Source organism: Lutjanus erythropterus, chromosome 7, assembly GCF_056507025.1.
Source record: "Lutjanus erythropterus isolate fLutEry1 chromosome 7, fLutEry1.hap2, whole genome shotgun sequence".
Lineage (NCBI taxonomy): Eukaryota > Metazoa > Chordata > Actinopteri > Lutjaniformes > Lutjanidae > Lutjanus > Lutjanus erythropterus.
The window spans coordinates 7,637,309-7,781,487 of record NC_139323.1 but is presented as its reverse complement, the minus strand read 5'-3'; the positions used below and the strand labels follow the sequence as shown (position 1 = coordinate 7,781,487).

General features: G+C 38.0%; 4 protein-coding genes across 5 annotated transcripts; 3 read left to right on the top strand and 1 right to left on the bottom strand.

Annotated features, from left to right (window-relative positions):
- The first annotated feature begins 48,529 nt into the window (after positions 1–48,529).
- LOC146323522 (ubiquitin carboxyl-terminal hydrolase 37-like) lies at positions 48,530–50,377 on the top strand. The gene is made up of 8 exons (XM_084722125.1): positions 48,530–48,653; positions 48,763–48,914; positions 49,146–49,248; positions 49,365–49,441; positions 49,628–49,756; positions 49,862–49,914; positions 50,035–50,192; positions 50,329–50,377. The coding sequence occupies exons 1-8, from the start codon at positions 48,531–48,533 to the stop codon at positions 50,332–50,334; spliced, it is 801 nt and encodes a 266-aa protein (XP_084578251.1). The 5' UTR covers position 48,530; the 3' UTR covers positions 50,335–50,377.
- A 3,304-nt stretch (positions 50,378–53,681) lies between these two features.
- Positions 53,682–68,667, bottom strand: LOC146323521 (kynurenine--oxoglutarate transaminase 3-like). The gene is made up of 14 exons (XM_084722511.1): positions 68,543–68,667; positions 65,456–65,546; positions 63,364–63,425; positions 62,409–62,553; positions 61,733–61,882; positions 59,420–59,506; positions 59,171–59,296; positions 58,948–59,068; positions 57,700–57,776; positions 57,522–57,611; positions 57,244–57,430; positions 54,367–54,443; positions 54,177–54,263; positions 53,682–54,032 (listed from the first exon to the last, which is right to left on the bottom strand). The coding sequence occupies exons 1-14, from the start codon at positions 68,551–68,553 to the stop codon at positions 53,976–53,978; spliced, it is 1,368 nt and encodes a 455-aa protein (XP_084578637.1). The 5' UTR covers positions 68,554–68,667; the 3' UTR covers positions 53,682–53,975.
- A 6,137-nt stretch (positions 68,668–74,804) lies between these two features.
- lrrc8c (leucine rich repeat containing 8 VRAC subunit C) lies at positions 74,805–88,210 on the top strand. Of its 2 annotated transcripts, XM_084722509.1 has the most exons (3): positions 74,805–74,937; positions 82,479–82,621; positions 85,635–88,210. In XM_084722509.1, the coding sequence occupies exons 2-3, from the start codon at positions 82,484–82,486 to the stop codon at positions 87,882–87,884; spliced, it is 2,388 nt and encodes a 795-aa protein (XP_084578635.1). In that variant the 5' UTR covers positions 74,805–74,937; positions 82,479–82,483; the 3' UTR covers positions 87,885–88,210. The 2 variants fall into 2 exon arrangements, with proteins under 2 accessions (XP_084578635.1, XP_084578636.1); XM_084722510.1 differs by lacking the exon at positions 82,479–82,621 and having other exon boundaries at positions 74,808–74,937.
- A 2,376-nt stretch (positions 88,211–90,586) lies between these two features.
- Positions 90,587–100,279, top strand: lrrc8db (leucine rich repeat containing 8 VRAC subunit Db). Its single transcript, XM_084722508.1, has 2 exons — positions 90,587–90,899; positions 95,640–100,279. The coding sequence occupies exon 2, from the start codon at positions 95,642–95,644 to the stop codon at positions 98,195–98,197; it is 2,556 nt and encodes an 851-aa protein (XP_084578634.1). The 5' UTR covers positions 90,587–90,899; positions 95,640–95,641; the 3' UTR covers positions 98,198–100,279.
- The last annotated feature ends 43,900 nt before the right edge of the window (positions 100,280–144,179 follow it).

The window sequence follows — 144,179 nt, the reverse complement described above, 5'->3', positions numbered from 1 at the left end:
TGAAACATGTTCTCTAAGAATACAATGCTTCTGCAAATCAGATATTATTACAACCAATATTTATCAGCTAACATATGCCAATATCAATGTAGCTGTGGCCAATACTGTCCGATTATTTATCAACTCTGATATCTGCCCTAAAAATAATGGCATGTTTTCTTTAACACTGGCTATAAACAAAGGCTTGATTAGTGGCTCAAAGTTACCGTTATTCGCTAAAGAGTCTCCAGTGTTCACCTTGTGATATCTTTTACAGGGATGTCATAATTAAAGGCGAAAAAGCCGATAGAGGAGGAAGACTTGATATTTTATTAACGGCAACTGTGGAAACCTTTGCACTCCTCGACAACAGGGGGTCAAATAATGCCCTTTGAAAGAGAAATGTGTTGTGACATTGTCAGCCTTAATCTGCAACTCTGTTATGATAGCCTGCTATGATAGGTTAGAGAAGGGAGGGTTATAAGGGTGGGAAAAATACACTTTATTTCAACCATAAGGCTGCCTAAACATATGCACAGTGATTTGAACAAAATGTTGAAAATGACCCAGTTTCATAGTTCTTCTTCTTCTATAAAGAGGCTGTTCTGATGAGAGGAAGCCAATAGATGTATTAATAGTACTTATAGATTATTAGTTTAGTTTACACACACACTCGGTTTTAAAATGTAACATGTGGAAGTGATAAAAGAAAAATATTGCATGTTACATATGTTTTAATAATACAGAGGTAATGCATACAGAGAAAATCATCTGTCAAACAATAGTAAGAATTTTTTTTTATATTTTTCTGATGGGATGGCCATCATGTCCGAGAACTCCATCAACAAGAAGCTCCACTGAGTGGTGCTCGTACAGAACCTCAACCTTTAGGGCTATTTTACAATAGTGTATGACTAAATGTTGCCCATTTATTTGTTGCAGAATAAAGTCCATTCAGCTGCAGCAGATTTCTTCTCAAGTACAACTGATTCTCAGTGAAAGAAAATGGAGAAAAACAGAAAATATTCTGCCAAACTTTTCTCCCCCTAAGATGATCAGTTTTCCAGCTCTCATTTCTGAGCAGTACACTCCAATTTTTCCAATATGCTTGTGAAAAGATTTTAAGAGTTCGTTCATAATATATGGACTTGGTATTCCCCACATCTTGACATGGTTAATTCAATTTTAATGTTGCAAATTATTTCTTTGTAGAAGAAAAAACAAGAAGCCCAGGATTTCATCTGTTGTACCATTGGGTCAGTTGTTCAGTAAATTTAAAGTCTGCCTACATGTTGCCCTGATTCACTAAAGTTATGCCAATCAACACTTAGCATTGGAAAAGTATAAATGTTAATCCCCAGTCATGGTAAATATGAATGGTTGTATTTATTTATTTATATTCAAACACTCTACTTTCAGATTGGCATGTAGAGTATTTTCACAAATGGCAATTTCTACATCAGGAAACTGACTTTGAGTTATTAATTCATGCGGCTCTCCACACTGAATCTAAGCAGAATTCTAAATCAAGGACATTCAAATAGAGCATCATTTGAAGAGACAGAAAAGAAAAACAAAATTTATTTGACAAGACGTACAAAAGATTTTTAAAGAAATAATACATACACACACACATACATATATATTCTCTGAACCATTTCTTTAATTACTTGTATTTACTAGACAGCATCATGCAACGTCTTCTCTGCATCCTTTTCCCTTTATTTTTAGTTATTATGATTGATAGGTTTTTCTTCTTTTCCTGTCCTCATCTTTGTTACTGTCCTGTCTTATTGTTACTATGTTTTAGTGTATTTTGCTTGTGTCTCAGGTTTACTTCAATTTTAGGTTTTGTCTTGCTTCTGTTTGACCTCATTGTGTTGCCTTTGTGTTGTCACACTACCTCTTGGGTATCCTGCTCTTTTGCTATGTATGTCAAAGCAAGTGCTACTTAAATACAGTTATCATTATTATTATTATTTTATTATTATGTGATTTCAGTAATAGAACAATGTTTCTACCTTAGTGAGGCATAAAAACTATGCGAGCCCTAAGACTTTCATCCAAATATACACACAACAAATGAGTGGATGCTGTCCAGGATATTCCACATTAATCTGGCACGAGTCATTTGAAAGCCTTGCACATGCAACCAACAAATCCCTCACTATTGCTGGTCTAATTTTAGTTTACAAACACCAGGTATGGATTGCCTTAGTGCTGCTGTTGTACTGTGCTTACACACAAAAAATATTGATTAGAACAGTCTGAAGAAAAGTAAAAAATTGCTTTTTAACTGTAAATCTGTCTTCCTTTTCTGAAACATGATGTTATAGCCTTTCACAATAAGTGAAAGATAACATAAGGTCCTCTGCATACTTTCTCAGTGACCTGACTGGAATGTCAAGTTGTTTTTGCAAATTGAGTAAAAGAGCCTCTTTCATTTGACCTATGCTACAGAAAATAGAAAGGTGTAGGCACAGTGCTGGTCAGTGTCTTCTTTCTCAATTTACTCTTTTGGTATTTTCTTATCTCTTGATGTTTCTTGTCCTTGGACGTTGTAAATGAAATCATTCTGTTTTGCATGTCTTGAGGGCATCATTTTATAAAGTTTTTTTCTTTGTCGTCAGTGGCTCCTCAAGTGTGTCCATTGTGGTTGTTTTTCTTCTCGGGGAAGCAAACATTTAAAGCATCTGTATTTCAACCTTGGAATTTATGTCTCTTGATTCATAAGTAGATAAGTGAACTTTCATCTGTGGCCTTTCACAGTTCTGTTTAGGCTCAAGAGTATTTGGACTTCAAAGAAGAATTCATGGTAAGAGGAGCCAAGAGGGGCGAGAATGGTTTATTACTACATGGATTTCATATTTGTTAAAGTCATGTCCAAATTCGTCTAATGTTTGAATACTTAATACTGAATGTCAAGGTGAGAAGACATCAGCATTTTGGGGGGAAATGGCTCATATAAAAAGGGTCATCTGAGAGGACATTCATCACTTCAGTGGTATTCAGGAGATAATCTATAACTTTAAGATTAGAATGAGATATTATTGAGTGTACAACAATGAGTTCTAACCAGGTAATTTGATTGGACGAAAGACATCCATGATCCTGATACAGAGTACAACAGCACTGAGACTTTTAACTCCATCTATAACTCTGCTTCATTAAAGTTCGAATAACAGTTAGCCTACATTAATGTTACAATTACAACTAACTAGTTATGAGTAGACAAATACAACTAACAGACAGAGACCATACAGACAGGGGGCGTCTTCTACATGATTCAGGACATGTTACTGCGGGGTCGCTCTAACACACTTTTTAATCTGACAAAGTACATGCAGTGGATTAAATTCGTATCTTGATTCGTGTTCAACGATACAATATATATAGACATTTTTAAATGGCCAGCAATTTGGTTCGATACGATTCAGCCCTTTCACGATACGATATGTGGGAGTGCTATTAGTTGCAAAAAGAAATCCTGATAGTTTTGCTAAATCTGTGAACAAACTTTAAAACAGTTTAAAATATTAGTATTTTTTCAGTAAGGTGATCTGCTGCTCTGTTTCATATGAAGAGTGCTGTGGTTTTGATTAATGTGGAGGAACAGTGATGCTCCATGTTACCTGCTCTCCCAGTGACATGATGTCTCTGTGGGTCAGACTCGTAGCTCTGTACTCTGGTGTCCGACATGTTTTGTATAAATGATTTGCAGCAGAGTTTCTCATCTTTCTTATTAAACCCAAACTTATTCTACACTTGCCCGTTATGAAAGTTTCGTGTTGTGATGTGGTACAATGTCACTTCTGTTGCCGTTTTCTGCGCGGTCTGTTTTGAGCAAATGAAGAGGAGACACAGGAGAGGGAGGAGGGAGCGCTTGTTTTGTGTGTGCGCAGCAGCAGGCGTCTAGCGAGAGCAGTGTGGGCAGAGGCAGGAGGAGAGAGAAAACAGAGGAAAGTTAGACTCAATGAGATGTATCGATATGCTAGTGCTGCATCGATTTGTTTTCAATTCATGTTCAGCTTTTTACCGTCTGAACCAATGCACTCATATCTTACATATTAAAGTCTGATGTATCAGATGCATGAGTGAATCGTTACACCCCTCGTATAAATATAGTCTATAGTTACATGGCTTAAAAACATAAATCATATGATCATTCCTTGACCAGTTTTCACGATTATCGGATGGATTTATTAGTAGTTTAGCCTCTTAAATCAGCTAAAATAACAAACCTGCTATCAAAAAATCCCGTGGTTGTTTTTTGCTTTCACCAGAGTCCGTTTGGAAGCAGACCATATTACACTGGTATGTTTGGTCCACACCAGGGTGGGGATGTAAAAAATAAACATGGACATTTGGTCTATTACGAAGCCTAGAGACAGTTTTATCGATCCATTGGGTCAACATAAAATAGCTAGCAAACTAATGTTAGTGTGCAGAAAAATTTGTTTGGCTTGGTAAGAGTCCAGTCCAGTGGTGGAATTACTTGTTTCGGCAGAATCAAATAAACAAAGAAATCAACAAAGAAATCAGAATCTGTTGGCAGCCGTGATGATAGCAACTCCAGCAGGACTCCCTCTTGTCTGATATTTCACAATCAGTCATTAATTGCAGTTATAAATTTAACCAATAAAAGTATATTAATCAATAATAAATTGGTATTCTAACATTGGCAGTAAATGCATCGCATTTGACATTCATTTTGAAAAGGTAAACTTAAATTTGAAATGAGAGAAAAAAGAGAAAAAAAGGAAAGCGTGGGTTTGAACATGCTTTAAATCTTAATTATGAATGATTAATCAATTAATTGTTAATGTTTTCGAAATTCAAGATTAGAGTTTTTAATGTGGATTTGAATGATATTTTTGTTTAAAGGGTCATTTTTTCCAGTATGGACAGAAGTCAACAAACAGCTGATTCACAGTAGATGAAGGGTTATCATGGTTGAGATTGGTCTTAGTGCCACATCGAGCCACACACAGTGAATATCATTTACTCTTTATCTACTCCATCATAAACACAATCACCCCGCACTCTGCCTTTCCCATGTCCCAGGCCCTGATCTTAAAACAGGCACATCATGCAAAGTTCATGAACATCTGAATGTTCAAAAAAAATGCTCACATTTTTCTGATTTGGCCCATTTAAAAAAACATGATCAGAGGCCTCTTTGCCAGTTGGCAGTTTGACGAATTCTGTAAAGAATCAAATATTCTCTTGCCGCTGCTGACATCCCACTGATGCTGTGAAATTAAGTTTAATATTTCCTTTGAAATTTGCAGTTTAAAACAACCACAGATCAAACTGTAAAATTTAAAAGACAAGGGGTCAGTCCGTCACTGGCAGCTCACAACGATTCTCTTTCAAATGGAGGAGGTGGGGGTGTCATCTGGAATCAGAGACAACATCCATTTAAAAGGGCACGCTTATTTGATTAGCAGCCATGATGGGAAGGCCCAGAGAGGGCATCCTTGATCAAAAGGGGAGAACTGGCTGAAATAACGACAAGTAAATCCTTGTTGCTGGTGCCACTATGTCCAGCTAAGCAAGGAAATAAAATCATGGTTACAAATAACAGACCTAGAGTGGTGAAAAACATGACAAGACACAAAACAAAAATCAGGTGGGGGGCCCTAGCAGCTTCCTTCTCATTTCAATACACAAATGAAGCCTTTTGGAGCGTTCTGAGATTAGAGAAAACATCTTCGTATTTGATGAACAAATGTGTTTTATTGCATTTTGATTCTTTTAATCACAATGTCTAACAACAGGCAAGATGGGCCACAGGATAAACTGGCACAACGGCGGACAAACACAGCACACAGAGACACAGAGGAGAGAGCAGAGTCCCAGAAGCAGAGACGGAGCAGGATGAGATATAGGAGGGTGAGAGAGGAATGGATAATGTAGGCAGAGTGGAGGAGAGAGAGACTCAGAGGGGTGAAAGTTAGAAAGAGGATGGAGAACACACATCATGCTTTTATTTCTTTTTAATTAAAAGTCTCTTCATCTGTGCAAGTGTTTTACATGAACGTCTGCAACTAGTAATACTACAGTATACTGAAAATGTTACAGGTACCAGAGTCAAAATATATTATATTATTGGATCATAATATCTTCATCACCACTTTAATGATGGAGAAAATGATCAACAGATTAATTGATAATGAAAAGAATTGCTATAGGAATGATTTGAAAATTAGGTCCAAACATATGTAGCACATGGACCTATCTTGGACTTATTTTTCAACTGACGAGATCGTAACAGTAATAATTGATAATAAAAATAATCATTAGTTGCAGCCTTAATATATTACCTAACATATTGCTTGGTAGCTTGTGAAATCCCCACTGCCACGAGGACCAATGAAGCCTTACTCATATACTGATTTTATTTTGTACTGTTAACCTGCATCTGAAAACTAACTAGTGATTGATGTCAGGTAAGTGTAGTGAAGTAAAAGGTACAATATTTGCCACAAATATGTACATAAAGTACCTCAATGTTGTACTTTAGTACATGTACTTAGTTACATCCCACTACTGGTGGAGGAGGAGCGGAGGAGAGTGGGGATAATTTTAGCTAATGTCTGGTCAGGGGAAAAAACAAAGGAGCAGAGGAAAAACTGATAAAATGGGACTCAGAAGGGCCAAGACTTGGGAAATCAGTGACTGCTGTGCCGACTTCTTCAGCTGCAGCTGATCAAGCTGTTGCACCTGTGTTGATTATACTCCGAGAGGACGGGACGCAACAAGCAAGACTGTAGCAGGATGAGAGTCTCAAAAACATGAAGAACAAGAGCACATGTGGTGACTGGGTTAAACTCTTCATCTTCTCTACCATAAGCTGCGAACATTAGCATGTCCAGCTAACTAACACTAGCTTACTAGCTGCAGTAACGTTAGCTCCAGCCAAACTTGTTAGATACCCCTGCACCTGCATTTGTTCTGTGGAAGTTTGAAGAGGGTTCACAGGGATCTTGTTTTAAAACAGGTCAGATGTACATTAGAACATTAAAAGGTCAGCTAGAGACAGACTTCTTGGCTGACTCACAGAGTTAGGACTAGCTTACATTAGTCACCTACACTTATGAACCTGCTTGTGTGTCATCATTTTAGCCAACAAAATCATGTTTTACTCACAACTTTGATGTTATATCTGCCACTGTTATCTCTGTAAACTGCATGTGTGAAATGTGAGACCGGAAAGCTTGACAGGCGCAGTAACAGTAACTAAGGAGGGCGGGGTTTAGCAAGGCAAGGCAAGGCAAATTTATTTATATAGCACCATTTATACACAAGGCACTTCAAGGTGCTTTGGGTGCAATGGGTCAATTCACTTTAGCCTGAGTGAAAAAGTGCAGCACACTCATGTGTAACAATGTGCATTAATGTTTGCTACAAGAATTAAAGTTTACATGAAATTTTGACAGGGATCAACCCACTCCCATCTCCACCTCCCAAACTTCTCCATTGTCAAAAACACTGTGGACTCATATGACGTGAATGACCTGGTTGATATTAAAACTGAAAATGAAATTATATCTCTACTCTATTAATATCTATTCTGCAGACAACTTTGAGCCACAGGATCTAAATTTGAGAACAATCTCCAATGTCAACAACCAGACTGTGGCGACACACTCACATTCTGGACTACATGTAATTTAGACAGCATCTACGGCATCAGCGTCAGTAATTATTTCTGTTGATGCAAAGAAAGCATGTCTTACATCACAACTACAGATCTCCCGCTTCATGCTAGTGACATGGATAGTGTTGTTAAGATACTGTACGTGATGTAGAGAAGATTATTTTGCCCTTCATGTGGAGCCCCTCCACAGGCACGAGCTGTGGGCTCCACCCCTCCATCCCCATGTGCCAACATGTCAATCAGCTGTAATTGCCATCCTGGAGGAACAATATCAGGCCGCGGAGCTCTAACCACACAGATTCATTGCAACACCTAATCTGCTAATGAGCTCAGCATGGCTATTTTCAGCATTGCCGCAGACATCATAGCTATTGCTGAGGAGGCCTGGCGCGGCTTCCAGTGACAGCAGAGGACAGTTGGCCTGTTGGAGGAGGTACAAAGCAGACCTCAGCCTGCACGCTTCAGGACAGCACAGTCACTCCAGATCCTGTTTGAAGGAATACGTGTGATCCCTGCACATCACACTCAATGCTTAATATTCTGATTTAAACAGCCACTTTTTCATTCCTTCACATGCTGCATGGTGATTTCCCATTGTAAAACCATCTTTGTGTAATCTGGGTTAGAACTGTCACTTAGTTTCATCTAGCTCACAGAATTATAAGTGATATTACAATCATATTGAATAAATAATGCATTAAATAATGGGCCAGAAGGACGGGGTTTGTTTTCCAGCAGGCTCTCTGGAGCTCTAAGTTTTGCTGTTCAAGAACAAGCAGAAAAAAGCAACACAAACAATCCTTAATGGAACTGATACAAGAGGCTTTTTAATTATCTAACTCAATCAGCTAAAGACCAGTGGATCAATGAATCCCCATTACACTCCCCAGCTCTGTGCCCAGACAGCAGCAGTTTACATCAGTTCAAACAGCAAGGCATGCTGCAGCTAAGTGACAGATTACAGGTTGTGGCTAATCTAATGCGGCCACAGCATTTGTACAGACTACATCTTTAATTCAGACTGCAAGCTTTTCTCATTGTGACCATGTCACTTAACTGATACAACCTCTCTGAAATATTTATTGTCCCCTGCAGGAGAGGGGACCTCACATTTTGAGGGCTTGTGAGTTTGCTGGGTAAACTGCATTACGGAGAACAAAAGAGGCCTCATTCTGAGCTCATTTCCTGGTTTTCAGATTGGATTCATCATAAATACACCACAAGAAATAAACAACTTATTGAGGAGGGATCAAACTGCAAGTCAAAATGCTTTACAGTGCATTAATCATGAAATGTTTTGGTTTGGGTTGCAACACACAAAATGTATCTGCAAGAAGGATTTTTTTTTTTAATCCCAAACTTCATTATGCAGAAATATCACTGGAATGTAAAGCTACTTCAACCCTCCAGAATTTCCAAAGAGACTCCAGTTTTTCATTTCCCTCTCCTTATTTCCTCCCGGGATCACAATTATCCCATATTTCTCCCAATTTTTGACAAATTCTCAAACTTTTTTCCTCCCCTTCTCATTATCACAACCTGTTTCTGACACTGTACAGTGTGTATGAGCCCTGTATGTCTCTAAACGTCCACTGTTTGCACTCAGACAACAATACAGCTACACCAAACCCAACCTTAGAAGAATTCTCATTTCTTAAAGAAAGTTTTAAAATCTGCCATGGCAAAAGAGATAAATTCATGCTACAGGGACAAAATATTATGTATTATTTAAATTATTTATTATTTATATTTATTATTTAATTAAAAGTAAAATTAAGATTATTCAATATTAACATGTGGTTGCAGTGAACTTACTTTTTTTATGCAGAATGCAGGAAACAGAGTCTCTGAAACGCAGATTTTTTTCTATTTTTGAGGTCACATGGTTGACAAGTATGGATGTGCATGCAGACTAAAACCATGAGTGCACTTCTTGATTAAACAGCAGTATGTGATTTATGCTGCTAGGGGTCTCAGTGAGATCAAAACTAGAACAAACAGACAATAACAAAACTTGTAGTCTGATGACATTTTGAAGTGGTGTGGCATCATGGGAGTTGTCTTTATAGTTGAACAAACACCACTGCAGATGAAAATCAGACATGACTCAGGCTGCAATCATGTTCACGCACGAGTAGTGTTCTATAATTTTACTCAAGTCACATTTAGTCATGTTCACCAGGTTCTTTCATCAGTTTCTGACGCAGCTCATGTTTCCCTGGAGGTTATAACAACTACCGGCTAAAGGTGATATGACGCCACTGACAGGCGATCAAAAGAAACTTGAAAAGAATTACAGATTTCTTTGGGTTTGAACAATGTTCAACCATATATATATCATAAGTCTAGATGTTTCTAGACATTTCAGTGTAGAAATGTTATACATTACACCGCTAATCACTATCACTATAATCACTAACTTTCATGATAACTGATTATTCATTAAATTAATCTTCCATTTCCTCATTCCAGCTTCTAAATTGTGAGGATCTGCTGCCTCTTCATTTTATATCAGAGTAAACTGAATATATACAGGCTTTAGAGTGCTAAAAATAAGCATTATTTATGATGTCACCTGTTTTCTGATATTTGTAGACCAAATGATGAGTTGATCTATTAAGAAAATAATTGTCAAATGAATCAATAATAATAATGATCAGTTTTTAGTTTGTATTTCCTTGGTCATATCAGCACTGAGCAGGGAGCTTCAGTTGTTTACAGCCAATACTTGTGCTTTGTTATTATGAAAAATAATCGCCAATATATTGGTCGCTATTAGGTCATCGTAGATACAGTATATCCTATCAGTGTGTACAGGATAGTGGCTAACAAACTGCAGTATAGATATCCCACAGATGAGGGTCTGTTTTAAAACAATTAAAATGGCTTTATTGTCACAACACAGATAATAAAGGCATTTCATCCGTTTTAAGAGAGAGTGCCTTGGAGTTTTTTGTGATTTTTGAGCACACACGTGTCTCTATTGAAAGAGTACCTCAAACAAACGCACCAGGAAGTCTGGGAAGCGCTCCAAACGTTTTTGATGCCACAGATATGCTTTGGGTAGTTTGGAAAAACTGTCACCATTGCATAGTTTGTTAACCAAAGAGGAACAAGTTTATTTTTCGACTCTAAAAAAAAAGAAAGAAAGAAAGTTAAGGCAAATAATTGAAATTGTTTTTATGGGTCAAAAAAACATTTGCTGATCATTATCTCTTCTTTTAAACTCAAATACTGATATTTGTATCAGACAAACTCCAATATCAGTCGCCAAGTATGTACACCACCTGGATTTTACTGCTACCTAAAACTTCTCTCTGTACACATCGGTGCTGCAGAATTATGTTTAAAACACTGTCAAATCAAATGCTCTAATTAATCATTTGCAGTGAAAACATAACTCTATAATTCTTGTTTAGAATCTCTACAAACTTAAAAATGTTGAGTACCAGTAGATTTTTTTTTTTTTTTTTTTTTTGGTATTAACTAAACCAATCCTTTTCAATTAATGATGGGAAAAGGTTCATAAAAAGGTCCCTAAAGCACAAATATTTTGGGGATTAAAAATTATTCATCACTACATTGCATTTACTGAAAATCAAAGTATTCTCATACTTCAAACTTAGTCAGTTCTGTTGACTTATTACAAAAGAAGTGTGGATGAAAATTGTGAAGTTGCAATCACTCAAAATATTTGAGCTGGCTTCATCAATAATTTTAATTTAACTGTAATCAAAGAGTACATGTAAGCTAACTCCAAACATGTAAACTCTGATAACCTCCAACAAAACTGTGGAAACTGACTGCTTCAACTTTCTTGAGTAGTGCTAAGTTATTTGGTTTTCACAGAGCATCTAGTAGTTAAATGCATCTCAGCCAAAGACATTCACTTTTAAAACTTTTCTATGTAGATCTGTGTTACTTAAGAGATGCCTATATACCCACTGGATTATATTAGTCTTGAATTTCAGTATGTCGATTGTGAGTGCAGAGTATTTTCATCTGAGAATTGTTGAGGCCCAACATGTCGATCATGTTTGGATTGCAGAGAATTCAATATTTCTCCAGGAAAAATGATCACGATCCAGAGACATGCACAACCTGACAGACGCCGACATGCAAAAGTATTTCCTACAAGTAACACCTGTGTTACTGAAATCCTTAAAGTAATTCTCTGTGGATCTAAATTAGTTCTTTTGGAGTAATATAAAATGAAAGTATGATTGAATCAAATCCAAGAATGCTCAGACCGTTTCATTGAGATGACAAAGCAGCATGTGATACTGAACGGGCAGCGCTGCTTTTGTCTTGCCTCTGCCTCGGTGCAGAATTTGGTTCTCATTTGTAGGCATCCGCACAATTATTTTGGGTAGAGCCAATTGAATATCTGATTGGGGTTATGAATTCAGGGGATTAATTTCACTGCAACAATGCATCAATTGTTTCCAGTAAGAGACGCAGAGGCGGTGTTGTTGTTCAGTAAACTGATCATACACAGAGTGTACTAATGCTTCTGTGGTGGAATCCATTGATCTGCTGTCCCCCTGCATAGTACTTTCCTAATGATATCTGAGATGCCACTGTTACAGAAACGGAGAGCAGCATTTCCCCAGCCCTCTAGAGCAATTTATTGTGGGAAGGTAATAATAAGTCTATATTTGAAAAAATGGACTGGATGAGCCCCTGTCTGAATGTGGGCTCTGAGCCTGAAACCACAGCGGCTCATGGTGGCACGGGGAGTCATTTTCAATTTTTCTTCACAGGGAGACATCATTGACTGTAAGAGAGCAGTTTAAAAGAGAAGCTGCAATGTATTTGATAAAAATTTGCACCGACTTTTTTCAGCTTGTTTTATTCACTCTGTTAGGGACTGTACAAAAAATACTGTGGTGGGGAGGATTGAATCTTATATATCATTTTGTAAAAACTCTCCTCAGCACTACTTTCATTGTTTTTTTTTACCCTCCCCTTGACTTCCTGCCCCAGAATATCTCCAAATACATACATACAAACACAATCAAGTGGCAAACACTATTGAATAAAAACTTGCTGAACGAATGAACGAAACAGGCACACTCAGCAGCTCAGATGGACTTTAGCAAAGCAGAACCGGCCCCCAGATTCCATATAAAAATACACATATGAACATGATCAGATGATGTTATAGTCTGATGTGTATGAGATCAGATGTCTGACTGCCCCTCAAATCGATTACCTAATGCCTGAGTCACATGGTTGTTGTTTTTTTTCTTCAAGACAGCTGGAATCTGTTGACAATTTTGTCAGTGAATAAACACTAAAGAGGAAAATGTTAGTGAGGGACGAGCAGGATCCGCTCGGCCCCCAGCTCTCTGCTCTAAAGCTGCAGCTGTCTGTGGCGAGTGGCGGCTCTGTCCCTGCATTCCTATCCACACACTCTGCAAAGCCCCCCAGTACACGCGACTTTTTCACTGAATAGTTTCAACTTGCACTTTCAACTTCCACATAATACACCACCGCCAGCAACATTATAATATACTGCAGTTATTTCAGGATCTCGTTTTGGTGCTTTTAAAAACATTCAACAGTTTAATAGCATAGTGCTACGAGCACTAGCTGCATGTCGCTCTGTGGTAGCTCTCACGCTGAATGGCCGGTAAAAATGACACACTGAGTCCCGCTGACAATTTAAGAAGCAAAGAAAAAAAAAGTGACAGGGTTGCCGGAGCAATATTTAATGGAAAGAGCCTGTTGGTAAAATTATGATCTGTAGTTTTTGAAGTATTCATAAAATAATCCAAGTGTATTGTGCAGGACATGTCCACTACACAAACTTTTATGCCTTTATTGCTGATGGAAATAGGGAGAGAGAGAAAAACATACAGCAAACATCTGTACATTAAGTTATTAAATCTTGTAATATTCAGTACTAAAACTAATTCAGACAGCTAAAATATGACTAAATCTGAATATTTTAGTCAAAAGACTATGACTAAAACTAAATCAAAATTTGTTGTCAAAATGAAAAGCCACCTTTGTGTGTGTGTCTTCACACAAGAGTGAATCAAATAATTTTCCAACACTCCCTTTGTGATTTCATCAATTAGCAAAATCCTTACTTTTGTAAAATTTAATTAAATATATCAGAAATTGTCATACAAAGTCTAGCTGCGCTGTTAAAACCTTTTAGCCGATATGACTTTGCATTTATTTATGTGCAGCTCTGTTGAGACAGGTTTCAAAAAAAAAAAAAAAAGACAAATCTTATCACCTGATCATCATCTTGAGGTAGAGGCCATATCTGATAATAATGAAACAGTGCCAAGTAAACGCCTGGGAATTTTTGTATTGTATTTGTACAGCTGATAGATTGTCTTCTTTTACTAATACAATCAGGGATTTGTCATGTAGTTGAAAATTTAATAAGCGCTAAAACCACTACCAGCAAAAGTATTTCCAGAGCCTGTTTTTCCCTCCCTGGGGTGACGTGTGTCAGTGGTGCAGCATCAGCCACTGTATGGTAAACATAACACTGAAACAAACCACAGTCAAGTTTCTGGCCATTGATCTTCAGTCATTAGCTATGAGCTCATGGCGCCACTCAATGACCAGCAGGGCTCCCAGGGTAATATAAGCACGTACCTCCACTATTGATCCTCATTTTGTGTCAAACACTCTTAATAGAGGGTGTCAAAAAACAGGATGGCCAAACCAGGAAAAGTGGCTCAACCAAACTGAGACATTTGCTCGCAGTGAGACTGAAGGTCAACCCAATCTATGATTCCTGTTGGCAGACAGATAAAAAGACAGACTTGTTAAGCGTCTTTGATCAGCCACCTCACCTCTCTGTGACTGGAGCAGCCGAAAAGATCATGACTCGTTGAGTTTTGAAATCTCACAAATGATGATTTTTATTAAAACTATTCTGAATGACACTGATAAAATCAACTCACTAAGTTCAGAATTGTGCTTTATTGTGTTTGAACTTGATGGAAAGTTGATTTTTACCATTAACTACAAGGCCAGACAACTGGCTCATTAATGTGAACAGCAAGAGCTACTGTTAATTATAAAGACTAAACAATATTATTAGGGATGTTCCAAGTTCTGATAATACCTGCTGTGATATTAAATGGTTAATTATTTTATTTTATTATTTTTATTTTATGAAAGGGCTGCTACTACAGTACTACTGCATTGTTTTTTGTTTTGCAGCTTTCAAGCAGTGTCAAAGACAATTCATGCCATTTTGTTGCATGAGCTTAGGTCATGGTTCATTTTATGCCTTCTTTTATTTTATTTTGTTAAAGAAGGAAAGCAGCACATTTTTGTATTAAAAATATAAACACATTTTATACAAACAAAAACTGCTGTACACATCAGATTTATTATTATGGGGCATATTTTTCAAATCTTCATTTTTCATTTTAATATTGTGATAAATATAGTATTGAGGACTTTTTATAATGAGTATACTGAGTTTTTGGTTATATGCCTATTAGGAACGGTATATTGGGGCCAAACTGGACATGTTTTATTGGCTCTGTATTAGGGCTGCACAACATGGTTATATATAGTCATATTATTATTATTATGACTGTGATATGATTAGAAGGAATGATAATTTTTGCATTAAAATGTGCATTTTTAGTGGAAAAATGAAAGTAAAACCATGATGATGTCTTATTAGTTGGTGTCTGTTCCAAACAAACATGATTTCTTTCATCTGAAGAACAAGTTTTTTTAAGCCAGGGCACCTACGCAAAACTACAGCACTTCATTATAATGCTCCTTTCTCATACATTTTTCCTTTTTCAAAAAATTGAATTTGGTTCTGGTTCTGCATTTTGGATATAGCACTTTGCTGTATTGTGATTTAACTAATATTGTGATTAATTGTGTAGCCGTACTCTGCCTTTCTTTAATGAATTCTCCTGTGTGTTTTCCACCTCAGCCTGCTATGTGTGGCAGTGTGCTGCTTTCCTTAATAACAGCCAGACTCTATCCTTGCATATATGTTTGGCTCCATGAGTGAGTGAAAAGTTTGTGAATGAGGAAAAATTATTTGGTCGGACCTGTGACCGACTGTTCTGACACCTGGATTGACAAAGCATAGGGATATTCCAAGCTCAGACAGTAATAACTCTAAATTGAGAGAGTTTCAGAGACTTTGTTTCCTACATGAGAATGAAAATAACAAAATTTATACAACAGCATTTTTATATTTTCTTTTAATTTTCTGGAAAAGATACAGAATGACTCGTCACTCTGGCATGAATCTCAGTAAATCTCTGGCATAAACAAACATTCATCAGTTTTCTTTCATTCGTTTAAATTTCCCTAAAAGAAAATTGATGCGGCAGAGTTTACAAAATGCATGTCCCTTTCCTTTAAACTGTCCTGAAGAAACTTTCCAGAGAGCCCGGTTTAGTGTAGCTGTGTTGTTGTTCATGGAGAAACAGTGGATCTTAAGAATTGTAGGACTTATATAAGCTGCACAGTGTTGGAGACAGGTTGTGATAGCGAAAAGGAAAAAAAAAGGTGTGGAAATTTGCCATAAATCATGAGACACAGGGAAAATCGTGAGGGTTGGGAACTATGGCAGGAGATGATTCATTTAATTTGTCAAGGTGTACAAGGTGTGATTCTGCTGATGTACGCAGGTCACTGAATAAGACTTTGAATTAAAACAGTACCTAAACCATAGATCCTTATTAAAATCATGATTATATCTTTGTTTTCATTGTTAACTTTTTATTTAGCTTTGGTCTTGTTGCAGAATTTGACAGACAGATAGAAAGATGGACAGATTCCAGTAACCCATAATGATTATCAGTAGTAATATGATAATCTAAGTGGAATTTACTTTTAAAAGAACTGCCTTTCTAAGTTCATGCAATAAACATCAAGAAAAACCATCTCTGACTATTTCCAATAAAAATTTTCTTTCAGCGAAAAGATAATTGGATGATTTCCTGAGATCTATTATAGAAAAAACACCCACTTTCATTACACCACACTTTGACATCATTTCAAGTTCTCATTTTACAAAAAAAAAAAAGTGAAACTGGAATGGAGCACAGTTCAACCCCTGGGCTAATCGTGGGGCCTTTTATCTGTAGCAGAAAGAGTGTCTTTTGTCACAAAGAGCACCCTGAGTCTGGAGTGAGGAGGAGGAGGAGGAGGAGGAGGAGGGACAGTTCTGGGTATTGTCTCTCCAGAGGACACTAATGGGTTTTGGTGTCATGTGTTTTTCACTCAACACTTGACACATGGAGCCATTCTCCTTCAATCACTCCACTTTAATGTCCATTACGATGAGGTATGCCAAAGTAACGGGCTGACTATTGGTCATTTAGATTGTCCAAAATGAGAGTCTATTTTTAAGACTCTCCTTCTGTTAAAATACCACCCTTTCTTTGCATCTTGCCACGCTGTATCTGGCATGTATGAGACACTTTTTTTTTGGTAATTTTAAGTATGTAAGAGTCAACGTCTGCCTGTCTGAACACCTTCATGTCTGGCCATGTATGTAAGCAGCAAGAAACTATTGCTTGTAATTCTCTTTCCGAGGTACTAGACTGTCTAATGAACCCCTGAATGCCAATGAGGGTGGGGGAGGAGGCTTCACAGTATTTGGGGCAATAAAAGATGTATTCCGTCTGAAGAAATAAAATACATTCTCCCGGAATACAACTTCTCCTTGTCCTCACCTGGCACAATTTAAATTATTGCTCCATCCCAGTAAAGTAGGACACTCCATACCTCCTAATCCATTAGGCAATTAATTTGGGAACTTAAAACATTGCTGCGGATTTCTGCCCAGCAGTTTTCGTAGTTCTACTAGACGGAGAGCACTCGGGGGCAGTCCCTGAAACTTGAGTAGATGATTAAGTGCATTTCTGCTCCTGAGAAGAGATTATGTCTTGTGCTGGAGTCAGAGGATGGAGCATGGCTGTGGAACTTGGCAATGGCCGAGGTACATTGAGATAATGATGTACCTGTCCTCAACAATAACGCTAATCATATCTCACCTCTAGGGTATCGCTTTAAGGTCAGAACAAATTCACTACCATACATTAAGTCCTTGTATTGTTTTAATGAAGGTGCATGGATTCCTGCCGCTACGGATTGCACTTACACCTCAAATAGCCCGTGTGTGTAAATGCCTCCAAATCCTAATTCTCTTCTCACTTAACAGAAAAAATACGCTGGACTACAGTACACCTCGGAACACCAAAACATTATGAGTAAGGAGATTGTGACATATAAGACCCCGGGCCCATTTTTAATGAATGTGAAACCTGGCCTGGGTTTACACTGAACCGCAGTCTAGTGCCCTAAAATTATAGCCATGCACCACCTTTCCACTCGGCGCACTCATAAGGGCAGCAGCAGCTCTCCAAATGTATGGGGCCACTGAAACGAGCATCTGTGTCGACGCCAGGGCCTGATGGGAGTTTTTCATAGAGGAAGCCATAGAGATATATTTATGTTTCTCCCCCCATTACCAGAGCTTTAAATAATAAAGTAAAATAAATAGCATCCATTAAACTGATCACATTGTGCTAACTCAAATTGTGTTTATTATGCTAATGGTACATGAAATTAAGAAAAAGACCTTGATGCCAGTGGATTTAATTAATGGGCTTTGGGAAAGGCACTGAGACATAATTCATTTCTGAGTAAGTAAGTCTCATTTGCAGTTCCATGGGTCCTCATGCCGCTGATTGCCTGAGTTATTCTTGCAGATGTGCTGCTCACAGCATGTCCCTCCATTAGAAATGAACACCTCATTATATAAACTACCTAATTAAACATAATACAGCTCCGCATTGACTCATTAATGCGTAGCCCTCTTTTCTCTGAAGGAAAGAATGTGAGGGGGGAAAAAAGGGAGAGAGAGACAGAGATAAAGCAAATGAGAGATAGAGGAAGAAGAAAAGACGCTGCGAACAGTGCAGCCGAGTCCACTGTAGTCCCAAGCGTGCAAAATGGGATCTACACCTTTTCACAAATGTAAGTCATTGTCACAAACACAATAAAAAAGTGATGAAAACATAGGTGTGAAAGATCTGCTGAATAGTGTTTTACTTTCTCCAAATAACTAATTATATTTGGAGAAATGCAGAACAAGCAACATCGAAGATTTCAGACAAAACGTATGTCACCTTTGCATTACCGACCACAGACAAAAAAACAAGTGAAAAACAAGAAACGGTTGCCACTGAAGTGAAAGCGAGGTGAAAAAAGGACATGTAGGGGCCGAAAGGGGCAAAAAGATCAATGAGTGAAATGAGGCCGCCCCCCGCTGTGGCTCAATCACTCCCTGAACCTAAAGCAAACACTGACTGCATACGCCTCAATAATTCAACACTAATATCAAAGACACAAGGATGTACAAGCCACTTTGAGAGCTGAGTCATCAGTGGTTGACATGCACACGACGCTCCATTCATTGCTTTGTAGGAGGTGTGTGTTAGTGTCAATGTGTGTCTTGAGAGAAAAGACATCTTTGTTGATGGTGACGACACTGTGGTCAATCTTCAGTTCTTCATGAAGGTATTTAAGGACTGTTTCAGACAGAGATGGCAAAAGTACACACATTCTGTACTCAAGTAAGAGTACAGATACCTGTGTAAAAAAAAGACTCTAGTTTAAGTAGAAGCTCTGATTCAACGTCTTCCCTCAAGTAAAAGTAAAAAAGTACAGGCTCTGAAATGTACTATAAAAGCACAAAGTCGCCCTCTGGAGTCTGTTTCTGTGGAAAGCTAACTGAACCTCACCTATCTGTTTCATGTTCACATCTCATGATCTTCCTCAGCTGATGGAGTTTGTTCACTACTCATTACGATCATCAATACATTCTCCATGACAGCTGTTAAGGCTCTGTTCTGTGTAGAATTTAGTGGTATCTAGTGGTGAGCATGTAGATTGTCAACACCTTGCCTCACCCTCCCCTTCATGTAGGAGAACACCAGTGAAAGCCAAAAAATGTGAAAGGCCATATCTAGAGCCAGTGTTTGGCTTGTCCATTCTGGGCTACTGTAGAAACATGGTGGTGTAACATGACAATCTTCATGGATGAGGGCCCACGACCCCATTAGTATGTTTTAATTCACTAATTACCAATCACCAATCACACATTGTGTTGGAAAGTGAAGCTCTCTGTCCATACAATAAATGGTCCTTGTAGATTCAAAAAGATTATTCAACATTATATCTTTCTGTCATTACAACAGTGTCTTTTATAATCTTGAAATATGAGCACCTACAAATGATATTGTTGACTTTACATCAGATTATTTTAATTGTTAATTATCAATCACCTTTCTTTCCCATCTCTAATGATATAATTAACTCCAGCCTCTAATTTTTGCTTTCTCCCCTCTGCTCCATCTTACACTGTCAGACATTTACTACACTGCTTCATGAAGCCAAAATGACAGCAAACCAAGTGAACAGTACTGATGTTCAACATGTGTTACGACACACACCCCACTTCACACCTGCTTCAAGATAGAATCAGGAAACAAATTTCAGGTGCAATACTGCGTCACATTTAGAAAACAGTCCAGGAATCCAGTGATGTTGCAGAGACTGACACCAACAATCCACCTTAAAAATGAATTCAAAATTAATATTAAAATGTATAACAAAGTCTCCACTTATTTCCTGTGGGAAAGCTGCAGACGACAGTCATAAGCCATTGCTCTCACCTCACTGGATTAAGTACAACTGCATGTTCTCAGCAAGAGGCAGCACTTTGCACAAGCTGATCTTGCACATGTGCATTTTAAAACAAGTGTCAGTCGATTTCTAAAACTACCAAATATTCAAACTCATATACTCCATTAGATACTAAAATTAGATCTCCATAACCTCAGGACACCTAGTGTACATACTGATTTGAACTAATTAGGATCCAAATATCATACAGAAAATAATGACAAAACAATGTGAATTTCTTCAGTATCTCATCAACACAACTAAGATACACCTTCTTACTGATTATGATTAATTAGGGTATGAAAATGCATTTCAAAAGTCGCAGCTTTCAGTTGCCAAAGCAGGCAGAATGGTTGCCATTTTCATACTGATAATACTTCAAGATAATTTAATAATGCTCCAAATTTCAGAAATGAAAAGGAGTTTAAAGTAATTAGCTTACTGCATTTTAGACCTCCATTGCTTCCCTCTCAGCCTGTGAAACACACATAAAATTTTATTTCATAAGTGGCTCGGCTTCACTAATTAGACATATTATGTTCCTGGAGTCAATTAGTTGTTAAATACTTTGGTGTAGGAAGTTATTTTAATATGCACAACATATATAATAATATTACCTATATATTAATATTTAGTCAAAATGAATTGATTTCTTTTATACAAACTGCTGTTAATTTGTATTTCTTCCACAACTACACCATGCCTGATTGTACAGTTGTTATATTGGCACAAAACAGGCTTCTATTATTAAGAATTTACTTTCTTAATTATGCTGCAGTTATGTCACAGCTTTATGGTGCAGTTATGCCCTGTGGTGCTTTGCAAACACATAACCCAACAACTCATCCCTGGACTATAAACTCTATATTAAAAGTTCCCGCATAGTCACAAAGAGAATTCACAACAATTGCAAATGCAGATAATTAGTCTGCGATTGCTAGAAATTAGGCCATTATGAAAACTGCAGCCACCCCCGCTGACAACTTCACTCCATGATTAACTGTTAATAATGTTGCCTCCCTGCAAAAACCCTCTTCCAACTGACTATGGTGCATCGACAGCGAGCCCGAATAACAGCACAAAGTGACAAACGCAGCCACTAAGACCTAGAGAATACAGTCACATGCTGCATCTTCATCCACACTACAAAATACCTTTTGTTACCAGTTCAGCAACGTCATCCCAGATCAACAGAGGCATCAAACCAAACCAGTGTAACAAACATAATCACCTGATGCTCCAATGAATTTAAAGCAACATCTACACATTTTAATGAGATATTCTCTGTGGCTCTGAAATGTTAGTAATTGCTCCTTTTTAGAGGAAGACATCTTAAAGTCAGTCTGGATCAACAGCATTTACAATAGAATAACCCAGAATCACAATGAAGTAGATGGTTGTCAAACCACACTTGAAGCACAACCCGCATTTTCAAAGTGCAATTTCAAGGTTTTCCAGCACTTTACAGCTGTGGTAAATGACATTTATATACATATACATGCTCAAAATGTTTAAGTCACGTGATTTATGTTTCAAGACAGAATTCTACAAAGGAATGACAAATTAAAGGAAAACGAAATTTCACATTTCAAGATTTGACACCTGTCTGTAAGTAGATTTGGCATTTTATAACTGATTAGTCAGTGCGAGTATTTTTTTAAGGAAAAAAACATGAAAAAAGTGTGAATATTTTGTGCTTTCTTTATTCCTTCCTTACAGTAAACTGAATATCTTTGGGTTGTGGACAAAATAAGACATTTTTAGATGCCTTTTGGACTGATTTTGAAATACTGATGAACATTTTTTACCATTTTTTGACATTTTATGGAACAAACAAGACAGATTAGTCGACAAAGAAAATAAATGTTACAGGAAAGACGCTGAAGTCTGTGTGCTCTATATGTTTGGACCTATTCTTCAAGTTACAAGATTCTGACATCATTTTGAATAATTTTTTAAAGAAAAAAAGGTCCATATTCACTGATTTCAGCTGAAATTCTGAAAGTAATGCAATTACAATTTCAAGCAGTTGGATCAACAATCCAAACACTTGTCTAACCTTGAAAACACTACATTAAAATTCAAGCATTTTCAAGGATTTCCAGTACCTGTAAGAACCAGTTTCTCAGTATATTCAGTAAACAGACAGCTGTTATTTTGGAAATATAACAAAGCCATCTGTAACAAGGTCTTGGTGGTCCAACAGTCTAACACTGCTGCCTAACTAGGGCTGTGTATTGGCAACAATCTGGCAACACGATACATATCATCATACAAAGGTTGCAGTTCAATATTTGGCAAAATATATAAGTGATATATTGCTATCTTTCAATACAAATTTTAGACAAACTGTCATAGTATAAAGAACACACCATCATATGTATAAAGTCTAATTTGAAAAGGTATAGACTTTTTTTTTTATAAAGATTAGAGTTGGGCGATATGCTAAAATGTTGCAAACGACCATCATCAAGCCATCAATTGGTGACTGGCGATATCGTCCCCCCTCCCGTCCTCTCGGGTCTCAGATGGGAGATGTGCGCAAGCAGCAAATTCACTACGTTACGCACGCTGCGTAGATAACAGCACTGCTATCTAGTGGTCGAGGTTTAAACACAACACAAAATGAGGCACTGTCACAAATCTTTGCATGTATCAAAATATCAGAATACAGTATTTTAGAGAGTCTATACAGTATCACAGAATATAATGTTTCAATACTCAAAGTGTATCGATATCTTCTTCCATCCCTATTCCTGACTGGAAGCTATGCAAACCAGTGAACATTAGACTGAAGATGTCCTAACCTGCTCCATGCCAGACTAAGCAACGTGTTGCTTGTTTGAAAGATCACTCTTCCTGGTTCTGCTGTTCCAAGGTTTTGCACCTTCAACCCATGCACCCTTTTTATGCTTTAGTTTTGCTTTAGTTTATGGGACATACATTCTAACAAGCTTTTGCAAGGAAATTGAGAAGCTGCTGGGAGTTCCAAGTAAATAAACTGTCCACCAACTGGAAACAACTTCGGTTACTTTCATTGTAAATATTGTAAGATTGTAATTTCACTATTAGATTATGTTGAAACCATTTTTAGTTCATCACATGATTAATGAAGGATTAAAGTATTTGCCATTTTACTGATGTCTGAGGAAGTATTACAAGATGATTATTCTGTGCCTTTAAGTGTTCTCAAAAACACAGCACTTTGTTTATAATACTGACTGTTCTACAGTTGCAAGAAAGGGCAGCTACTTGAGTGTTGACCAGTGGGTAAGTGCTGAAGATACTGCACATGCCAGGTGGGTCAAAAGCTAATACATTGCTTTTGAGAAATGAGAACTGTCTTGTTTTTATTACCTCAGAGCAACAGCAAGGCGTTGCTTAGGCTCCCTGAACGTTGTTGTCTGTCTTCTCCTGGCTGGTGCTCATGTGGGAGTAGTTCAAGAAAGCTGCTCCATGAAGGCTGAGAAGTAAGCTGCTCTGCTGGAACATGCCGGTATCTTGCTTCTGTTAATGACAGGACACAAGTTAGGACACCCTGTTGTGCTTCTGAAGGGCACAAAAACAGAATAAAAAACATTTTAAACCTAACTAAACTGGACTTTTCATATTCCTAAACCAAGAGTGTTATCCACACATCCAACACATTTACACAGGTACCAAGTCACGCAGGTACCAAGTCACACAGGTACCAAATCACACAGGTACCAAGTCACACAGGTACCAAGTCACACAGGTAGCAAGTCACACAGATACCAAGTCACGCAGGTACCAAGTCACACAGGTAGCAAGTCACACAGATACCAAGTCACGCAGGTAACAAATCACACAGGTACCAAGTCACACAGATACCAAGTCACACAGATACCAAGTCACGCAGGTACCAAATCACACAGATACCAAGTCACGCAGGTACCAAGTCACGCAGGTACCAAGTCACGCAGGTACCAAGTCCCTGCCAAATGATGCTATTATCTGTCCCCTAACTAGATAAAGTGGCAGGTAGCTGGGGAAGATTGGCAGTAAATAATAGGGATGTATGAGATTAGTCAACTATACAATTAAACGTCCCTACCCTTGCTAGTCGGCACCAGAAATACTAGTCATTTAAGCTGTTTATCAATATTTCATTCATGCACAATGCCAGTTATCTGCTGCCTCTAATTCCTAATTTCCACCAGGCATGGCAGTGCCTCGTCACGGCTGCACCGCAGCACTTGGGCCAGTTCGCGGCCATTCTAGACAATGCCTGTGTTTCCACCAGAAGCACTGTCAGACTTTTCCCAAAAGTGGCCTGGCGCACTCTGCGCTCTGCAGAGAATACGCAGAAAGTCTATTTTTGACGGATGCCGTGTCAAACAAACTATTTAACTACATAGCCTTCTTATCCATGGTAGAAGCACAAAGAGCAAGAAAAGAGGACTTAATCAACAAAATCAGAGCAAGTAAACATAATCAGACGGGCAAATGTTCTGCTGCTGAAACGTTTCTGAAACACTGCTGGTGGGATCGCAGTCACTCGTATGACAGAACAAAACCACGGCGCACACACGACATTACGAAGCCGCATCTGGTGGAAATCCCCGGTAAGATTTTATTCAGTGGCCCGTCACTAGGTGTGGCTGCAGCACTGTCAGACGGCAGCCCCTCTCACCCAGCGCATGTGCCCCGATCGCCTAGGCAACCCCGGATATTTATATCAGCACAGTCGGACAGATGACAGGTCGTAAAACCAGCGCGGTTTGGGAGTGTTTTAATCTAGGAATTTGGAACGTAGACTGTGTCAGAATAAGCTGATATATATTCACTCGACTGGAGAAATGTGACCACATTCAGCACAGACACGGACATAAACCTGCAAGCAGAGCAGCTGCTGCTGCTACTAGCACTGCTAACGTTAACCATACTGTGTGTCAGGCTGTCAGCTAACATGAGCTCTGGGCCGTTTACCCGCAGACACTGTGATCCTCTTTGGTGTGAAAAGGTGAAGCATTTAGTGAGTTGTTGTCATGTTTTGTATGTTAATGTGTACAGTTTGGCGATTGTTGATGGCGATTAACAGCTTCAAATGGCTCTTAATACACACAGTATATTTGTCAGACAGTGTTTAACATTATAAATTAATTAATTGTGCTCAATTTTAACTGTTTTCTGAGTCTTTTCTTATTGTTAGACTAGTCGATTAGTCTAAATTTAATTTTGCATTTATTTGACAGGGAAATTAGTCGCCAGGAACATCCCCAGTAAATAACCATTGCTAAGAACAATCTATTTGCTGTTCCATAGATTGTCATTTCAAGGAAAGAAATATCTAACTATCACAACAAAAACAAGGTTTAGTAAAAACACAGGGCAATAGCAAGTATCCATCCAACTTTTACTTCAGGTTATGTCTCCACTATGACAGGTTTTAGAGATGTCACAATACCAGAAATGTAGTGGTCGACACCAGCACTAATGAATGTCCATGATTCTGGATACCTAATTCGATACCACGGTAAAAAGCAACAATGAGAATACAATTCAGCCATTGTTGTTTTTCTTTGCCTTTACCATGGACCATCAACTAATCGACTGACTGAAAATATGATCGACCGATTAATCAATGATGAAAATAATTACCCTAAAAACACTATGTTGGGCTAAACAATTTCATCATATTTTATACTGAGGTAATCCATAAGTAACGGGATGTAATCTTGTTGCATTACTTCAATATTGTGATACTTAGATTATGATGATTGGCTCTATTTTTAAACAGACAATGAGTCATACATTAACACTTCCAACCCTGATGGCAACAAAAGTATAATTTTTAGTCTGCATTTCAAAATGAACAAGGAATAAATCAACAGAACCAAGAGTCTACAGTCACAGACAAATTAGACATTTGAAAGTAAACTTCATGGCAATCCATCCAACAGTTGTTGTGGCATTTCACTAATAAACAAAAATGACAACCTTGTGGTGGCATTAGAGGAAAAGTCACTCAATTCCCTATGATCACAAATAGTTGTTAACATATTTCAGTCTGGACCAGAGTGGTGGATCAATGGACCAACTAACTGCCTTCCTTAGACTGATAGAAGGTGTGAGGCTGGCTTAAAACATCCTCTCCTAAAATAAATGGTGTTAACATAATTTTACTTGATTGCAAAATTATTCTTCATCAACTGATAGTGTTTGTACAGGGGTCTTCATGTTGCAACAAGTTAAAATAAACCATTATTAATGCAAGATCTATTTCACGTCTATACTGGCAAAAGAAAGTAGAAAGGAAATTAAGGAAAATTACAGTTCCAGAATTATTTGCAAAGTAAATTAATTTATCCAAATTATTTTCAACATGCTTCAACTGAGTACTAAACGTGCTGCTCTTGAGCCAGAACTCTCAGCTTGCATAAAAGTAACATTAACAGAAACATTTTTAACTTATTACTTCAAGAGGTAGCTATGTCAGCTCAAACATCACAACACATGCTAGCCAGAGTGTGCGCTGATAAATTCTGACAAGGCTGCACAGGACACACTGGTGATTACTGGTTCAATGCTGGTTTGGTTTAAAAATCTTTCCCAAAAACGCAGTTCAAGCGAGACTGAAGTTAATGCAACTTTATAGAAATAGTTGTCATAATCCAAGGCCTAACATTCAGATTGCTGGACACAGTTGTAATTCTGAAACATGGCTAGCTAACACCATCAGCCTGGCGCCTGTCATTGAAAATTTAAAAGTCAAGGGAGCGAAGTCCTTGGACCTGGTCCAGTTTGGTCAGTTTATCTGGGTTGAGTTTGGAGGCTCTGAATGCCTACAACTAGGGTAATAAACCGAGAAAGGAGAGAGGTCAAATCTGACACAGGGGATGGAGTCCGACATGGTCAGACTATGGTGAAAGCCACTTTGTACAAATCTGTGTGATGCAGCGACGTGGTTCTGTCAGTTCTAAATGCTGAATATGTGAGAGACCTATCTTGCAAAATACAACTTGCCTGTGGAATGAAGGAACAGCACATGAAGAATATGCTGCTTCCTTTATTTGTATTTGCCATTAAAACAGGACATTAGAGGAGGATACACTAACTGTAAAACAGTAAAATTTATTGGTAAATGAGTACATACAATCTAGAAAAAGAGTGGCAATAATGAAAAGGAAATGTTAAATGTAAAGCTGGCATGATGTTATTATATTTCCTGCTGTGTGTGGCCAAGTAGCCTTTAGATACAAACTATTTTGGAGCAAAAACACAAAAAATGAAAAACTTTCTACTTAAAACTAATATAAAATAAACATTAAAATGTAAGCACGGATCATAACATAAAAGTTCAATATTGTAGATAATGACATTTATGCTTGTAGTTTTAATTACAGATGGTCGACTGTAATCTTTTTATGTACTGTTTTATTGAGTGTGTTTATGCTCTGTATAGAGTGTGTTGTGAATGTTGCTGGGAGGGCCTCTGGTCATTGCATGCCAGCCTTTTCAATGTAATACAAGACCTTCCTGAAACTCTTGAAAGCTGACAGTGCTTGACGTGAGCTGTGTTAATTACAGTAATGGCACGCATTCTCATTAAGTCATTGTTTACGTATCCCGGGGCCTTATGGAGCCTGAGTGGTGCTCTGGTCTGCTCGAGCACCGCCGCCTCGCTGGTCTGTGTGGCTATGGCCTCGTTAACACAGACAGCTGTTCCTCCCAGCCACAGCCATGGCCAACATGACGAGTGGCGCCGGACATGCCGCTGAACACACCCACCGCGGGAGCGACTGTCAGAAATAGAAGTATCCCACAAGGCAGGGAAACGTCAATGAGTAATCAGCGAGAAAGTGCTCCTCGGGTTATGTTTTTCAGGCCCAGCCCCCCAAACCCTTATGAACCAGCCGCTCCCCTTCACCAGACCGTTCATGAGGCTGTCTCATGACCCCAGACTATCCTTTTAAATTGGTGCAGTCAAAGGTGCAGTTGGTGTATAATTCCACCAGTAACCTGTGGTGAGGAAATCCATGCACATTAGATTAACAGTGTCATGGGAATCCTATAAGATTTCTCGGACAGGGGTAGTGATGCTGCAGGAGGCAAAAGAAGCAGTAGTTCAGGGCCTGCATTAATCAAACTACTATGCATGACATTTTTGACTTAAGTGGAACTTAAAAGTTAAAAGAAAAATATGCTCTTTTTCTTCTACTTGAAAAATAAAATAAAAACTATTTATCATATTTCTTCTGACTTAAAAATTCTCTTAAATTTAGGAGAGCTCCAGAGGCCTGATTCAGTCAGAACTCATTTGTTAAACAGACTTGTGATCAATTTTGATCTTAAGTCACACTGAAGACCAGAACTGCAACTAACAATTTTTTTTTTTAAGTCAATTAACCTATTGATTATTTTCCTGAGTAATGGATTAGTTGTTTGAGCCATAAAATTCCACAATATTGTTTGTTTGAAATTTGTTTCCCAAATCTCAAGACAACGTCCTCAAATGTCTTGTTTTGGTCACGACCCAAAGATATTCAATTTACTGTCATAGAGGAGTAAAGAAACCGGAAAATATACATATTTATGAAGCTGAAATCAGAGAATTTACTCCTTTAAAAAAAGACTCAAACCGATTAATTGATTATCAAAATAGTTGGCAATTAATTTAATAATTGATTATTCAATTAATGTTTTTTAGACTTAAATGATTTTCCAGCAGGATATGTAGCGATACTACAGTTTGGGACACATACTGTTTGTGCCCAAGCCTGTGGTAAACTTGGCATTAGCTTTATGAACAATGTGACATACATGATATGTTTGAGTTGGTTTGTCAACCCACAGTTTAGTCCACAGAATTATACTTGCTGCCTGGCTTCATTTGCCTCTGATCTCAATTTCTAAAAAGTTGCAAAAAGCTTTTCTCTTTTGGTCAATTGCTATTATATCACTATATTACATTATATATGACTAAACCCTCATTTGTGCAGCATTAGATAAGAGGAAATCACTGACTGGAAGGTGCTGTCAGTTTGAAGTTGATTTGAGATGTATAGATCACAGGTGTTAGTGATGAATGGGCTTTTCTATCTCTAATGGATCAAACTGAAGCAATCCAAATGATCTGAAGACTAAGTTTGAGTATAAATCTAACATTTTTTATTTATTTCCTGTGATTTCATCCCCATGTATCAATTCAGATGCTATAAGATCAGACGGTTGTTCAGCCGACATATTATTCGCTCCTGAAAGTGCTAAAGGTAAAATAAGTAGGATGTTTCAGTTGGCCAGAGGGACAGTTGATTGTTGGATCAAACACAGACATTTTGGGTTTGTTTAAGCATCCCGAGCACAGCAAAATGAGAAAATCAGAAGGTACTGGTGGAGGTCAGGGTCTCTGTGGACACCACCACACTCCTGGTGGGTCATGGGTGATGACTAAGAGGGATTACTGTTGTATGAATTGATCCATTGTTCTTTGCAAAAATCCTCCCTCTTTGCCTCAAAGGATTTCACACAAACAAAATTTGATTCTTATTTTATATTCCAATTATTTTCGCTGATTTTTTTAACAATAAGCAGTACGACAGATGCGAGGTAAATCTTAGTATGTGATCAGGTATTCTTACTCATACTATACATGTGATCACACATGTAATCACTTGAAAATTTCTTTTAAAAGTTAATCTAACTCTTTGCTGAAATCGTAAGTCTGGAGCCGCACAATTAATCTATTAATTGATTAAGTAATCACCAACTATTTTGATATTTGATTAATTGTTTTGAGTAATTTTTTAAGACAAAAAAATATTAATTGTCTGATTCCAGCTTCTTAAATGTGAATATTTTCTGGTTTCTTTTAAGTTCTCTGACAGTAAACTGAATATCATCATCATCTTGAACTTCAGGAAACACTAATTAACATTTTTAACCATTTTCTGACACTTTATAGACAGTTAATCAATTAATCGAGAAAATAATCAATGATTGAAATAACTGTTAGTTTCTGCCCTACATAAGTCACTCCTGGATTAAATGTGTCATGTTCAATACATACGTTCAATGAACTTTTTTATCCTAAATTGGCTCTTTAGAGTGTTTTTAAGTATAATTCTTATAAGTTTGACAAATACAGGTTTCTTAATTAATCAGGTAGTCACCGGTCTATAAAATTTTAAAACTGTCAAAAATACCCATCACACGCTCCTAAAGGACAATGTGACACCTTTAAATATTTTGTCCGACCACTGACTTGCGCTCCAAAACCAAATGACATTCAAAAATCAATTTACTATCACATGAAGCAATTACGTGATACGATTATTCAATTATCAAAATAGCTGCAGATTTATTTTCTGTCGCTTGTCTAATCTGGTGCACATGGCTCTGAGGATGGCAGTGTTGGTCAGTATGTCACATGGACAGCTGCTCAGTTCAAACCACTTTGGCCATGCAGCACGCAAGCAGCGTCCCTAAGCAGACATTTGTCATTCCTCGTCCTGTTTCCACCACAATTTGCAATCATCTTTGTTTTCCATGCAAACTTGATGGTGCTAAATACCTAAATATTTTGTAACATATGGAAAATTATAAAACTTGTGGGATCAATCAGAACGATCAAATCATAATCAGCCCATCTATACCTGACAGATTTCCCAAAACCTAAAATAATAAAGCGTTATCAAATAAGAGTTTGTAGAAATTGATTAATGCTTTATAAAATGTATTGCGATATTAAAATTTCCAAGTTATCATGTGAGAGGAAAGATGGCAGCGATGGCTTCAAGAAACGGGGATTGAAATGTCTAATAAGGGAACACTGCCTTTCCTCTGAACGTGTGAACTATAAAAGCTTTAATTTCCCTATCATCACTAGGATCTAATACCAATCTGTATTCTTTATTCAGGCCGTCTGTGTTGCTGCCAGACAAAGCCTTTGAAAAGCCAATTCCTGGGAATTAAAGAAAAGAGATTAAAATATCATTAGGTGCTACATAATTGAATGTCAATTTTGAATAAACTTGAATTCAATTCCTGGTCATTAAACTGAATGTGGTCTGCCTTTTTCCAATCATAGTTTTGAGCCCACAGATGAGAGCGAGGTACGAACTTCAAAATCATTAAATTGAGGGGAGTTTGTTTGGCCTTGGTGTGCCAGACTGCTTTGATTCTGGCTCAGAGCAGAGGGATGAGCAGCTGGAGGAGAGATCAAATTGAAACAAAGCTTCAGAAAATTGAAGGAAACATGAGCATAATAATATTTAATAATTAAATTCTCGCAAACAATGGCAACCGAATGAAGTAATCTGCAAAAGTGTGCAACATCATTTGCATAATTGACACAGTCCCCCCCGTCTCCCTCCTGTAAATGAATGATGAAGACAATAAAAGATGTTGCTAAAATTGGGAACAATAACAGCAAAATTTCATCAAGGCCCCCATGCTCTGATTAATCTGCGCTTGCAAATCAGTGCAGGGGAAAGAGGGAGAGAAAGAACCAGAGAAAGGGGGGGGTGAGATTGAGGGGGGGGGCAGGTGATTAACAACAGCAGGGATTGCCGCCGTGGACAACGTGCCCTGTTTTGCTCGGCTCGAGGGGCACCATACGAACCCTTCTACACAGCTGCTGCAGGCACTGGCTAGCTTGATCATCCCCTGAAAGCCTGAATGAGTGCAATCATTTGTATTGTCATTAACCCCTTGTGCACTGCCTCCATGCCTCAGCACTTAGAAACCCATAATTCCACTCCTCACGCCCCCCACCCCCGAAAAAAAAAACAAAAAAACAGCTCAGACAGAAGGATGTGTTGATACAGACTCAAAAAAAAAAAGTTCCATGACATGAAAAAGCAGCTGATATACTGAGTATGATATCATTTTGTGTAACCTTCCTAAATGTTTCTAATCTTTCTCAGCTAATTATTTGCTATCTGAGTACACTGCCATTTTTAATTACTCAGTCTGAAGGAAGTGTATTAAATGGAAACATAATACAATGAGAGACCTATTTTATATTCAGGATTTCTAATTAACGGTTTCTCTTTATACACATTTTCTATCTCTCGGATCATTTAGATAACAACTTTCATCATCATCTTTTGATGTTTACAAAATACAAAAAGCAGGCATCATGTAGATTTATGCTGCATATTCGGCTGCTAATAACATTTGCATTTACTAGTCAATTAACTTGATTAAATTCATATTCCAAGTCTGATTCAACTTTGGTTTGCGAGAGACAGTTATTGCTTGGCGAATTAAATAGCAGCACGGGCGAAATGACGCAACAGAGAAAATGAGGTTGGGAGGGGGGGGGGGCTGTGTCAGGTTCCATTATGCTGTAAACAACACAGGACAACAGAAATGACACATTACAAGCACTGCAACCCATGTAAGACGTGTGTGTCCGAAGACAAGGCTCTTTCCTTTCGTGCAGACGAGTCTGCTGTTTGCATTTTTTCACCATTTTCTCTCAGAATGATGACAATTCACACTTTTGTTTACGGCTGAAAACGGCTCAAAATTTTCATCAATTAACGTGTCAGTCATTTTTATGATTAATCGATTAGTTGTTTGGTCCATAAAATGTCAGAAAATGTTGATCAGTGTTTCCCAAAGTCCAAGACGAGTCCTCAAGTGTCTTGTTTTGTCCACATCTCAAAGATATTCAGTTTATTGTCAGAAAGGGGTAAAGAAACTGGAAAATATTCACATTTGAGGAACTGAAATCAGAGAATTTGGACGTCTTTTTTCAGGAAAAAAAGATTTTAACTGATTAATCAATTATCAAAATAGCTGCCAAGTAATTTAATACTTGACAACGAACTGATTAATCAACTAATCACTGTAGTTCTACATCTTTTGGTACAAGATCGCCACAAAAATCAGACCTTTAGTATGTCTTTCAATGAAAATGAGAATAATGATGTAAAAATGATCCATCTAATATTGCAAATCATATCACAATTGCAATATTCAAATAATCACAATTAGGTATTTTTTCAAAATCGTTCAGAACTACTGCTGTCTATGATCAACAGTGATTTGACTTCAGCACAAGCCTTCTGAAAACATTAGTAAAAACATGATGTTTTTCTTACATTCTTCTCCATTATCAGCCCTGACTCCCTTTTCCCACAAGCCACCACTATCTTGTAAATTCCATGCAATTAGTAGCCTTAACATACCCAGAGACACTCATTTGATTTTAACCTCCTCTGTCCAATTAACAAAATGTAGGTTGGAAAATAAATGGCAGACGCCTAAGCAAATTAATTATGTGTCCACCAAGCTGTTAGCCCGTGTGCACAGAGCAGGGGCTGGCAATAAGAGCTGGGCACACACTGCCATATGGCCTGTGTGAGAGCGGACATCATTTGGGGGAGCAGTGGTACACCCCTTAAATTCTCACAGATATTTATGTCTCGGTCACAATAGATACACAACATATGCTGTGAAATGCTGCAGAATTAGTCCTATATAAATGGGTTTATGAGTGTTGTTTTGATGATTAGTGTTTTATCTTTATCCATCTGTGACCCTTTGAGCCATTTTTACTTTCCATTGTAAATTATATTCCACTGTCACATGGTTTTAATGCTATAAAAAAGCTGCTAAAGGCTGCTCTAAACAATAGGTTTTGTTTCCTGCACCAATCAGCAAGAACTATTAAAGGGACATGACACCAAAAAGTTTTGTTTTCTGCCAGCCTGTGAAAACAGCTGTATAGCCCAATATCTTCTGTTGTTTAAAAAAACAAAAAGCCAAAGTCAGAAGTTGACATTCTCAATTTGTGGGGTTGACTGTTCTAACAAAAAACCAATAAACATTAAAGTTTCAAAAAAAAAAAACAAAAAGCCTTGGTGATGTCATTGTGATTTCATCAGGGTTATCTGAGCTTCGGCCTGAGACTTTAACATTTTTAACAAAAAGCTTGCGAGTTGTGGGGTTTGGAAAGAAGAGTAGAGCTGTGCACTGGCAGGAATCTGGCGATACGGTACATACCGTGAGGATTCAATATATTGTGATACAAGTTAACAAGTGATATTTTGCTATTTTTTGTTTAAAAGGTCAATCAGAACAGTGTAGATAGATAACAGCTCTGGCATCTACAAGGGGGGTTTAAACACAACACAACATAAACCACTGCCATCAGTTTTTGCATGCATCACGATTAGAGCTGAAACTATTCCTCAGGAAACAAACATCAACAATATGGGCTTTATTTAATCCATATAACTACAGCTCGGTTGTGGTGCAAAAGAACATAATAAAAAATCGAATGGGATTTTAAAAATGAGATTTTTTTATGATGAAAAGATACAATTAATTGTTCATTGTAAGAGACTTGTCTTATTTTCTCCTTTGCATATTTAGTATTGCTCTTACTACTATTACAAATCAATGGAATAGGATACTCGATTACTAAAATGATCAATAGCTCCTGTCCGAGTGTTTTTGAGAAGTGATACAGTATCACAAAACATAACGGTAATGATATTTTCTTACACCCAGTGTTTAGTTTGTCCATTCTGGGCTACTGTAAATATAGCGGTTTAACATGGCGGTCTCCATGGAAGATCTACACCCTCTATATGTATATACACACATATATATATATATATATATATATATATATATATATATATATATATATATATATATATATATATATATATACATACATATATATATATATATATATATATATATATATATATATATATATATATATATATATACATATACACACACACACATACACATGTAAATAGATCATTCTAAGATAAAAAAAAAAAAGAAATAAGTAATAAATAAGAAAGAAATAAGAAATTCTTATTTTCAGATGATTAATCTAATGAAAACATAATTATGAATATTATGCTGCATTTCTGACATATTTTGCCAAGAGATGCCAGCAAATATTACATCGTTCTTTAATCTGTCTCTTGTGTGTCCCTTAATTTTATAAAAGTGTTAATACTAAATCGCTGTACTACCCCTTTAAGAGAATTTGAGCAGTCGTTTCAAACAAAATCAATATCAATCAAAGCCGTATGACCTGGGAAACTTGAGCATAAGGGCCCTCCCTTGGAATAAATTCATGATGATTTTTTCTTTAAAAGGTGATTCAACAATACCGAAACCATCTTCTGTTCTGTCGACACCAGACACTTTAGCCAAGTTTGGTTCAAGAGAAGGAAGAAGAGCACCATGCTCAGCTATGTCCCACTACACAATATGATCAACATGGCCACCTAGAGGTAACACAAAACAACACAAACATCTGGTCTCATTTTTAAGGGAAACAATAACCTAAATCCTCCCTCCTAACAGGATCGTGACATTAGATTATTGGCACAATAATTATAATTAACATAAATTATGATATTATGCCTACAGAAATCTAATCCACAGGGATCCTGTAAATGCACACTACATATGTCTGATAGCAGCAGCCAACACTATAATCCTATTCAGCTTTTTTTAATGCAGTTGTTGTGTTCCCACCATCAGTTTTCACACTACATTACAATGTAACTATGTTACATTATACATTTATGGTGCTGGATTTTCCTACACATGAAAAATTCACCCGACATGGCACCATAGTGTATGAGCTAATGCAAGACATTTATGTAAAACAGAAACTGAGCAAAGGTGAAATGAGTCAATGCAAAACAGGTAGAACATCTGACAAAAACAACAAAAAGACATTTTAAAACAAAACATAAAGCAGATGTTAAGTCTCACTAACACTGTTCACAAATAGAAACACTTTCACACGCACCATGTAATAACTGGAAAATACTCATAGAGCTGCAATGATTAATCAATTATTAAATCAATCACCAACTGTTTTGAGAATCGATTAATCATTTTCAGTTATTTTTCAATAAAAAATGTCAAAATTCTGATTTCTGTTTCTCATTTCCTGGTTCCCTCTTTACTCTTCTTATGACAGTAAACTGAATATCTTTGGGTTCTGCAACATACAATAAGAAGACACTCGAGGATGTTTTTCACCATTTTCGGACATTTTATGGACCAAACCACTAATCAAGTAATAACTGATTAATAAAGAAATAATCAACAGATTAATCGATGATGAAAATAGTTGTAAGTTTCAAATAAATAGTAGTAAATGTGTTTTGTGTGCATGCTCAGGATGTGACATTTAAACATGAGCTTGAAATATTCGCTGCAAGATATCTGTAGGTGATGCTTCTTTCCCTTTACAAATTTAGCAGATATTTCCTGCCACATTCAGAACCCAAAAGGCCCATGTAACATGATGGTACTTGGACAAATGTTGGTATTCTATGCCTGAAGCATGTCTTTGTGTGATTTGCAGATTTGGTGCAATAAATACTAAACTTCAAGCTATTTCCAGCTGCTATAGACAACCGTGGTATGTCTGTGCTTGATTCTGTGGAAGAAACATTATCTGATGAGATTCTTTTCAATTGTAGCCTCAGAGTTAATCGTTAACGTTCTGAGCTACTTGGCATGAAATTATGCTGTTGGTGGGGACGAAGGTGCCCTGTTCTGTGAGGAAAAACAGGAGGAAAGGTGAGGAGGGGCGTTGATGTTCGCCCCCCCCCCCCCCCCCAACCCCTACATTAACATCCACACACCATGACCGTGTGAACCTCTAAATTTATGTAGGCTGATGATGTCATGGAAACGAGACGCCAGGCTTATGCATGACCACAGGAAAAATTTACACCTGTCTGCTTGGACAAAAGATCTGTTTCCTTTACATATACAGTTCTGCAAGTGAGCCCTTCCCTCCCTGTACTGCGCCCACAGCTTCATGGTTAGAGAACGCCAACAGCTAGGTTATCTAGTAATCTGATCTCTTGCTCTATGGTACTTTTACCATCTAGAAATTATGAGGTTGCATCTACTACTAACTTCTTGAAGTGGTTTACTTAATTTTGAGTTTAGTGAATTAAAACATTAAACTGAGCAGAGCTGTTCTAATATTTGCAACAGATAGCATGAGGCAATTTTGAGTGCTTCTTTTTCTGATTAATGTTTAGTGAGAACGCTTCTTTCCACATGTTACGGACTTTTAGTTTTAATCCAAATGTGTGAGGCTTTGACATAATATTTTCGGCCAGGGCATCTATGAAGCACTACTGTACCTCATTATAATGCTGTTTTTTCACACTTTTTTCCTTTTTCAAAAAAACTGCGATTTGGTTCTGCAATTTGGATATTATGCTTGGCCATACTGTGATTAATTGTGCAACCCTAGTCTTACATGTACACTCTGCACAAGTCATTTATTCAGAAGCAGTATGAACAGCCCATTAAATGATCTGATCAACCATTACAGCACGTTAAAACACTCACAACTGTCTGGACTTTAAGTTCAGTTGTACCTTTTACAAGACAGCTCACGTTATATATATAAATCAGTAAGTAATATAACGTCTGTGAAGTGTTTGCATTATTTTAAATGTTTTTTATATTCTGTGGCAGAGGACGTTTTTGCTCTTCCAGTGTTCATTTAACCGTGCTTGATGCTTCTACATTCACACAATACTGAGGCAGCAGCCATCTTTAAGTTAATATATTAACATAAACATTAAACACAAAATGAGTTTGCATCTGTTTTTCTCTGTCATCGCTGTTATAAGATGGGAAGACAAACACTACATTAAATGTGTATTGTCAAGATTTGATACAGTCTGATGTACTTTGTCTCCCTCAAGTGGTCTAAAGGAAAAACTAACATTGTTCACAGTGGATCTGATGACAAAGACTTTTCAAACGTTACACACATGGACAGACCCTTTTCAAAGAAGACATACTGACGAGTCACAGCAGGAATGGAGCAGGTGTAATTAATTATGTTAATGATGGCTGCATTCCACTCAGGTGAGTCAGTTCCAGGCTCATGGTGTTGTGCATGCTGGAGCCATCGTTAATGTTATTAATTACACCTGTGTATTTCCAACTTTAACAAATCAGAGTGTCTGCTGTGAACAGGGTCAACTAGAGGTATCAGCCAACTGCATCGCCACACATGGCCTGTAACCTCTCTGTCAATGGAGTCTGTTGATACTGATCTGTACTGAGGACACAGTTACACAATTATTTCCCATAATGTTAATACAGATCATTAGCAGCTTAATTAATACTGTGGAATGTGGACTTAAATTGCTAAAAAATTAAAACTGGCTGATGACTGGCTATCAGATGCATAAACGACAATACCTAATAATGAAGTTGGAGTTGGTGTGGATTAAACAGTTGTCCAAAAAACAGATTTAAGAGCAATTTAAACTGATCGGTTTGAACAAATGAGGAAAAGCTGCCTATTGCAGAGGATCACAGGCTACATATTACAGTTTTATATTCGAATTACATATACAAGATACGGCACATGCACTTTTACATACTTCTTATTGTATACATGTGTTATTATTGTTATATTATCTCTTTTATATATTGTAGTAGAATATATATATCTCATTTTCTACTCTTATAAATGTCTGTATGTTTCTGTTCTTTAGCGGGAGCACCTGGAAGATCAACAATTCCCCACCAGGGATCAATGAAGTATTTCTGATTCTGTTGCATACTGGGCCTTTTTCACAGACTCATTCTGACATTTCTGTCTCCTTTACTTCTCTAGTTCAGTCACAGAAGTGAGCCTTTTGATTGAACAAAGTCTGGAACTTTGACTGTATAAATTGGATTGACTTTCCTTTTTGTAAAGCTTTTTACAGCAGACATTTTGACTTGTAATAGTAGGAAAAGTACCCCAGTAAGCGTGACAGTGAGCCAAAATGCAAACTGGAAATCTAATACCCAACAGAGCAATGATTCATTTTATTACCAACTTCTGTACTTTTGCTACTGTGACATGTCAAAATGTCTTCTGCCAAAATATCTAGTGTTTTTTTTTTCTGTGTGAGCCAATTCTAAGATACTATACTACATGTATTGTAATAACTTGTGTATATACAAGTACACAATATATGCATTAGGGCTGCACAGTTTGGTAAAAAAAAACCAAAAAAAAAAAAAAAAAACCCGTATTGCAATTATTTCAAAATTGTGATAGCAATATGTAATACAATTAATGGAAATGGTCAGTTTTGTATTATAATTTTCATGTTTACTGAAAAAAATATTAAAATCATTATGATCATTGTGATATTTCTTGAGGTCTGTACCAAACAAACATGTTGTCTCTTATTTTATTTATTTTACATTTCTCCTTTTTCAAAATAATGTGATTTGGTTCTGGTTCTATGATTTGGATATTGCAATTTTATTGAGAATGCAATTAACTGTGCAAACTTCTCAGATTTTGTGAAGGCACCGTGAGAAACTCCTATTCAGTGCATGCATGGCAGTCATAAGCCCAATGCATATGCAGAATGCTTACGTCACTTTAATTCTCACGTCTTTATTCTCCTCACGGACGAAGTAGAGAGAATAAGGACATTTGCGTTGCACAGCACATGACACATATGTCATGATTGGTTAATTAACATGATTTAAGTAAACAAAGCCAAGAGGTGGAATGGCCTGCACTAATTAACATCATGTTTTTCTAATTTAGTCAATGCCATTGTTAGAATGCCACCAATCGGAATCCAATTGGATTTCACTTCAGTATAAAAATGTTGCCAGTGCTTAGGGAAAAACTGGGTAAATCAAAAATAAATACATTTGGGTGGTTTTTGATTACAATTTGCATGGAATCATTATTTTGGACAGCAGAAATTTGTAAAACAATGAAACAATATGATCATATTACCATAAATTGGTTCTACTGAGAGTCAATAAATATTTAATTAACGATGAGCCCTTATGAATTGACAGAGAAAATATTATTTTCTGCCAAGAAAAGCTTGCCTCACTGGTTCAGTACAGTGAGACAGACTGGAGGCTGAGGCTGCTCTACAAAGGACTCTCTCAAACTGTTCATCCAACATCCCTGAATAAGTGATTACAACTGACAACTGTGTGGCAAGGGCTGAATTCTGGTGGCACCATGAAAAAAAAAAAACATAGCCACACCTTTTCCCAACATTTCAATGTCTCTAGTCATATTTGTTACATTTGGATATTGACAGATGCTTCAAAGGCCCTCATGTGATCAACAGCCATATCCTGACAGGACAGAGGAGATTTAAAATCCCTGCACATCCTTGACACTGTCAGATTATTCTTATTCTCAGAGATGTGTGGAAATACAGACCATACTACATCTCCCTCACTCTCCTGTTAGTTTTATTCCTCCAGTTAGGATCGGACAATTTAGACCTCCACCGGACTTTAAATTTATTACAGGAGATATTCTAACTTGTCAAACACAGGTGTGATTAATAACATTTAAGTCTTGCATTTCATCGATGAGGGCACTGAGACTGTGAATGCTGCTCAACTGAGATTTTAAAACTTTAACAGAATGTTTAAGTCAAACGTCATTTGTTTTCTGTGGTCTTCCCAAATCTCTGTCACTGCCATTAAGCCTGCACAATATGGTCAGAAAAATTATTTTGCAATTAACTGTTGTTACCTTGCTGGGGATAAAGTCCACCTCGCATGTCAAGTGAACATAAACAGGCTTCAGCAGCAGAGGGCAGTGGTAAAAAGCTGCAGTTAAAACACAAAGTTTTCAACAGCCTTCACTGTCTCTATAGGAAACACTCACATCATGTTATCATTATGTAATCTGGATACAAAAAAGGCAAATGTATTCCATTACAGCTACAGATAGAAAAGGCAGATGTATTTAGTTAAAATGGGGATTATTAGTAGGATTAAAACTTTAAAATAAAGAATGATACACTACCCTGCACAGTGCACACAAAGCTGTCAATTCATTATCATGGCCTCTAGTGAAAAAAAATGCTTCACTGGGTGGAAATTTCACAATTTTTTGACTTCAATCAATCAATCATTAAATTGCACATATCAAAGGAAGGAACAGCTGGACGGATTAATAAACCCAACAACAAATGTAAAACACAGAGCTGCAACACTGAATCTATTATTAAAGGACTATTAATTACTCTGCATATACTTAACTGATACATAACATAACTGTTTTGAGTTATTTTTTATTTATTATTATTATTTTTTTTAAAAAAAAGGTTAAATTCTCAGATTTCAGCTTCTTAAATATGAATATTTTTTGGTTTCTTTACTGCTCTGTAACAGTACACTGAATATTTTTGAGTTGTGGACCAAACAAGATATTTGAGGATGTAATCTTAAAACTTATCAACATTTTTCACAATTTTCTGTCATTTTTAGGACCAAATAACTAATTGATAAAATGATAAATGGAGAAAATGGTCAATTTTAGTAATCAATAATGAAATTAATGATTATAGGAAAGACTATTTATTTATATTATTTATTGATATTTTCTGGTTTCTTTATTCTGACAGTAAACTGAATATCTTTGAGTTGTGGGCAAAACAAGACATTTGAAGACGTCATCTTGAGCTTTGATCAAAATTTTTCATTATTTTCTGACATTTCAGGGACCAAACAACGGACTGATTCATTGAGAAAATAATCAAACAGTTAATTGACCATAAAAATATTCTTTAGTTGCAGCCCTATAAAACACAATTTCACCATATTTTTTATTGAGGCAATCCAAAAGTAACGGAAAGTAATCAAGTTAAATTACTTGAGTGTTGGGATACTTGGATTACGTTACTGACTGCATTTTTTAAACAGGTACAGGTTAGCAACTGTTTCTTAAAACGTTTAAAATAATCCTCCCAACGCTGGACGTGTCAAAATGTCTATGAAAAGGTATTCCCATTGCAGTTCAACTTGAACTTGAGCAGAGGTTTAATCAAGGAGCGAGACTAAGTGAAAACACCTGTGTAGGTGTTGCAGAGGAAACCTTAATTCACTGATATCACCTGTGTTTGCTTCAATTTCATATGCAGTGTAACAGAGGACGACGCACCTTCACACTGACGTTATTCATGTCTAGCAAATACACAAAAATATTCAAAGTCAAATAAAATCATAGATAACTTCTACAGACATAAAAGATGCATTCTCATTCGTACTGTGCATCCATGAGAACAACGTGTGCTTACTATTTCATTCTTTCTGAAAGAAAAAGCTGCTTCTTTCAATTCTGGCCTCTGAAACTTACTTTTGTGTGTGTATGTTGCTTGTTTCTCAGTTACTTGCAGTTCTTGTTGTTTCACTAGCTAGCTAACGTTTTCATCCTTTTTCCCTCACAGTAGTATTGCGCATGTCCAAAACAGCAATGACCCAGAATTCAACGCGGGTACATATCTACTTTTTTTTAGCGTTCATTTCCCCATTTAATCCTTCTTTAAAATTTATTTAGAAACGTGACATAAATGTACGAGTCCAAAGACTATATGTTTGTATTTGTAAAACTAATTTTGTGTTATTGTAATGTTATTTATTTGGTGAATAACGTCAAGGACGTGACACCATAAAATAAGAGTATTGGCTGAATGACCACTATGCTTGCCAGCTATATTACCTGCATATTACGTTGTTCTGCTAGTGCCATTTATTAAGATATATTTATTATGGCGGACGTTATGACGTCACAGCAGAAAACTGGTTACCTTCTCGACTCATCAATGCTAAGTTTCACAGCAGTATCTATCTTAATGTTAGCTAACATTAGCCACCATAAGCTCATGGTCATTCTAAACCTAAAATGGCAGTCCCAGTAAAATTGCCTGGTTAGTTTTGTTGTTTAATTCCACTTTTCATTTTTAAGGGGACTTTTGTGTGATTTTGTCCTTCAAAACTTAAGACTCTCTTAAAAGACAAAAATAAAAACATGGCTATAGTAAGACTGCTAGCTAGCTAATTAGCAAAAACTCTTTAGCCATTTTCGACATGTTGCAGCAGAAAACAGGTTAGTTTGAATGACTCAGCAAAGCTTTGTCTTATTTTGTCTCTCAAAATTTACAGTCTCTTAAAAAACTTAAAACATAGATGTAGTGTGCAGTAGGTCTTGTTATGGCAGACATTTTGATGTCACAGCAGGAAATCAGACTCAAATTAAAAAAACAGGGAGTGTTTTCAGACAGCAAAAATGACAGTGTTTCTGTAACAAACACTGTTAATCTGCTTCTTGAAACTTGTTAAATCCAACAAATTATGAAATTAAATTGTTTTGTTATGCATTAATGTGACTGTCAGAATATAATATTCACACTAAGCTAAATTAATGTTATTTCAGACAACACTTGTTAATTTTGACCATGGTTTTGCAGATATTCTCTGAGGCCTGGACACACCTCTAAAGCTAAATGGCCAATATATGAACAAATATGGATAAACACATACTGACAGTTTGTCATCAGCACTGTTCACCTTTGTCACACATAACTGCACACAAACTGCTAACCATGCCAGTGTAAGTTGTGTTCTCGTTACGTAGCTATCATACAGACAGCTTATACTGTTTGTGAAGTTTCAGTGGATGTTGTGAAGCTTTTCTTGATCTGAAACTGTGATGTGTCTCCTGTGATCTGTGAATCCAAGCTGCCTTCAGCTGCTGTCGTCCATGAAAGGGCAAGAAACAAACATTTCAGACCCACCTTTCAAGCCTACAGGAGGTAAGTATTTGATACTCAACAGCCAAATCTTATTTTCAATGTAGTATTTCTGTTAGTCTGAGGATAATCTACACTGTAAACCCAATTAAAATGTTTAATTAAACCCACTTATTTTTTGTTTTGAGCCCAACTCAAACTCTGAAGCTTTGAAAAAGTTTTACAAACTAATAATGCTTCATTGAAATAACTTAGTTTTCATCTTTGGATAAACTTGAACCTTTGAGTTGTAGAAACCAAAAAATGCATATTTTAAAAAATTGTTGAGGTGAACAATGGTTAATAATTTCATATTTTCATTTGCAACAGTTTAATTTTCAAGCACCCAAATAAAGACAAATCAGGTTTATAGATCACTGTGAACAATTTTTAAAATATGATTTTTTTGAGGGGTTTAAAACTCAAATATCCAATTTTATTTTAAGAAGAAAGGTAAATTACAAAAAACAAAAGATTAGAGGTCAGCAAAACTATATTTATTTTATTTCATTATGACTTTAATCAACTTTTTTTTCTACAAGACAGAGCTCATTAATTTTAAGCATAAAAACATAATTTCATGTTTGGTAAACTGTCTATCAATCAAAAAGTTATGAGTTTAAGTTTTATGTTTTCACTACTTATGACAATTTATTAATGTGAATATTTGGTTATACAGTTTATATTTTCCTCTTGTCAACAAATCCCACATGTAGACCCAAACCAAAAATGACTTGATCTCATTAACAAGTATTCCATATTTCCTCCTGTTTGACTAACTTTTGTTAAAACTACAATGCCAAGCTGTTCTGGAAAACTATAGCAGCTTTTTAAAAAAAAATAAACTATATACTTTTAGCTTTTCCAATAGAGGTAAGATATTAAAAATCAAAATCAACTGAATATGAAATCTCCTTGTAGTAGCTTTAAATAATCCAAACCATCCCTTTAATACTGTCTGGTTTCCCTCACAAATATACGGTGCTATTTTTTCTAAAGTTATTTTCTAAGAAGCTGCTCACTGTAGTTTTTAATCAAATGTTACTCAAACAAGAGGAATGTGGAGATTAAAATGACCAGTATCTCTCTGTTGGTATGCTGCATGGAATTTGTTATTTATTTATTTATTTATTTATTTTAATTTTTTTTGGTGTTCTTAATGTGTTCTAGAACTGAAGAACTGTTGAAATGATGTCATTGAGTTCCATGTTATAATTCCATTCTAACCATGCCAATACCAGGGGACAGTTTTACTTTGAGAGTCAGTTAGTTTCAAACAAGTCGTGTTTTAGCTTCGAAAGAAAAAACTGCAGCCATGTTTCAAAGATTTTTTGGACAAGAAGAGGTTTGTTTCACATTTTTTATGCTGATCATTTTAACTTAGAAATCAGAAATCTTTGTAGCTATCTGACTTTGAGTTTGGTAGATACCTGTTTTCCCTGAAGTCAGCTGACATGTTTTATGAAGACACGCATTTATTTTTCAGACAATTCAGAAATAAATTTGTCATTTTTTCTTTATTCTTTACAGAAAAATCAAAACTCCAATAAAACAGAAGAGGATAACAGCAGACCACGCTTCACTTCTGGTAGAAGGTAAGAACAAGTTCCTCTTACATTATTATAAATATTCTCAATAAAACCTACACTTGAACTGATATTAACTTTTTGTAGGTGGGTCATTTTATGGGCTAAAATACATTTTCCTGCTGAGCCTGTCAACAGCAGTACATGGATAAGTGACTCATACTGTCCTGTTTGTTGCAAACTGACTGTGTTTGTCTTTATCACCAGAATCACCCGGGCTGATGTTCCTGACACCAAGACCCCAGATAAAAACAACACTTGGTTGCAAAAACTGTTTGGTCGACCAGTGGTATGTTTGCTAGAAGTGCCACAGCTTCACCTTCAACTGATTTTACTTCTTTGTAGGATTTGTATTTAGAATTTGGAAACAAAAGATGCTTGACATGGCTTTTTCCAATGTTTACTACAGAATAAAAAAAACAAGACCACGGACCAAGTCGCCTGCTCCAATGAGCCACCAGCCACCACAGCAACAGCTGGAGATCTTCAGCCAGAGCAGGACACAACAAAGACAAAGAAGAGAAGTGTTTGGAAGAAAATCCGAAACTGCTGCCATGTAGGTTTAACACACCGTGTCACAGCTTCACATTAAACACACTATGAACTATAAATTAAATAAAACTAAACTGCAGTAGATTTTTGAGTTTTGAGCCCAACTCAAATTCTGAAGTTTTGAAAAAGTTTTACCAGCTACTGATTTTTGTTGAGATAATTGACTAATCTTTGAATTTTACAAACTCAAAACATTGGATTTAAAAAAAAAAACATTGAAGTGAAAGTAAATGTTAAAATTGTAATATTAAAATCAAAACTATTGAATTTTTCAGGCAGTAACTGTTTTTTTTTACAGTGCATGTGCACCAGTCTGCACTTGTACATTTTCTCTAAAAAAGTGTGTAACATTATTATTGAATCTTGAGAGTTTCCGTTTCCTCCAGCAGAAAAACAATCAAGTCTATCCATCTCGAACCAAGGACGAAGGGGACAAGTTAAGTAAGAAAACTGAGACGGAGAGGACGCAGCAGGAGAAAAAGGATGAGAAGAGTGGGAGGCACCACAAGAGCCAGGAGCACCAGGAGAACCAGGAACACCAGGAGAACCAGGGGCACCAAGAGAACCAGGAGCACCAGGGGCAGCAGGAGCACCAGGACAACCAGGAGCAACAGGAGCAACAGGAGCACCAGGAGAACCAGGAGAACCAGGAGCAACAGGAGCACCAGGGGCAGCAGGAGCACCAGGAGAACCAGGAGCACCAGGAGAACCAGGGGCAGCAGAAGCACCAGGAGAGCCAGGAGCATCAGGAGAACCAGGAGCACCAGGAGAACCAGGAGCAGCAGGGGCAGCAGGAGCAACAGGAGCACCAGGAGAACCAGACAGACCAGAAGGACCAAAAGGAGAGGAAGGACAAGCAGCCCATTCCAACCACTTCACAGGGCCAGGCAGCCCCCCAGACATCGGCCAAGCAGCACCAACCCACCAACAGGTAGGTGCACAATCACCATCACACTTTTTACCTTCTCATTCAGCTCTGTGCACATTCATGACTGTTTGCTGTCATCCTCAGATTTACAGTGAGCTGCAAACAGCATTATTATTTTTGTGCCTGAACATTAAAAGGTTTCAACTTATAACTTTAAATGATTAACTATCATTAACTTATGCTTTCATGAGTTTACTCAGGAACTTTTTGAAACTATTATTTTTTTTGTTTCTAAAACTCAAAGATTCAGGTTTTTCTAAAAAGAAAAGTAAATTATCTCAACAAAAGATCATTGGTTTATTTATTAGGCATGAACGTGCACAGAGCTTTCACAGCTTCTCATCTGTCGGGTTTCTTGACCGTGTGTGTTTGTGTCTCTTTGTTTCTCTAGAGCCAAAACAAGAACCAGAATTCGTTCTGTCCATTTTGAGATCGTTGGACAGCTTGGGGGACATCTTGTCAGACAACCCCCTGGAGTGCTCTATGGAGGTCAGCAGTTTGGGTGAGTAAATCTGCATTAAAAACACACACACACATATAAAACAAAGCTTTTGATTCTTTCTTTTTGGCTCAGTGACAAATAAGAGTTGGCAAGATGAGCAATTCAAATTCTTTCAATTCTTTTGAAAACTTCTTTTAAAAACATGCATCAGGTTTATTAAAATGTACATTTTGTGTTCATGTTGGTTTTGTGTCATTTGAAATGTTAATTTCACCATTTTCTTTTAAAAAAAAAGTAAGATGAATTCACCTGAAAATGTCAAGTGGTGTAACCACAAAAGAATGACAAATGTACATATAATATTTGTATGTATATTATATGTTTGTAAGTGCGCTCATGAAAAGAATTACCTCATTTTAAAACGTTACATTAAAACAGATTTTAGTAGGATTATCTCTACATTTAAATTTGATGCATTTTTCCAATATGAGCAGAGCGTGAACTTTGTGTTATATTTGATTTCAGTTTTGGAAAAAATCATTTTAAAACAAGAGTAATTATTTGTTTGAAGTTACACCACATAGACATTTTTGCCTTCATTCCCCAAATATTCTCTCAAAACTGATTAAAATCAGACTAGCTCCTCAAAATGGGAGTGTATGGAAGTAATTAGTGAGTTTATCTTCAATTTTTAATCCTTTTAAATTGAACTAAACCACAGGGCCACAAAAAATGAGCCTCACGTCATTGGCCCTTTTACAAAATCCAATAAAAATCATGCGCTTTTCAGAATCAACTGCAACAAGTTCTTGTTCCTCTGTCACATCACTGAACCAAAGACATGTGCAACAAAAACATAAATCCATGTTGTGTTGTGTTTGTGTGTCAGGTTTCCAAACCCGTCCCAGATCTGCTACATGAACTCCAGCCTCCAGAGCCTGATCACACTGGTGGACTTCATCAGGGACATCAGCTGCCAGGATGTGGTCTTTGATATGACCCCAGTGGCCGAACTGATCAGGTACAACAGCATCACACACACTATCCTGGAGACCAAACTAAAACAACAGCAGAAACTCACCGCTCCTATTTTGTCTCCACCCTCTGCAGAATGTTCATGAGCGTCGTGCGCAGTCACCGCTCCACCGACCCGGAGACCAAACTCCACGCCCTCATGTCATTCAAGAATACCGTAGCAGTCCAGGCTCCTGAGTTTCAGGGCAACCAACAGAAAGTGAGTCATCTGATTCGATGATACTTGTTGTTTCACCTCCTCCTGCGAGATAGTTTCTCCTCTCAAACCCTGTGTGTGTGTGTGTGTGTTTGTGTGTTTGTGTGTTTAGGACGCCCACGAGTTCCTGACCACAGTCCTGTATCAGATCAGGTGCTTGTCGCCGATACTGCAGGATGTCGCCGCCATCGTGGAAATGAAATACAGATGCCCTGTTCAGAAAAACCTACTGTTCAGCATGCAGACCACCAGGACCTGCAATAGGTACGACAACAGAGACAAAGACATCACACACAGCAGGAGAAGTTTTATTCTCCTTATACAACTCATACAGGCCAAAATACAAAATACTGTGAACAATTTCCACATTTCATTATTGTTGTTTTGTCACTTTACAAAAGTCAATTTGCACTTGCCCCTGTTTTATTATTGATTATTGAATAACAGCAAAGGCCAAAGTAGTGAATATTTTCTGTGTGCTGTCCCTTTGTGTAGCTGTGGAGCCCAGTCTACACAAGAGGAGGACTTCAGCAGCCTGTCTCTGAACCTGAAAGTCCAGCACAAGTCAGTCCAGGACATGCTGCAGGATTACCTGATGGTAAGACCCACCTGTCCTCCTTTAGTGACATCGTCACATGAACACACACTTCGGTCCCAAACACAGTCCGTTTTGTCCATCAGCTGACAGCATGTTGTCTCTGTGTCGTTGTCCAGGAAACAGATTTAGACTTTAAGTGTGACTGCGGTGCTAACACGTCTGTCCAGCAGTCCGGTTTTAAGACCCTACCTAAGTAAGTGACATCACATCCAACACAGATAGTCCAACTGTGGACCTTAAAGGACTATACCACAACATTTACTCCTTAACCCCATGTTTACTTTACGTTATATCTGAACATTTTACACTTTTCACGTATGAAGCAAAAACCCCAACAACCTTCTGAAGCCATGTTTTTCTGTTTCTCTCCTCTCTACAGAGTACTGATGCTGCACTTGAAGCGTTTTGGCTTCACTGACTTCGGGCACCTGCAGAAACTCAACAGCAAAATCAAGCTCTTGAGGAAGCTGCTGGTGAAATCCAGCCATGTAAGAAATATCTCACCTGAGTTCAAGTCCAAAGGAAACGTGAGCTCTGTCTGTAGCTGGGTTTCTTCTCTGTGTGTGAACATGTAACTGACTGTTTTTAACTGTGTTCCCTCTCAGGGTAACAGTCGGTACAGCCTGGTGAGCATCATAAGTCATCTAGGCTCCCAAGGGAACTTTGGTAAGACACTGTCACAGTCTCCGGTCCTCTATCAGGTTCTCAGACACATCATATTATCAGTGCTAAATTCAACCTCACATGTCAAGACACCCAAACTAACAGTCACTGGTCTCCTGTTAGGACACTACATCAGTGACGGGGTGCATCCAGATGAGGACATGGACAACCCTGCTGACCGCTGGCTCACCTACAATGACTCAATTGTCGAGGAAACCACCGGAGCCTCCGTGTGTGAGCAGCGTCGCCGGTCAGCATACATCCTATTCTACAGAAGACAGGTAAGAAGACAGTGCCGTCTCATCCTGCAGTCAAACTGACTCTGATGCTTGTTGAGTTTAGCAAACGATTTGCCGACTTACATTGTAAAATCCACCATCTCTGTACTGACCCTGAGTGTTGTATCTCTGTTCTCAGATCTAGAGCAGTCTGGCCATGCAGAGACTTTGTCTGCCAGACTCCAAAGAAAAATATCTGGCAGAGGTAAGTAGACACCACAATTTCAAAGAAAGGCCAGATAAGAAATACACAAGGTGATGTGGGGGTTAGTTGTCAGAAGTGGGCTAGCTGCTCTTTAACACAGAGAAAGTAAGAGGTCTCACTCTGTCACTATTTTTCAGTAACTTGTCAGATTAGGCAGGAAAAGCCAGGTGACTAACTCTCTTTTGTCTCTTTTGTCTTTTCTCAGGTTGAGGAGGTACAAGAGGAGGGTCCTGACCAGCTTCATCTCGCGGAGGAAGAGGAGACACTCACCAAGCCCTTAGGAGGAGGGCGGCTCTGGACTGGGTACCGAATTTTGATACTTTTATGGCGTTGACCAAATCGCTTCTATTGCTTTTAATTTATTGGGTGAAATTGGAGCCGAGGCAGAGAGCCTGTCTGATGTCTAATAGACCAAGAAATACACGAGGTGACGTAGTGGTTAGTTGTCAGAACTGGACTAGCTGCTCTTTAACACAAAGTAAGAGGTCTCACTATTTATTTATCAGTAACGTGTGAAATTAGGCAGGATTAAAGTGTTTCTCAATCTCTTGTTTATCTTCTATACATTAATCACAATTATTAAACTATAATACACTAAAAGATTTTTAAAAGACTTTTTTGGAAAGATGTCCCTGAAGACCAGGATTGAGAAACACTGGTCCACACCAAGAACAATAACAGTAACAAAAAATATCAGTTCACATCCGACTGGTCAGGATGAGGATCAGCACCACATGGTTCTCAGGCCATGGTTCTCAGGAGAACCCTGCCCTGAGAACCATGTGCATTTGATGTTCCTTACTCCCTACTCAGACCATCTACTCTGAGTAGGGAGTGAGTCATTACTCCAAGTGAGGACTTACTGTTATAGTTATCTTTGTTGGTGTGGACAGGCCTTTATTTGTGGGTTTCCTCCAGGTGCTCTGGTTTCCCCACGTTGAAAAACAGAAAGATGATGTATGCTAGTTCAGTTCTGTAGTCAGTACTTTTTCTAACAGCCTCGATCTCGTACCTAACCACCATTGAAGTCAAAGCATAATTCGCGAGCTCGGTACACACTGGTCCACAATAACAGTAAAAACAAATATCAGTTCACATCCGACTGGCCAGGATGAGGATCAGCACCACATGGTTCTCAGGCCATGGTTCTCAGGAGAACCATGGCCTGAGAACCATGTGCATTTGATGTTCCTTACTCCCTACTCAGACCGTCTACTCTGAGTAGGGAGTGAGTCATTACTCCAAGTGAGGACTTACTGTTATAGTTATCGTTGTTGGTGTGGACAGGCCTTTATTTGTGGGTTTCCTCCAGGTGCTCTGGTTTCCCCACGTTAAAAAACAGAAAGATGATGTATGCTAGTTCAGTTCTGTAGTCAGTACTTTTTCTAACAGCCTCGATCTCGTACCTAACCACCATTGAAGTCAAAGCATCATTCGCGAGCTCGGTACCCAGCCCTTGGCCACTCCCAGAGAGCCCAGTTCCTCCCGAGGTTTCTTCCCGCTAGGGGGAGTTTTTCCTTGCTGCCGTCGCCACATGTATATAAATCTGAACCAGTAAGACCTAATCAGAGCTCATCTCCAGTTTATTTAATTCTAATTTGGCATTATGACACTTAATTGGACTAGAATCCATAGTTTTTATCATCATGATGAGGAGATGAGTTGGTCAATAATAAATTGGCTTGCTCTCTGGGAAGGACTACAGGTAATGTATATAATTAATATTAATAATAAAGAACTTAAAAATAAAAAAAAACATGTATGTGTGCTCTGTTTTCTCTCATTGTCATTTTATGGTTGAAATAGGGGTCAATGAAGAACTCCATTTCCATATATTACATATTTCCCAGACATATTAAAATGGCAGCAGTGAAAGAAAGGTGTGTTGGGAGTTTATATGCAACATGCAGACCTCTTAAGTAAAGAACCAAAGAAAGTTGAAACTGAATAAAGTATTAAGATGGTTAAGTATGTCAAAAAACTCTGTGGCATAAATTATATTCAATCACTAGTAATATCACTAGTAATGCTTTATGAACAGGTGAAGGTTAGTTGTTGGCTGCTGCAGAGTCTGAAGATGACGTTTTCTCAGGGTGAAGTTGGCTGTTCAAGTTTACTACTTGTGTTGCATGTTCACGATTTCTGATGTAGTATTTAACCTCACACAAAACAAGAACATGTCGTTCAACATTCCTCAGGTCTGACAGTTAACACTGACACATTACGTTGGCTGTCTGTTAGCTAACATTAGGTCTGATCCAGAGCCACTAATTAACTAACTAAAATATGCTAGCAGGTTAGTTCATGAGGGGAACATGCAGGAGACACTGGCAAGAACTTTCAATTCATTTGTGGAATTTAAATGGTTATGTAACCACTTCTGAACCGTTTCTAAACAACACACTCTGTCACTCTGATAATAGTTGTGTCAATTAGTTCATACTGCAGCTTTCTTCTGTCTGACAGACCTGAACTTGTTGTAAAAGTGTGCAGACAACAGTGTCCCTATTGGGGCCGCAAATGGTCACACGGTGGTCAATTTCTTATGTGGCCCCCAATGAATAGTACTTCCTCATACACTGATCTAAATTAGCTTTACTGAAAACAGGCCAGAGAAAGAAACTGAGAAATGGACACCAAATATGAAATCTGGCTAAGTCCAAGTAGCAAATTCCAATTTGGTAATCAGTGTCCAGACATTAAAGTGGAGCAGGGGCGTGTCCAGACCTATGCAGGGGTGCCATGTGTGTGCTTGCAGGTTAACATTAGACTATCTTACAGTTTCTTACATTCCTGTGTTTATTTATTTTTTATTTCAAAGATAAACAGTCTGACCAATCATACCACAAAATCAATTATACCATAAAAATGATACAAAGCTTCCATACTTTATTCTCAAAGTCCTCCTTTATTTTATTTACAATTTATATTTAATTTTTACTTACTTTTGACTTACTTGAGGATAATGAAGGGGCACATGAGGTGGCCAATCAGATTTTTGGTGGTGGTCAGTGTGCCCCTAGAAACCCAATCTAGAAACACCCCTGGGCTGGGGCCACAACAGGATAACAATGCAAACAAAAAAACACATTGCCAAAACCATCTTTCTCAAAGCAGTCGAATCCAGGAGCCAGGTCTGGGTTTCAGTTTTATTATAAACTAAAGAAAAGGCTCAGTTTCAGCCAACGTTTGTTTAGTTGTTTAGTTAAAGTCAAGTGTCAAACCCCTCTGTGGATAATTAACCAACAAAATACTGAAGGAATCTAGACAGAATGACAACAGGAATGAACATGGGGTTGTTTATATCCACAGTGCAATAATGGATAAATATGACAGCAGCATGTTAGTTATCTCACTCAACACTTGATGGGATTTATCAGAACAGGTCACTACAGTCATGGTGACTGGAGGATTCTCTCCCTTAAAACAGGATACAGGTCAAAGTATGAGTAGACATCCTACTAGTAACAGTTGAAGTCAGAGAATTTCACCCATTTCCAGCTTGTGTGCAATGCTGCAATTAAGTGCCGTCCCTTCAGCTGGACCAGACTTGTGCTGAAGTCCTCAGATATCTCATCCCATTAAATCTTATTCCAGTTTTTCAAGATCTCCCCCGCTGCATCGAGAGTACCATCTTGCTATAAAGTGAAAGACAATAGAAGGTTATGAAAATATTGTTTGTCACCAGAGAAAAGAGAAAAAGTTTCCTTCAGCCAACAATAATCTTTACTAAATCATTTTGAATGTGCAGTGTTTCAGGTTTGTAACAGTTGTGTATTTACCTTAATGAAGCAGAAGCGAATATATTTCTCAAACTGCTTCTTGGACTCGTCTCCAACAAACGCTGTGACTGGAATGGCCGCCAGTTTCTAGATAAGCACAACAAAAATAAAAACAAAGAGAATTAAAGTTATTAAGAGAATTAAGAAGCATGGGTGGGGGGGGGGGGGCAATGAACTCAAATCAATTTACCTTTTCTTTAATCATCCACTTGACAAACTTGTAGTCATAGGCGTCATCATCGTCAACCATGTCTGACAGGTCCTGATCTACAAGAACACAGATGAAGAATCAGGAGTCGGGCTGGGGTCCAACAGACAGTCCCACTGCTCGGTCAGTTCCAACTTGGTAAAATACCACAATTTATTAAGTTTTAGATTCAAATTTTTTCCACCTTCTAGCATAAGACTGTGGCTCTCAAACTTTTTCTGGTATGCCCTCCTTCAGAAGATGAAAAAAGTTCACACACACTTTTATCAAACATTAATAATGACGGGTGAAGAAACTAGCAAAAAAGGACCCATGTTGAATTTTAGTGAAGTAATGGTCAGCATGACAGCATCAGAAATCTCTCGTTTATTGTCCCAACATTAATCACAGTTATTCAACTTATTCCAACAATACACTAAAAGATTTTTAAAAGACTTTGAAGATGTCTAAAAGACTGCAGTCTGGCACCCTCTCACACCTAAAGAAAATCTGTCAGAAGTCACAGAGTTCTCAGTCACACACTAAGATTTTGAAAAGACTGCAGATCTCGCAAGGTCACTATTAGGTCTTGTCCCCACTCTTGTAATTTTTGGAAAGATGTATGTATATTAATTTTTCAGTAATTAAATGAACAAATTTTCACTTTCCTATGATAACATATTTTATGTTAACATGACGTTTTTACATATTTCTTCCAAAACAAATACTATACCATCAATTTGATCCTATTAATTGTGAAATCTCATAACCATTAATCAAAATTTGCCAATTGTAGAACATCTTTTTTTTTTATTTTGGGAAAAAGTGGTCTAAAACTACATGAAGTTTATTGTATATTCTAAAAAAAAAGAAAGCAATTAAAATACTGAATTTATGTACCCTTTATGGCATATTTACAGCATGAACTAATGATTTCTGTCTGTGTTTTTACATGTTGATGTTCCTGTTAGTCAATAAAATATATATATATAGATAAATAGATAAACTTAGTGGTTATGTTGGTTTCAACAAGAGATCAGCAGCCATATATAAAAGGTAGAGAGAGAAATCTACAGCCAACTAATCACAAACTCACCACAGGGGTTATTACTGTGCATTTCAAGTAAAAAAAAAAAAAAATATATATATATATATATATATATAAAAGGAGGGACAAGATTAAACTTATTATATCCACAGATTTAGTTGATTTTTTCATATGGCACTCTTATGAAAATCATCATAAACTTCACTATTGTATGAGCCAAGACTTAGGATAGTATTAAAGATGCTTGATTTTATTGGAATGTCAAGATGAAAAAAAAAAAAACTGGGACCACCTGACACCAAATGATCACAGTGACAGTACTGCACCTCGACTCCAGCAAGACTCTCATGACTTTACTTCAACACTACAAACTTGTAGACACTATGATTGCGTCCAAAGTCGTTATGTGTAACGCTGGCGTAAGTTTCACTCCATATTTGTCCCCATCTCATCCGCGTTTCCCTGCAGTGGCTCTACGCCCCACAATATGAGAACCACTGGCATGAAGCAATCCAAGAAACTTTACCAGAAGTCATTTATATCACCATCCAAGTTATCCAAGTTCAAATATATGTCCAGTGAGAGTTTTACTTTTAATGTCAATCTCTGAGTTTTGCTTTTCTAAATACTATTTTATACAACAGAGGCTGTTTCATTTCAAATCTGTTTCACACAAATAGATTTTTCTATATTTGTGTGGTTCAGCAGTAATCCCCCTGACATAACTTGAGTTTTAAGTTTTATGGTTGCCAATCACCTTTTGTGTTACGACACAACATATATTCAGGTTTAGGTTAGGGCTGGGCGGTATGACAAAATTTTCATATCACGTTTTTTTTTAAATCATATCGGTTTCACGGTATTTGATTTTTTTTTTCCATGCAACAGTGTTCTTACCCACATTTTCTTCTACTGAGAACAGAATTACTGCAGGTGATTGTCTTTAAACAGCCCATTTTACTGTCATAAGGATTGTATCATGTTTTTTTCATGTCCAGATACAGCAAAGCATGACCCCTTCAAAGTATGGTTACCATCACATGGACGAATTTACAATTAAACGTCCCCACCCATGCTAGTCGGCACCAGAAATACTAGTTGTTTAAAATATTTAAAAATGAAATATTTGTCAATATTTCATTCATGCATGATGCCAGTTATCTGTTGCCACACGGCACTAGTCAGGGCTGCGGCTCTGTCAGACAGCAACTCCTCTCACCCAGCGCGTATGAACCGATCGCCATGGCAACACCGGATGTTTACATCAGCGAGGTCGGACAGATGAATGTAGACTGTGACAGAATAAGCTGATATATATTCACTCGACTGGAGAAACGTGACCACATTAACGACCACGTACGAACCGGTATACCGCCCAGCCCTAGTTTAGGTGGAAATAAACTTTTGGATTAAAAGCAAAAATCTTTCTACATAAACTGCAGAGAGTCTGATCTGCTGTGTTTCATATATTTGGTATCTCTCCCATCACAAAGAAAACTTTTAAGATGATTATTTATTCCCTCTATGAGTTCAGGCTTCCCTTGCACTTCAATTAAAAGTTCTTTCATTTCTGTGAAGCACATAAGATCAATATAAAAACTGAAAAATGTTAACAAAACCCCTAAAGAATTAAGTGATTCTTTAACTTTATTGTGTTATCGTCATACAGTACCAGTACCCTTTGACAGGTATTATATGTATTTGACATCAATTTAAATCAAATCCAAAGTAAATTAAGATTAGAATGAGCTACCAAGCTGTATTTATTCACTCTACTTGCAAAACCAGTGCAAATGTGCTGATGATGTCATGTTAAATGTCCAATAACTCACTGAGAGGTGTGACGTCCACGACCATGAAGTAGCCTCCCTCCGGGATGATGGGAGTCATACCGGCCTCTTCCAGGATGGCGGCCATTCGGTCCCTCTTGCCCTCAAGCTCTTCTGCCAGTGAGGAGAAGTAGCACTCCGGCTGACCCATCAGCTCAAGGTTCCGCAGCAAACCTTGTGCCACAGCCTCCTGAAGAAACACAAGTTTCACATTAAAAATAGAATGAAATCCTTTCTGTTGTGGATTTCAAGGAACACATGTGAGAGCTGTGCAAACTTGCCTGTAAAGGTGTTGGGCAGGTGTACATAGTGTTCTGCATGACGGTCTGAAGATGCTTTATCAAGTGCTCAGGTCCTATAGACCAACCAAGCTAGGAGACACAAATTTCAAGTACATGACGGCACAAGAACTGAGTGCTAAATGTTAGAAATTGTTCTCAAAGTTCACAGATTTCTTACCTTCCATCCAGTAACACTAAACGTTTTCCCTGCACTGCTGATGGTGATTGTCCTGTCCCACATTCCAGGCAGAGTTGCTACAGAGAAAGAAAACATGAAAATCTCAGGAAATTGACATTTACTTTCAAAAATGGTGGCACATTATTTGATCTTTCAAGGCCAGTAACATTTTTTAAATTGTCAGTATTGACACTCTGCAGTCCTGTACATCACCAGTGATGTAGATGCTGTATTTATAAAATAGTCTGTTTTTTCATTAATAGCTTGGTAAGTTTTTATCGTACAAGCGTGATAAAATATTGACAGAAACCTTACAAGTTAAACTTTCCAATGAGTCCACTAACAAATAATATATGTACGATTTTTTTAAATTATGTGAATTGGATCAACATAAATGTTTTCACAGTCAGCTCTGCACACCCCACAGTCATTCACACTCATTCACGCCTCGCCCCTCCCCGCTAACCTTTTGTTGACAAACATCAGTCACATGGAAAACTTTATATCTACTTATTTGTCCTTTCTACTACAAGAAAATACATATTTTTCCTCCAGCTTGTGGTGATATTTATCCATCAAGATTTTTTTGGTGTGAGTTGTAGAGAGGTCTGCCTTCTCTCCAACATAATGGGACTAAATGACACTCAGCTTGTGGTGCTAAAAGCACCAAAAATGACTTTCAAATCATTCAGTGTTTCAGTGTGTCTTTACAGAAATCATGACCTGGCTACCAACAGCCCTTGTTGTGAGCCGTTTCACACAGGAACAACCTTCTTCCTCATGGAAAGTAGTTCCTGTAGTTTCCTTCTGAAAGGAAGCACAGCTGAAGAATTTTTCACATTTCTTTTTTTTTGGTGGCTTTGAGCACCACAAGCCGAGTGCAATCTAATCCTATTATATTAGAGAGAAGGCAGACATCTCTACAGCAGATATCTCCAAAACTCAAAAAAGCAGACAAAACTACTGATTTATAAGTTGTTGTTTTTTTCCCTTTCCAAATATTTAAATATGTCTCAAAATTCACATGAAAATGAATCCAAGATTAACTACTGGCTGTAGCTCGTTGGCTCCCCAACCAGACAAGACCCATTTTGCAAAGACACTTGAATGCATCATGCTGTGCAACTTTCTAGTGTGACTGGAGGCTAAAGCAAATGCTGCTACATGTTTTAAAGGTTAACCTGCCTGTAGCTGTGTGTAAAGAATGGAGCATACTTGTCAAACAGGTGTGTTGAGCTGAAAACGTACCGATTTTAATATGTTGGTGTCCTCTGTAGATGAGCCACTCATAAACCTCATCACTGAAGCACAGAGTGTCATGTTTAATACAGAGGTCAGCGATCATCTGCAGCTCATCTCTGGTGAAAACCTGCAGAAAGAGGACAGGAAGTACTTGTTCCTTGTGCCATGTTAAGTCAGGGAGTGTCCACATTTCTCACATATAATGAGCCATGACCTGATGTATACTCACCTTCCCAACAGGATTGTTGGGGGTGTTGATGATGATGGCTTTTGTCTTGGAGTTGAATTTACTGGAAAGCTCATCTGGGTCAAGAAACCAGTCGGCACTTGAGACTGTCTTCTTCTTTCCAGACTTCTGAAATATTGCACAAGAGACTTTGTGTCATGGCTCCTAAAATGTACTGACACCCACAAGATACACAGCAGATAAAGTAAATTCTGTATGTATGGAATATCATTAGCTTGAAGTTGAACTTACAAGGCGTAACGGTATCAACACAGGCTTGGCCCCCGCCATTCGCACCATAGGCACATAACAATCGAAGAAAGGTTCTATTATGATGACCTGGAGAAAGAAACATTACGTCTTAAATATACTGTAAACACTGGGAGCATGTTCAGAGGACCTCCAGGGATCGCCAAGTTAAATTTCACACTTTTTAAGACCTTAATACCACTTAAAATGTAATGCAATGCCAACTTCACAAGTATTAAAGACATAATGGAAAAACAGTGTGGATTTTAAGCCCAAAAAACCAAGTACTTGAATTTAGTAAATCTTTATAATACTCACATTCAACCCACTTGTATTTTAGATTCTGCTGCTACTTTGAAAACAGCACTTTTAGGTTCTTTTTCATTACTGAATAATTGATTTTTTTACCAACAATTTTTAGGAGTGGGAGAAACCTTGGTTCTTGGATGCATCCCAATGCAGTCATGGAAGATTCTGAACTGATTCTTAAAAGTCAAAAGATTATTTTCTCAATGTTAATTCATATGATGTTGTCAGAGCAAAAAACTGAGACCGATGAGTCTACAGCTTGCACATATTAAGAGTTAACGTAGAGGTGTACTTCACCTTCTCAAAAGGCTGCAAGGTTGCAGTCATGTTTCGATTTAGTGTCTAAATAACTGCCTTTGCGAGTCATACATGAAGGGTAGTGTGAATACTTTTTATGTTGTCAGCCAGAGAGTAATGTTAAGATGTTTGCAACACACGAGACTGACTGAACAGCACACACTGCAGCATTAACCCAACTTCAACAAACTGTGGTGAAGAAAACCACTCTGCTCAGTCTGTCTCACCTCAGAAACTCTGTACCTGCTCTGCGTCTTGGACAGAGATGTGTTTCCTCAGAGCTAACAGTGCAGCAGAGACGCTGTTCTCCACTGCTGGAGACATGATGTTAACACAGCAGATCGATTTTCCTCCTCTCATGTTGTTATTCTCATACAGGCAGGAGACTGTGTGATGCTTTCACACTGATCAATTCATTCATCAATGTATTAACTTTTTAAAATAAAACAGCTGAGGACCATTTAATTGTCAGGTATGTTTCATGCTGTATTTCAAGGAAACTGGAGCAAGAGACTGGAAATTGTGCCCCTTTTCTATTTATTCTATTCAAGAATAGATTATGAATCAAATCAAACAAAAAGATTCCCATCCCTAAATGTGACATTGCATCATGTTTACTTCTAGAATAGACTACTTCTTTTTAAGTGTAAACAGTTGTACAGAGATACAAATCCACTGGCACCCCATAGCTTAAAAGCTTAAAGACCCCCTCCAGTGAAAATCGTGTTTTTAACCTTGTGAACATGTCCACGGGTGTGTTTTTCATGTGTTACAAAATATATCAGGAGCAAAATAAGCAGGAAACGCCATGTCTGAGCATCTTAGTTTGAAATGGCAGCGAGGAAGAGCAGCCCCCCAAAACAACTGATTCAGTCAGACTGGGTATATAAAAACCTGAAGAACGAATCCCGTTAATGGAGGGATTCATATATGTAACATATGAGATACAATTTATTACTTCTTGCAGAGCATTTCGTATTGTTTAAAACATGACACCGACAATCGTTTAATCATCGCACCATAGCTTCCTGAATCAGAATTGAATCGAATCGTGAGGTACCAAGCAATCAGTAAGAATAAGAGTGATATTTAAAACAGCAAAGTCTCCATCTCAATGAAAACAAATCTTAAAATGCCAATAAAATAAACCATGTTCCTGACATCAAAATACTGAGTGAAGTTTGTAAAGAATGAAGAAGACAGACATCAGTCAGTATCTTCATCCTGTCCTCGGTCTTCCTCTGATGTGATTCACTGTCTGTGGGTCCGGCTGGCAGAGAGAGGAGGAGCTGCTTTGTTTTATTCAGCAGTAAATTTGCCAAATTTTAAGATTCCTGGGGACCTAAATTTACAGTCAGACGACTTTTAAACAGCTTTTCGTTTTAGCTCATTTGTAACATTTGGCTAGTAGCCCAGCTAGCACACTGTGCTTGTGTACAACAAGCTGATGAATGAGAGACCATGTTTACACTTGTTGAACAGGTGTATTGATTTGTTGTTTGTTGTATTGGCTTTAATGGCACCTAATTACAGTAAGAAGACAAGACATTACAGGATTATATAATGAAGAAAAATTAACCAAAGTCTTAATTTTAGACTTTTAAAAGTTATACTTTTTTAATACTTAGAAGACCCCATATGTACCCTGATGTTTATGAATGTATAGTGTGTAAAAATACAAACACTTCTGTTCGAGAGAAACGTCCGTACCTCATCCCCCTCTTCCACCAGTCCTTGCATGGTGCTGAATAAGGAGCCATAACCTCCGACTGTGACCAGGATTTCTTTGAAGGGGTCGATCTGGCGCCCACAGACCTTCCCATAAACCTGAGAGAGGGCCTTCACCAAAGACGGGTGACCCTTGCAAGTCAACAGATGACACAAGTTATAAAAAAATAACATGCAGCAGATACTGGATTTGTGGCAATAGCAAATATTTCAGTGAATACAGTATTCTGGAGCCAAACCTATACATCATAGCTCCTGTCCAGTATACAAATTTCATATATGACATTTTTAAATAATGCAATGCACATTGTTTTTTATTTTTTAGCTTTACATCATTTTTCTTAATACAATTTTAGTATAAATATATTTTGTTCTGTTTGTTTTTTAAATTAATATTAATTATTATTAAAAATACCAGTAAAAACATACTATTTGTATCATGTAATTTTGTAATTTTACTGTTAAACTGCAAAATATCCTGCCTCCATTACATATCTTTGTCACAAGTATTTGATAATCACATTTGAGGGATCACTGAAAAATGTATGCATTTATTCTATATTCTGTGTATTATACTCAGAAATGTTACGTGACTGAAAACAACATTTTTTGTAACAGTGGACCCTGAGTGAGTGCTCCTACAGTTTATCTGTCATACAAAGCCTCTGGTGTACTGGTTCAGCCGGTCCACTGATGCAGCCTCTGCCAGCGCCTGCTTGATGTAAGAAGGCGGGGGGATGTCAGGATAGCCCTGGCCCAGGTTAACAACGGATGGGTCTGCTGCCAATGATGTAAACGCAACCCTGAATTGACGAGGAGAGAAACCATTACAGGGAAGACCACAGCTCACAAAATGTTCTTGAACAAAGTGGTTTGATAGTAACTTTAACTGACAGTCATTTTTTTCTGCCTCATGCACAGTTAACAATTAGTGTGTTAATATATTATAAGAGTGGCTGAATGAAAATAAATAAGTAACTGTTTTGTGTGTCCATTTCACATTAACCACAGTTCAAATCAATGCTGAACAAATGAATGCTGCTTATCTTGTAGAAGCCGTAGATGTTTATGACTGTTAAATTGAGTACAATATTAATGGAGTTTGACAGCAATGAGACAGGCAGCTACTTAAACATATCGTGAGTGTGTTATTTCAGAGCAGTGGGCTTTTGTTTTCAGGATAAAGGACTTAGCTTTACATTAACAGACAACTGACAGTTACACACAGCTGATCAAGTTAGAAGGTTGTCCTGTGGAGCTGCCTGTCTCTGTCACTTGCTTCAACCATAGATTGTACATTAAATATAATCTCAACCTTTTTAACAGACAGTCGGTGGCTCCAACTCACCATTTGGACTACTGTGCTCATTTTTGCACGTGCAATGGCTACATATCCTTTTAACACTGCATATGACATGAATCAAATTAAAATGAAATCGCAAAATTAATATAGGGCTTCTGTTTTCACCAGACTTACTTTGCTCTTGTCTGATATCATAAATCTGGCTCGCTTTCATGTAATGACACAATGGGAACCCGATCAGAGGTCAGTGAACAAAATTCCTGTCCTGCTGTGCCCAACAAAGAGCTGCGTGTTCTGGTCTTTCACTTACCACACGTTCTTGTCCAGTCCCTCAATCCTTTTTGAGTGAGTGTGCCGTGACATCATTATATGCTACAACACAGAACAAAGATCAACAACAAATATATTCACAGACAAGTATGAGTGAAGAGGAGGAGGTACCATCAGTGAGAAAAAAAAGCATTGAATCAGAGAAATAAAATATTTTTTGATTGTTTCACAGTGGTTATGTTCTAAAGCATAAACACGCCCACACCTCTGAACAATACTGGATTTTGTGTGAATACAGCTGAAGCGATCCTGAGTCAACTGTGTTAGTCTGTGTGTAAAACTCTTTCTGCAGCTCTAACAGACAAGAAATAAAATAGAGAATGCAATGGAACGATTGGTCGCAAAGGTTTTAAAGAAATGGTAAAGAAAGAAATAGAAAGAGTCTATACATAATTTCTAGGGGTGTAATGATTCACTCATGCATCCGATGATTTGGTCTTTAATGTGTAAGATACGAGTGCATCGGTTCAGACGGCCTGTATCAGTAAAAAGCTGACATGAATCTGAAACAAATCGATGCAGCATTTGCGTATGGATACATCTCATTATGATGTGCATGTTTCATTTTTGGCATCAAGGAACTGCTGCTGTGACTTTCCTCCGTTTCCTCTCTCCTCCTGCCTCTGCCTGCACCGCTCTCACTGGACGCCTGCTGCCGCTGTCACACAGTACAAGCGCTCCCTCCGCCCCCTTCCTGTGTCTCCTCTTTATTTCCTCCAAACAGACGGCAGTGACATTGTACCACGTCACACCACCAAATTTTCATAACATGCAAGTGTAGAATAAATTTTGGGGTTTATAAGAAATATGAGAAACACTTCTGTAAATCATTTCTGCAAAACGTGTCAGACACCAGAGTACAGAGCTACGAGTCTGACCCACAGAGACTTCATGTCACTGTGAGAGCAGATAACATGGAGCATCACTGTTCCTCCACATTAATCAAAACCACAGCACTCTTCATATGAAACTGAGCAGCACATCATCTTATTGCAAAAATACTAATATTTGAAACAGTTTTAAAGTTTGTTCACAGATTCTCATTCAGGCTACAGGATCTCATTTACACATGAGACTCATAATAAGATGTTAACATCACTGTAATGTCTCCTTCTCTCTGTCTCTACTGTCACTATATTTAGCAAAACTATCAGGATTTCTTTATGTAACTACTAGCATTAATTGAATCAAAATGTAAAAACTGACACATTTCATTGTCTTGTCTTGAATTGCATCATATCATATCCTATCATGACAGAGCTGAATCATATTGAACTGAATTGGCCATTTAAAAATTTTAAGATATATTGTATCATTGAACATGTATCGAGATTCGCATCCAATCGATCTCAGTTAGTGAGATACACAACCCTAATAATCTCTTTAAGAAAATGTTTCATATTATGCCTGTTAGGGAATTTTCCAATTTTAGGTATCACACTAAGACCTTGGAGTCATTGAGAGGCCTAAACTAATTCTTAACAGACATACTGTCTCTCTTCTTGGCACTAGATGCAGTCGTCTTCTCCTCAGATAAACAAGGGAACTATTTGATAGTGTTGCTACAGCAGCTGAGGTCAGAGAGGTGTTTGTCTTGTCTCTCTGAACGGAGAAGACAGAACTGTAATCTGGTTTGGATAACACTGACCCTGAGCTATGGGGCCAAGGGTGCTAAACTGTGGTCTCAGATCTTGTGTACTCATACTTCCTGTGTTTGGATTTGCAGACCAACAGGCTAATTTGATGTGCTGTACATGTGTTGGGTTTGACCTTATTTGGGCATAGGTTCATCATGACCTTATCTGTGAAAGTTTAAAGACTATCCAGGAGGACCAAAACCCCAGAATTGAAGGGAACATCAGGACAAAGCATGTAATGATTATTTCTTCATTCTTCTTGCCCAAGTATTATTAAACCAGTTTCAGCAGAAGACATATTGGACTCCTGCGTACTTTCTCCTTTTGATGTATGGGCAAAAAAATGAGTCAATACAGTACAGTACTGAATGAGTCAATCGAAAACCACATGCTACACAGAGCAGCTACATTCAAAAATTACTGAAGTGGACTTACCTGTGAAGTAGAAAACTTTCTTCTGCAGTTTATGTGAGCCGATCGGCATGCAAGCTTGGAGCAATTCAGGACTTGTCGTGCTATACTCATGCTGCACAAAAAGAGAGATGAAAAATACAAATGCTTCTGTCACACAGGCTAATTTCTCAGTTGTATGTTGCAACATGTACAGTGATTTGCCGTTGTTGTCATGTTCAAGTAACTGACGTTGCCCAAATTTCCAACCCAGATAATCATGTAATAGTCCATAAATAATGTAATAACTTATTACATTATACACAAAAAGTTTACAACATGCACAATTATTTATTACATTATTAGCCAGTTGTTACATTATCAAAGTTTAAGAATGGAAAAAAATATTACGTTATTGGCTGCTACAAACTGCCAATGTAATGCTAGCATAGCATATTTCCCAGGCTAAAGTGGTTGTACTTTTGTAGCTTTCTAGTCAATCATTGCTTCATGATATACTAATTGATTAGTCAAATATGACAAAAGTTCAATCAATAAAAAATTGATAATCGTTTTAAAAATAAACAGCCAAACATTTGCCAAGTCCTTTTAAAATATGAGGATTTGCTGCTTCTCCCTGTTATTATTGAAAATGAGCATGTTTGGGTTTTGTACAGTCTTTCCCCAAAATCTTTAAGAAAACAATTCTAAAGCCAAATACAGCGACATATGTACATGTGTAGGGCTGTGACTAACAATTATTTTCATGGTTTAATTGGTCAATTAATTTCTCAATTAAACTATTTTGTTGTTGTTTTTAAATGTCAGAAAATAGTGAAATATGTTGATTCAGTGTTCCCCTAATCTCAAGATGACATCCTCAAATGTCGTTTTACTCACAAATCAAAGATCAGTTTTCTGTCAGAGAGGAGTAACGAAACCGAAAAATATTCATTTAAGAAGTTGAAATCAGAGAAGTTTGACTTTTTATCAGAAAATTACTCGATCAAATAAATCGATTATCAAAATAGTTGGCAATTAATCATAGACATGTATAATACCTAAGCATGTACAATTTAAAAAAGAAGAAACTTAAAATAAAAAATACTTAAAATAGTACATATAAATTACAGGAAAAATGTACATATGCATATTTAAGTAATTTCAGTCAATAATCTTATTTACTTGCAGCCACCAGCTAAATGATAGTAAAGTATGAAAGTGGTTGGAAGAAATCAGACACAAAATGAAGAGCTATCATTGAATTTGAGTCTATGTGCCAATGTCTGGAAAATGTTTAAAAAGAAATTAATAAATAGCAGATGGGTCTTTACACACGAGGCAGAGCAGTAACTTCACTGACTGTTTAACTCTATTTCCTCTGCCAATTTATAACTACAGTTTTTAGTTTTATTATTTAGAGGAATAGTTCACCCAACAACAAAAATTCAGTCATTATCTATTCACTGCAGTGCCGACTGAAGGTCAGGTTTAGTTTTTTAGTCCACAAAACACTGCTGGAGCTCGACAGGAAAACAGCATTGCAGAACCTCTCAAACAACTGAAGTGAATGGCAACTAGTTTTCCAGCAGAAACAGATCAGCCAACCAAAAAACCTAAAAAATGCCTCCATACTGCTCATGTGGTCTAGCCCAAATATCCTAAAGTCCTGGCACCATGTTTTTAGCCTAAATGTTCACTGCAGAGCTTAGGTTTGAGCCATGTTCATGGGCATGTGCACACCACCTGAGCTGGGGGTGTGTGGTGTGATGGTGCGCACACACGAGTGAACAGCATGCTGGAGCTTTAGGCGACTTGGATTACACCAGACGAGCAGTGTTTGATTTTTTTCAGTCGTTTTTTTTCCATTTGAAAACTGGTCACCATTCACTTCCACTGATTGGGAGATTAAGCAACACTGTCTTCCTGTGAAACTCCAGCAGTGTTTTGTGAACTAAAAAACTAAACCCGACCTTCAATCGGCATGAGGGTGATTAGATAATGACAGAATTTTCATTTGGGGATGAACTATCCCTTTAAATGTCCCACATATTTCCTGCAGTGACAGTAATATTCCTACATAACTACAACAGTAGATGGTGCCAGAGTGTTGCGCATTAGTTACTCCAGCAGCACAGGAGCCTGACCATGGTTGCCAGGTCCGCAGTGTTCCCCCTACCTGGTCTAATTTCGAAGTGTTGCTGCAGGTAAAATATGTCGTCGGCGGATTGGGCAGACCTATTTTACATGCAAATTATGTGAATAATATCTATGAAAAAAATCTATATTTTGAATGAAATGATATGTTTATAGCCAAATTCTCAAACTGACTCTGGGCCAGATCAGCGCATAAAGACATGCGCGCACACACACACACACATTTAATGTAAGTAAGTAAGTAGCTTCTATGATTAAAATACAGTGAAGTAACATGATAAGATGTCTGAGTTTCAATAAGGTATTACATTCACTACAGTAAATGCGTATGAAGTAAAACATTACGTTTATGGTGTCCAGGTAAGCAAGGAGGAAGAGAAAAGAAACTGAAAAGACAAAGCAACAGGTTAGTTTGTGTCCACAGCTGCGTTTTATTTATGATGAGACACTGTATGTAACTGCACAAGGCCGTTTAAGGGAAAGCTGCTTTTGATACTGAAACACGTAACATTTATGGAGTTATTTTGTAAATATTTTACTACATGCTGTTGTACTTTAAATAACAGTGTATGTGGTTCTGTATCTGCATAGTCTGACTTCTGGAATTTCGCTGGTTTTGTCACAAAAACCTGGCAACCCTTAGCTTGATATACAGTAGCACGCGTCCCTGGACAGTTACAGTGACTGAAAACGCTGTCGGGAAGTTTTTCTCCAAGTTATTTGTCCTCAGCAAGTTTTTTGTTACCAAACTGAACTACACGAAACACACATATTGTTAGTAAAGCATGAAATCATGTGCTATCGTTAGCTACACACACCGCCCGGCTAACTCTGGCACCATCTAGCTAGCTTTAGCCAACATTTGCACATTTAGTTACGACTGCTAATAGAGCCGGTTGTCCCGCTATAGCTTTCTCTCACATTATAACAGTGATGAAAGCTACTGGCATTAGTCCCTCTGTAAGAAACACGTACCATGCACTCATAGACGATAGCGGTAACACATCAGCGGGTCAGTAAACACAACCACGACTTACATGTAGTCACACTGTGTTGTAGTGCACAGAGATCCAGTGAAATGTAGCGGTCAGGAGGCGGATACCTCGTCAGGAGCTGGAGAGAGTGGTGATGCGTTTACTGTTATCGGAAATTGGCACTTTTACATGTAGGCCACGGACAATGGACATGTACCGGTAACAAAAACCTCAAGGTGACTGTTCAGGTCATCAGGGGAAATAAGGCATGGTAGCTTCTCAGAGTTTAGAATAATCAGAATCTCAGAATAATCATTAACACTAACTTGCACTGTTGTGTGTATTTCCTCTTCAACATTTGACTTAGAAGCCCACTACTTATGTCTAATGAAAGCTGAAAATTGCTGCCTGACTGAATTAGTTAACTGTTTTAGATAAAGAAATAAAATAAGTCAGATATTTGCTGAGTCATATATTGTATAGGAAGTTAATGATTAATCATTCATCGATTAATGGCCTAATAAGAATTAAACTGAGTAAACATGTATTCATATATTAAATGATAATTCATTGATAATGAATAGAATTGTTATGAGAAGGATAATAAATATGTACATCCATGTAGTTCACATTATTGCGACAGACTTAATTAATAGATTAATTGAGATAATAATCAACAGATTAATCGATGATGAAAATAATTGTTACTTGCAGCCCTAATTATGGCATAACAGTGGGTCTAGAAATGTTTTCTATATTTCATATGTATTTATTTTACCTGATAATGAGCTGCTTATGCAAATTGTGCAAACTGCCCAGCATGCAAGTCTCAGAAAACAAGTTGAATTTAATCCAGTAGGTCTAAAGATAACACTTCAATGAAGTTTACAGGAAGCGCCATTATTGAGTCCAAGACATTTCCAGTTGACTGTAATGTTTATTCATTATAGAGAGAATCAGCTTAATACAGGCGGACAGCCCTATCAGACGCTGGTATTTTACTGTCTTCATTTTATTCTGCTGCCTGTTGACCTTTTTTATTCGATTTAGCCACTTGAAGCACCACATCAACATGAACATATTTCTTTTTAATGATGTGAAACAACTCAGCAGTCAAATTATATGACTTTATCAAGGACTTTCTACTTAACAACATTATCCTGAGTTGAATGGACTCAAGTGATGTTGGCATGTATTTAAGAACATTTATTAAGGTTATATTTAGAGGAAAAAAATGTTTTGCATTTCTGCATTTATGGAATAAATGCTATTCTGCAGGGGCACACTTTTGCCCTACAGGCCTGTTTACTAATTATTATCAAAAATAACTGATCACTATGGGTGCAGTAGGTGCTGTTGAGCTATTTATCCATCGAGACAGATCTGGTGTGAGTTGCAGAGTTTTGGAGATATCAGCCCTAGAGATGTCTGCCTTCTCTCCAATATAATGGAACTAAATGGCACTTGACTTGTAGTGCTCAAAGCACAAGAAAAACACGTTTGAAAAATCAAGTGTCTCTTTCCAAAAATCATTACTAAGATAATCCACAGACCCTGTTGTAAGCAGTTTCATGTAGGAACTATTTTCTTTAGTTTAGATAGATTTTAAAGTAGTTCCAGTAGATTCTGCCGCAGAAAGAAAGTACAGGAAGTACGTGACTCAAAGGTCACTAATGACATCATGAGTTGCTTAAAGTGTTGCAACTGCCACTGATACTGATCAGCCTGTTACTAAAACAGAAAGAAACAGTTTTCTGCAACATGAAAACACAAATATTACTGTACTTTTTTTTTTTTAATTTAAGATATGCTGAGTTATTTTTCAGTGTAGGACACTCCTTGTGATTATGGTTCATGTATTTATATTTTGGTTTGTTTTTTAGAGAATCTGAGGATATTTTTCACATATGAAAGTGACTGACATAAAGTTTATATTTATAGTCACCCTTTTAAAGACAAAATTTGGATTTAAAGACAAAAAATTTCCACCCAGTGAAGCATCTTTCTCTAGATGCCATGGTAATGAATTGGCAGCTGTGCATGTTGGTTATTGTTGTTGTTTTTAAAATTGTGATCACATTAATTATCTCCATTTTTACTAAATGCTGATTCCGTCTTTTTTTTATCTGTAGCTGTAATGGAATACAGTTACCTTTCTTTTGTATCCAGATTACATAATCCCATTATATGTAATCCATTACTCCCCAAACCTGCTCATCCTTGCTTTATGGATTTTTCTTTGTGTGTGGTCGCAGACAGCAGCCTGGGAAGAAATGACTCAAACAGGTTGAGAATGACTGCCCTAAAACTGACAAAATAAAATAAAAATAAAGCTGACTTTCCCGTTTGCCTTGATTGGACAGGAATTGAAAAGACGAAAATAGTCTGACAGGCCCAAACAGCTGTAAAAGCTGACAGGGCTCAACCCAGCCTGAAAGACTTCCTGCAGAGGGAACAGATGGAGACAGTGGATTGTGAAAGAGCCAGGAACTCCCTAACTTTTATGAAATGATTAAGAGGATGGACACATCAGCCTTAAATATGGAATCAGTGGGTGATGGAAACTCATAACATAACATTCAAGTGCTGTGAAACCGAATCTTTAAATTAAACACTTGTAATAAGTTTAAAAATGTTGACTGCCAGTTATTTTTTTCTTTTGTGTTCATTATACTTGTTGATTCATATGAACTTTACTGAACATGAAATTATGGATTTTTAAAACTTAAAACTATTAATTTCTGTTAGGTTAAGGCAATGAGAGGTGTGAATGAAAAATATTTGAGTTGATTCAATCAAAAATGTTAAATTACTGTAATCAAAGAGTACATGATTTCCTCCAACTTTTGAGTTGAACTTGGAAAAAATGTGGCAACTGATTGCAGTACTAATACATTGGGGGTACATATATGTATGCAGTGGTGGAAAGAGTACTGAAAATCTGTACTCAAGTACAAGTACTGTTACATCGACAAAATTTTACTTAATTACAAATAAAAGTACTGATGTTAGAAATATACTTAAGTAAAAGTACAAAGTATTTGTTACAAAAACTATTCAGAGCATTAGTTACTTTTAACCACGGTCACCTCTCCAGACTAGGGTTGCAAATTCTGTGCATTTTCCTTAATGAATAGTTGAAAACGCTACCAATCAATTAATTATTGATAATTTCTAGGGTACTAAACACATTTTTTTTTTGTAATTTTCTTTTTTTTTTTTTTTTTGTAATTTCTTTTGTCATTATAAGTCCATGTTTAAGTTTATTTATTCAACAAATGTCCCCACCAGACAAAACAATGTCAGATGAGGTGCAATTACTGCCATGATTATTGATTAAATGTCCATGAATACACTTTAAATTGGATAAATTCTTAATGGCAATTAATCGATTAATGAATAATGATTAACATCCTTACTCCAAACGTGTAGTTAGTTACTTCCACCCGTATATATATATATTTGTGTATATTTGGTACCCTGTGTACGTATTGACCTCTCTGAACAGACTGATATATATGTATCATGAATTCTGTATTATTATATTCATTATAGCTCTATACTTTTTGAGAAATTTGAAAACTGCATTTTTTGAAAACATTTTATTAAGACTTGTCTGATAAATTCAAAGGTATTATATATATTCATGATAGATCATGAATACAGTACAATTTCTTTTTTTTTTTTAATGATTTCTATTTTTCCTTTCTTTCTTTGAAAAGGTTGAAATTTTTCTGATTGGTGTGGACATGTATATAATGTAATTTGTAAGTTTTGTTATACCTGCTGTATATGTTTCACATGGTGGATGAATGATCAGTTATAGGCACTTAAGATGGCAACTCTCTGTGTCTACAAGAAGCGGTCTGATGAAGAGCCTGGAGCTTGAAATGTCACGCAAATAAAAACTTTAAATGGGAGCCTTTTAGTTTGTTGGTCTCTCCTTGTCTGCTCAGTTCAGGACAAGGCCAGAAATATTTTTCACTGAAAGAAGCTGCTACAACTGTTATTGTATTAAGCATCATCCCATCAGAAATAGAAAGGGAAGGAGGTAAAAACTCATGTAAATTAGTATGCATAGCCGCTTTTAAACAAATTACACAGAATTGGCTGAGGTTACATCACCAGCCATTAATGCATGGAACAACAGATGAAGAGACTCAAGAAATGGAAAGAATCACTTACAGGCTGAGAAACAGAGGAGACATTTGCAAGAAACTGGAGTAAATGGATCAAGAAAACAGATGGAGTGGAATTAATTAAATGAAGAGAGTACAGAAGGACCCACACCCATTTTTCTTTCTCTGTCTTCAATTCCTTTCTTTACTTCTGTCTGCAAAAACTGTATGAATGTGGCAGGATACATGAAATAAGAATGTAAATATGATATGAATATGGATATCAACTTGATGGCTTGTAATGTGAAAACTTGCAGTAAAGTATGAAAGAAGAAGAAGAAGATATGCAAACTTTATGAAATACAATGCAGTGCCAAAGGTTTAACCGAGTATTAATGTAATACAAAGTGCACTTAATTTGTGGTTTTCATGAATTTGGTGATTTGTATTCAAATCTTCAAAGGTATATTGTCAATCAGCTGATTGTGGTATAATTGATTTCAATGTTTTTAAGGAAAAGTTGCACTTGTTAATTAATTTAGTAAACATAGGAAACATATAGAAGTATCTAAAACGGGGGGTGTCAAACATACGGCCCGTGGGCCAAAACCGGCCCGCCAGAGGGTCCAGTCCGGTGAAGTAAGGCTTGGACGGTGATAACTAACTTTTTGAACAGGTCATTAGTAACTGTATCAGAATACATTTTTAAAGTAATCCTCCCAATCCTGTTGTTGTGTTTGAGTTCTTTTACTCACAGGGTTCGAGTACTTCTTCCACCACAGTATGATATAATTACTAACATAATATAATTGAATGATTACTCACTTGCAGAGGCATTTCTACAAGGGGGGCATTGGGAAGGGAACTGGCCACCCCTGAAATCTGATTAGTCACCCAAGAGCAATCCTGTTACCCTCAAATATGATTGATTATCTGTCCAGTTAGGGGCGGGACCTTAGTTTGAACGGACCAGTTGATGGGTGTTTTTAAATGCTGATTGTTTTCTTTTGAATGTAGCCTACCTTTATTTTTACAAGGTTTATTCGCTTAAAGGACCAGTGTGTAATAATTACAGGAATTTATGTACATAAATGAGATATATTATATATAAGTATGTTATTTATTATTATCAATCAACGTAAACTCATAATCTATATGTTCCCGTTACTTTAGAAATAGCCATTTATAATTACATACTGTCGGGTCGACTTACGGAGATCATCATCCTGCGCCGTCTACGGCAGCGCAGAGCGGACAAACTGCACTAACAGTGAGTCTTGGGAAGCCCATGGCGACCTTACGTAGACGCCGCAGCGTAAACATGGAAGTAGACGGGGAGGATAGACGCGGGTGATTGCTGGCAGACCATTTAGCGTCGTGAACCTTGACTGGCACAGTTTTGACAAATGGAGGATCATACATACACTGTACCAGAACAAAAAGCAGGGAACAGTGAATCCCCGTCATCCAAGAAGTGGAGATGCGAAGAAAGTAAACGCAAGCATGACAGGAAACGGCAAAAACACGAATCAACATCGGCATAGTGTTTACACAATGGAAATAGCTGATGGAGGACAAACATTTTCACAGTGACGCCGAGGTTGCCTGTTTTCTGCTGGACAGGTAATTCATCCTACACACATAATTGTAGTTTGTTGTGAGATAGCTTTCACTCGCCATTTTGTTTGCTGACGGCCACCATACTCTTGGTGAGAGAGGGGCGGTGTCGGGGTAAATCCTCTTAGTTGCAATCTAAGGTTTGAACATTGGATGTCACTGGAAATCACACACTTCTCCTTTAAATAATAAATCATAAAAATAACTAAAGTATCTTCCTTTTTGTCTTTCACCACCCCTGAATAGGTCGGTGCCTCACTTGAGCCCCCCAATCAAAAAAGTCTGTGAACGCCCCTGCTCACTTGAACTAAAAGATATTTTTCATTAGATTAAAAAGGGAAATGCGAACCCATACATAATCTCATAAACATAAAGGTTATTTGTTGTTGTTTCTGGGAATTATTAACGGGGGACTGCTGCAGTGTGTCTCATAAACAACACACACCACAAACAGCGAAGTGTCTGTGGCTCTGCCCGCCTGGGTTTCCTCACCAGTCCACGCCCCTGTGGCTGACAGTACATGCCTGCATGCTCTGGCCGAGGATCCGGGAAGGTTGGCGGACACAGACGCAGGGGGGGACCGCGCACATCATGAGCCAAAACCTCCCCGCATGAAAGCCGAAAACTCCGACCCTCAACTCCAGCTCTCATCTGACGGAAGGTAAATACCTGTCACTGTTATCATGAATATAGCGGATATATGGAGATAAAGATCGCGTAATATGAATCCAGTCAGCGGAGCGCCTCACCAACTAGTTTACACCGTTAGTTTACCTGATCCTGACTAACAGTAATAGTGAATACGTCTCGGTAATGTGCGTAAACGCGCCGTAAAGCCGCGATCAACTCTGAGTCGAGGCTGTTCATCCCTAAATCTGTCCTCCTCACTGTTTTAACGGGGAACCGGATGATTTATTGATGCTCTGCGCTGATCTCAGGATGAATCACAGCTCTTCTCACTGGATTTGCACTTTTTCTCACGCTTCCGTTTCACTGTAAAGTCCACAGAAAGTGTTCCTCATTAATAACAGCCGAGATAGTTTTTTTTTTCTTTCTGCAATGCGGGTAGTTTTTTTCCATGTCCTCCTCAGACAGGACTTTTTGTGTGCCTGGGGCTGGGTGTGTTCCAAACATGTCTGTTTTTGGATATCTGGGATTCAGACAAATTTCCTGTCAGGAAGGGACAAGGATATGGCCTGGTCAGCTCAACTCAATGGCTGACTCATCCAGTGGAAAGACAGGATTTTTCCAAAGTGCCTCATACAAACTACAGGCTTTAGCTGCTGAAACATAATCCCCACTTTTCTCTGTGCTAGTTATTTCATTTCTGCATGAATCAACCCTATTACTAACATATTCAAAGGACTGTACAATAAAATTACAAAAAACAAATTTGCCACATTTGGCATCAAGCCATGTAATGTAGTTTTATCAGCCTAAATGATAAGAAATCAGCTCCTGAGATGTATGTCCTAATTAAAGGGGCACTCCACATTTCTAGTTTTTTGGGGGGCCCTATTTTGTAAAACTATACGGTGGGGGAATCCCAAATCCTCTATGGTACTTCAGGGCATGCATGTAACATTTAAATGCATTCATCTTATGCACTTTAGGAAAAAAAGAGGGTCAAACTGTGAAAAACTTTTTGATGCCTTTCTTTCTCCCTCAGATTCAAATTATACGTATGAAACTGATCCCTTGCAATGTAACCGACAAAAAATGCGAATAAACAAGAAACACTGAAGCTCCCCTACATCAAGAAGCTCTCCGTGTTAACATCTGCCATGTGCACATAAATGCATTTTCTTTAAAATGTTTATTTAAATGCTGGGAAGAAAAATGTTCCTAACATAACTATGCATAAAAAGCAAAAAAGTCGGCAATGATTCCAAATCAACCCCATTCTGATTAGGAGTAGTATGTTAATAGGTGGGGCAAAAACTCTTCCCATCAAGGTTCCTGCTTTCACTCACAACACAGCCTTCCTGGCGCGTACCCTGTAATGTTACTATGTCTTGAGATGGGAAGTTGCCAGTGCAGATTTCCCAGGAAATCAATTCTTCCTGCATGTATGAATCAGGCTTTACATTACACTGCTTGGGGCCCCTCTGGTGGCCTCGGAGGCCCTATGCAAAAGCTTAGTCCATCCAAGGGACAAGTGTGTGATTAAGGGCTGCACAGGAAAAAACATGAACTTGTTGTAAGATTTGTGATTGGTCTTATAATGCTTTACTATTAAAGGACCAGTGTGCAGAATTTAGTGGTATCAAGTGGTGAGTTTGCAGTAGGGCTGTGATGGTGTGGATTTTTTATTACCGCAATGACAAAGCAACATATAACTGCAGGATGACAGTTTACTTCCACAGCCTTAATAATTACTTTTTATTGGACTTTAATGAGGTGTACTGTCATTAGCTTAGCATAGCTCCTTTAAAGAATAGAACAGCAGGTGAGTGACGATGCTCTTCACAGTGGTGCAGGAACTTAAACTTAACACGAAGTTGTCAGTCTGGCAGTAAATATACAGTTCAGGTTACAGTGTATAAGTTAATAAACGCTGCAGTTTCTCAACACCAAGAATAGTCTTGTCTGTTGTTTCCCAACTGCTGAAACAATGATGGGGTTAACCTGAAGTAAGCGAAGCAGAAAAGGCTAATGTTAAGCTAATGTTATTGCTAGCGTTGCATCTTTACACTTTGGCTCTTGTGCAGTTGTATCCCTTTCAGATGCTTTGTAATGCAGCCTTGAAACAGTTGTTTTTGTCGTTGGCATGTTGTTAGCCGGCCAAAGGCAATCCCAAGATGCCTGGAGTTGAGTCTGTTGACCAATCAGAGGCTGTGTGCCAGACTTGTGAAGCAATCTGTATGACGATAAGGAGCTCAACTCCACTGTAGGCATTGCGTGACCGCGGTACTTCAGCAATGCTATTATCGTCACAGTCATAGTTTGCAGATTGCAAACACCTCCTCTCACTCTCTCTTTCCAAGCATGTAGGAGAGCCTACATTGGCTGTGAAACTCGCAAAAAATGCAAAAGCCAGTATTTGGTTTGTCTGTTCAGGGCTCTCTGGGAAAGATGTTAAGTTACTGTGATTAAAGAAATGTTCAGATCCTGTACTTCCACACAGTGAAAGTTATAATAACATAAAGTTTAGGGTATTGTTTATTGTAAATCTAATCCTGGATCACCAGTAAAGCAACTGTTCTTCCTCGGGTGAAATCAGATACAAGTAAAAGTCCTGCGCTGAAAAGTCCTACATGAAAATAAACAAATATACACGCTGAAACTTCAGAATGTTAGAATACTGTGTATTATGTTGTTGGATTATGAGGACTGATGCATTATCACATAAGCAGCATGTTACTGTTGCTGGTTCAATTGGAGCTAAGATAGCCTTGGTTTATCTCATCTATAAGCCAGAGGTTCCCAACCTCGAGACTGCACACTGAACAATTCGCTATAGGGTCACAAGGAAACATTCTGAACAAAGCTGAATGATATTGTATGACGTTATAGATTATTATGGGCTATTTTAGCAGTAATTGCCCTGCAGTCTGTGCTGGAATGTTCTTTATCAGTTCCTATCACACCCCTAACAAAAACAGACTGATTTTGAACTAAAGAAGGTCATCAGGATGCAAGATAATCAGTCTGTCATCACCACCTTTCAGCTCTCAGTGTGTACAAGAAATCTGTGTGAGGACACTACCTGAGTGTGGCTGAGAGGTCGATAGAAAAATGTTTGCAGTTCAGAAAAGTTTGGGAAGCCCTCATATAAACTCATCTCATGTTTTCTGTGTAAGATCTTAAATCTTTAAACTAGTTAGTAACAATTAATGAGCTGTCCAACGAATCTAACAAACTAAAAAAAACAATTTTAAACAAATAAAACCTGACCAATACTGTATTTTTGGGGCCAATGCCATTGTTAGGGGGTAAAAAATTTCTAATTCATCACTAATATTCTTTATTTATATATATTAAATCCAAAATGACATCAGGGATTGATCATTATAAGAACACAGGAACAATTCTGCTGTTTAACAACACCTTCATGAATCTGACTTAGACTTTTCTTCTGACCTTTCTTAAGAACAAATTTAAGAAAAAACTTACACAGGTATTGGTGAATGAATATCAGCCAACCGATATATCTGTCTGGCTCTACTCTGAAATATTGTGAAATAAAAGTATAAAAAGGCACAACATAGAAATAGTCAAGTAAAGTGCAAGTGTCTCAGAATTTAAGTGCAATACTTGAGTAAATGTACTCAGTTACTTTCTATCAGATTAGAGCAAACGTTTAACACCTGTCATGGAGACTACTTCTCCTGTAAAAAGAAGCTCCAGTGAAAACGGTTCACAACGAGGTCTGTGGACAATCCAGAGTGAGTCATTTAATAAACAGTTTTCAATACTAGAAACAAAATTCCATTGAGATGGATATCTCAAACGTTGGCAGATCAAACTATCTGCACAGCTGGATACAACTAGAGCTAAGTGAGAAGAATGCTTCTTGTGATTTGGCTGTCCGTCAGTATACAGTTCAGTGTAAACATCCTCTGACTGGCTACGCTGCATCCCTCCTGCTGTTATGACACTAAGATGGAAAAATCAATACAAGACATTCTGTGTTGAAAACTTAAATCAAAATAGGATCCCAGGCTTTTAGCAACCTATTCAGCATCACCTCACAGCTAAACTCATTAATAATGAACTCAAGTCTGAGGGTAGATGAGTATTCAGCTATTGACAGCACCTGTCTCTGCCACTGTCGAGCTGAAGACGTTATTGTCTGGCACCTTCTTATTCAGTCACACTTTATTTGAAGGGATGCACATAAGACCGTCATGACACCTGCTATAAGCATGCAGGAATCTGTCATTTTTAATGCAAGGTTGACATGGTTTAAGATAAGAACATAACATGTCGCTGACTATTTGACATTATCAGATGTAAAGAACCTATTAAGTTTTATTTTTTGACATGACATTAAACTGTCATATGTGGTTGATTTTGACACTGGCTGTCATGAGACCGTCTTAAGTGTGTCATGAATATGTCACATTAATGTAATTTGGTCCATTTTGGACTCAAGATTTCATGATGTTTTCTTGTTGGGTTTGCCTCTTGGTACACAGGGCTGAATGAATTAGGTGGTTAGCTCCATGGCTAACCAAGTTAACAAGCTAACATCAGCTACAGGTAACAGCATACAGTGGTTAGCCTACTTTAGCACCAAGTTGAGTAGCTAGCTGCTATCTGTCCATCAGATAACTCTCTAAGATAAATCACCTTGGTACTGTATTCTGTCATCACAGTGGCCTTATGACATTTAATGACATCTTTATAACAAGTCCAAATGGTGCCAGTTAAGTTGAAGTCCAGGATATTATTCATGATACCATTACAAAAGCATCTGACAGCTTTATAAAACTTCATGACATCTTTATGTACCAAAATATACCACTTAACCACTTACAATGGTCTCATTACAGCCCATGTCAAAACCAACCACATACGACAGTATAATGTAAAATTAAAACACAGTTGTCAAGTTGACATAAGAAAGACATTTTTTGTCTTGGTTAATGTCAAGTTGTCATAACAAAGACATCTCAAACAATGTCAACTTTGCCTTAAAATGACATAATAGACCAAATGACACCTAATGACAACAGTCACAAACATGCATAAAGACTCCTTCATATTCATGACAGGTGTCATGATATGGTTATGACAGACTAATGACAGGCTTATGCACACCCCTTCAAAGAACGTGTTAGCCAATATGAATTATACTTGCCTATACTTTGTACTTTTTTTTCACTTTTTACTTTTATATACTATTCCACCAGCCCATACATCATGGTTGTGACAGAATCATACCAAATATATTTCACACAGAGTTGTCTGACTATACTAACCACCAGCACTTATACAGAATTTTTATCCGTATGACTCTGCAGCCTCAGTACTGCCAGGCAGATATTGGAAATAGGACACTTGCAGCTGTAGTAAGCACTTTACAGAAGGTGACCACAGAGAATGAGCACAAAGCAGCATCAGGGATTCACCACTCTTTTTCATGATACTGCTGTTAACAAAGACAGCGTTTTAACAGTCTTTTAGGAGATTAATAGCTTGAAGCTTGAAGTGCTGTGTGTAAACAATAAAAGGGCTGAGATCTGATTTCAGTTGAATCAAACCAAATCAGTTTTGTCAGTCATTAAGGAAATTATATTAAGTTTCAGAGCATAAATAATTGGAGTTAGTGTTACTCTTTGATTAAAATGAAATGAAAATGATTGATTAAGCCCCTCTCATTGCAATAAGTTAACAGAACTGAACAAATTAGTATAATTCAGAGCATAGTATATTAGTGTATAATATTAGTATATATTGTAAGTATAAAAGCTCATTGTTTCCTCTTCAGTGAACTCAATATAGGCATTGTTTTTAATTTCTTAAAATATTTGTGTTTTAGGGACCAAAAATTTGTAGTTTAATAAACACAAAAGAAAGTTGAAATTCTACTGGCATTCTACATTTTTAAGTTAACAAATTTAAAGTTTTTACTACTTAGTACAAATAATTAATTTGTACATTCAGTTTTACAGTTCTTACATAAGTAGAGGGATCATAGAGTGATGGTGCTGCCTCATAGTCTGTGATCCAAACTGTTCAGGGCTTGGTGCCTTGCTCAAGGGTACCTCTGTAGTTCCCAGGTGGTGAACTGGCCCCCTGTCAGCTACCAGTTCACACTCCACACTCTGTACTTTGTGCTGGACTTGAGTCGGCCACCCTCTAGTGCACAAGCCAAGTCTCTATGGACCAAGTTACTGTTGCTCCAACTATAACTCTGAACTTAATGTCCAAACACTTGTCACACACTCGTGCATTTATTTAGTCTTCTGTGGGCACTGACTTTTAAATAATTACATTTGTAATGTGAATTTGTGTAATACTGAAGCTCTACTTGAGAGAGACTAGTCTTGCATAGCCAGAGACAGATCTGGCTGAACCCATTATCATTCTGGTAATGGGACAAAAAAAAAAAAAAAAAACACTGTTTGTGTTTCTTTAAACCAATCACAATCATCTTAGTGTGCAACTGAGACTCTTAGCTCCTCACCCATCATTTCATCATGATTTTCTTTCATTATGGCAGTAACAAGGAAAACAGGAGGAATTCATGGTATGAATAACAACATAACTGATGTAATCTACCATGAACATGCGCAGTGCTTTGGATGAAGACGTGGCAGTAAAAGTTGAGGCTGTTGCAAAATGATGTACCATAATGAAAAATGACTAAAGACAAAAAAGTGCAACAGTATTTAAAAAAGACATAACAAGATGAAAAAGACATATATGCAAGATGAAAAGATGAAAAAGACAGATATAAAGCAATGCAAAAGACAAAAAAAGATAAAACAAGACTAATGTAATAAGAAGAAAAAGATGTCAAAACGAAGAAAAAGACAAAAAAAGATGCAACATAATGAAAAAGGCCAAAAAAAAGCAGAAAATATGTAACAAGAAAAAAAGAAATATGAGATGTAATGAGTCGACTACTTTTTATTACTATTCAGAGCCTGTACTGTTTTACTTTTACTTGAGTAAAGAAGTTGAATCGGTACTTCTATCCTCACCAGTCTTTTTGTACACAAATATCTGCACCTCTAGTTGAGTAAAGATTGTGTGTACTTCTGCCACCTCTGATAAATCCATGGTATCCAGACATATTAGCAGCTGAAAGCTAATAGCATTCAAACATGCTTAAAAATATTGGGCTAAAAACACTGCTAAAATACTGATGCTAAGACGGTATAGTGTTTACTATGCTTACAATCTTGGTTTAGCTTAGCTTAACATTTGCAAATTAGCAACAAACACAATGTACAGCTGAGGCTGGTGGGAGTGTGATTAGTTTGTTTAGGTTTGAGCCCAAGTGTTGGACACATTGGAAAATTTGACCTGATGTTGGCAGTAGATGAAACATTTGCCAAACTTATCCTTCATCTTGAGCGGGACATGAGTGAAGGTTAAATACTTACTCTATTGTGAGGTGTTATAACCTACAATATCCTTTATACTGTGAGTGAAATGATCATTGTTTCACCCTTGTATGGCCAAACTGTTTTTCCCATTGTATGGACTGAAAGTCATGTGACATAATTTCCCTTCTTTTAATTTCAGGCATCATGATTCCTGTGATGGAATTCAGGCAGTTCTCTGAACAGCAGCCAGCGTTCAGGGTCCTGAAGCCATGGTGGGACGTGTTCACCGACTATCTGTCTGTAATCATGCTCATGATCGGTGTCTTTGGATGTACTCTTCAGGTAAGTAACAATTTCTCACCATGTTGTCTGAAACAGGGTCTACACTAATGTGATACATAAGGTTTTGTAATGGCTTGAGCTGCAAAAATCTCTTGGAAAGCGAGGTAGAAATGTAGCTAATGCACAATGAAGAAACATGAGTTTGAGCTGCAACATTTTTATGAGATAAAATCAGTCGTCCTACTGTTGTTTCCATTCCAGAGTAACTGAATTTGCAAGAGCAAGCCTTTAGGCTCTCTGATGCAGCATTGCTACTCTGCCTCCTGCTTTGGCACGAACTCAGAAGCACTAATTCCCTGGTTTTACAACCTGGACTGTGTGCAGCAAAGGAAGCATTCAGGAGTTTACCAGTGGAAACATTTACCCACCCAGCCCCTCTTAGTAAACAGAAGATTCTGAACTCCATTGGCCCGGTGCTTAACTTCTGTGTATGTGTGTGGAGGAGGAACATTTTTTGGCTCCTGCGTTACTCCACAGCGTAAATCCTGGAAATTATACCAAAATATTATTAGAAAAACTGTTAACAAGATATTTATCAGGGTCTGAACGGCTATTGTTTCCCACGCTCACTATAACAGTGTTTGGACATGATCTAATAGTTAGGAAATTGAGTGGATAATCAATAATGTAGCCAGGTTTACTTTATAAGTCAGAGCATTATAAACATGTGTAATAACCGCATGGCCTCACACAATGATCTGTGCATTTAGAGCTGGAGGGAGAAGTGCAGGGAGACTTTGTAAAATTCTGCAGATCAGCTCTTCAGCAGACCTGACTTTGCATTTTAATCTGCGATGTGCTGCAGCACAACTGCTTTGCCCCTACTATAATGAGAATGTCATTTTGTATTCATACTTCACAAATATAGTTTGCTCACATCTACATGCTGTAACAGCAGCTGAACAGAGCGCACAAAATGTCTCTCCTTCAGAACAGCTGCCATTGAATTAAAGTGCCCATTTCCTGTTATTAGCTTTGCAGACCGAGGCAGCGGCTCTTTGTTATTTACTTTCCAAGTAAACACTGCAGGCATTTGTTGTTTACTGATGTCAGCTTCTGGCCAGTGTTCAGTGCGTTTACATGCACCAGTTCCTCAGAGAAATCAGGTTTGTGGTGTGTGCAGGTGTAAGGACGAAAAAGCTGTGGGGCACGCACACCCAAAAGGATTTTACAGGTGCTGGATCAAAAAAACTGAGGGGAAAAACAAAAAATCAGAAACAGGATCCACACACTGCATGGGTAGCTCCCAGCAATTTTAATGAAGCAACATTTCGATCTAACAGAGATCTTCGTCGGGCGCCGTCAAATCACCATCACAAAGCAGAACAGGTGAGATGTGGACACAGACACACAACCACTTACGTGATTGTGACCTGCTTGACTTTAAGTCAAGCAGGTCACACAGCTGCACCAATCATGGGAGCAGTGGAAGGATGGTGATTTTTTTCTCCAGGGAGGGGCTTATATTGAAAATCAAGCAAACGTCTTGTGGTCTTTTGCCACACACAGAGCTGGCCTGGTTCGACTTGGTTTGACTCGGCACATCAGCCCAGCATAGCAGGGATTTGCATTTCCATTACAGCAGGGCTACCCGCTTGAAGGTGTGTCTTTTACCTGAACATGAGCTTGAGGAGGGTGTATAGCGATGGACAAACTGTTCATATATGTCTCTGGGATAAACCCATTGTTTCCTTAAATTCTTCACAATAAAAGTCTCATGTTGTTTTGTTATTTAAATGCTTCTATTATGAAGTAGCACAAACAGGAAATGTTTTCATTCAGGGGTTTCATCAGCAGAAACTTAACATGAATCTGACACAACTGAAAGCAAATATGACACGGTAAAATAATGCAGATACCTGAAAGTACAAACCGCGGCAGAGGAGAGAAACTACATTTCAAATCATAAAGATCTAAGCTACAAAAGTACTGAGAGCTGAACATAAAGAGACTTCAAGAAACTTCTTTCTCTCTGCTCTCCTGCACACATGAGCTAAGTGTCACGACATTTGCTTATTCGAGTGGGAGAAAGGAGGGTCATCACAGGTTAGAGTAGGTCCGTCTCAGGCGCAGCTCAGCGTGCTGACAGTGATAAGGGAAATGCAATTTGGTATGGTTTGGCTCAGTGCGGCCAAAAGCGCCAGTGGAAAAGGCCCATTACAGTATTGCATGAAATTATTTTTATATACGAAAACTGCCTTTATTTGTATTTGCTGAGCTAATTGAACATTATTTTTAGCCTAATGGAACTTCCTTAGTTAAGATAAGTTAAGGTACTTCAAATGGACCTCAGTAAGTCTGAAAATTAATCTGATAACACAAACCCTCAGACAATGAAAGAAAATTATGAATCTACTTGAAAATAACAAGAATTAAGAATAAAAAGTAAAAATATGGAATTACATCTGAGTCTCAGTGTCTCTGCGGTTAAATGTCTTTGACAAGTTTGTGTAAAGTACCTACTTTAAAGTGTGTTGCCTACTTTTTTGGACAAAACAGCTAAAACTCTTTAAAAGTCTGTAAAAGACCAACACTACACATTCAGCTTCTATCATCTCTAGTGGGGGGATGTAACTAAGTACATCTACTCAAGTACTGTACTTAAGTTGAATTTTGAATTACATCCATTATATATTACTTTATAGTTCTACTTAACTTTTTACTCCACTACATTTGCCTGACAAGTAGAGTAACTAGTTACTGACAGGGAACACTTTAGTGCACACTTGACTCGAATTAAGATCATTTTCATTTAAAAGACACAACATCATTCAAATGAAAGAGGGGGCTGCTTTTTGTCAGGCCGGGCTAATGTCAATTTGAACACATCCCAACCCCCCTACCCTTATTATAGAAATTGGGCTCCTTGTTTATGTTGCATGTAAAAAATCGTCTCAGTGGAGAAAAGATGACTGTAACCCAGTTACTGAAGTGCATGTAGAAACACTCAAGGTCTCTTAATGTCTCCTTCAAGTAATATTGTTAATCTGTCCTTTTCCTTTCTGTTTTTCAGGTAATGCAAGATAAAATCATATGCCTTCCTCAGAGAACATCATTGCTGTCAGAGAACACCAGCGACATTCAAGTGAAGGCGCTGTTACACCTGCAATCCAATATCTCAGCGGTGCCAAGAGAGATGACAGGCCTGAAAACCGATCTGGACCTCCAACAGTACAGTTTCATCAATCAGATGTGTTATGAGAAGGCTCTGCACTGGTATGCCAAGTACTTTCCTTATTTGGTTCTCATACACACACTCGTCTTCATGGTGTGCAGCAACTTCTGGTTCAAATTCCCCGGCTCGAGCTCGAAAATAGAGCACTTTATCTCTATGCTTGGCAAGTGTTTTGACTCTCCCTGGACCACGCGAGCTTTGTCTGAGGTGTCAGGAGAGAATCCTGAAGAAAAGGACCAAAAAAAGAGCGGCACGGCGAGGTCCAACATTGTCATGTCTCCTGGAGAAGGAAGCTTGGAAAAGACCCAATCTCTGCGGTCTATCCCGGAAAAGATTGTAGTTGAGAAGCCATCGGCAAGCGTTCTTGATAAAAAAGAGGGTGAACAAGCTAAAGCTCTTTTTGAAAAGGTAAAGAAGTTCCGTTTGCACGTTGAGGAAGGAGACATCCTCTACCTTATGTATGTTCGCCAGACAGTGTTCAAGGTGTTTAAATTCCTCCTGATCATTGCTTACAACAGTTCTCTAGTGAATAAAGTGCAGAATAGAGTTCGATGCGAAGTTGAGATCCAGGAGATGACAGGCTATAAAGCCTTTGAATGTAATCACACTATGGCTCACCTGTTTTCGAAGCTTTCTTACTGTTACCTGTGTTTAGTGGCTGTCTATGGCTTAACAAGCCTTTACACCTCTTATTGGCTGTTTTACCGCTCACTGAAAGAATACTCGTTTGAGTATGTGCGACAGGAAACAGGCATCAATGACATCCCGGACGTCAAGAATGACTTTGCGTTCATGCTTCACATGATTGATCAGTATGATCCACTGTACTCTAAACGATTCGCAGTTTTTCTATCCGAGGTCAGTGAGAACAAACTGAAACAGCTCAACCTCAACCATGAGTGGACTGCGGAGAAGCTGCGCCAGAGACTCCAGACTAACGCCAACAACAGACTTGAGCTTCAGCTGTTCATGCTCCCCGGCTTACCCGACACCGTCTTCGAGTTGACAGAGCTGCAGTCACTCAAGCTAGAGATCATCAACAATGTCACCATCCCTGCCTCAATTTCTCAGCTGGAAGACCTTCAGGAGCTGTCTCTTTATCAATGCTCTTTAAAGCTGCACACAACAGCTACCTCCTTCCTCAAAGAGAACCTGAAAGTGCTTCGTGTGAAGTTCGATGATAACAGGGAACTTCCAAACTGGATGTACGGCCTGCGCAACTTAGAGGAGCTCTATCTCACCGGATCTCTAAGCCCCGATGCCTCCAAAAATATAGTCTTTGAGTCACTGCGAGAGATGAAGTGCTTGAAAACTCTCTCCCTGAAGACTAATTTGACCAAGATACCCCAGTCTATTGTGGATGTATCCAGCCATCTGCAACGGTTGTACTTACACAATGATGGCACTAAGCTAGTAATGCTCAACAACCTGAAAAAGATGTCCAATCTGATCGAGCTGGAGCTAGTGCGTTGCGATCTGGAGCGCATCCCGCATGCAATCTTCAGCCTGACGAATCTGCAGGAGCTTGACCTGAAAGAGAACAACCTCCGCTCAATAGAGGAGATCATCAGCTTCCAACATCTTCGAAAGCTCACCTGCCTCAAACTTTGGTACAATGGTATCATGTACATCCCAGAACACATCAAGAAGCTTGGTAGCCTGGAGCGCCTCTACTTCAGCCACAACAAGATCGAGATATTGCCTTCACACCTGTTCTTGTGCAACAAGCTGCGCTACCTGGACCTGTCCAACAACGACATCCGGTTCATCCCTCCAGAAATCGGAGTCCTTCAGAGTCTTCAGTATTTCTCCGTCACCTGCAACAAACTTGAGAACTTACCAGATGAACTCTTCTTTTGTAAAAAGCTCAAAACACTAAAGCTTGGCAAAAACTCGCTGTCCATACTCTCGCCAAAGATTTCCTACCTAGCTCTACTGACACACTTGGAGCTCAAAGGCAACCACTTTGAGCTTCTACCACAGGAGCTTGGTTGCTGTCGTGCTTTGAAGCGCAGTGGCCTTATAGTGGAAGAGACGCTGTTTGAAACTCTGCCTTCAGATGTCAGGGACCAAATGAAGGCTGAGTGAAATGCCTTACTGTAGCCACAGTGCCTGCTGTTTGCTCTGCCTACCAGTTCAGAGCATTTGTTTTGTATGAACTCATTACCATACTTAAGTATTATTACACTACTGTTAAGAGTCATTTTTTCCAGTTTCCTTGAAGGAATGAAAAATTACATATTCATATATTGTCACAGTGTGTGGCTGCAACAGGGTTACTTTTTGTGTTTTTATTAACGTTTGACATTATTTTGCCACAAGACCTGCTTCACTTTTTGCTGAGAGTTAAATGATGTTAAACATGAAGCCAGTCAGGAGGTGATTAGCTTAGCTTAGCACAAAGACAGCAAGCAGGAAGGTGAAAAAAAAAACATATGCTAGCACTTTTGAAGCTAACTTATGTTCCTAGAGTCTCTTAATTGGTGCTGGTAGGTGGACATGTCTGGGATGCCTAGTCTTTGGACAGAGCCAGGCTAGCAGTTACCATCTGTTTAAAGTTTTTATGCTAAGCTAACTGTCTTCTGGCTGTAGCTTCATATTTTGTGTACAGATATACAGTAATACCAATCTTCTCAAACTCTCAGCAAGACAGAAAATAAGTTTATCTCCCAAAATGTCTAAATATTTTTAAGCACATTTACTGTCAATACTACAAAAAAGAAATTTAAGTACTGAATGTAAATCTAAACTGAAGACCTCACTTAAGTTTAGGCCAGTAGCCTTACATATGCTGTATTTTATATATTTTATGTTGCTCTTAGGAAGCGTTTTATTTTCTTCAAGAGACTGTTAGTTCACATGGATTGCAGCAGGGAAAATGCAAAAAAACAAACGATATATCATACATAAGTAAATGTTATATCTTGTCCAAACAATTCTATATGATGGCAAGATGACATTTTGAAGTGCATTAAACTTGAAGGATAATGTCATACTGGTGTTTTTCTTCAGCTCTAGAGGGGTGCAAGAGTATGTAGCCTATTACAACAATGTATTTTTATAAACAGTATTATGTATTATGTTGACCAATAAAAAACATATTTACTTGTAAATGGTTGGAAATTTCTGAAAGTTCAAGAGCAGCACAATAAAAAGCACTATTCAAACATGAATGATTTTTACAAAAATCTGGAAACAATCCTGCTGAATTGGCTGGAATTTTAGAGAAAACTAAAATTCAATATACTTAGTTACCTTGTAGCTGAAAGGGGTAACTGCACATTGTATGTTCTCAGTTGTGTTGTGGGATATCACCTGCTGGCTGGTGAGGATTAATAAGCAAAGAAGATTAGTCTATTATTATGCATACAGAAGGCACTGATGGAAAAATAAAGTTTGTCTGACAAGTGTATAACAAGAATTTGTAAAGTTACTTGGGAAACAACAAATAAGGAGAACTCATTTGGATGCACTGGATCATTTTACCTCCAAATTTTGGTGGCTGCAATAGACTGGAGAAAATGAATAAGGTCTGCCTGCGCAGACAGCAGCTGCGCATATGGCCCTTGAATTGGGTTTGTGGTGACAGATGGGATGAAACTGTTTGTAGTGTGGACTGACAATCATACAAATGTTATGGGTCTGTGTATGACAATTTACGGTTTCCCAGGAAAAAACAACAAAATAGACAGCCTGGTCCCACCAATTGATATATAAATAATACAAAAATTTCATTTTCTGTTGTCACGCCCTTTTTGTTTTTCTTGTGTCTTTTTACACCATCTGTAATGACAGATGCATAGATGTATCATTTTGTGCACAAATGTCATAAAGAAAGAAATCTCAAGTGATGTAGTGTAAAGAGCGACGAATTATGTGTGTGGAAGTGGTTGGAGTGGACGGATGGGTCAAACCAACAGATGTCTTTTACCCAGGAGAAAGCAGTTTCTGTCCCGTGTGAAACCAAAAGTTAACTTAGACTTATTTTAACTTTAGTGCATAAGTTAACACTGATGGTGTACCATTTGTACTGGGAAGTCAGATTTTTCAACTGGTACACCCCCTCAAGTCAGATTTCCGACTCTGAAAGTTGAACAAGCTGTAGTATATGCTGTTTGTTAGTACTGCTGTTTTTATTCGTCTCATTAAGTTGGTTGTACAGACAGGACAGTCCATGTCCAGTCACATGCTGCAAAGATGTTTGTATGTAAAATACTGTGAAATATGTTGGTGCAGGTATTGCGAACAAAGGCTTTCCTGGCTAGCGCAAACCCCGACTTGTTTACTGGAATGTCGCCAACCAGGATGTGACATCATTCCCAGCCCCAACCTCTGAGGTTAATGGAAGGCATCATAATATACATAGTGTGCCAAGATGATAAGAACAAAATAAGGTGATTTTAAGTACCCATGACAAAATAAAATGGCAAAGCTACTGGATCAAAAAACTGTTCATTTGGTCATATTAGTACATGTTACATTAGAAATTAGTTTTAAATGTGTCTGGTGACAAACAGGACCTTTTTCACTCCAAAATTTAAAAATTAAACAAGTAAGGGTGTAGTGAGAGTCTGCAGTTTGCAATATCAAAACAGAGCTGTGATATAACTCAAAATTAGGCTGCATCCTTTGCACTTTTACGACGGTCCCTAACTTCAGTGGGTCATCTCCCTCTCTACTGTCAATCCGTGCGAGGTTTTTAAAGCCCTGCATCACATCAGCTCCTGATATGACATAAACACCCGTGCAACATTAATCGACACACTGCAACAGAAGTGTTGCCAGTTGACGGCCACGATGAAGCGTATCGAGGATCGACTGTGTGAGTAACATCAGACCGGGTGCACCCCCAGCAGCTGGTGCTGCCGTGCCGTGCCGTGCCGGGCGGGCGGCCGTGTTTCCAGTCAGAGGCAGAGAGAGGACCCGACCATCTGAAGCGGAGTGGGGGTAGCCAGATAAGCTGCTTACAGCCCGGCCAGCAGGCCCACGGTTGAACAGATGCGAAGAATGGACGGCTTCATCATCGCAGCGAGACATGGCGGATAAAAGGAGGCGTTGTTCGGTACTGCTGTCATCGACATAACTGGACCAGACCTCCTGAAGGTGCGTATCTGTGCGGTACACTGCCGGACCTCAGCTATTCAGCCGATATGCTGTGGCCCAATACTGTAAGCAGGCTGTATAGTTTAGTGAAAAATATCGGGGTTGGCTTGACTATTAAAATGACTCAGCAGCAGTGTATTTAATGCTCTAATTCATCGGAACGAGTGAGAATTTTCGTGAAGGATTTCGGTGCTGCGTTTAAAGGCTTCACGGACATCAGGTCCACCTCTTGTTTTGTGTCCATGGATGCGTCTTGCTGCTGGAGCCGGTCTCAGCCCGCTCTGCTCTGCTCTGCTCTGCAGCCTCATTGCAAATACACTGACCTTCATGTTTTCAACACACACAACACAATTTAGTCGCAGTGGTGGCACAGATGATTTTTCTTATTATTTAATAGATTTATTATAGTAATAATCTACATAACTAGATATTTTGTACAGTGTGTATATATTTAGAACAAACAGTACAGTCAACATGTCAGGGCTTCCCCAGTATGACAGTGGGTATACTGTATGTGAGTGCTGGCAGGGTTCATTATTAGTGTGTGTGTGTCCAGAAAAGCTGACAGCAAAGTAATGCACATGATGTGTAATGAATAATTCAGACATATTTATGTTAGCAGAATTCATGTTGCACATGGTGCCCTGTCTCCCTACAGACAACTGTCCCAGTTCAAGGGCAGAGTGTGCCCTCTGTAAATCCATAACAGTCTGACAAGGCTGTTCTCTCCAAGCCTCCTCCACATGTTCCCCGGGAAATGTGGCCTAAAATTGGAGGACATAACTGGTGTATCCTTCCAGTCCTCAGTAACCCAAAATGCATTGTGCACTGGTCACATGTGCTGTGACCGTTTGAAATACAGCCCACGGCTGTGAACACTCCCCATTTGCCCTCATCAACAACAAAGCAGTAACAGTTTACTGTATCATACACAAAAATGTGAGCAGTTACTAAGGAACTGGTGAGGAATGAATCAGGAATGACCTGATGACCAATGAATCGTTGATGAGTAGTATATGAATAACTGAGTATGTAGTAGCTACTGATGAGCAACAGACTGAAAGAAGGAACTAATTACAAATACTTTGTTACTGTACTTAAGGAGATTTTTCAGGTATCTGTACATTACTTGAGTATTTCTTTTTCTGACAACTCTCCTCTTTCTACATTTTAACACAAATATCTGTACTTTCTACTCCTTACTTTTTCAAAACAGGCTTGTTTCTTCAGTTTGAATGCAAGACAAAAATTATATGAATGACACAACAAAACAAATATGACATAACAAGACGAAAACAACACACCAACACGTAAGATCAAAATGGCATTAAAGATGTAACAAGACAAAAATGATGTAATAAGTTGAAAACGACACAACAATACATAACAAGATGGAAAAGGCATGAAAGATGTACAAGACAAAAACTGTGTAACAAGATGTAACAAGATAAAAATTATGTAAAATGCATAACAAGACAAAGATGTTATAAAAGATGTAACAAGACGAAAGCAACAGAACAAGAACAAAAACAAGATAAAAGATGTGACAGAACATAACAGGACAAGCATTATGTAAAAGACATGAGACAGAGTCGGAGACTCGACTGTGGAGAAAAGGTGAGGTTCAGTCAGCTTTGCACACAAAGAGACGGTACAAAAGTCCTTCAGAGGGTGACTTCTTACTCTTATACTCTGAGTACATTTCAGATCCTGTACTTTTTCACTTTTACTCGAGTAAAGAAGTTGAATCAGTACTTCTATTTTTCCCCCCAGTCTTTTATAATACAAATATCTATACTTCTACTTGAGTACAGAATTAATGTACTTTTGTCTCCTCTGAATACTATATTAATAAATCATTAGGTAGTGATTAGTTCATAAATATCTATGAATACTGACTTTCTTCATGAGTCACTTTAGATGATGAACCAGCCATTGAGTGGCACAAACTAGCGACTCATGATTTAGTGAACTAATTGTGAACTCCACGTAAAAATTCAAAAGCTACTTCTCATAATCATAAATTAATGAGGGGCTATTTAGTAACTATTCAGTATGATGTATCAGTTTAATTGAGTGGGCACAAAAAGAGTAAGTAATGATCAGGTCATTTGTGCCACTCAGGGGCTGGTTCATAGTTTAGCAGGAGAGACTCATGAAGAAAATGATCAGTATATCAATTCACAGATATCTGGGAACTAATCACTAGTATGTTCTCGAGTAACTCATCATTATCTGCTCTACAGTCCTCAGATCAGTTATTCAAGAATTACTCATTAACAGCTATTATTCATGAGATCATTCCTGATTCATTCCTCAGTCATTACTGAGTAACTCCTCAGTATGATGTATCAGTTAAATTGAGCAGGTTCAAAAACAGTGACTAATGATTAAGTAATCCATAATGATCTTTATGAACTAATCACTACCTAACATAGTATCTCCCAGTCTGTTCTCTAGTAACTCATCATTATCTACTCAATAGTCCACGAATCACAGTCATTAAGGAATTATTAATTATTAATCATCATGCAAGTCCTCACTTATTACCTAGTAACTACTCACATTTTTGTGTACTGTATTGTAAAGTGTTATTGAAATTTCAGTATACAGTGCAATACAGTCAATCTACAGCCTAGGTTCTCAAACTGTGGTACGTGTACCAATGGTGGTACGTGAGCTCCCTCTAATGGAACGTGAAGGAACGTCAGAAATATTTTGTAAAAATGAAATAAATTAATTTAATTTATTTATTTATTTATTTTTAAGATCACCGAAATGTTTCGATATCAGGCTGCTATGCAGTTATGATCATGCATATAGTGTGCGCATATGTCATCCATCTGCTAGTTACAAGCTAAATTGTGATGGCAAGATAGTGAGCGGGTGTAAAATGAAGAGAATGCTTCAAAAACACAACGATCTACTCAGACTCCATGCCAGAGGAGTGCAGCTCAGGAGGAGAATATTTTGAGGAGCTGTGTTGAAAATGAAGTGGGTGACAGCAAACGAGGCACAAGAGCTCGTGGCTACTTAAGAAGCTCCAATGAAGTGTTCACTAAACCTGCTTGCACCAATGGGTGCCAAATAGGTGGGACTTGGAGAGCTCAGTATTTTCTGAGGTGGTATGCGGTGTAAAAACTATGAGAAACAGTAAATGCGATCTTCCTAAAAACTTGAAACTGCTACTCCATTTGTTCTCTGGTGTACATTTTGAGGCTGTACTTTGTGTTTGAGTTATATTTGAAATGCATTGTTTTAGGGGCTGTTTCTAATATTTTGCCCAAGCTGTTTAAAATTGGAGTAGAAATTACATTCTCAGAAATACATTAGAGTTAGTGATCCAATACAACGTACAGTCATCAACACCTATTCCATAGGGTCAGAGTGTCTCAAAAGGCCTGATTTAATACAAGACTGGTGTATTGGATTACACTGGATTACCGGACCCTTTACACGTCTCATTTTGATTTCTTTTTCCTGGTCAATGAGTGTATCTCACATAAACTGGATCAATGAACAAGCCCCTGCAGGATGTAAACAGGATTATGACCAGCCATAAACTCTGTTGTGTTAGCAGCCTGGATATGTGCTGAAGGACAAATATAGGATTGTGACAGAAAACTGAGGTGATATGAATATATTTATAATGAAACTGGTACAGCTTCTGCACTGACCATCATGTATTTAAGTGAAAAGTCACAACTCAGGTGACATTAAACTTGACCTATTTTGTGATGTTAACCAATTTGTCACTCAACCATTTTAGAAGTTGGTAACAACCCACCATTGGACACTAGGGCTGGGTATCGGCACTCAACATCTGTAAGATTTTGATTGAAATTAATTAGTACCAAGTATTATAGGACCTTCTCCAGCGGTACCCAGCTCTAGAAAGAAACTGATATGGCTTTGCTTGCAGCCAGTCACTTTATGAAGTGTTCTTCATAAAGAGGAACCTTCAAAAAAATGGCAATTGGCGAGAGGCAGGGTACACCCTTGGACAAGTCACCAATTCAGTGCAGGACTGACACATAGAGGCAAACAACCATTCACGCTCACACCTACGGGCAATTTAGAGTTATCAGTTAACCAATTATTCTGCATGTCTTTGGACTGTGGGAGGAAGCCAGAGTACTTGGGAAGAACACACGTAGAGAACATGCAAACCCCGCTACACACCCCCCTTAAGCCAGAAGTTGTAACCTTTGTGCTGTGAGGCGACAGTGCTAACCACTGCACCACCATGCCACCCACTGGTATTAGTACTGGTATCATAATGTCTTGTCTATTTCCTGTTAGGGAGCTAAGCCAAGATAAAATCTTTAAAATGTAATTATGTCCATGAACTCACATTCTGCAAAAATAGCTTTTAAAGAATAGAAAAGAATAGAAAACAGAATTGCTAAGACAAAGACAGATATACAGTAGGTAGATAAGATGAGAGATTGCTTGAATAAGAGGATGAAAGGCACATACATATGGAAATTCAGCCTGATTCAAAACACGAACTTCGCTGCAGAAAGACAATCTACAGTTTCCATGTATGAAAAGTAGGGAGCCATAACTTACACAAACTTTCCTTCCTGGGTCCATTATGGACATTAGGAAAGTTATTTGGAAATTCAATAGGTCTTTGACATAAAAAAAAGCAAAAATATTCTTGGATAAAAATCTATTTTTATGTATTCTTTTTGTAATAAGAATAATCAAGTGTTTAATTTATGTACTCTGTTTCAGGAATGTTCACCCTCACAGAAGTAGCATCCCTGAATGACATCCAGCCAACCTATCGAATACTGAAGCCATGGTGGGATGTCTTCATGGATTATCTTGGTATTGTCATGTTGATGTTGGCCATATTTTCTGGAACGATGCAGTTAACTAAGGACCAAGTGGTTTGTCTTCCGATTCTGGAACAAACTCCAGAAGGGACCGGGGGCTTCTTAGGACCCCAACCACCAGAGACAGCTGATAGTTTATGGAACAAAGAAAGTGCCATTGGAGAACAAGCTGCTCCGTTGATGGCCAAAAGGCCTCCAGATACCATTGCCCCTACAGTTCATTTCACCCCACCAAGTACTTTTGGGCAACCTCAGCCTACAGGTGTCAGGACCAAGCTGGACTTTCAGCAGTATGTTTTTGTCAACCAGATGTGCTACCATGTTGCTCTTCCTTGGTATTCCAAATATTTCCCATACCTCGCTCTAATCCACACTATTGTGCTGATGGTCAGCAGCAACTTCTGGTTCAAGTATCCAAAGACAAGTTCCAAAATAGAACATTTTGTTTCCATCCTGGGAAAATGTTTTGAATCACCGTGGACTACCAAAGCACTGTCCGAGACTGCATGCGAGGACTCTGAGGAGAACAAGCAGAGACTGGCCGGTGCCTCCTCCCTCCTGAAACATCTGTCCACCAGCAGTGAGGAGGGGAGTCCAAACCAGTCTGCCCCAATACTGAATAAATCTGGGGTCACATTTTCTGTTGAAAAGCTTGTGAGTGAGGTTCCCTCCATGACCATACTGGACAAGAAAGATGGCGAGCAAGCTAAAGCCCTGTTTGAAAAAGTCAGGAAGTTCCGTGCCCATGTGGAAGACAGTGACTTGATTTACAGGCTGTATGCCATTCAGACAGTCATCAAAACGGTCAAATTCATTTTGATCCTGTGCTACACCATGACTTTTGTTGCCTCCATAGATTTTGACCACGTGTGTGAGCCTGAAATAAAGCATTTGACTGGATACGCCAAGTTCCACTGTACTCACAACATGGCGTTCATGTTGAAGAAACTCCTTGTTAGCTATATTGCTATCATATGCGTTTACGGTGTAATCTGTATATACACACTGTTCTGGCTTTTTCGGCGACCACTTAAGGAGTACTCCTTCGAAAAAGTCAGAGAGGAGAGCAGCTTCAGTGACATTCCAGATGTTAAAAATGACTTTGCGTTTCTCCTTCACATGGTCGATCAGTACGACCAGCTATACTCAAAGCGTTTTGGTGTTTTCCTCTCCGAGGTGAGTGAGAACAAACTTCGGGAGATCAGCCTGAATCATGAGTGGACCTTCGAGAAGTTACGGCAGCATGTGACGCGCAACCCTCAAGACAAGTTGGAACTCCATCTTTTTATGCTCTCCGGAGTGCCAGATGCTGTGTTTGATCTCACTGATTTGGAAATCCTGAAACTAGAATTAATCCCGGAGGCCAGGATAACAGCGAAGATCTCACAAATGATAAACCTCCAGGAGCTGCACTTCTATCACTGTCCCGCCAAAGTTGAACAGACTGCTTTCATTTTTCTACGTGATCACCTCCGGTGCCTTCATGTCAAATTCACAGATGTTGCTGAGATTCCTAGCTGGGTATACTTGCTTAAAAATTTAAGGGAACTGTACTTGGTTGGTAACCTGAACTCTGAAAACAACAAAATGATCGGACTCGAGTCTCTGCGAGACCTCAGACACTTAAAGATTCTGCATCTTAAGAGCAACCTCACAAAGATCCCAACAAACATAACGGATCTGTCCCCACATCTGATCAAGCTGGTTGTCCACAATGATGGTACAAAGCTCTTAGTTCTGAATAGTTTGAAGAAAATAATGAATCTTGCTGAACTGGAGCTTCTTAACTGTGAGCTGGAGAGAATCCCCCATGCCATCTTCAGTTTAACCAACCTTCAGGAACTGGATCTAAAATCCAACAACATTCGTACCATCGAGGAGATAATCAGCTTTCAGCACCTCAAGAGACTGACCTGCCTCAAACTTTGGCACAATAAGATCATCAACATTCCACTGTCCATCAGCCACGTGAAAAACCTTGAGTCGCTCTATCTCTCACACAACAAGCTTGAGTCTCTACCATCATCGTTATTCACCCTTCTCAAGTTGAGGTACCTCGATGTGAGCCATAACTCTATAGTGGTGATACCGCTAGAGGTCGGCTTCCTGCAGAACCTCCAGCATTTTGCCATTACAGGCAACAAAGTCGAGGTAGTTCCCAAGCAACTGTTCAAGTGCAACAAACTGCGGACCTTATGTCTCGGCCACAACTGCATCTCCTCCATCCCGGAGAAAATCGGCCAGCTCTCTCAGCTGACACACCTGGAACTGAAGGGAAACTGTCTGGATCGTCTTCCGGCTCAGCTCGGTCAGTGCGGCCTCCTGCGCAGGAGTTGCCTGATTGTGGAGGACCATCTCTTCGACTCGCTCCCCATGGAGGTCAAAGAGAGCATCAATCAAGAATCTAGTGTTTCTTTTCCAAACGGGTGTAAGTGTCTAAGTGACGGGCGGTAGTCACATTTCACATGGCATCAGATGTCCTGCATTTCATCGTAGATGTAAGGAAATCTTTTTTTGTAATCATGTCATTAGAAACAGTAGTTCAGGTCACAGTATTGGTACACTTCATGATGTTTTTAGCAACTTATAAAATTAACACAGCACAGCACATACAAGGTCGGTACCACTGGAGAAATTTTAAATGAACTCATGATGATCATGGCTTATGTCATGTCTAGATAGATATTTTTTAATTTTGCTTTTGGTTAATGTAGGTGCATAGTAGCAGTTAAATCACTCTGCTTATATTTTTTACCTTTTGTACGCAAAAATATCCATGAATCTATGGAAATTTGTATCATTTTGAAACACCTTTTTATCTCTGTGACTTCATTTGGTTTGGTTTGGTCAGATTAACTAGATACACTAGATTGACCTCATCTTAAAGGGATGTTTCACTAAATTACAAAAAACATCTCACTTTCCTTTGAAGGTATCTGGCCATGAAGACAATTTTGGTTTTACCACAGAATTTGATTTGCGCTGCTCAAAGCAATTAAATATTATGTTTGAATTAATTCAACAGCAACATTTCTTTCCAGAAACAGTGTCCACATTAACCTGGATAGGACCTTGCAGTCTTTATTACACCTACAAATCTTCTAAGAGAAACCTGTTTACAGCAAGTGTGTTTATCCATTATCCAGAAAGACCAGGCCATACAGTATCTTCTGGAAAGAGATGTTGTTATGGAAACTGTCTTTTTTGTCCATCCTTTTAGACTCTAAGTGACTAATTTTATCCACATTCCCACATCATGTTACTCGTAGAAACTTCAGACAGGTTGAAGGTGTAACAATTAAAGGATCCTGGACCCTAACGTAAACTCAAGAAGCCTACAGACTCACTACAACTAACGATTCTTTAAATTATCAATTAATCTGCCAATTATTTTCATGATTGATTGGTCAGTCAGTAAAAAATAAATGAAAAAAAAATTACCCCAAGCCCAAAGCGACATCTTCAAATAGCTTCCCCCGTCCAACCAACAGTCCAAAAACCAAAGACTCTCCGTTTACTGTCATGATGAACAAAGAAAAGCTGCAAATCCTCACACCCAATAAGTCAGAACTAGCAAATGCTTGACATCTTTGCTTGAAAAATGACTGAAATAATTAACTGATTATCAAAATAGTTAATAGACTAATCAGTTAATGGACTAATTATTGGAGCTATGCAGTTGTTTGGCCATATTTTGTCTCTGTTATGGCCTGTTATTGTTATAGAAATATTCAATGTGGGAACACCCCCTCACCACCACTGCCCCCCTGTGAAGGTCAAGGGGACACTTGTGTCCACCACCTTGTTGCCCGGAGCCTCATTGAGTTCAGATTGTATTGGGATGGAAGCAAAAATCTAGCAACATATAGATATCTCAAAACTTGAGCAAATAAAACCAAACTATCTTCATGGCTAGACACTACAGTGGTACGTTTTTCTGTTATTTTTGGATTTTTTTTTTTTTGTGCTCAGTTTTGCCTTGTGGTCGTATAGAGGCAGAACTGAGCATCCATAAGGATGACTGCAAAAAGTAGTTGAAAGCTCCATAAAAAGACAGCAAGTGGACCTTGAGTTAAGATTGTTACTGCCACTACTGCTTCCACAGTCAACAATGACTCTCTTACTCTACCACTGCAGTGCAGACCACAAACTATGACATCTGTCACATGGACAAACTAAAGAACTGTATAGGTATAATGTATTCTTATTAACCGTACGCATTCCAGTTTGAATACACTTGTAATACATTATCATTAGGGATGCACGATATTGGATTTGTTGATATCCAGTATTAATTTTTTCCAACTCTGTTTGATAGATTTCTATGGAAGCCCATTTCCACCAGTAAAAGAAAATAAATACTCAGATGGTAAATCAGAATTATGAGATAAAAATGTCAAAATTATGAGATAAAGTCATAATTATGTGATAAAACTTCAAAATTTTGAGATAAAAAGTACTAATCATGAGAAAAAAGGTTGAAATTATTAGTAACAAATCATAATTCTGAGATAAAAGTTGAATTTATGGAATAAAAAGTCATAATTATGAGAAAAAAGCCAACATTATAAAAGAAAAGTCATAATTATGAGTTAATAGGTGAAAACTATGATAAAAAGTCAAAATTATGAAATAAAAAGTCACAATTATGAGATAAAAAGTCTGTTAATAATTTTGACTTTTTAAAATCATAATTATGACTTTAATCTCATTATTATGATTTTTTTATCACAGAATTCTGATTTTTTAATCTCATAATTTAGGCTTTTTATCTCATAATTAATACCATGGGAATATTTTTTTCTTTCACACGTAGAGATAGGCTTCCATAGATTACTGATGATGATATATGCACATATTTTTCCCACCATATTGCAGAGAAGACAATTGTTTCCTGTTGTGGAATCAACAGATTATTATGCCGACTCTCATTGTGATGGCCGACTGGCAGATGCAGACATAAAATACAAAGCTTTTCAAAGTTGCAATGATTGCAAACAGCAACATTTCTATCTGTTTTGGACACTTGAAACACACATAATTAAACCTTTGTGTTATTGGCCTGTCATATCGACAGAAATGCCAATACCAATATTTCATTTGAAAGCCTTTATCGTACAGTATTGGAGACATGCCAGTATTGTCAGTCATCCCTAATTTTCACACACACCAAACACCAAACATCACACCACAGGTTCCCATCTGATCCTTTTCTCCACGTCTTGAAAAGTCTTGAATCATGCCATTAATTTTGATACAGCTGGTTTTTTTTTCAAAGAAGAAATACATTGTATTTCTCATAAACAGCCAACAATGACATTTTTACATGAGTTGTTCTTTTTCTCTCATGTTAAATTATGTTTTATTCTTGTAAACAGTATTTTGTGTGTTCTTTGTACGTATTTATGATCTCATTGTGTTTTATCTGTTCCTCTCTCTGCACAGCACTTTGTAAATCTGGTTTTAAAAATGTGCTACATAAATAAAGGAATTGCTTATTATATTTCTATCACTCTTTATTTAAAGTTAGAAATGACCTTACCATATATAATTATAGAGTTATATCTTGATGCCAGATTAACTTTTAAATTCATGTATTAAATGTGAAATAGTGCACATGAAATATTTTGGAGGTGGCAAGTACACAGTCTCTATTCAAGTAGACGTTCAGATACTAAATGTAAAAAAAAAAGACTAAGGAGAAAAGTAGAAGTGCTGATTCAACAAGTTGACTCAAGTAAAAGTGAAAAAGTACATTCTATCTGTCTGTCTGTGAAAGCTGATTGGACCTCTGTTTCATCATGTGACTTTTTCAACTTGTCACGTAGGTTTTAATCTTGTTGCATCTTTTAAGTCTTGTTACATATTTTACATTGTTTTTCATCTTGATACATTGTTTTCATCTCGTAACGTCTTCTACGTCGTTTTTAGTGTTGTTGCGTCTTTTGCATCTTGTCAGATTAGATCTTTTATGACATTTTTTGTCTTGGTACATCGTTTTCTTATGTCTAAATTGTTTTGTACATCTTTTTCATCTTGTTACATCTTTTACATCATTTTCGTTCTGTTAGGCTTCCCATTCTTGATATGCACTGATGGATACACTAAGAATTTCTCTTTTCTATGTGTTATTCTTCTGTCCATTTAGATTGAAATCGGTCTTGATGTTGGGAACGTACAATGATGCAAAATAAAAATAATCAATAATTTCCCTCAAATGCATTAAAACTAAAGTAACAAGCCTGTTTTGAAAATGAAAGAAGAATAAAGTACAGATAATTGTGTTAAAATGTAGGGAGTAAAAGTAAAATGTTGTCAGAAAAATAAAGTATATAAATAAAGTATATACCTCAAAAATCTCCTTAAGTACAGTAAAAAGTATTTGTACTTAGTTACTTTCCACCTCTGCTGCTAACTTATCATATAACTGCTTGAAACACTAACCAGGCACAGTCTACCAGCTGAACTGTCATCAGAGCCTTTAACTTGAACTGGATTTCTAAACATTGTGACAATTATACACACTATATTTGTAGATTTTATTTGTAGTTAACGGACAAATGGAAGAATTTACTACATGAGAGTCATGTATTTACACACAGATTACATTAGTAAAGTAAAAATCTTCCTCCTATGACCCAACCAGTTTAACATGTCAAACCCTGAATAATCTCTTGCTGTTTTGTATCTCAGAAATACATGAAGCAGAAGACACGTCTGAGGCCAGTTCATTCAACATAATACTTAAGAATAGGATAATATATCATATGTTATCTAGTGTTAGTACTCTTTACTAGGGTTGCAAGTAATGATTATTTAGACAATTGAAACATCTGTCAATTATTTTTTTTTGATTAATCGATTAATTGTTTGGTACGGAAAATATCCAAAAATGGTAAAAAAAAAAAAAAAAATGTTGATCAAAGCTCAAGATGATGTCTTCAAATGTCTTGTTTTGTCTTTAACTTGAAGATATTCATTTTACTGTGAGAGACGAGTAAAGAAACCAGAAAATATTCACATTTAAGAAGCTGAAATCACATAATTTGTGACTTTTTTCCTTAAACAAATTGCTCAGACTGATTAATCATTTATTAAAATAACTGAAAATGATCAACTAATCGTAGCTCTTTTCCTAACTTGTACCTTGGATGACACAGAGCTGATAATATGTTGCGATCATTTAGATATGCAGTTTAGTGTGGGTTTGTCAATAAACTGCAAACCAGATCCAAAACTTATTATTCTAGTTTAACATAGTCAGAAGTTACAGGATGTATTTCCTGTCAACAAGTGCAGCTGATAAAGTGCTGTAAGCATTTTGGTCATGAGCCTCTCAGAGCTCTTTTTAGTCATTGTTGTGTTTTCAGTTTGGGTGTTTGTGTGGTACTGGCAGACTGCATCCACCGTCTGACTGATGTGCCAACAAAATATTTGGAAGTGACGTGAGAGACTCAAACTGGAGAGAAGCCAGACTCCAGCAGGAGTTCCACATCCCCGCAGGAATATTTTCCTGACGTTCCAGAGGTCCTCGATCAGTGAGATCAGTAATTAGTGCTTGAGAGTTTATTTTGTAGTATTTTCTATCATATTAATTCTCTTTGCTTTGGTGACAAATTGCATTTTCACTCACATGATGTTATTGAACTCTCTTTCTGCAGAACTATCACATAGAGGTGGAAGTAGCTAATTACAAATACTCAAATTACCGTAATTAAGTTGTTCTTTTTAACAGTACTTGTAATTTTATGAGTATATTTTCAAGTCTGTACTTTTACTTGTACTTAAGTATGCATTTCACGATGTAATCTACTCAGTTACTTTTAAAATCATAATTGAGTACTGAGTACAATTTGAATTAATATCCAAACTTTTCTTCTGCATTTTTGTAGACAGTAAGGTGATCTGATCACAAACAGGCCTATGAAAAGCAGGACATATGGACGAAAAACTAAACACACAAGTTTGGAGTTGGAACGTAATGTTTAATAATTAATCAATTAATCACCACTGAGAATTTGACCAATTAAAATTCGGGAATATTTAATCAACAGTTTAGAAATGGCAATAATTGCACCTCATTAGACATTTCTTTGTCAGACAGAGACATTTGTTGAATGAGGGAACTTAAACATAAAATGAGAAAAAAATTAAAAACATGTTTGTGTCTTATAAATGATAAATGATAAATTATTAATTGATTGTTAGCATTTTTCTACTATCTGTTAAGGAAAATGCAAAATATTTACAACCCTATTTCTGAGAGGTGACTGTAACCACTGAGCAGAACAGAGGAGGAGTCTGGTAGAAATGTGGATAAACACAAAGTAACTAATACTCTGAATAGTTTTTGAGACAAATACTTTGTACTTTTACTAAATATATTTATAACACTGGCACTTGTAATTGAGTAATATACAGTACTTGTACTTGAGAGCAGACTTTCAGTCTTCACTCCACCACCAGTAACAGTAATATCTTACATGTTAGAGCTGTACTCTAAAGTTTGTACTCTTGAAGCTGCCAACATGCAGCATTTAACACTGAAGATCAATATGCAGTATTTTAATTTTTATTGGTTCAAAACATGATCAAACTTGTCATCAGCAGGCTGTGATGTGGAAATACTGAGCGCCTTCATGTACAACTGAACACATTCCTTGTATAGTGCCGCCCTCTGATGGTTATACACAGTTATTACATATTATAGCATCATTTTAGCTGCTATGTTGAACATCTTTAGACTGTATTGATTGTTTAGGATGTGAGCTAAATCATAGTTTTCAGCTGCCTACAGTAGACAGTTATTATGTCCAGGTAATTGTTAGTTATTAATTAATCCTTACATTTCGTCTAATCAGGTGAAGCAGCTATTTGTGGGTATTTTGTTTTTTCAAACAAACTGAGCTCATGACCACACTGACAAATGACTGGACATCAGGCTGAATGTATATTACAGACTGAAGGACAGTCAGTTGAACAATATTAGAAAATAAAAGTGTATATAATCTGCATCATGATTCTCATCATGTGCTGACAGACAAAGAAACATGTTTAGGCCAACAGACACAAACACTGTCAAATTCACATCTATGAATTAAGAACATTGTTTCCCAACCTGAGGGCCAAGACACCCTTAGGTACCAGAAATCACACGGAGGTCCTCAAAATCAGATTTGCACATGTCAATTAAAATCACAATTTCAGGGTTCGTACACCTTTTACAAAATCAAATTCAAGCACTTGCACCTTACAGCTGTGGTAAATGACATATTTCTATATAAAATAATTATTCCACCTCTTTATCACATTAAATCAGATATTACTGTGCTATTATCAACCCAAATGATCATTTGTGACAGAAAATTGAATGTCAAAATGTGTCACCGGTCTGTAAGTAGACTTGGCTTCTAATTTGTTCTCTATTTTTATTTTAAGTTTAATTCTAAGTTTCCTTATCCAGTGAATGGCTCTGCCACACAAAACAATGTCAAATAAGGTGCAATTAATGCCAATTCTTATTTGACAATTAATCAATTAATCATTAATCATTAACTTCCTGTAGAATCTGGCTCAGCAAATATCTGACTTATTTTATTTCCTCAACTAAAAAGTTAACTAACTAATTCAGTCGGGGTGCAGTCTATTATGAAAGTAATGAGATTACAGTTTCAAGAACTTTCAAGCACTTTATCCAAAATCCAAACACTTTTCAAACTTTGAAAACACTGCATTAAAATTCTAGTGTTTTCAAGGTTTTCCAGCACCTATACAAAAGTCTGTGTTTGTGCTGGGGGGGCTCAGCTTTCCTTAGATATAAGTTGGGGGGCTCCACGGAAAGAAGGTTGGGAACCACTGATTCAGAGATTATACTTCAATTAAATATCAGTTGATATGAAAATATTCTGATACAGATCACATCAACATGTTGTTGCAAACACGGTAATCTGACTTGTGGTCAACATAATACAGTAAAACTGAACTGAAATCTTACTTTGGTTGTTATAAGTGACCTGAAAAAACATAAACTCTTGAAACTGGTTGAATTTTGATTGTCTATATTTTTGATTTTTTTGTTCTCCAGAGTTCTCCTGTTGTTCTCCTGTTTACTTCATCCATGTCTGTCACTGTAGGTTCCTTAATGAATTTATTACTGTTAAGTTATTCACTGTAATAAAGGGACAACAAATGGTGAATTAGTTATCATTTGATTAAAAGGTTCTGTGTTAAAAGTGAGAAATGGCCAGATGTGGCCTTTCTCTATAGAGCTTGCAGAGCTTAAATTACTCAAAGTTTTGAACACAAGTGTGAACATGTGTTTGCTTGTATGTGTCAGCGTCAAGATAGACTGGTACTGTGTCCAACTTGTTAGACTGATGGATGATGGACAGATGAATAAATCAGAGGTGCTGATCAAAGGCCAGTAGAATTCAGCTGCAGCAGTGGGAGAAGTTTTTTAAATGATTGATTTGTGGAATTAATTGAGTAATTTTCATAATGAATCTCTAAGAAACATGGCCTATTCAAACCCAATACAGGAAAAGTATACAAAAACCTAGACGACAATATTTAAATTTGGATTAAATCTGATTTTTAATACTTTGTACATGTACATAAGATGCTAAATTACATGGCTAGAAGACTATTGTGGATTTTGGTTTATAGAGGCTTACAGAGGTGAGATGTTGGCTGCAAAACTTGCAAAAAATAGAAAAGGCTGAATCAAGAGCCATTGTTTGGTTTGTCCTACTGTAGAAACATGGTGGTACAACTTTCTACTCCTTACATTTTCAAAACAGGCTCATTACTTCTGTTTTAATGCATCTAAGGAGAATTATTATTTTGATGCGTCATTGCATGCTGCCACCCAACATCATGATTTCAACTGAAAATGTATGAAACAATAACTCACAGAAAAGACGATATCTTGGTGTATCAGTCAGTGCATATCACACATGACAGACAAAACCAGCAAGACAAAAATGCAACAAGACAACAAAGGCGTAAAAGAGGTCACAAGACGAAAAGATGTAGTGAGACAAAAACTAAAGACAAAAAACATGCAAAATATTAAAAGATGATATAACAACATGGAAAAGATGTAGCAAATTGCGAAACAATGTAAAAGACAAAAAGAAAAAGACTTAACAAGACAAAAAACAACGTGAAACGTAATAAGACAAAAAGAGATGTAACAAGTCGGCTACTTTTACTTTTATACTTTGAATACGTTTCAGAACTTGTACTTTTTAACTTTTATTTTACTACTAGAGTTTTATTTACACAAGAATCCCAACCAGCAAATTTTCTTTTTAAAAAATAACAAGAAACATCTACTGACACGCCAACTACATACTCTTTCCTACTATGTCATATAGTTTGTTGATCTGATTGGTTAGTCTTAGACATAATGAACCTGCCAACTGTTTGTTGAAAGTGCCTGCCCTTTTCCAAACAGTTTCTAAGGACGACTTCCCAGGTGATGTTTTTGTGCAAAGTCTTAATTTCAGCACCAAAACAACACTAACCTTAACAGCGTTACAATGTCATCAGTGATTCCCTCTAATCTGATTTGAGCGTGTATTTCACCACTTGTACGCCTTTAGACTTTGATCTGTTTAACACACACAAATGTAACCAAACGCACTGTGAATTACACACAGGGCATTCATCATGAAACCAGACCTGATTGTGACGATTGTGCCGTTTGGCTCCTTGGCTCTGGGCTGGGAGGAGTAAACACATGTCGTGACAACTCTGAAGCAGCAGTGCAGAGGGAGGATGCATGACTTTAAGCCGGCCTGACACTGGGGTTGTTAGAGGTCTGCCATCAGGTGGATGAAGAAAACACACCGCCTACAGTCCAGCCTTCATTACTTCCTTGGAATCAAGCAATGGCCTTAGCACTCGTCACAAACACTTAGCGTGCACTATCCCCCTTACAGGACTGCACTGCCGGCCATATTTGTACGAAGTGGTCATCGTGGAACCAATGGCCATGGAGCTGCACTGCGACCCGGGGACACAGCTAACATGATGTCAATTTAAAAGCTTGAGTGGCTCCTCAATCTGTGCGTCTCCGCTTTCTTACCCAGCATACAGTTTGACACATCAGCCGAGGAGACAAGTTATTTCTTTAACGACCTGCTGTGTTTTCTGTGCATCCTGGTTTGATGAGCTCTGCCTGCTTCGTCCTTGGCAGACAACATATTTTTAACAAATGTGGGTGTTTATGGAGGATAATAAGCACTCGTACAGGAAATACTGATTTAAAAGCAAGAGGAATCCTCCTAATATAATTGGAGAGCAGGTTGTGTGTGTGTGTTTGTGTGTCCCACCGTTCATCCAATCCACATCCCTACCAAACTTGCCCCCCAAAAACATTCAAGGGGCCAGCCTTTTTACTTCAAATCCTTTATTTTGAAATCTAGAACTAATGAACTAGTGTCTAATCTACTGGAAACAAAACAGAAGAAGAAGAAGAACAGTTACATCAGTTTTATCACATCTAAAAAGATGAACAAATCATTGCTGGCAAGTCGTGATGCCGCCAAAAAGAGATTGCTGTTAAAAACAATTAGAAAAATATTTAATTGAGTCAAATCAAATCAATTTTATATTATATTGATTATTTATTATATTTTGAGGGGTCACTATTTTTGTTTTCCAATTATTCTCTTATTCTATTCTATCAAACTCTCGGCTATTAAACCTTGCAACAGGCCATCCTCCTTAGCATATAGCTAACACTTTTTATGCCTGATTAAATCATGTTTTTGTAAAAATCTGACAGAGTTGAAAGAACTCTGAACACAACTTTAAAGGGCCAACATTTTCATAAAAAAAAAAAAAAAAGATTTCAAAACAAAATTATAATAGCGCATTTTTAAACCAGTAGGTATTGTTAGTTTTAGATTTCGAAGGTTTTTAAACATGCTTAAATAGTCTGAAGTTGTGAATTCTTGCTGTTTTCTGGCACAGAGCAAGTTTAGATATTTAAAAAAAATAATTAAAAATTAAATTAAATTAAAGCAGACCAAAACATTTGAGAAATTACATATATTTCTTATATATAAATCCTTAAAGAGTAAATTTTCTCAAGGAAAAAAAAGGAATTGTCCCAGTTCACAAGAATGGGTGATTTATATTTTTTTTACATAAAACCAAAAAATGGACCCAATATATGCTAAAATCTCTTCTTAATATTTAAAGATTTTTTACAAGTTTCACTTGTTCACTTGAGTTGGGGCTGTTGTGGCCAATTTATTTTCTTCCTGGTATTTCTGGTAATAAGACACAAGCATTTATTGCGCGTCAGTACGGCTGTGCTGGGAATTCTGGGTCTGTATGTGGCCTGCTACTCCACCGATGCCCCGAGGAAAGCGGCAGATCTTCAGCGACAGCACTTTGTGAGCACTTGCACAGCTGATGAGCTGTAATTACGTTTTAATTATTTCTGTAGGGCATCATTCTCTCCCGACGTGAACCACCCCATCCCCACACCCCGCCTTGCAAATGAAGACGTTCAGTATTTTGAAAACATTTGGTGATGAAACTCTCCTCAGTGAAGTCCACTAATTACTGCACAGCCTCGTGTCAGCACCCATAGACGCCGGCTTTGATGTCTGGTGCCCAGGATGATAATCAAGGGCACAGATCGCATGTGATTGGCTGTAATTGGGACAAGTTGTTTAAAAAAAGGGCACCACATGACTTTGACGGCCGCGGCTCGGAGACACTAACCCCACCCTCCCCCCATCCCCGTGCCCACGGGTGAGGAAGCCTTGTCACTTATTAAGCAGGCTGTTGCCATGAAGTGACAGATGTCCTGATGTGATCTGTCTGCATCTTTGGCCTCCATCTGTCTTGTTAGTACAAATAGTTAAGGATGGTGCGAGGAGAGAGCTGTTGTTCTTTCATATATGTTAAATGCATTGGAGGCTCTCGTTTCTGGGAGCTGCTGAAACTAGCTCCCCTGGCAATCCCTCCACTCTCAGCTCCTCTCTTCCAACCCCTTGTTTTTCAAGGTTTCTCTGCCTCCTCCACCACTTCTGCAGGCCCTGATGTTTCGGGTTCAGTGCCACTGAACCATATCTGAATCTCCATTTTTGCTCTGCTTTGCTCCCTGCTTGGCAGAGGAAGATTAGGGGCTCGGGTCCTGAGGTGCGTCTCCCACCCTCTCTCTGGTCCTCACACCCTCCCTCCTCTTCACCCATCCTCGGAGATTCAAATCCTTTTAGCTTCTTCCTCAGGTAAAATTGCCAAGGACCTTGTGAGCCCTAGGTTCCCCTGGAGGTAAAATCTATAATGGAGTTTTGATTTGAGCAAGAACAGCCTTGAAAATGGACTTCTTTAACCAGGTAGCTGCCTCGCAGAAGGTCAACAGTACTCCAGGTGGACACAACATGCCACAACTGTGTTAGAAAAAGGCAGAACAAAGGAACAGTTTTATATCCAAAGAAAGTGACCTGTAGACACTGTTGTAAATAAAAAATCAAAGTCATGCGTTGCTTTTGTAAAAAAAAAAAAAAAAAAAAAAAAAAAAAAATCCAAACTGAATTATTCAGCATCGGCATCAGGTTATACATAAGTCTCTGATGGCAGATTAATCTCTTATTTACTCTCATGTTCATCATAGATTTATGGCCATATTTCAGATAAAATAACATTTAACCACAAAAAATGACTAAATTAATGAAATGGGCAAGAAACAGTTGATCAGTTTACATTTGGTCAATAATATTTCTTTTATTGCCACCGTGACTCATAGATAGAGGGCACCAAAGCCTCAGTTTTGGAAAGGCTGCTGTTGGAACATCAGCAGTTGAAGTGCTTTGTCTGTTTAGAGTTTAATGTATTTTGTAATTTTGTACCAACCTTTAACTCCCTCCTAGCCAGACGATTACTGATTTGGTATAGAAGGTTTGAGGAATATTCTGTTTCAAATGAAACAGCGACATGTCATGACCAACAACAATAATAATACTAAGAACCACAACAACAATACTACTACTACTACTTATTACTACTACTGATGATAATAATAATAATATATGATTAGCTGCAGCAGCAGTTAGAGTAGTAGTATTCATGGCGAGGTTATTATTTAGTTTCTTTTTTTCATGATGGGATGTCAGCCAAAATGCTGATCATTGTTTCTTAAAAAACTTAATTTAATTAGGTGATTGAACTCTGTAAAGTTCATCCATTCAACTCATCATTTCAAGTCAGGAGACTTCAAGTTAAAAGAACTCATGTTTATAAGTCCTGAAGTGTTCTGAAAATAACTACTAGAGACTACTAGTTTAATAAACTTAAATTAATAAAAGTTGGGTATTTATGTTGCGTTAATGAGAAAAGATCAGAAAGTTTATTCCACTAAAGTATGATTAGTACTATGAGTACTACAGAACTTGCTGTTTTTCTGTTTTAGCCGGCCTTTTAGGTCTTGTGCAATTACGATGACAACAACAACAACAATACATTTAATAAAAATGATAACAACAACAACAACAACAACAATAATAATAATGATGATAATGATGATGCTATGATTAGCAGCAGTTACAGTAGAATTTATAGCCTTATTTATTTTTCTTTTCTTGAGGTAAGGGTTCCTTAGAACCTTAATTTAATGAGTTGATTGAACGTGTTAAAAGGCTAAGTGTTCTCAAAAAAAATCTTAAGTTTAATTAATTTGAATTAATAACATTTGTATCTCTATGTTAAGGTAGTTAATGAGAAAATATCAGTTGATTCCACTAAATTCCTGTATGACTTTTTACAGTGTAGAATTTACAATTTTTTCTGTTTTAGTCTGCCTTTAGTCTCTAGTGCAAAAATTATAATAATAATAATAATAATAATAATAATAATAATAATAATAATAATAATAATAATAATAATATATTTTGATTAGCTATTGCAGCACTTACAGCATTAGTATCTATGGCATTTTTACTATCAAGTTTATTTTTCCTTTGAATTATTTGCGGACATATTTGAAAAGTATTAACATACAGTGAGCTTCATCATAACACCAGATGTTTTGAGCTGCTAGAAGAGTGACAGAGTTTCAGGATTCGAAATTTCACACAAATATGCTTCATTACCACTTTATTGATGTACCCTCTGCTGACTTTCAATTATTCATCAGCCACTCAAAAAAACTGTTTGCTCTGCCTCAATTTATGCTCCGTATCAAAACAGAAATCACATCCCTGCCGCAGCTATAATCTTAGTTAATCAGCATCATTTAATGCACTTAGCAGCAGTGTTTCAAATTCAAATGAAACACTTGCGCAAAAAGCAATCGCCGTCTGCCCTAGTTCTCATCGATGGTGGGTTTGTCAAAATGATGCAATTGGTCATTACCTCACATCAGACGCCTTGGAGACATAATTCTGCCTGACAGTTGGATTCTAGCTTTGACAGCCTCAAACTTGTTGAGTTTTCTCTAAATACTTGCCATTGCAATGAGTTAAACATCCCCCGGAGGCACCGCAGAGTTTTCCTTTTGAACAAACACCCGAGGGACGCCAAGCTGGGACTGCACGAGGAACTGGAGGTCTTACGGAGAGGGCTGTTTGGGTTTATCTAATGGTACAATGGGTAATTTCTTCTGCCACTGCAGAGGGAGGGGAATAAAAGAGGGATGAAAAGAGAGAAGAGAGTATGTTTAAGAGAGAATCTTTATCTGGGCTTAATATCCCATGCTCAAGCAGAGTGGAGGATTTTTTTGTTGTACAGATCTCTTTTGTCAGATCCTACCTACCCATGGAAGACCCAGGGGCACTCTAAGAACATACGCATCACCTAGATTTGCCTTCCAGCCCACTTCTCTCCAGCGATTGCACCCTCTCCCCGCTGGCTTCTTTGTGTAGAAGAGACGAGCGAGCATTTTGGAAATCAAATCTCAGTTTGTCGGAGTAAAACTGGAGCAGACTTCAATTTGAATAGATTTATTTCTACATAATTGTTCTGAGCACATAAATGCACAAAACCCTCTTCTTCTTCTTTGCTTTGCCGGGTTGTGATGCAAAACGGGGCTGAGTGGGAGCCACTGGGAAAAATACTGCAAGTGTTTCCCCGGCTCTACCACTGAGAATCCCTTCACAATGGCAGATGTAATACTCTACTAAAGCTATATTTGACTGAAATACCACTACTGACCCTTCTTAAGTCCCGCCCCCTTTTTGTTCTCTTCTGCGGACTGATAACAGTTGAAGAACCTCAGTCAACTTCCTCCTTTCCTGTTTCCTGCACTGCACTCATCTATCTTGAAACTACATTATGAAAATGGTTAAAACATGTTGCCACATATTTACAGTGAAATCTTAAGTTAGCTAATATTAGCAAGCTAGCATTTTGCTAACATATCAGATGTAACTAGCTAGCTAACAACTGAAATTTCATCCTATTTAGTGACATAAAACTTTTTTTGTATGTCAGAAACCTCAATATGAAACCAAAAGTATGTGAAGTTCATACTTTTTCTAAGAAAATATTACAGTATGCAAGCACAGGATACAACATTGGCACTAATATACGTCATGTCATGTCATGTCATGTCATGTCATGATGACAACAACATCAGACAAAGGTGAACAATGCCCAAGGCAACTCGTCACTAATTCTTCAATTTGAAGATAAGTTATATTTTTTAAATTAGTTCGTCATTGGCACAGGTAACCATGGTTACAGGCAAGGAACTTCTCAGGACATGATATGTGCATAAGCAGAGTGTCCTAAAAGAAACATACTATGGCGTATTTACACAAAAGTATGTTGAATGGTAGTATACATTTTGGATATGTAGTGCATAGTAAGTGATTTTGGATGCAGCTGTAGATTAGGTAGCTAATTTGCTAGCTGGTGTTTTGCTAAAATTAGCCATAAACTCTGACAAGCTAGCTAACAATATTGATTCTTAGGGACCTAGTTAGCAGGTGTTTTGTTAACATAAGCCAACTTAAACAGACAATATGTAAGTTCTGCAGCTACGGGTCTCTCTCATATTAAAACAATAACAAAAGACGTGGTTTGATGACATCTTGAAACCATGTGGGATCACAGCAGTTATTATCTTCACTTACAAAACAACCACCAACTAATATTTGTAATATTATTACACAAAAGTATGTTGAACGATAGTACACATTTTGGATATGTACTGCATAGTATGTGATTTTGGATGCAGCCGTGGATTAGATAGCTAGTTTGCTAGCTGGTGTTTTGCTAAAATTAGCCATCAAATGTGACTAGCTAGCTAATGATTTATTTAGATTAGGGAGCTAGTTAGCTGGTATTTTGCTAACATTAGCTAACTTAAACACACAATATGTGAATTCTGCAGCCACGGGTCTCTCTCACATTAAAACAAGAACAAAGGACACGGTTTTATGACATCTTGAAGTGATGTGGGAACATGGGAGTCATTGTTTTCACTTTTAAATAACCACCAGTCAGGCTACATTTAGTCACATAGACCAACTTCATTCCTTTCTCTGACCTATCTGACATATACCATGTTTTCCTGGAAGTTATAGCTAATAGCATCTAGATAGCAACAGCTAGCGAGAAAGGCACCGTTACCTTGAATAAATTACATATTTCTCAGGTTTGAATATCACTGGAAACATTTAGGATAAAGTAAGAACACAGCTCAAAAAATATCTAACATATGTCTAGTGTTTTTAGACATTTTAATGCAGAAATGTTATACATTATTGCTTTAAGATGTACCTATGTGTGTCTTTAAGCTATCTTCATACTGTGGTGTTCTTTTCTACACTGATGAGCATAACATGTAGAATATTTAATTATAGGGAGAAATGAGAAAGTTCACAGAGGTGAAAGGCGCGTGACTTGGGAGGGATCAATTATAATCTGAAATCTGCATTTTCTACCGTTATCTCCTTCGGTGGGTGTTAGTTTACACGCCCTAATCGTCTGTTCACGTCTCCCAACAAACACCCTGAGAGGCCCAAGACCTCGAACGGAGTGTGGCTGGTCTCTGAAGGCCGAGCCACTTTGCAAGGGAGAATCCAGGCAGGTACAGTAGTCATCATTGTCAAAAAGGAGTGCACAACACTGCTGGGACAAAGGAAGGTGCTGGTGAAAACATGAGGTGAGTGGAAAAAGGGTGAGGTGGAGATAGGGAGGGGAGGGGGAGGAGGGGAGGGAGGTTGAAGAGAGTCCCACAGCTCCCTGCCAGTGATGACCAGAGTGTCCATCAGCGAGGTCTCACGGGTGCCCACTGAAACAGCAGCGCTGGCAGAACTAAAAAACACCCACCCTGGGAAAGTGCTTTTTCTCCCGCCAGACGCCGAGTGATGGATTGGGCCGGCCAGTGCACACAATGCATTTGTGAAGAGAGAAAGAGAGAGCAGGGGGGTAGAGGGGGGTAAGGTCTGTCAGAAAAACACTTCCACTTTACTCCTAGAATGCACTAAAATATTTAAGAGTTCGATATTTATTTCATTATTCCACACATCGGATGTGAGAATGGACATACACACAAATGGAAGCATACAACAAAAGGTTTAGAGTCACATACTGTACTGTACAGAGCACTGAAGATCTTGAAGTAAAGACAAAGAAACGCCTGGATGAATATTTCAGCAGGGTTGCCATATTTTTTTACGGCAAAATCAGAAATTAACAACGATTAAACACTCCGAATGACAACCGAGGGCCTTGGAAAGTTGGGAGTAGATCTCCAGCTTGGCTGCGTCGAGGTTTTTCTTCCTGAATGATGGAAATGCTTCTACTGAGAGGTATACGCACCAACCACACCTGCCAACCTCGAGAGTCAACAGTATTGATTAAACCGCCGCATCCTCTCAAATCCATCCCCATTTCCTTTGAAGGCGAAAATCATCCTTGATATCTGCCAACAGCTTACTTACTTAGGGATTTCTTCCTTTCCATCTAGGTTATATTAATTAATGCATGCTTTTCTTAAATTAGCCCTCTGAGGAGCTATAACTCAAATTCCTGTATTTATGAAAGTAATAGGTTGGAGAAAAAAATGCTAAACTGAAATAATTATGCAGTCCAACACTTTGCTTTGAGAATAAACTGCAAGAAACCTGATGAAATATGAATGTGCATTGGGTGCAAAGATAGTTAAATATTTACAATCCTGTGTTAGTCCACAACCCCAGTAAAGATGCTAGTCAACTGCAATAATTGCTTTACTGCAAAACTTTGCACTTGATTCATGCATTCGCAGGGTGTTATACAAGTTCAGGGCACTTTTTTTTTCTAAATAAATATTGTACACCCAATGAAAAAAAGAAAAAAAATATATATATATATCACCCATTCTTGAGAAGTGGCACAAATCATGTTCTACCAAAAAAACTTTAATGATTTATTACTAAAAACACTATAATTAAATTTGAAAATTTGAAAAATTACTGTTTGGGGATTTATACATATGACGTTTATGTAGTTTCTGATTTTTTTTGCCCCTTGTCCCAGACAAGAATTCACAACTTAAAACAATTTAAAAATGTGTTAAAACAGCTACTGATAACACAAGTGTAAAAGTGTCAATCATCTTTGTTTTAAATACATTTTTTATGAAAATGTTGGCCCCTTAAATTTGTGTCACAGACTTCTGTCAACTCTTTCATCTCTTTCCTTCTTTAAGGACCCCTGTCTCGCTTCCTGGTTTAAAAAAGGCGGGAAAACTGCTCAAGCACTGGTAAACTTTTTATTTTTTGACAAATTCATTAAATAATATTGCTATCAGATGTGTCTCAGCCATAACATGACAACTCTATAGCCCTTCTAAATCAAAGCTAAGTAAGAATTTTGTTTTTAAAAACATGTATTTTGATTAAAATTAAGAGAACTCTGAGCACCTTTAAAAAATAAAATCGCTATTCACTATACAACTAAGCTGTGAAATGAAAAAATGGAACATTTTATCACCTCCACAAGACTTCAACTCCGCCAGATGGAAAATGTGACAGAGTTGACGTCTACATTTAATAATTTACATATGTGTGTGTGTATGATTTGATATGATATGATATGACTTTACACTTTACATCAATGTCTTATGTTTTGGTGTAATTTTAACTTTAAATAAAGCAAACACTAGGAGGTTGGCCTGTTACAAGGTTTACTAGCCAAGAGTCTGGTCATTAAAAATACATTTTTGCAGCATAATTGGAGAATAAAAATCAAATCAAACCCCCTCAATATAAGAATGATATTTTTGAAACTGCAGGTACACCCTGTACAGTCCTGCATATGTTCCATATTTCTGCTCGCTATAATCAGCCAGGTATGGTTGCATCTTAAGCAGCAGCACATACTGCAGTTAAGAAAGGGCACACTGCAGTAAGATGTTGAGGGAGCCCCCTGAGGGACTGATCTTATATCAGGAGACTGTATATTTCTACGCTAAAGAGGCTATTCAAACCCACCAATGCTTGAATTATTAAAGACACTGTATGTTTTTCAAAGCCTTGATTTAGCTTTTTTTAAGGGGTGGGATGTGTGCTGTGTTGGTAGTGGTGTGGCCAGGGGTTGGGGATAGTAGGGAGGAAGGTGGTGGTAGTGGTGGTGGTGGTGGTTGGGGGGGATTGTGGGGCTATCAGAGGCTGGATTGTTTCTGTTTTCACCCCTCCCACTGTTGGCCTCGTCCGCTAAAATGGCCTTTTACTTTCTAAGCATGCTTTTACTGCCTTTGAAGAGTTATTTTTGTTGATGAAAAGGATACGCTGCCTGGGTTAAAGCGAACCCCGGCTATTCACAAGGTTGTTTAATACTTTCCCCTCAGTTTGGCTTATAAATTTATCATCAGTAAAGTATACCAGTGGTCTCATGCCGTAGTACAGGCTTCAAGCTAAGTGGCTGAGGTTGAGTGAGCGAATGGAGGACAGAGGGAAGGAGACAGACGGAAAAACACACAGAGACAAAGAATGAAAGAAAGCGGTTTAGCGGCGGTTGATCCCGTTCTGGAGTGGAGGAGTGCGTACTCAAGGTTTTAAGACATTAAAAGTCTTAAATTGGCTTTATCGATGACTCTCTTGATTCCGAGATACAGTACAGAGGCCTCACTTGTTAACAACTTGTATGTTAATGACTTGTATTAGAACTGATCAATCTACTTTGGATGCAAGCGTTTCCCATCGCTTTGAAGTGAACGCATTGATTGGTGAGAATATAACAGAATTAAACAATCGGTCCTCCTAAGTGCTGAGTGGAGCTGTCTGTTATAGTAAGCCTGCCTTCCTCTCTATTAATAGATCTCCAAACAACAGGGCTGCTAGAACACAGATTACCATATTGACATTGTGCTGCAATACAGGGCTTCTCGACCTTTAGCAACTTAAAGCTCACTTCTGATTGTTAAAAAAAATTACAGGACCACCTTCCCAGATGGATGAGAAAAAACACAACATGACAAAAACAGGCTGTGTCAGCTGTTTGTTGCTCAGCATCATTGCCTGCCATCATGAATCCAAATTTGCAGTATTTAGCGTCAAATTTCCTCACACACTTTGGAGCTTTAACTAGTGCAGACTTGTGTCCCACTTCACTTTCATCTGTTTTGTGTCAATCCATCCGAGGGAACATTAGCTAGCTACAGGCTTGAAGAGTAACAAATTACATGTAACAGGAGTATGTAATCTGGATACAAAAAAAAGGTAACTGTGTTCTGATACAGTTACAGAAAAAAGCAGGATTACAATTTTAAAATAAAGAATGATATGCTATCATGCACAGTGCGGACACAGCTGCCAATTCATTATCATGACCTCTAGTGAAAAAAAATGCTTCACTGGGTGGAAATTTTGCAGTTTTTTGTCTATAAATCCATCGATCAATCAATAGATTGCGCACAACAAAGAAAGGAAGGAACAACAATTATTAGTCGACTATTGCTATGATTGATTAATTGTTTTGGTTATTTTTAAGAAAAAAGTGAACAAATTCTCTGATTTCAGCTTCTTAAATGTGAATATTTTCTGGTTTCTTTACAGTACATTGAAAGTCTTTGGGTTGTGGACGAAACAAGACATTTGAGGGCATCACCTGATAATCATTTTTCACCATTTTCTGGATCAAACAACTAACTGATTAATGGAAATGGTCCACAGATTAATCGATAATCAAAATAATCATTACGGGAAGACTTGAAAAACAGGATGTATGTCCGTGTGCTCCACATGTTTGGACCTATTATTCAACTAACAAGATCTTGACAGGATTAATCAGTTTGTTCATTGCTCCAGCATGTCACCGAGCCGTGTTTCAGGTCAGCTCAAAAAAATCCTGAACAACAGTCTAACTCCACAATTTAGTGCTACATGGTTCTCAGTGTTTTAAGCAACTATGTTCTACATATAATATGTTTAGAAGAAAAACTCACTTTTTCCTTTACAAGGAATTTAACTAAAACTGAGGGGCCAAGCCTAAAGCTTGAACAAACCCCAGACTAAAAGTGTACGGGTGTCCACATATTTCTGGCCAGTTTTCTATGATAATATGTGCATGCTCTCTGCACCTAACAAGACCTCCAGTTGCTTTCATACACAGATGTTCAAGATCGTAGCAGTTATTTAGAATCTGCCCTAAATGGTGTTAAAACTAACACATCCTGCACATAAATACATGTAACCTCCACCACCACCACCTCTGCTCTGTGTTCCCTGTACTTTAGCAGTGGGTGAAAGGAAGGGATGCTGTTTATGGATGCAATTCCAGGTGGAATATAGCTGATGCATTGCCCACCAAACAGATGTCTCTCCTGAATTAGTTACCCCAGGATCCTCCCTGAATACCAAATCAGGGGAAACACACAAGTTGTGCACAATTCTGATTTATTCATCCAGTCTATGCCTCATGCTTAGACAACGGCATGCAAATCAATGGCATTTATAACCATTTCATGCTATATAGTATACACTAGTATGGATGTAGCAGTTGGAGGCTTTATTGATTTGCCTCTTACAAGGATATCACAGATAAATAAATGATGCAGCCTTGAATTAAAGGTGCTGCTGCTGTATTTGACATCATCACACTGTCGGGATATTAAATGACCGTTTCAGAAACCTCTGCACATCCAAACAAGATGCGGGTTGCGGTTGTATTGCAGTTGCATGACGAGGTGGTCTAGACTTGTTCTCCGTTCGATTCGTGGTTACATCATTTCCTTTCTTAAAGTGGGAGGGCATGAAAACAAGCGGGACTCATGATATCACCCCCTCCTCCTCCTCCTCCTCCTCCTCCCTCCTTTAAGCCGACCACATGGCCCAGCCTTTCTTTATTGATAGTGGAATGCTTGACAAAGCAGGGTAATTAAAGCAATAGTGCCGGTTGGGTTTCATTGATAAAGATTGGAGCCGATGCACCTCTCTGTGGTGTGTCAGCAGCAGAGAGCTCCCGTCCCCTGGATCCCTCATTCGCCTTTCATCTCCCCCACTCAGCCATGAAAAATTCATCCAAGACCTCCAGAAATATTTATTGTAAAATCTTAGGGAGAAGTGGTAGCACTGAAAAATTCATGGCCGTATTCGCCTCCAACAGCTGTGGACCCCTTAATTAATTTGATTGCTCACATTACACAATAAATTCATTTATACAATATTTATCTGTCCTTTTCCTCAACTTGGGCTAATCAAACAGACACACACACACCCTGTTTTTTATTCTTTTTGCACACACAGAACAGGATACATTTCTGTTTTAATTTGGCTATGCTGAGAATATCTTTTCTTTCACACAATAAGACCGTGTATAAGAGCCCACAGTGTAGAAGTGACATACAGTATGTGAAACGGCTTCAGCTACTTTATCAAGATCAGATCATGTCACTAGAAACTAGAAATGTTTTTATCTTGGCAGACACTTCATTACTAAAATAATCTGTAGCACCTTACTCTTCTGAAATAAAGATTTATAGTGAGGATATTAAAATAATAACAATAAATACAATATCTGACAAAATTTTTTGTCTTAATTTGATCAATTTAAGCCTTTTAAATTTGAGATGAAACTACACATGATCACTGACTTTTTCCTTCCTTGCTCTCCACCAGATATGGCAAAGATGTCTTAATTTTTAATAGATGATGAGCAATAAATAACTACATTTAAATTTAAAAATGAATAAATAGCATAGAGGCATTTTGCCAGTGATCATCTGTGGATGACTTTAAAGTACCTCTTACACTGATTTGATTATGTGCACTGTCTAAAATAAAGTTGTTCCTGCCCAATTTTTAATTTTATTTGTTTAATTTAGTTTTTTATTATCATTATTTTTTATTATCCAGTTTCATTTATTTTTTCTTTCCTTCCCATTTTAAGAACATATTTTTAAAATATATTTCTTGTCACTATTATCCTTGTTTGTTGTCTTGTTGTTTCCATGCCTCTTGTCTAGTCTATTTTGTTAAAAGGAAATAAAATATTGCTTATAAAAAGAAGCTGAGATGACATGAAAATTTTTTTTTTAGATTTTTACTTTCAGACATTTTAGATCACTTCCCCAGTCATATTGTGCACCTATTTAAGAGCACAATATATAAGTTCTGCCATCAACAATGACAAAAAAAACTTCAATTTAAACAACCACCATAGCTCATGAAAAGTTTTTGAAAGATGCATTCCCTTCCTGTCTCACTGTTTCACCTGGACTTTCATTTGTAAGGTGATAAAAGAATTTTACTGCCATATCAGCAGCTCTGTGAGGCACAGCACCATGCTTTGAGCCACATGCTAATAACAGCATGCTAACATGCTCACAGTGACAAGGCTAACATGCTGATATTCAGCAGGTTTAAATTTTTTGCGTGTTTGTTTTTTTTAAAACAAGTTCATCATCTTAGCTTAGCACGCTAGCATGCTAATATTTGCTAATTAGCCCCAACATAAAGTACAGCTGGGTCTGATGGGAATGACTTTTTTTTTTTAGGTATTTAGTCATGACTGTATATATTATACTGTATTTAATTTGGGTTGTAAATAAATCTGGAACCGTTGTTTGTATATTATATTTGGTTACTATATTTGGGAAGTTATTGTGATTTTATGTTATATATAATATTATATAATGTTATTATACCGTGATACATGAGTTAATAGAGAATTAAAAAGGGGCAGAAAAGTACAAGTTTTACTTCTACCATACATGTTTTTCATTTTTATTTTATGTTCGAAATATCATTCATCCATTCAACTAAGTACTGGACATAATAAAAGCTTGATGATGATGCTACATGTAAAGTCAGTGGATCAGCTTCATCCTCTGGGGACCGTGAATGTCAGTGCGCAAAAACTTCACGTCAACAGAACATTTTCTCTGCAGTCATTTTGACATGAAGTAATTGAGTAAACACAGGTGTTACCAATGATACTAATTAAGATTCTGCTCTGGCAGAGCGTTTCCAGTGAGCCAACATGCACAACAGCGGCTCTCTGACTCTGTTTGACCTGAATGGAACAGAGCCTTAATTAGGATCACTGCTAACACCTGTGTTTACACTATTATTTCATATCAAAATGGCTGCTGTGGAAAAGGTCTCCTCTCACAACAGTTGTTGAGTTATTTCTGTCCAGACCAAAGTGGTGAAACAGCTGACTGACACCAACACTGCTAGCGTGGCTAAAGAAGTTCTTTCATGAGATAACGGGAACATTACAATAGTAATTTATATTTAAACATAATATTTGACAGACTGTGAGATGAATTGTGATAATGGCCATCTGTGCTATATGCTACTTTCTACTGGGATGTCCATTATTTTGCATTGTTTGATGTGTATTTTCCTTCTTTCACATGTAAAGCTTGACACACATCAGTGGGGCTGCTGTTTATAATGCTGACTGGTGACAGTCATGTTGCTTTGTTAGCGCTCAAATGTGTCATCACAACTAATTTAATGCTGATATATACCGCAGGACAATCATTTCATTCGCCATTTTAGACTCCCTGTCTCACATCTCCAGCACCCAGCAGCAACAACAACAGCTTCACCAAAAACCCGAATGAAAATAGCTCCAAATACCTCCAAAGTGATTCTAAATCACTCTCCTCTTCCTCTGTAATTCTTTTGCCTCTTTAGGCTGCGGCGTTTTGTTTCTGAAATAGGGATTTGGGCATACACAAACAAAATTTTACACTTCAAGATTAGGTTTGTCATTTTTTTTATTCCTACGCATTCGTACGAGCAGCAACCAATCTGTAGGAAGCCTTGACAGCTATAACAGCTAGTAACAGCTCCATGTGACAGGTGTCTTCCTCCGCTATGTAATCACAGTGTGAGGAACCATGCTGTGCAAAACAGACAACAACAGTTTTTATAATGATGGAATATCTACTGTGTGCAGACTTAAAGCGAGCACTCTTGAGGATGCTTCAGATGCACTTTTGAATTGCATTTTTAAGTCAATGGCAGCGATATGAGAAGCACAACCCTGTTAATGACACGTCGTCTCCTAAAGGTTGGATTTACACTTAGTGAATCAGAGAAGAATAGAGGTGGGAAGTAACTAAGTACAAATACTTTCTTACTTTATCTGTGCTTTACTTCAGTATTTATTTTTCTGACAACTTTTTCCTTTTACTGCTAACATTTTAACACACTCCTAAAATACTCCTTACATTTTCAAAACTGGCTTGTTACAAACAGACTAATTCTTAGTTTATCCAAGAGCGCATATCAAGGACGAGAGCCATAATAACACCAAAACCACAAAGTAAAAGTAACAAGATGTAAAAGATACATGTGCAGGATGCAAAACATGCAACAAGACAACAAACAATGTAAAATACACAACAGGATAAAAAGATGTAATGAGACTATAAACAACTTGACAAATTGAAAAAGATGTAACAAGTTGAAAAAGTCGTTACAAGATGAAAATGACATTAAAGATGTTATAGGATGAAAAAGTAGTAACAGGACAAAACTGATGTAAAGATGCAACAAGATGAAAAAACTGATTCTGTTCTTGAAAAAGACGTACAGACAAAAAAGATGTAACAAGACAAAAAACAGGTAAAAGACAAAACAAGACAAAAAAGAAGGTGTAACAAGACTTAATGATGTGACACAATGAAAAAGATGTAACAGGATGAAAAAATACTAACAAGACAAAAGAAACCCAACAACATAAGAGATGTAAGACGAAAAATGCCATAAAAGATGCAAAAAGACATAATGAGATGAAAATCAATAACAAAAACAAGATCAAAAAGATGTGGCAACGCTAAAAACTACGTAAAAAGACGTAAGAAGATGAAAAACAACATAAAAGATGTAATAAGACAAAAAAATGTGTAACAAGACTCAAAATGTTGCAACAAGGTTTCACAAGATAAAAATAACGTAACAATACTAAAAACTGCATAAAAAGACGTAACAAGACGAAACAAACGAGAGGAAGGCTCGACTGTAGAGAAGGTTCAGTTAACTTTGCACAGAAACAGCTGGTAGAAATGTCCTGCAGAGGACGTGAGTAAAGAAGTTGAATCCATACTTCTACTTTTACACAACTGAACTCTACTTGAGTAGAGAATGAGTGTACTTTTGCCACTTCAGGATGAGAGATAATAGGGCCTATCAGACAATTCATTACCCGTGGACCCAGGTATTCAGTCTTGCTGCCCACTGAGATTTGGTACCGGTCCAGTCCTGCACCAGATGTAAGCCTGAGGGGAGTGCTGGGTCAGGGTTAATGGCTATAGCATAGTATCATGTTCTGCTCTGTTGAAGGCCACCCTCTCACCCTGCCAAGAGGGCTCGGAGGTCAGCGGGGACATTAGTCTCAGCCCAATTCTTCATTAGCCTTGCTAATTACGGGGCTCCTCTATGGGGATGGCAGCTCATGCCTGGGACGAGCCTCGCGCTCTTCTGCCTCCTGTCTTTACTTTACGCCACCATGGGCCCTGCCATATGCTGTGCTTCGGTCGGCTCCTGCATAGGAGACGCTTATTCTTGACTCAGTGCTTCTCCAGCCAGTTTAGACACATGTCAAGTTAACGCACGTCCACACCCCAAGCTCAGTCGACGGACACGGAGCCCTAGAATTTTGCACGCTGACAGGCCCTATTTTCTGCTATGGGAGAGCTCCCTTACAGGTCCTTTGCACTGTTATCGATGGAGGGGTGGCCTGTGACATTGCCTTTGGCCTCCATCGCCTGTTGTTGTTATGTGTAAGACAGCCCTTCCAGCGCTGGCGGTGCTCTGAGGAGCAGCGCTGCCTGCTGGGCGAGGTGTCAGAATGATGATTGCTTTCTGACCTTGGCCCGGCTCTCCATTACATCCATAATGAAACCTGCACTTCCTCTACAGCTGCCTCTAAAATGGTAAAAGGTGCCTCGCTGTATGTCTTCGCCTTTGATTTCATGTGGTTGCTGGCATTTGATCCTTAACGTGTTTCCTCTTTTGGTGACCAGGCACCTCTGGGACCTGCCATCATGGCGCAGTAGTTGGGTGCCTCCGTTCATTCATCTGTGGCCCTGTCTGCAGAGCTTTGATTTGACTCTGTGAGCAGGAAGGAGGAACCTTTACGACACCCTCATCTCTGTGGACTTAAAGCAAGCCTGTGACCCAATTTTGAAAACAAACCTCGCTGTAATTCAAATAATCTCCCCTGTCACTTTAAAAAGACTGTAAAAATAATTTTCTGACAATACTGCAATTCTTTTATTAAACTGGGCATATAGTATGAGTCAAAATGACAAATAAAATATACAGCATAAAATAATTCAGATATTTGTTGTTGGTGTTGTTGGTAATGCAAGTTTTTAATTTACCAGTCATTCAGACTGAGCTTACATGTAAATTTACCCATATAAAACACACAATATGTAAATTCTACTGCGTGGGGTCGATTTAATAATGTCGTGAAGTAGCGTGGGATCATGGGAGTTGTTATCTGAACTTTTTATACAACCACCACGACTGCTGAGAATCTATCTGACAGGACAGGGTTGTAAAATTAGATGTCAGTACTAGTTTCTTTGATGCTGCTCACAAAAAATCAAAATAAAATAATACATCAGAATAATAAAACTGTTTTTCAGTCCAAGGAAAGAGGCACAATTTCTTTTTGAGGACTTATATTATTGATGAGGACTTGTATTATATTTGTATGGAGACACTCTTTTGTTGTGTCTGATAGACTATTTATCTTTTAAATAAAAATTTAAAACACAGGAATGTAAATCAAATAAAGTCCCACTTAGCATCAGTTATATCAGAACTGGAGAGTATTTCTTCATTAAAAGAAGAGCAAAGAACAGCAGTGGAAACTTGTCTTGATGGAAAAGATGTGTTCCGTTTTCTCCTGACTGGCTTCAGTAGAAGTTTGATCTGGTTGGTTGAAATTAGCCTGTGTCAGACATGATAAACAGCTGATTCATCCAATCACCTGCCATGTGTGTTTTTTTAAAGTGCCTGCCCATTTCAAAGCAGTTTCTGAGGACGAATTCCCAGGTGGTTCTGTGTAAAAAAAACCCAAATCAAATCAACAAAAACAAACAAACAACCTTTGTTAAAACTTTACAGGAGGTTATCCAATACACATTTTTAAATAACTGTCAAATTGTAAGGATGGACAATCATACTTGAGGATAATGGGGTGGCACTTGGGGTGGCCAGTGCCCCCCAGCCTCCACTTTCTCTAGAAACACCCCTGGCTAGTGAGAATTTATAGCCAACTGAAATAAATGACTATAGTTTTCATGCAAGGCTTTGACAGCTTGTTTGGACATTGTTAGTGCAATAATGTGATTAAAATGGCAGCTTTTTAAGCCACTATTTTGATATTAAAAAGATGAATCATTCAGCCCTATTTTCACCCCATCAGAGCAGAAACATTTGCATGTTCTTTCTAATTAATCACATCTTGAACAAAACGCTGCGACTGGGCGGTAGGTCAGTTTCCAGTCATGTATGTGTATGTTGCTACCTCGTGCTTCAGGAGACAAAAGAAAAAGAGATGAGCGGTTATTAACAAGTGAGAAAGTGGGAAGGGGAGCTGAGCAGCACAGAGGTACCATCCCATAACTTCTCTGCACATAGGCCTGTCTGAGAAGTCCCATTGATCAGCTGCGAGTCTCTTGTTCAGCACTAACCGCTATCCCTCATCCCAAACTGTCACAAAGCCATCAAGATCAAATCCCGCTTCTACATGGCAGGCCTGAGAGTGCGTTTTCCCTCTGATACCATACAGCCCCAATAGACAGGGGAGCAATAGAAAGAGCCCAGTAGAAAACTAGAACTGCTGCCACATCTTTGGCAACCATTACTGCCTTTTTTTGTGACACGGTTTTTGATATGTCACCTTCTGATCTGATGCGGGTTTCTGCTGGTCTCGCCTCAAGGGGTCGGGGGGTAGGCTGCGCTTGCAGAAAAGTCAGCGAGAAAACGAGCACTTTGCATTCAATTGCTCCCCGTTTGGTACTTCTTTCCCCGCCGCATCTGAGGAAGAGAGCAGACAAACAGATATCCAGAGGAGCTTTCTCTCCTTTTTCATCCCCATTGTCAAGTTAATTTACAGCGGATTCTTCCTGGATGCAGGATGCCATGTGAGTTATTGATTATTTTCCTCCCGCTCTCAGAGCCATCATCCTGAGCCTTGATGGAACAATGAGGGAGGGTTGGGCCCCAGAGGAGCGGTACGTACAACTCTGTACACGCCACTTTACACTTGTAGTCACTGTCGGGAACATACAGCAGAATTCAATTTACGCCGCTTTTAGACAAATGTAAACATATCACACGCGACGCGCAAGTTCAAATCTCAGTAGTCCGCGGTCATCAGACGCAAGCAGGCAGGAATGTGAACTGACTTCCACTAAAGGACGTGTAAATTAGAAAGGAAAACATATGTTTTATGAAAAGTAAATTCTCAAAACAATAGCTGTGAAAACACTTTTTACTCTTTTGGCCATTTTTGCTGTGAAAAAAGAGAATGAAATTTGACAGCAACATGAGGACAATAAAACTGATGTGTCCTATTAGACTATCAGGTTACACTTTATTTTACAGTACAATAATAACACATAACAAGCTGTACTTTTTATCAAATTGGACCAAAAATTTGACAAATTATATTCATTATTAGAGAGAATTAGATTATTAGTAATTACGGACAAATTACAACAGAACTGTACTATAAACTAAAGTGTATTATCTCCCACAGTTACACCCTTATTAGACATTATTAGAAGGTAATTTGGGACACATTAAAACAGAGCTGCACTGTAAACTAAAGTGTATTCTTTCCCATTTTCAGTACTTCATTAGACTTAATTAGAGGGGAAACTTGGGACAAATTATAACGGAACTGTACTGTAAACTAAAGTTTATTCTTTCCCACTACTAAACCATTATTAGACTTTATTAGAGGGAAATCTGAGACACATTAAGAAAGAGCTGCACTGCAAACTAAGGTGTATTCTTTTCCATTGTTCGACCCTTATTAGACTTTATTAGAGGGGATTTTGGGACAAATTAAGGTAGATCTGTACTGTAAACTAAATTGTATTATTTCACACAGTTAGACAGATAGAGGGGAATTTGGGACACAACAGAGCTGAACTGTAAACTAAAGTGAACTAAATCACATATCTGCTACTTGAAACACAGCTTCTTTGGCTTGTCTCATACAATTGATTTCAATTATAATTTCACTTAATTTTACAGTACAATTCTGTTGTAATTTGTCTCCACTAAAGAGAGTCTAATAAGGGTCTTACAGTGAGAAACAATACACTTAAGTCTGCAGTACAGTTCTGTTGCAATGTGTCCCTAATTACCCTCTAATAAAGTCTAATGAGGGTCTAATAAAGGACATATGGCTTGTTACGTCTTACTAGTACTGTGAAACAAAGTGCGACTGACTATCAACACATTTGTTCATAAGCATGTTTTGTTCTTAATTTGAAGATAAGTAAATGAATCGGCTCCCCAGAGAACGGCAGACTGTGAGAGTATCTTGGGAAGACGTGAAGCAGATTTTCAGGAGGAGGAGAGTGAGGAGGAGTGACCTGCCGGTAGAACACTGTCAGAATGTCAAAAAGCCTCCCTGACTCAACTAATCCCCTCGCCTATGAAGTACTCTCTCCTGTGATTAACTGTCTAATGAACATGCACAAAGACAGCAATGAAATAGGTCAGAATAATGCTTCTTAGGCAGTTTGATAAGACTCTTGTCCTCTGATGTGCTACAGATTAAAAATTCTTTGGCGATTCCCCTGGAGCCAAACATTTAACCAAAAGATTAGGGCAAATAAAACACTTGGCCATCGCTAATGTCGTCCATTAATTTGAGCTTGCACATGAAAACACTTTATAGTAAGGGTATCATTATCATAAATTCATACATGACGTCATGTAGTATATCATTAAATATCAGGAATGTACAAGAGAGTATCTCACACATGACTTAATGTAAGAGCTGTTAATTATTGCAACAAGCGATGTATTTCACTGAGCATCATTTCTGAGTTAGTAATGATATTTATGTCTACTTTATAGGCAAGTCTGCAGGGCAAAAAACTGACCTGTCACACCAGTGCACCTGCATGCAATTCCAAGCATTGCACTCATGATTAACTAAGAATTTCTTCTTCACAACTATATCACTTTTGTGGCCCTCGAATTAAAGTGGAGACCTGGACATCTTTAACACTGATGCATAACATGATTAATGGTGCCATAATTATGACATCAAGTATTAAAGGTCCAGTGTGTAAGATTTAAATCTGTTTTCATCAGTGTATAATCAACAAACACATAATGCCTAAATATACAGAAGGGTTGGCTTTATTTGAAAGATCACAAACATGAAGTCACGAAGAATCAATGTTTAGTTTTGTCTCTGGGTTTGAACATTGTTGGAAAACATTGGGGATAATGTCAGGCTGGATCCAGGATGTGGTTAGCCTAGCTTGGTATAGGAGTTAGGGGAAAAAGCTAACTAGCCCCAACACATAACTGCCCCTATGTTTTTATTTATGTTAATGTATGGGTGAATGAAACAAAATACATGGTAGAAAATAAGATAAAATAGGTATTGGCACATTTAACCAGGCTAATTCCAGGCTAGCTTTCACCTCTTCTGGTATTTAAGCTAAGCTAAACAAATCCTGACTCCTTTCTTATAGAAAAATTAGTGTTCATTAAACACACAATGTGATACTTCTGCCACTCAAGGTCTTTTTCACATTAAAACAATGACAAAAGCAACATAATTTGATGACATGTTGTAGCGTGGGATCATGGGAGTTGTTGTCTTAATTGTTAAACAACCACCATTGCAGATGAAAATCTGTTTCACATGACTGATATTCATGGACGAGGTAAATTTGTAAACTGATATTACATTTTGTCACGCATACAACTTCTATCCTCACTCTCTACTCTACCCAATATACCACGTCTTTTCGCAAAGGTGATAGCAACTAGTGACTAGTAGGAAACTCAACATTATTTTGAATGCATTATGGATTTCCCAATTGTATTTTTCTAAAAACATAATGCTATAATAATACACAGAGGCAGCTGACTTTATTTGAAGGACCACAAACATGAAGTCACAAATAACTACTCATGATTGCAACACTGTAAATTTAACTGAAAACATGTGCACTGGCCTTTTTTGCCCTGCCGATTTACCTGAAAGAAAAACATCCTCAGTTGTTGCGTTAATTAAAATGTTGTTCTTGCACAAGGTCATGCATGATATACTGTCAATTCTTGTACATTCCTATGTCATGAAGTATGACATAAATTAATTCATGTTTTTTCATGCATGAAGCCATGTATGAATTCATGATAATTCATGTACCTTTGCTATAAAGTTGATGAAAAAAAAAACATTTTCCAGCATGTATCCCCCTTCAAATGTTGAATTTATCTGTTTGCACACACTTATCTTCTTTTCAGATGTATGCTACAGTTAATTTTGTGCTGTGATTATATAGCACTGTATAGCGCTCCTAAGTCTGGGGTTTACATCAGTGTTTGCTAACAGTTGGCTCAATCGGTTTTATACTGTGTCATCAAAAGAAAATCAAACAGAGGGATTGTTGCTTTTGATGTGAACAGATTAAACCATCAAAGATTTTAATTGTTCCTAAAACGCTTTCAGATCTTTAGTATTCCCTTTGCTGAGACTGTCTTCCATCTGTCTCCCAAACGCTGTACCATGAAGGGGAATACAGCACGCACACACACACAAACACACACACACACACACACACACACACACACACACAAACAAGCAGAGGACTAAGTGTAAGGCTCAGATGATAATTATGCACTGCTCATTCATTAGAGGCTAAAGTTCTGCTACTCCCATTCATTTTTGAACTCACATAATTGATTCACTATTAGTGTTTATGGTATAGATCAAAGGATAAACATTTCATCTTTGATTAATTTCTTGTCACATTAGCACAGCGGTTGGTGAAGCTCAAGCAAAATGACCCCACTTCTTTCACAGTAAGTCACATTTGTGAGAAAAAAAATAATAAAAATCAACTTCTGAATTAATAAGCTGAAACCAAGCAAACAGCAGACATTAAATTAAACATTGTAGGTATCATCACACTGGTTTTAATTTTGGAGATATTAGTTTAATGATCAATGAATGTAATCATGTTAGAATTCTTAACTATTGACTTGATTCTCTGATATTTAATATGAACCACCTCAAATAATAGATAACCTATGTGTGTGTTCATCATCATGTAAACACACCAAACGATTTACACTGAGAGTAAACTTGAAATCTTGACTTAACTGAGTTTGGGAAATATGTTTGTTATTGAGAATGAAATGAAAAGATTGTTATCAATTTCATGTCTAAGAACAAAGCTGGAGGCAGGATGTGGTTAGCCTAGCTTAGCATACAGACTGGAAGTCATACCAAGTAGCAAGTAGCTACTAACTGTTAGCTGAAAATGCTAACATTACCTTGAATAAATTAAATATATATCTGGGTTTAAACATTGTTGGAAAACATTTGGGATTATGTGAGGCTGGAGCCAAGAGGTGGTTAGCCTAGCTTAGTACAGGAGTTAGGGGAAAAAACTAGCTAGCCCCAACACACAACCACCTCTAAAATCATAAATTGGTGTTTAATTTTTTGTAAATATTTAGTAAATTAAACAAAATACACTGTATAAAATAAGACAAAATGGGCATTGGCACATTTAACCAAGCTAGCTAAAGGCTAGCCATTTCCCTTTTCTTGTCTTTATTCTAAGCTAAACAAATTCTGACTTCTTACTTAAAGAAAAAATAGTTTTTATTTAACACACAATATGCAACTTCTGCCACTTCACATTAAAACAATAACAGAATAGTTTGATGAGGTGATGTAGTGTGGGATAATGGGAGTTGTTGTCTTAATTCTTAAACAATCACCACTGCAGATGAAAATCTAACTAACATGACTGACACGTTCATGGGCGAGGTCATGTATAATATCAGTAAATTCCTAAATTAATGTTACATTTAGTCACGTTCACTGACTTCCTTCCTCACTGTTTGATGTATCCAATGTATCACGTTTTTCCAGAGGCGATAGCAACTAGCAGGAAACTCACTGTTATCTTGAATGTATTACAGATTTCTCTGGGTTTAATTTCCACTATAAAATGCATCAAAATATATAACAAAGGTCAAACATTAATTTTAATGCAGAAATATTATGTTACAGCTTAAAAAACTTGGTTTTGTTTTCGTTGTTCTTATGGTTATGATAACATTGCACTCTCCAAACTAATTGCTGAGGTCTTGGAATGACACAACATTACTAGAAGAGTCTTTCCTAGATTTTTTGCATCATCTGTGGATCACATAATTTGGATGTAAAACCAAAAGAGAGGACCTCCATAATGTCACTGGTCCCACACTGCACATGAAAACCACACTGTACAGTGAGTGCACACATCAGTGGGTAAAATCCTTCCATTATCTCAAGACGTCCTGTCCACTCAGTGAAGATGTCTGTGACACGTACAGGCGGCCATGAACCTGGACCTAGCCTGTGGTCTGGGGCCTGATTATTCTGTATATAAATGGACGCGTACAAAGACTGCAGGCGACACCACGGCTCTTATCTGGGAAGAGGAGAGGACCTACCTGTTCAGGCTCCCAGGTAACGTAATCTTCTGCTTTCTGATTAGAGGTGGTTTATTTACAGCTCAAAGAAATGTATTTCTATATATTCCCTTTAAAAATATCTAGTGTTGCAAATTTCTTTTCCATCATTGACATAGTTTGCAAAAAAATTAGGTCATTTGGGAGTATAATCCAGGCTTTAACTTACAGAGTTGGCATAAGTATACACAGACTTTACTCATGTAGAAGAACACATACTGATATAAAAACAGATTCCGGTACAAGTAGAAGTACTGATCCAACTTCTTTACTCAAATAAAAGTGAAAAAGTACAGGCTTGGAAATGACATTTGTAACAGCTGTCTCTGTGCAAAACTAACTGAAACTCACCTTTTCTCTGTGCTTGTTATGTAGTTTTTTTTTTCTTGTTATGTAGCTTTTTTTACATCTTGTTACACTGTTTTTCGTCTTGTTACGTTCTTGTCATCTTGAGAAGTCTTTTTCGTCTTGTTACATCATTGTTGGTCTGTTACTTTCTCATCATGTTATGTCTTTTTTGGTCTTTTTTTTTTTTTGTCTTGTTGCATCTTTGACGTGTTGTTACATGTTTTTTGTTTTGTTTATCTTGTTACGTTGTTTTTCGTCTTGTTGCATCTTTTTAATCTTGTTACAGTGTTTATAGCGTATTTTCCTCAGATGCATTAGAACTACTACCATTACTATTACTCAGGGGCGGAAGTAATTAATTACAAATACTCAAATTACTGCAATTAAGTAGTTTTTTGGGGTAGTTCATTTCACCATGTAATCTACTTAGTTACTTTCAAAATCATAGTTGAGTACTGAGTAGAATTTGCAGTTTTGTAGAAAATCAGGTGATCTGATCAGGAAGAAGCCAATGAAAACAAAGATGTACAACTGAAAAACAAAACAAAATGGTGCGGCAGCAAGCATTTCATTAATCATTAATCGATTAATTGCCATTAAGGATTTACCCAATTAGAAATGATTAATTGTTTAATCAATGGTCATGGAAGTAACTGCACCTCATTTGATATTGTTTTGTCTAGTGGAGCCATTTGTTGAATACCATACCATTTGTTGTTGAATAGTTGTACTTGAGTAGATATTAGCAGTAGATGTAAGTACCATTTCCACCACTGCTACTACTGTGTATTAAAATGTGGCGCCATCTTAACCACCAGCATTTTTTAGTATGCACACTTTTTTTTAAAACATCTTTTTAAGTATTTGGGTTATAATTGTGCTGCTTTCTTTTCCAAAAAAAAAAAGCTTGTTTACAACCTGTATGATTGTCTCACTGCCTGTGTTTCTTGCTCTGTTGGATCTATTATTTGCAATTTAGTGATGATTTTTATTTGTGTTCCGAGATGTCTGCAATATCTTTGGTGAGTACAGTGTCATAACTGATACAACTAGTGTTGTATCTGTATTTTTCTTTTTCCGTACGGACCTGACGTTGACTCAGATGCCCTCATCTCACTGTTGTAACGAGAGCAAATAAGCATATTTCCCATAATGCTGAGCCACTCCTATAGCATGAACCATAATCTCACCGTGACTGTGATGTCTGCTACCTCTCCCACCTCTATAAATAAAAGCCAAATTGGGGCAATTAGGAACATGAAAGTTGCTGGAGTGGTAGAAGTGCCAAAACTTAGCGCTGGCAGTAATCTTGGCTTCACAGCGGGCCGTGGCCCCGGCTTCAACCTCTGTCTTTTATCTTCCCTTTGTTGGCGTGGCTGCGCTGAAGCAGAGGTTCAACGCATCTCCTCCCTCCTCTGGTGTGGCTCCACAAAGATGATTGCCTCCTAGTAACAAGCCTCTGCCCCGCATCACCGCTACCATCTACCACCACACCTCACCCCACCTCTCCCCCCTTCCTCCTTCTCCTTTCTCCCTTCTCCCTTGTTCCCTAGCTCTATGCTTAGCAAACATCAAAGGGACCTATCATACCCCAATGGCTTAAATCTTTTAACAGGGAATAACAGCCGGAGTACATCCAGACCCCTCGCGTCCCACAGTCATGTCACCATGTGTTCCCGCAATGATCGCCAGGGGAGAGGCTCTGGCCGGGTGGAGATCTTTTCTGGTGGTGCGTGTTCTCTCTGCAGGACCGTGAGGGGGGCCCCGGCACTGTGATCAGGGGCCAGGCCAAATTCTGTTTGAAATGTGAATGGGCTAATTTTCATCAGCCTGCCTCATGCTAGGGGAGGTCCCAGGTGCCACAGCATGCCAAGGGTCATCATTAGAAGACGGCTGCCTTCAAAAAAATAAAATATATTAAAAAAAAAAAGAAAAAGCAGGCATGCAACTGCATCTTGTGGCAGTGTTTCTCTTTTATTCTTTTATTATTTCTTTGGTAAATTCATAAACATTAATGAAGAAAATTTATACAACCCACACGCTGCTTCTGTGAGGCTCCCACATCTTCACTTTTTCTTTATCTGATTTCTTTCTTTCTTTTTATTTCGCCCTCTTTTTTTTCTTCCTCGGCTGATGTATAAACAAACAAAATAGTGACTGAAAATGTGGAGACGACCTAGCTCGAGATATCGGGGGGCGGGAGTGGCGGCGAGGGGGGGGGTTCATATCTGATTTGAAATTCAGACGGATTCCATGATCAAAGGAGGCTCAATATCTCTCAGCTGTTCAAAGGGACTTGTATAAAACAAATGTGATGTGACCAAGTGTAGAGGAGCACTCATTAAGAGCTAAAGCAGATAATGACAGGTAAGATGAGGAGATGGCGCCATGCTCTAATTCTCTCCCCCCACTGAACAGGCATTTGTTTGCTTTTGCGTGTGTTTTTGTGTGTCTTCCTCGCGCCTGCGTTTTTGTTGCTTTTGATATTGATTAGGGAGGGAATAGGAGAAGAGGTACATGAGGGTTTCAGACACCGCTATCCTGCTCCCTTTTGTCAGAGACAGCCCTTGAGTTCTTGCTGTTGTTCTCTGCCATGCGCCAGCGCGGGGAGTTTGGGTTGCTTTGCACACAAAGTCACAAGGAGCTAAACGCCTCCCTTTAGGGTCTGCAGGGTATAAACCACCCCATTGTTTTCTCTTTTGTGTTGTTAGGAGAAGTGAGCGAATGCGAATATTACACCCACCTCGTCAGGGCTTTCTATAATAAAGAGCAACTTTATGCATTTGGAACTAGAAGAAAAATACATCAATCTAATGAACCAACCGTATCTGCTCTGGAGAGAATGTGAGTCTCAAGTGATGCGCTGTTCAAAAGTAATACATGTACTAGATGTTACAAGCTTATCCTCTACACCAACAGAGAAGCAATAATATGCAGTTACACTTTATTTTACAGTACAATAATAGGACGTAACAAGCCGTTCTATGTATGAAATTAGACAAAAATAGAAATATGTTCTTCATTAGACAGTAGTTACACACTAATGTACTCTATGTTTGTTACTAGACAGTATTAGACCCTTTATTAAACCCTTAATAGACGTTCATAGAGGGTAATTAGGGACACATTATAACACAACTGTACTGTAAACCACAGTGAATTATTTCTCACTATTAGATCCGTATTAGATTTTATAGAGGGCAATCCGGGACGCAAAAAAGTATGACCCAATATACAAAACAAAAAACGGATATTATAAGCTTTAGATATATGTTTGATGTTTGGTCCTTTGCCCCCGCCTCTCTGTTTTCGGGTCCTGACCTTCTGCGAGCACGGGGCTCCAAATGAGCCAGGTCAGTTTTGTAGTCTTTTTGTGCTTGGAGGAGCCATGAAATATTCAGGCTTAGTGCTTCCCTGAGACCAGGCTGGTGGCTGTGGCTTTGTTAGCACGCCTCTCGCCCTGCACTCCTGTCCACTGTCCACTCCGCACCTTGAACCGTCGTCTTGAGGGGGCCGAGCTTGGGAGCCCGCTCCCTCCGAACATAATGTCCCATTTTCTGCTCGTCTTCACCGAAGGTTATTCCTGCACCGCTCGGCGAGAATTCTCCATGCCGTCATGCAATTCCTCCCACCTCATTGCTTGATAGGAGTATATATGTATGGCTATTTCCAGCAGGTAAGGGTGTGGGATATAGCTCTATGTGGACTTTGTCAATTCATGACCAATGGCGAGGTCCTGCATTATACACTAAGCTGAGCAGGAGAGCAGGTTTGTTTTATTCACAACCTTGTGGATTCAAACAGATTGCTCAGACTGGGGAATTGAAGCAGATACTATCATACAGGTCCAAGACATGGAGAGAGAACAGGTAGGAATAAACTATGTATAAAAGCACTGGTAAGCTTCAGCCTCAGGCAAAGCTACATGGGCTACAATGTTACCCTCCCCAAAGCCACAATCAATTCTTGGCTTCACCATATCCAAATGTTTATTTTTGCTCGGCTGAAATATAATGACACGTCGTTCTGAGATACAATTGTACCCTTGGCTCACATTGGTATTACAGAGCGCCTTGGTTAGATTTACCTTGGTTTGGGATGAGTTCATGCTGATCAGATTTAAACAAGTTCTAAATACTGAGTGTCTGAGGCTCCACTGTTCATTATAAATCGAAAAAATGTGAAGGATTCACATTGTTTCTTCTGCCTATTTCAGATCTGAGCACATGCATTGCATTTCTAGATAACTTAACACCAAGCAATTTCAACAATTCAAATCACTCCAGATTCCAAATCCTGCATGTCAGAGCTAACAGGTGTAACATATTACTGCTCTATCCCTCCTCTATAAAATAATGCCCCACCACATCCAAAAATATTATCATCTCATTCAAATTCATAACACTGATGGCTTTCAAGCATCATCTATATAATCCTGGAATAATTTCCCCATGCGTCTGTCCATATCTGGAGTCATAAATAACTGTTCCGTGACAAAATCCTTTGTAAAAGGGCAGGATGTATGTGTGGATGTTGCCGCCGTGTGTCCGTCCTGTGTGATATATAAACCCGGCTATCTGCTCCGTCTAGCCTGACATGCTCTTAATCCAGCCTGACGAAGGGATGCGCTCTGTCGGTTAGCGGGGGCTTCACTGAGGCGGCGGGCGGAACCGCAACCCCCAAATCCCACCTCCACCCCAATCTTTCCCTCAGCCTCAGACACACTACATCCATAAGTATTCCATTAACCCCGGTCCTACCTGTCTGAAGAGCTGAACACGGCTAAATCAATGAGGATGTGTGTGTGTCTGCCCATATGAGCTTTGTCTGTTTGTGTCTTTGTCTATGTTAATGCATCATACCTGCACAAATGTGACTCCGTCTCTACCTGCCCACTCGTCTTTTCACTTTTTGCATTATTGCTGCTGCTTCCTCGTCTGCATTGAGAGCCTGCTGTAAACAAGGTTGCTTATTAAAGTGCTTATTGGCTGCGGATACGCCCCTACGTCTTCTGCTCCTTTACTGCAGGGCCCTGTAGGCCCTTTGCAGGCTGCGGTCCCCTGCAAAGCAGCATGGGGTCCTGGGCTAGGGTGGGGGGATTCACCTGCTTGGAGCTGGTATTACCTTAGGGGTTTGAGTATAAAGGAATACATCATGCTACTGTAGGTACACAAATGTGTACATGATAGTAAACAGAGCGCCACGTTGGAAAATCGCATTGACTTACATTCATTTGTTGATGCCTTAGTGTAACTTAACCTTAACCCTAATGGATCCCTAACCCTAACCCATATACAGTCCACATTTTGCTGAGTTTAACTGCAGTGAAAGCAAATTTAGGAAAACAAATTGCCTCCAATCAGACAAGATTTCCCCCTCTCAGCTGGTTTGAGTCCAAAAAAAAACGTTCTCCTTTTGTAGCATTGTTCACAAAAACACGCGCTACCAAAAAACAATTTTGGATAATCATGCATTTCCCCCCTAAATCTATGCACTGCATTCTTGCTCTGATGCATCTCTAAGCACAGCAGACTCTCCCACAGGAGCAGGCTGCCATACAGGCAGGCACTGATTTACACCCTGTAATACCTCACGCTCGCACTAGGGGGCAGTAAGTGACTTGAAAACATGAAGCCAGCGCCTCGACAGGCCCATGGAGCGCGCTCACTCCAAAAATTAAATGAAAATTTAAAGTCAAATTGATGTTATCCTCTATAAAATCAATCCTCACAGCACACATCAGCAACGCTCCTACGAGCCATGTATATTGCGTGTGAATTTAACAGCCTCTTAATAATCATATGTCCTGCAATGAGGCTTCATACAGGGAAGCATGTTATATAGTACCTCAGCAGGATTAGTGGCTAGTATCATGTTTTCACTGCATACTTTTACAGATAGTCATTCAGTATTGTAGTGTGAGATCTATATGTCAGACAGCCAGTGTTCTGCAGGGAACATGTGTGCTATAGATGGAAAATATTTCAGAATTAGAAGTAATGTATTTAAGGAGATACACGTGAATGTTCATGTTTATTATTTTTTATTAATTTGAAATTAGTCCACTGGCTGCAGATTTCTGGATCTTGTCACTTTAAACCTCTGTTATGATCTGAAAGGAATAATATGCAATATTTTCCTAAAAAAAAAAAAAAAACAATGTATGGACTTGTATAAAAATAAATCCTTTCAGTCATTATGTTTGACCCAGCAGACGTATGTGGTGGTGTCTCTGTCTGCAGAGATTTTGCCCTCTGCCAGTACTTCCTTATTTTCTCATGATTTTGCTCTGCTCAGGACGCATTACCAACCGAAAACGTCGGTATTTGACATCCTGGGAATGAGACTCGACAATCGACTTCTTCTTTTTGGTGCGTTTGGAAACAGCTCGGACAAATGCTCCCGATTCTACCTTTAAATTGACATTGGTTTTCCATACACTGTTGCTTGGGCCCACCGAGGCGAATCCAAGGAATCCCTGTTAATTCATGTTCTGTGGTAAAAAGGGTAGTGCTTTCATATATTTTAACACGTGCAGATTCAGATAATTTACTGCGCTGCAGTCGTGCACAATTTGATCCGCTTGAGTTGTTGCAAAAAAAAAACAAACAATGAATGGCACAAAACATCCGTTTACGTTCTCATTTAAAATGCAGGCGGGCATGACCGCAGCTCTGACACATGCACCGCTCTATGAACAGAGTCAATTAGGAGCGGCTGCAGATTATTTCTTAATTAAATAGGGGGCTACCTTAACCACAAAGGTACAGCGGCTCACACCTCACAGTGCAACACTAACAGCTGCCAGGCCTTGTTCTGCTGAGAGAGAGGGGGCTGTTCATTAAGCAGCGCTATCTCTCCTGGGCTTGTCCACCTGCCTTGATCACGTTTGCATTAATAATGCATCGCCGAGTGCAGTAATACAACCATTACATTCGCTGCTCCTCTCAGCCTCTCGCTGGCAGCTCTGCCACCTCGACATGGGGGGAAAATTGTAATCTTTTTCTCCTTTATCCAGGGCTCCTCTTATATTGCCACCCCAAAGAACACATTTCTGCTGTATACACACACCAAAATGGCTTTACCCTTTCTCTTTTGGGTTCACTACACTTTGAAAACAATGCAGTAGACGCGGCTTCCGCCAGATGAAAGTTGACCATTTGGAGTCACAGTCTGAAGAATGTTCATTCCTGCACAATTCCTTATCTGGTGATATATATATATATATATGTATATATATATATATATATATATGTATATATATATATATATAGCAGCAACTAAAGAAGAAGAAGAGTGTTTGTTTCCCAGCACCGACTGATAGGATTCTCAACCACAGACGTGCCTTTCAAGGTGACCATGAATTTTAATGGTAGCAGGAATTGTTTGGGAAGACTCCCTTCAATTATTGGGCCGGCCTGATAGGAATAGATTGGGGAGATTTGCATAGATTTCAAACACCTGTAATTAAATCTAAATGTGGCGTGGCCTTTCTCAAACAGCGGGCTTTACGTGCAAGAGGTCCAAAAAACGGGGGGAAAAAAAGCGTAGAAAAAGACACCATTTCCAGGGATCACATTCTTGTTAAAATTCACAGAATAATTGTCTTTGTATAGGAGGACAGTATATCCAAACAGTCAATAGGAGAAATTGAACCAGTTGCGGAGCACCCATGACTGCTTGCTGCTTGGGTAAATATTACTTATTATTTTCTAATGTAACACTCCTAAGCCTGAGCTCAGATTTCCATTTGGAAGCAAACATTAAGGAGATTCAGGAGCCATCCAAATGGCCAAGTAATTAATGTTACCACGCACGCCCAAGATATTAGAATGTTAACAGTGTTGGAGCCATGTGATTCCGAATACAGAGTGAGGGCTTTATTACTACGGCCCAGACAGGGGGTGACATCCCTCCTAATTGGGGACATCAGAGTTCCTGCTGCTGCGTCTTATCCTCAGTTCAGATCGCTCCTTTTTTAATTTATTCACTTTCCCTTCTCCCCCCTTCATTCTCCTTCCCTCTCTCCCGCTCCTTATCACTGGGATCTGCTCTCATTAGCAGTCGGCAGCGGCCCCCCTCGTTTGCATTTCAAGTGGCGGCGCTGTGCAGGAGCAGCCCCGCGTTACCGTCAGGCAGGGAGGGAGGAGAGAGGGGAGGAAGGGACGGGGAGGCGAGAGCGAGGAGCCGTCGTACGCGGTTGATGCTTCATCACGGCGCCGCATCCCGACATCTGGGGCCGTCTTTTTTTCCCATGAGCACCAGTGTGTCATTAACAGGATTAATCTGGGCCCTAATTTCCTAATGATCGCTGTTTTAATGTATGTGAACGAGTGCAGTCTCTTGACTCATTACCGCCAATTTGCCTGAGACACACATAATCAGACTCTCTAACAACCCACCAACATTTATTTTTGCTAATATGATTTTTTTTCCACTGTGGATAGAGCAAACACAGTTTAGTTCTGGCTGAGTGGATTCCCAATCAGTGCCGACTATAAGCTTTACCAACACTGAATGACATGCAAATGAGCAAAATCTCATTTATCTCTGGATGTGTGGCCTACTGTTACTGTATGGAGCCAGAACAGAGGTTCTTAATGTCTTTCCTTACACTGTCAGGTCCATTAGACACTGACATGACAGCACTGTGCAACTGTGATACAAAAACTAGTATATGGCCTCATGCTATGAGGTTTTGAAGTGTCTCTCTTATTCACGAGTACGCCGTAAATCATTTTAAATAGGTTCAACTAAAAAATGTAAGTTCCCTGCTGCCTTAAAAATGTGAGTTAACTGAACATGGTTTAAATAATTAGCTCAAAGTTGTCTTTTGAGTTTTAAAAATGTATCACTTTAAGCCTAAGTTCAGTAAGATTAAAATATTAAGTTGTATGTGGGGTAGAGGAAAAACTAATGATTTCACTATTTTTGAGTTTTGAATCAAACTCGTAAGTTTCTAATAAACTAAACAATGTTTTGCCAACCTATAATCTTTTGTTGAGATAATTTACTTTTCTTCTTTCAATGAACTTGAATCTTTGAGTTTGAAAAACCACTCCAAAAATTGTATTTCAGAAAACTGTATTAAATTACAGTGAGCTGTGAACCTGATTATTATTTGTGTTTGCATTAAAGGTTGCAATTGAAAATATCAAATAATCAACCATCATTCACCTTCACTTTAATGAGTTTACGCAACACTTTTTGAAATCCACATTTTTGGGGTTTCTAAAACTCAAAGATTCAAGTTTATCTAAAGAAGAAAGTTTGTTTACAAAGGTTTTTCAGAACTGAAGAGTTTGAGTTGGGCTCAGAACTAAAAAATCTATTGAAGTAAGTTGCCTTGAAATTTTCAGTTTTCTCAGCTTTTTCATTTTTACAGTGTTTTTGTCATGAAAATAAACAACCATCATTTAGATTAACACGTATTAAAGAGACAACAAGTTTCCATCGCGTATGCTTTTTTAAACCACAAACCAGAGGGGTCTGAGGAGACTCTCAAACAATTGCATGCTGGGAAATCTGCTAAAATGCTGATGAAGTTGAGTGAACTCAGATCAGTAGTCAGTCATGTTTATAATTTCTACCATGGTTGGAAAATAAAAACTAGAAACTTAAAAATTGATTTAACTTTTAGAGTATTAAAACTTATATATATATTTATGTTAAGTCAGCAAAAAAGGACTTGTTGCTTCCACTAAATTTGTGTTTTACAGTGTAAATACATCACCAGTAGCATGGGTTTGAGTACACCACAATATGATGTAGTGGAAAAACCAGTAAGCCCACTTAAACATTAACATCAAGTGTAGCACTGGCTGGGGAAATGGTCGGGGTTTTGTGGCTAGTGGTACCACACCATCCAATAAAAACCCACACAGATGTATTCAAGCCCCGGGGCAGCTGCAGGGCAGACCTGTGAAACCTGGCCATGGTGTCTTGGTTTAAGGGAAAAGTCTCAAGGATCTTCACCCAGGAGGATCCTCTGTGGCTTCTGTGACAGTTGACCTTTGACCCTCCCCCCCAAGCCTCTGCGGCAGGCGAAAAAAAAAAAAGTGGTTCAAGTCGCATCTTTGCAGGTCAGCAGCCCCTGTGTGATTTCATAAAGCTGAAGCTCAACAGAGAGTAAGGATGACACAATCTTTAATATTAATGTTTGACGTGTTCAACACGGTCCACAAAGGTTTGTTTGAAGCTTTTATGAACATGAAGTATTTAACAATTAGCCTTGTCTATAGCTACCAGTGAATCACGAATACAGAAAAAGACTAAAATTTTGGTCCATTTCATGTTTTATTGCTCATTATAAGAAGACTGAAGGCTACACCTCTTTCTAAACTGTCCTTAAATTTTGAGTTATTCTGAATATAAAAAATGTTCTGGGAAGGTAAGTGCGAGAGTTTTATTTTAACAAGTGTGGGACAGAAGAAAAAGTTCTTGTTTGCCTTGTAATATTATATGTATAAAGTTGTGTCCTTGTGGAAAATATTTCACCGGTGCAACTGTATTTCTGCTACTTTATAACCAACGGCGGAGGAAGTTTCAGCTCTTTCACTTAAGCAGTACTAGAAATACCACAAGTACAAGGAAATACTGTTTTCAGACACAAAACATCAAGAGTAAAAGTACTCATTATGCTAATTTATCCTTGATGAGCGCCTGCAGTGACTTATAACAATGTTGTAATGTTTTATATTTGCCTGTATCTCAGGAATTTCATTATTTTACTGAAAGGTCTCCAATGACCACTTCGAGTGACTTATAATCACATTATACTGCATTATTATGTCATTATAATGCATTATTAAATGGTTGTAATGACTTACAACTGTGAGAATTATATACATTATAATCCTTGCCAAAAAAAAGTTCTTGATTGGCAACTAATTATATATATATACAGTGACATGGTAAATCTTTCTAAAATGTTT

Coding starts and splice junctions, on each gene's coding strand:
- LOC146323522 (XM_084722125.1), top strand. CDS start 48,531: ATGTTCATGAGCGTCGTGCGCAGTCACCGCTCCACCGACCCGGAGACC. Junction 49,249..49,364: donor TGCTGCAGGATTACCTGATG/GTAAGACCCACC, acceptor GTCGTTGTCCAG/GAAACAGATTTAGACTTTAA. Junction 49,915..50,034: donor AGGCTCCCAAGGGAACTTTG/GTAAGACACTGT, acceptor GTCTCCTGTTAG/GACACTACATCAGTGACGGG.
- LOC146323521 (XM_084722511.1), bottom strand. Junction 59,507..61,732: donor TGGTGGAAGAGGGGGATGAG/GTACGGACGTTT, acceptor TTCTTTCTCCAG/GTCATCATAATAGAACCTTT. Junction 57,777..58,947: donor ACACCAACATATTAAAATCG/GTACGTTTTCAG, acceptor CTTTCTCTGTAG/CAACTCTGCCTGGAATGTGG.
- lrrc8c (XM_084722509.1), top strand. CDS start 82,484: ATGATTCCTGTGATGGAATTCAGGCAGTTCTCTGAACAGCAGCCAGCG. Junction 82,622..85,634: donor TCTTTGGATGTACTCTTCAG/GTAAGTAACAAT, acceptor TCTGTTTTTCAG/GTAATGCAAGATAAAATCAT.
- lrrc8db (XM_084722508.1), top strand. CDS start 95,642: ATGTTCACCCTCACAGAAGTAGCATCCCTGAATGACATCCAGCCAACC.